Below are 144,179 nucleotides of genomic sequence, written 5' to 3'. Positions count from 1 at the left end.
TCTCTCCGCTAAACGCTCGGCGGCCGACGAGCTTTCCCAGCTTCGGAAGATAGCTCTACAAAACTTTTCCGACCTTCCGCTCTCTCATTCTCTTCGCATTCTTCCGCCTTCTTCGCCTTGAGTCTCGGCGACCCTGTCCGGTCAACAGGCTCGTTTGCAAGGGCTCGACCGATCGGTCATCCCTCCTCGTTTGTCCGAAAGTGAGGAGGGGAGCTGCAATGGTTCTGACCCTTCTCAAGACTTATTAAGCCAAACCCACTTGGCCCGTCGCGTTCTCTCGTGCCTGCATACTTAAACACGTGGCGTAGAGAAGGAACGCGTCTGGGCCTCTGGACGTAGCAAGAGCGTATATGGCGCAGGCCATCCCGTTACTAATGACATAAGAAGGCGGAGAAATTGAGGGGGGGGGGGGGGGGCAAGGTGAAGTGGTTGGAATGACGCCAGCCTAGCACAGTTAAACCTGAGAACCCGCACACACGTGCGAGGGTGAGGGGGATCCTTGCATACAAGCAACGGGCTCGCGAAATTCGCCGCCAGCATCTACGGGTCACTCTTTCCTGCACGACTGCTACGGGGGTAGGCTCAAATTTGCCGTAATGCGTCGCGTCGGCCCGCACACCTTTCCCCAAGCTCTCACAGTACACTCGAACTCTCCTCTCGCTTTGCGGGCTTTCCCTTGCTGGCTGGCGCTTGCGCTACGTACACAGCACGGCCCTCGACCAGGCACTCGGTTCAATTTCCTCGGTCACCCCGTCTTCTTGTCCAGCGTGCTCGAAGAAGGCAAGAAAAAAGAAAAAAAAAAGAAAAGAGGCAGAACATGCGTGGTCATGCATAGCATAGGCAGGCGAGAGGGTGTGTGGAGTGTGTGTGTGCCCGGGGGGTGGAGTGAGGGCTCGGTCATCCTGTATGCTACGCGTACTCCGGTCACTTCTGCCGTCTGGTCGTTCCATTCTTGGTCATCAGGAGTACTCTTTTTTTTACATTTTCTTAGTTTCTGCAGCTGGCGCTTTCTTTCTTTCTTGGTGCCTCTGTCGCTCTCTCCTTTTAGACTTTCCTGTCGCGGCGTCGTTTCCCCGCTAACGGTGCTGGGCCACTTAAGGCCTTATAACTCACGCTCGACCGGAAGACCGTTACTACGACGGCGGCAGCGGCAAGAACGAGTGGAGGTACAGCGCCGCCGCCGAGCGGTCATGGCCGGCAGCTACCAAGCGCTTGAGCGATAATTGTCGTCGCTCGCCGCCGCGGCGCAAAGGCCGACGACGAGGAGGAGGAGGAGGGGAGGTAGACGAGGGAAGGGACGCCGTGGAGAGTTCAGTTTCTCTCTCTCTCGCTCGCTATTCCTTTACACTCTCTCACCCCCTCTTGAGACGAGGAGGAGGAGGAGGGGAGGTAGACGAGGGAAGGGACGCCGTGGAGAGTTCAGTTTCTCTCTCTCTCGCTCGCTATTCCTTTACACTCTCTCACCCCCTCTTGAACACACGTGCGAGCACGAGCACTTAGGTCGCACCTCGCCGTTATGGAAGAAGACCCGAAGGTGTTTAACTCAAGCGCGCTGCGTGCTTCGCGATGCGCCTCCAGCGCGAAAATCATCATCCGCCGAGGCAACCAAGAGAGAGAACCGCGAAATAAAAATTGAAGAAAGAAAGAAAGAAAGAAAGAAAGAAAGAAAAAGAAAGGAACGGTAAACGGAACGAACGAAAGGCAAGGTCGACCGAAGCGGAGGAAGTGCGGACGCATGCAAGCGTAATACGCTTCCTCGTTTCGCCCCCCTCCCTCCCCCCTCACCGAGGTGGCGTGGCGTTTCGCCGGTCTGACTGCTGCAGTGTGTGTGTGTGTGTTCTTGTGTGCTAGTGCGCGACAATGCGTCGGACCCTGCGAGGAGTAGGGTCCGTTGCGTTCTGGGTCCGAGATGCCGCGGCAGTGAAGGAGAGGAGTTCGGAAGCGTGCTTTCGGCTTCCGTCGCGCGCCAATAACGGTTACAACGAGCTCCTGGACCCGGCTGCCAGATTGCGAGTATACACGGTCTTCGGAAACGCACCCGCTCGCTGTTTTCGGTTCCTCGGCGGCGCCACCCTTGAGGTCTTGACTGCGAACGGGACATTAGCGCGCGGCCGAGCGTTGTTCGCGGATGGTGCGAGATCTGGCGAGATCTGGCGAGATCCTTGCGAGGCGATGCGAAACTAATGAAGCCGCCGAGGCGCATATGCGAGGTGTCGGAAGGTTGCAGCATCGCGCCCTCCGGTGGGCAGGCCTGTGCGTGTCGATTAGAGAGGAAAATGACCGCGGCTCTTTTGGTCTCCGGGTCGGGGACTCGCGGGTTGAGAGCGGTCAAGGTCAGCGGCCCTGAACCGAGCAGAGATATATGAACGTTGGGAGCAAATGTAGGAAACAGCGCCGTCTACGAAAATTTGGTGCGCCGGTCTGGAGCTTCTCGTCAGCGCGGAACCCTTCTGTTGAATTATTGGTGGGGATACCGTTGTGCCTGGTTTGGTCATACCATCGGGCAGCTATGCAGTCAACATCTTCCGTGTAAATTATTGTCACTAGACTGTTCGCAGCATTACGAGCCTCCACTGATGGTAGGTTAGTCTTAAAACTCAGGATACCAGGCACTAGATCAGTGGCGTAGCCAGGAACTGGGGGGGGGGGGGGGGGGGGGGGAGTAGGAAGGTTCGGGCTGGTGTTGTCGCACATAGTTTGGTGCCAGATATCTCGCGCTTGCGGCACTTCCGTAATATGGCAGCTACGCCAAGGAAGTTTGCTAGATAAATTGTTTTCCTTCCACAGCAAGCGTGGCCTCCCGTGCCGCAAATCTGGCTCACAGAAGTTTTGAGGGGACACCCTAAACACTCGCGGTGACCCCCCCTTCCGCGCCCCCCCCCCCCCCCCCCGTCCCTTTCGGCTGTGCCCGGGATGCACAGAGCACAGAGGGGCTCAAGCCAAATGTTCCAGAGGACTATTGTACCCTTTGGAGAACGGCAAGCTCATGGCAGCAGTGCCGGCATCACAAAGGGGTGCAGGCGTTTCTTTGATGTACCATTATGTTCATTCTTTACTGCATTTGCCTTACGGTAGGCGCACTAATTAAAAAAAATCATCATGCCGTATATTTCTGGATGTCTATCCAGCTCAACAAGTCACGTCTCCAATTTCATTTATTATACCCTCAATACCACCAAGCTATTACAGACGGGAGCGGGGTTAAAGAAAAGAAAACAGAAAGGTTGCAAAACAATAAAGATTACAGGAAGGCAGGAAGTGACGTAGTTATAGTTATGTGAATCCCGAAGTGATGGTGTCGATTATGGGCGTGCGGAATTATGCGTGGCCTTCAATGGCAAACATCGTGCGGCTAAGGTAGTTCCATTCTTGACATGTCCAGGGAAAAAAAGACACGTGACAAGCTCTAGTGCGACACTGAAAAATTGCCAACTTTGTTGTGGTGATCAATGCGAAGCCAGATGTAGGTTGGAAGTGAAATAAGATTTGCACGCAGATATCGATTGTGGAAGAATATTTTATGAAACAGAGCTGGGCGAAAGCATCTGCGACGAGTAGAAAGCGGTGGAAGATGCGCGGTGCATCTACCACTAACCTAACTCTCGAAGCAGAATTCCCACGACGCATGATACAGCGATTCTGCGCAAGAAGGCATGAAAGCAAGCAACCGTGTGGCGAACAAAAGAGCCGCCGATGATAGAATCGGAGCAGCGAACTTGCATCTGCTGTGTTTGTCTAGACCTTTTGGACACCACTTCAGACAAATGATGCTGCTCTCCATTTTTTTAACATTCCATCACCAGCCTGGCATTTTCAAGCTACTTAGTTTCGCATGTCTGTGCGTGTGTTTGCTTCTCTATTTTGTTTTCATTTTTTTTAGCTGCATTGTCACAGCTTATTTTTTAAAGTCATTTCGTATGTACACCTCTTTTCTTCATTTTTTTTGTAGTTCTGCACAAAAAAAAAACAAATAACAAATTTACTGTCTGTACGTCCATGTTGTCACTTTTTTTCTTCATATTTCCTGTAAAATGCCTAGACTTATGTTGTTATGTGCCAATACTACTGCGGCATACTGTCGAATGGCACCATAGGAGGCCGGACTTCGTCAAGCTGCAGTAATGCAGCTTTTTCCCGCAACCCCCTTTTTCCCTTTGTTGAGAGATGAAATAAAGTTTTGATTTCATTTGTTACGGCGCTGCGCAGAGTTTCGTCATTTCTAACTATACATACGGGCGCTTGACATCAGCATAAATAAAGTAAAAGGGCATTGATCCTCCCTTTTGTAGACAGACGCCGGTATATCAGCGGATTCCTTCGCGAAAGAATGATTCAGTTCGCCCTCATTACAAGTTCAAAGAGGTGACGTCATAACAGAACGGAGGCAGAGCTATAAGTTACGCGAAATCGACCGACAGTATCGCGTATATGTGTCAACGATAGTAACGTACGCATCGCGCGTGCCGCGTTTTCGGTACACGACCGGTTTAACCCGCCCTATCTATGCAGACGCGTTTGGCACTACTGTGCAACACACGAACGCTTACACGCGTTTCGTTTTTTTGAAAGACCGGACGCCCGACCAAGGACCAAGCCGTGGAAGGGCGATAGAATCTGAAGCGATCTGAAGTCACTGACAGCAGTGGTCCGTATACGGCACGTGTGTATCTACAATGCCATAATTCGAAGTGGGGGGTGGAGGGGAGCATCGAACTTTCTCGGGAATCACGAAACGTAATCAACGAAACCAGGTCCGACTGTGAAGCCGGCGGCGGCCCGCTTTGCTCTTCATAACTTCCTCTCATTCTCGAGGCATATATATATATATGTCAGTGTGTTTGTGTGTGCGTGCGTGTGCGTGTGCGTGTGCGTGCGTGTAACGACCGTTCGAGTCATATCTAACGAATCAGTAGGGCTACGCCACATGGCAATTAAATCTTAGGTCACTAACAGCGCCAGTCCGCAATGCATGCTTGAGTGTTGACTCCATATTCTACACGCTTTTCCCTACAAAGCAGAAAAGAAGAAAAAGAAGGAGCAGAAAAAGAAACACGGCTCAACCCGTTTCGGCTTCCAAGCCAGCACACACCCCAGTTCTTCTGTGGTTTCCGAGAGGAGTGCAACCTCACCCTATTAACAAATGGCGTCGTGCTCTAGACCGCATAGCTTCGGCGCTTTGAAGGAAGCCGCCTTTCGAGGGCAAGAAAGAAATAAAGAAAAAAAAGGAAGAAACGTGCGGCGCCGCTTGTCGGACACGCACAATGTAAACGAATGCGAGGCCGGGAAGTGCCGATTCGTTATACCGAGGTTCGTGAAAGCGACAGTGAGGGTTTCCAGCTGCGCTTGTACGAGGCGTGAGGCTGCCATTCCTGCACACCTTACGGTGCGCGGGCGCCCAGGAAACACAGGAGTCCCAGCGGGGAAGCTATTGACGTGAACGAAGATACGTAGTTTCTCTAAGCGCCTTCAGCATTAACTCCTTGTGAAGTAAGCAACACTGGGAAGAACCCTTCAAATCATCTCTCCATCGTCGCCCCCTCCTCACGCTTCCCCTAGTAATTACGGAGCAATTATGCACGAGGCCTCCAACAAACGTCACTATACAATCCGCGGTTCCCGTTGATGACAACTATATGTATGTATGTATGTATGTATGTATGTATGTATGTATGTATGTATGTATGTATGTATGTATGTATGTATGTATGTATGTATGTATGTATGTATGTATGTATGTATGTATGTATGTATGTATGTATGTATGTATGTATGTATGTATGTATGTATGTATGTATGTATGTATGTATGTATGTATGTATGTATGTATCCTTTCTCCCCGCGCAGTGTGTTGCATGCAAGAACAGTGTTCTTGCCTGCTTAGGCCGACTTATCTGCCGTTTCTTAAGAAAATCTCCCCTCTAATTCCAATGCACATTGTTAAAGAACAGGGAAAAGTCTCTTCCCCTCTCAAATTGCAAGGTCTAAATAATACACACATCAACATTATATACACACATATCTTGCTCATCGATTGTTTGTGCGTTCGTGCGCGCGTGTGGTTGCATGTGCGTATAGGTGCCCGTGCGTGTGTGTTTCATTCGCGCATGTAATTGTCTATTCATTTCATAATCAAATGTTGCGGAATGCTGGAAACATTCCCAGTAACGTGAGATCAACCAATTCAATCAACCGCGATTTCTAAAGGTAGGTTGGCATAAAACAACACCGCAGCTCCCCATCCATTTTAGTACATGAATGACTCTTCTAACAAACGTCAAAGACAGCAAAATGCTTCCTGCATTCGTATAGTGGTGTGAACAGAGAAGTTAGTTGACATAACGCTACGTCGTGGCACCCTACTTTCATTATGATTGATCTTCATTATGCTTTTAGCAGCACGGAGCTCTGAGGGCGAAACAGAAAGTTGTTGCCTTTAATTTTTATTAGCCAAAATATGGTGCGTACAAATAATTACAAATAGAAACGCACTATTGTACGTACATAGCGCTATTTTTCTACATAGTCCCCACAACGGTTCAGACATTTGTTCCATCTAAGCACTAAATTTGAGATGCCCCTGTGGTATAAAATTCGTCCGGCTGACTGTGGAATCGAACGCTCATTGTCATGCAAGTCCTCACGGCCTTTTGCGAACTCACAACGCCACCACCTCACACTTCTGAAAGCGTGACACTTTTCCCCATACGTGGGCTTCATTTCCCTGTGGATTTCTGTGGGCGTTCGTTCCCTTGCTCCATAAAAAACAAATCACACCTGGTTGCTCGTACACCGGGGTGGGGGTGGGGGGGGGGGGGGTGAAGCCACCATCTTCAACAACTCACAGCAGCGCCGTGTCACGGAGCTACCGGGAGATAAAGCCGGACCAGTCCGAGAAAGCTGCACCTCTGGGAATGGATGTGTTCAGCTCCCATTTACAACCGTAATATGGCAAAAAAAAATAGGGGCGAATACTTTCTTATTTGTCCTCGTAGAAAAGAACCCTAGAAAAGGTTTACCTGGAAGGGAAGCTTCGCGGTTGAAGAAAAATTGGTCCTGCTCCGGTCACCTGACCGTAGATTCGTGCTAGTGTCCGAGCGGATGCCAACTTTTTTTTTTTTTCGTGAAACTTCCTCCACCCTACGGGCTTCCGCTCAACTGATTTGCAACTTGAACTAACTAACTATATTGAAGTCGAACACAGTGAAATACGATGGTCGAGCTAGCTACCTAATGCAGTCATCCCAGTGTAACCTAGTTTATAACACACACACACAGACACACACGCACACACGCACACACACACACACACACACGCGCGCGCGCGCGCAGACACACACACACACACACGCACACGCACACACACACACACACACACACACACGAACGAGAGAAAAGGGGGTTAAGCGAGGGGCCCGATTCTTATTAATCATAAGCATCCAACAAACATTGGCATCAAGGACAACATAGGGGAAATTACTTGTACTTACTAAATGAATTAAAGAAACGATAAATTAATGGAAATGAAAGGGGATGAAAAAACAACTTGCCGCAGGTGGGCAACAGTCCCACGTCATCGCATTACGCATGCGATGCTCTAACCAATTAAACTACCTGCGGCAAGTTGTTTACGGAGATCGCCCCATTTTCTCTCACTTCGAGCCAATTCGATTCGTTTCGAGCCAATACTAGGCTCACTGTATAAGGAATGGGGCCAACATGTCTCGAGTTCAGTAGGGCATGGCCTTGCACGGATAAGACGCAGAGGAATTTGGGGAAAGAAAGCTCCGGCATTATACTAATACCTCTCTGTGCACGTTATACGCACAGCCGGTCGCTTCGTACGTCGACGAGAGTAACAAAACAAAAGAAAAAAAAAGACAAAAGAAAGCTGTGTGGAGATTTCGGCTGCAACGGGTGCGCGAAAGAATCTCATCGCGGTATCGGCATTGTTTTTTTTTTTTAGTGGAATGGAGACTGAATGCAACTATTTTACAGTTGTAACATAGCACACTTGTGCCGTGGGAATAGTGTGGTTTTCATTTAGTGCGTGACCTGTCCTAAAACACCTCTGGTTAAGAGATTGCGCCATTCTGTAGCGACTAGGGAGCCCTAGCCTCGCCAAGCTACAGTTTGCAGTTTTCTCTTCGTTAACTCCCCCCTTCCCTCCCCCATTTCACGTGGAGAAATAAAAGTTTCTTTGAACTGTTGTTCAAGACCCGCCATGGTATTGGCGTGTATATTATACAAAGGGTAAAGAGTACGGCTGTTAAAATGGTGTGCTAACGATGCGGTAAGTACTGTCACGAATTTCCACAAATGGCTTGGACACAAAGCAGCACACAAAAAAAGAAATAACAAAGATCGCAGTGGTGTTAGGAATGGTACGCAGCATGGTACCTGTTTATGCAGCATGAGAAAAAAATTGGGAAATAGAGAACGTAGCAATCACAAGTTTGAGGAGCAAAAGAATAACTAGAGATCCGTATAAAGGTCGCCAGTTTTTGCTATACATGCGTAACAATATGATGCGCAGTTGTCAAAATGTTGCCGACCCCCACCTCAGTAATAGCACCGCAGTTTGTGCATGGTTTACCGCTATATCCCTCCTTGTTCAAATGTTCCTATTGAATGACAAATGATTTAATTGTGCGCCAAATGTGACGCAAGTTTCTCGTATGTTAGAGAACTTGATGTAGGATGTTTGTGGAATACCTTGCCGCGAAAACCGCCTCTTCGTTTACGCTGTTATATCTACTTGCTACAATTGGCCAAGGCCACCTTTGCATACACAGACCGCGCAACGAGCTATGAAATAAAATGTGATAGGCGTAATGTTAAGGGACGGGAAAACGGCGGCATGATTTAGAGAGCAAACTCGCAGCTCTTAATCTAGCTGGGTTTGTGAGGCATATAATGCCATACGTATAAAGCAGGTGACCGGCATTGCATTAGAGTAATGGAATGGAGGATGGTCGAGCATTGCAGATAGTTATATACTACGGTGGCGATTAGGAAATTTGAAGGCGTATGATAGGATCAGATGACCCAAGACAGGGGCAACAGGATATCGTTGTTATATGCCTTCGTCCTGTAGTGAACAGAAAATAACGCCTGTTCCGTGTTCTGCCGGGAAGCTACGAGGAAGGTTTGCCTATGCGCAAGAAAGTATAGTCAGGCTTTCTTTTGCATTTGAAGTAAGTCACACTGCCTTTTTCTCAGGGTTCGCATGCGCGAAGGGCTATGATTTAGCTCTAACGTTTACCCACCGTAGTGGCTTAGCTGCTACGGTGTCGCGCTGCTAATTGGCATTGGCATTGGCCGCACGTTAAAGCGCGCACATTGGCAGCACGTTCAAGAACCGCAGGTGCCCCGAGTTAAACAGGAGTCGCCCCTACACAGCGTGCTTCAAAAACAGAACGTGGTTTTGGAACGTAAAATTCACTCAGAATTTAGTCTTTTAACTTGGCGTTAATATTTGCATTTCTCAGCTTTTATCCTTCTTTTTTGCCCACGCGAGGTGGCGGGCTCGGTGCATTGAGTGGCCTCAAGTAACAGAGAGTCTGGTGTGCGGAACTCGGAAAGGAGGAACGGTGCAAGCGCTAACGTTCGTGAATGCCATTGTGGGATTAAAATCCGATATCTTGTCGGGGTTGGAAGTTAACCAAAGGTCTGTAGGCCAGTGGGCTCTGGGAACTCACCGTAAAACCACGCATGCGCCAGTGCAGGCTGACATGGGTTGGGCCTTGTTTTTTTTTAAATGAAAGGAGCGCAGAGCAATACTAGTTGAAAAAAGAACTCAGGAAGATTGATGAAAATAAATGGGTGGCTAAAGCGCACAAGTATCCATACCTGAAAAGCGTGAACAAAAATGGAGTAAGAAGTCAAGAAGGTTTTAAACTGAATACAGGGTAATTGAAAGTGTAAATTGACAACCAGGAGTCATCAAACAGCAAGTGAGAGAAACAGACACACTAAATTGAACGCAAAGAAAGGGAATAGAGAAAAAAAAAGACCATAGAGATTTACTGGAATGGTAAGAAAGAAACTGGAAGGGAAAGTCTGTACGATAACACAATGGGTTATCGTAGAGACTTATCGTACAATGTCACAAAGCCTTGTTATTTGAGGCTCAAGCTGGTTGGATAAGGACGAAATCATGCCGGGGACATCAACCGACAGCTTGTACTGGTGGACTGGGCGGAGAAGGCACGGAGGCCCAGACAGGGCCTTACTTGAGCCCGATTCCTCTTGCGACCTCCCCCCTTTCAATAAAGTTTATCATCACCACCGGAGCAAATATTTCCAACTGGATGGGGCATGTGCCTGCTGCGGAAAAAAATCAGGAGACCACTCGGAACATTCTAACGGAATGCGAAGGGCTACTTGACGTTTCATTCTGTAATGTCAAAGGTGTCACATATACGATACGCTGATTTTGGTAACTCAAAATTGTGATTTAAGCACGGGAATAATAGCGCATAATATATAGTAACGTTTTGGATACGTTGGCGCAACTCCCTCCTCCTTAGTTGCAGATAGTTATTCAATCCAATCACTAAATAATTGCTCACTATAATAACACTTGATTGTTTTTTTCTATGCATACGATGTAACTTTCAGGGTCAGAAATACATGTGAAGAGGTTCTAAGTTTCCTTAGTGTGGAACTCTGTGTTCGTACATTACAGGGTTTAGCTCCCTCGCAAGGCTCCCGTTACACGTTTCCTTTGACAATGAGCCGCGATTCACACACCTCGGCGTCACCGCAGGAACGTCTGGAGGAAAACGGAACCAGCAGTCAAGGGCGCAGCACACCGGTAGCCCAGAACATCTCGAAACGACCCCTCGTGTGAACTGTGTTGCTCGGGCTGTGTGCCCAGGGGTCGACCGTCACTCCGGACGCCTTCGACCGACAAGCACGAACTGGTTCAGCGGGCACGTGAGAGCTTCCGTTCGACAACGACCCCCGGTCTACTACCTAGCCAGCATCCGCCGTCGTAGACACGTGATTCGGCTCCAACAGCAGAGCCACGTACAGGTACAGAGACCTCGAGAGGCAGACGAAGGGACAGGGCGGGCACGGCAATTTAGCCAGAAACAAAAGAATCGAAATAAAGGAACTGCTTTTCCTCCGACAGGCTTGAACGACCAAACCGTTCCGGTGCATCGAGCAGACGACGACGCCGTAGACGACCAGACTTCAGTTGCTCTTAAGCCTCGCGGCAGCCAGAAAGCAGTGCCTCCTTTCCGGCCATCATTTTGAGAAAGGGGATGCGAGGGAGGTAAGGGAGAAGAACCGAAAAAGAAACAAAAGAAAACAGAAAATAAACGAAAAGAAACAGATTGCCAGAGTGCCGGGAGTATAGAGAAGACCTGCTACTGGCTTCTGTACTTCTGCGGTTGTTCCAGCCGCTGGTTCGCTGGCTATACCGAAGCTGTCGACAGGCAAACGCCGGATGTTCTGCTTAGCCGCTGTTCGCCAGTATGCTCCTTTTATTATTTTTACCTCTTTCCTGTTTCTGCTGGGAGGGTGAGTACGCGTATAGTAGCAGCCTCTGGCACGTCTAGTACGCATCAGCGTCGTCGAATCACGCGAGAACGTGAGGACGCAGACGAGCAAAGCCGAACCGAGCCAGAGGCTGGCGTTGTGGTCGGCCTATACGAAAGCGTATCAAAGCGTCCTACCCAAGAAGCGGGCAGTGGGAGGGGGAAAGGTCCTTCGTGTGGGTCTCGGGGCTCGGAATGCCCTTTTTGGGGATCACTGACCGAGTGCGCTATAAAGGAACCGCCCCTGCCTTACCCTCCGCGTCGATCTCACCCCCATCGCGTATCCCGCGCGAGGTTTGATATGCCGGCCGCTTTCGGGGCGGGCAAGGTATGCTCAGCGGATCGGAAAGGAAAGGCCGAAATAGTATAACAAACAGAAAGAAAGAAAGAAGAGAGAAAGAAAACACACACACATACACGCGATATACACGTGGAAGGCCTGGTTCTGAATGTGTGCTTTTGTGTAGCTGCACATCGGGGCTATCGATTGCGTCACGAGGATTTAGGCGGCTGCGTAAATGCGGGAGGGTGGAAACGCAAAATGCTGGGTGGGCTGCCGTAAAGTGTGGGCATCTATGGTGGTCCGCTTCGGCTTCCCTCCTGCAGATGGGCAGTGTATATATAGGGACGTTCGCTTGTATACAGGACGTCGATAGATGGAAAGCGATACGGGCCTGCTCCGAGGCGATATATGGTCTACCTGCCATGCAAACTGTACGCGAAAAGCGCCTTGAGCTTTAAACGCGGTTTACATTTATACTCGCGGACAACTTTGCGCGGCAATGAAGAGAAAGCTGCCGATGCGAAGCTTCTACAAATGGGGCTATGGCGCCATGTAGTCCGGCGTAGGTTGACAGCGCTTTTGGTTTCCTGCATGGAGTTTCTCTCTGCATTACTCAGATGGAAATCTGGCGCCACCGTCGATGGGAGTTCTCTACCAGACGCGGCGCCGTCATGGCAATGACGGTACTTGAAGGTGTGCGGCTTGTGTTGGCTGATGTTGTGCGAGGCTTCGTCTAAAACACGGACGTGGATACAAGGGTAACGCATTATTAAAATAATATCATGACAAAAAGGTTTCATTCACCCGCGTTACATTTTTCATTGAAGTTTACACACCTGCAGGTCATAATGAAGCGAAGCAAAGCAAGAACAGACGACAAACTGCACCAAAGCGAGCGCGAACCTTGTCGTCTGTCCTACAACTTCAGCCACCCGCTGATGCTCCTTATGTTTCATATAATTGTACATCCAATCACAAGTCCTCATGATTTACCAAAACACGTCTTTATGCAACAATAAACATAAAACACCTATTTACGTGATGTTTTAGTCGGAAATGAACCATCGTGACAGACCGAACGGTGTTGGCCAGGCGCGTCTTCAAGGTGTCCTGGCTTCCGAGAACGATGCCATTCTGAAGTGACGATATAACGGCATTCCCATACTACAACAACGCAGCACCGCCAGATTCCCTTCTGGGCACTATACAGTGAAAGCTCGTTAATTCGAACTTCAATAATTCGAATTTATGGATAATTCGAACTGTACGATTTGGTCCGGCCAAGCTCCACAGAAGTCTATGTATAAAAAAGTCCGTTAATTCGAACGCGCGAAGGTTCCCTCACGGATAATTCGAACTACGCTCGCCTGGCACACGGCCAGAGAAACGCGCCTACTGCCTACACACAAGGCTGTATTGCCTCCGAAACGGAGAGAACGGCGAGAGAAGGCAAAATCGGAAAAAAATCTAACCGACGCGGGGTCAGCCAGAAGGCAGCGGCGGCTGCCGCCTCTCCGTTCTACGTAACCTCCGAGACTTCTTGCCCGTTGCGAATCTCGGAGGCTTTGCAAATCTTGTACAGCTGCTAATGTTGTGCGGAGATGGCACGGCAAGCTCCAAAACACAGCGAATCAAGTACGTCGCAGCTGCGCTTGCAATCAAGAACCAACGAATCAGGGCCTTCGCCACCTTCACAGGTTCAGCGTCTTTGTCTCGGCAGTCTTCATCGGCTGTGCACCTCTGTTTTCAGTTTAGGAGGTATCGGCCGTCGCGATTCATTGTGATGGTGTTAAGCCTCGGCTAACGTTCGTTTCGGTGGACATCGGTGGTGTGGCACAGTAGGACCCAGAGCTTCGACTTGAAGATGGCGTTTGCTCGCGGCACAAGCCATCACTTTCTGACACGCCAAATTTCTGACATGCCATACTGCTTCCAAATCGCAGTGTACTGTTGCCCTCCTTCACTTTCGTTAGTTCGAACTTTCGTTAATTCAAACTGAAGCGGCTTCCCCATGCGGTTCGAATTAACGAGCTTTTACTGTAGTGAGAAACTCTGTGGGTGTGTTGCAATTCTGGCCAGCATCGGAGACAGTCACGTAGACAGCTAAGGAGACAGCCGAGACAGCTTCGAGGCCATGTAATTGAACGCATTTCTAGCCGTCTGGAAGACGCACGAAAGACGCTTCTGCGACGTGATGCCAGCTCGCGGCCATAAGAAAAAGTTGAGAAAAGCACCCAATATTTCTGTATTTTGAGTATTTGCGCCTTCGAACTTCGAACTTCGAATTAGGGCCGTAGGATAGCGTGTCTACGTTTTCTTGTGTGCGGACAGCCTTCCTGTCGGATTTCCAAGCCTCCTGCTCAGCCGCCATATTGTTTCGACTGGAAAGTAGCCTGCATCGTATTTCACTTCGATGCTGTCTTCGTGAAGCTGTCTACATTCGCGTCTTCGTGAGAATTGGAACGAGACTTAAGATGGCCACTGTCCGCTTAGCCATCTACTTATCCGTTTACGGAGAGTATTGGAACACAGCCTATGGTTTCCTGGAACAGACGCTGAATCAGTTGGCTTTAAGTGCAACAGTTTCGCATTTGCGAAACACTGAGGACAAAAGCTGAAAAATAGGCGAAATTTACCAATCAGGTGTGTATTTCGCCTTATTTTGCCAATGTAAGACAATGTGTTTTGTTCTCGCGCTTAAACATAACGCGGAATACGGTTGGAATTCGACGATGTCCGGAATAGCATCCGCTTCCACCGAATGTTGTCCGCCTGTATAGTCACGTCCCATCCTGTTCTCAAATGTGAGAAGAAGAGGAGAGAGCAAGGAGAGGAAAGGAATGGAGGTCAACCAGACGAGCATCCGGATTACTACGCTATAGTGGGGGTAAAAGAAAGGGAAATAGAAAGGGGAAAGAGGGAGAGAGTGAGCCCTGAGTGCACGTGGGAGGGTGCACAGGGACGATACAAGTGGTCTCTCAAACCAGTGCACGTCAAGTACTATACTAGTTCATGAAGGTGACGTCAGCAGTGTAGTACAAGACTTAAGAGTGAACTAGCTGGCGGGCCCACTTGAGCTGCTTATGACTTGTCTAAAACTAAGCTTTCATTTCCCACCCTGTATTGAGCCTGCCTAATTTTCATACATGTCTTTTTCTTTTAATTGCACTTACCGCTGTCACCTTCCGGGGCTGGGAATTAACGTACGGATACAAGCAAACTGAAACAAACAGATGTAGCTTTTACTATATACGTAGTTCTACAACTTTTTTGTAATCAAAGAGTTCTCCACTAGCTTTGTCTATTGGCCTAATGGTTTTTTTTTTTTTTGGAGCAGTGTCTCTTTGTGGTGGTTATACCTAGGCAAACTAACGGAGAATAAGATAAAGTGAACGAACGATTGAATAAGTGAACGAATGAATGAATGCACATTGCTCGGACGAATGCACGTGGAAATGGATGTGTGCCTCCCCAGATCAAGACGTAATTTGCGACGCGTAAGGACAACCCGTTTCCTGCCTCTTTGCACTCGACCTGCGTTCTCCGGGAGTTGCAGCCCTCCGACGGCCCATCGTGGCCATGATATACCACCTCGACGCCTTAAATTACCGGCGGCGTAGCGTTGAAGCCCTCGAGCGCTCCACCTGGTCCCCTCGCGACGACTTTTCTCATTCCATGTTCACGTGTGTAGCAAATTGCTTTCGGTTTCGGACGCAGAAGCGACAGGCAAGCATTGTCCTCACGCACGATCACGCTGAACGTCTCTCTTAGTCCCCGCTAGAGGCCGCGGACAGAAACTGCTTCTCATTTAACCCCTCCATTTTCGACTACGCGAACGGCTCGCGCTCAGAGGATCGCTTCCACCGACCTGCGCGGTGCCCAGGTCTCATTATACCCGGACGGGCATGAGGAACGAATGTAATACAGGTGTCACGGAAGGCCGTTGATCTTCCGTATTCAATTTGCGCCCCCCATCCCCCACCCCCTTTGGAGCTCTGTCGGTGTGTGTGTGCGGGGGGGGGGGGGGGAGGGGGGGCAGGGGGGGATCCGGACGCTCTGTCGCGCATTTGCACTTCTACCAAAACGGAAGTGGCGAGCGATCCCACCATCGCCGCAGCGCAGGGGAGTTCACGCTCACGAAACGCGCCGCTTCCACAATGCGCGCGAATGTGAAGATGCACGTGTAACAACAAAGGGCGCGTGAGAGTGTGCGCAATGGGGGGAGAAAAACAATAAGGAGGCCCACGCGCAGTTGGACACCCGCGTGACAACAATGACCGCCCGTGAGCCCCCCCCCCCCCCCCCTCTTCTGCATCGTCTTGAGCTATACCTTCCGGTCGACGAGAGTGTGCGCTTCCGGCTTGCCATTTGTCACATATTCCTCGGGTAATTAAGCAGCGCGACTCGGAGAACGTATGCATAATACTGGGTGCTCGTAAGACGGTGTCCCTTTCGGCACTATGACCCTCTACGTACGCATTATACGTACGCATGCTAAGCCTGTAAGAAAATAAGAAAATCGAGAGAAAGTCTTGGCAAGCATAATTGTAAATGCCGTTGTTCTCACCGATAATTTCCGGCCGCCGGTGAACTCCGGGAGTGTGAACAGTGTAGCTGCTTGCACTAAGCTATTTTTTTAGTGTTGAGACGTCATTACCTCGGTGCCGGGCGGCCGTCTGGAAGACAAGAACTTTGAGTGAGGCTCGTCTTTAATTGAAGCTATACGCTGCCATTAGAGCTCGCGTAATACTCTCGTAACAATGTTAAAAAACGCGAATAAATTACGGTGCGAGACAGGAAAACGTGCCAGAGAGAGAGACAGAGAGAGAGAGAGAGAGAGTGATTGTAACTTGGGATGTCAAACCCTTTCTTCTGCGTTAGGAGATTTGAACGAGCTATAATAGGAGGTGACGCCTTTTTATTTATTCTTTCGCGGAAAATTGCGGTCGTTGTGGGTCCTCGTTAACAGCCGAGGTCAGTGACCGCTGAGTCGTTCACGTTCAAAACGTTTAAGGCGCGCTTGCTTGCCGAGCCACGAGTATTTATGCGCTAAAACGAGCCTCATTCGGCGGCCACTGGGAAACGAAGGTAAAAAAAAAATTAAGCGCTCCAAGACATCGGATATTGTTGGCAGGTCGAAGATCGTGAGCTTAGGTTTACTCTCATGGGAGGTCGTGACGGCTTAGCTTGACTACGACGGCTGCGACATTGGCATTCTGCCCAGCCCGCTGAAAATAGGTCGATATGCGAAAGCATCTACTATAGCCGTGTTTTCATGAACTGCGAACAGTGGCGCATCGCATCAAGTAAACAGCCGTAATGCGCTGTAGGAAGGCGCATCGTATTAATGCGCCAGGCGAGGGTAGATTTACGGGTGCGAGTCGATTCACGCATGAGGCGCTGTACGTTCTCGGGGGAGTTAGTGCCCTAAACGGCGTCGCATCGTGTTTCCCAAATGCGCTTGGAAATGCGACGCGCCACTGTCGCATTCATGTAAACGCGGCTGATGTTTAATCGGCATCGCATTGTAATCACCACTGCGGGAACACTCTCACAATTAAATTTTTGTATCCTCAATGGCGCTGTTTTGCCCCATGGCTGCCATTTTTACCCTTAAAGGCCCACTCTCATGACGACAGAAGCAATAATTTTCGCAGCGGATAGCTTATCACGCGTCTTCAAAACTTGCTGCCCTCGCAGGGTCCGACTTTCTCCGCTCGCATGCCGGATGAAAAATGTTTGGCGGCATGTCCATACGCCCGCTTGGCGGTCGTCTGTCCAGTCTAACAAGCGACAAGACTGTCTACATGTGCTGGAATGGTCGGGCTTTCTGGAATGGCTATCTGTTACGGAATCACGTTTGCGACCGCTCAGGCGAGTATTTGATGGTTTGGTGGCGATAAACACACGTGCCATAGACGGACTGCGCGCAATATATGGAATCTCCCCATGAGTCAGGTGATCTGAAACACGCTCTGGACTTCGGTGCTTCCTCAGCCCCCCCGCCCTACGTGGTGGCCTCGTGGCTATGACGTCGCGCTGCTAAGTACGAGTACGAGGTCGCGGCATCGAATTCCGTCCTCGGCGGCCGCACTTCGATTGGTTGTGAAGTGCAATAACGCCCGTGTACCTTGCGTTGGGTGCGCTTTAAAGAACCCTAGGTGGTCAAAATTAAACCCGGAGTCCCTCACTACGGCGCGCTTCATAACCAGATCATGGTTGCGGTGGTTTTAACCAAGAAAGTCCTCTTCAGCTTTATTGCTTTATTTCTCGTTTGTGTTTGTTTGTGCATGTGTATGGTTAACGCGCATGCGTGCTCGTGGTATGGGTGACAAGTTTTCTTCGCAGTGTTTTTTCATTTCGTTTCTGTTGGATAAGACGAGGAAGGAGACAGCGTTGGCTCTTATACTGTACCTCGCGATGACCGGCTGTTAGGCAAACATTTTCCAGGTATTTGCATCTAAATGACGACGACAACCACAACGACAAGGAAAACGACAACGGCGACACACAAACGTCGGCAATGACGTTCGCATTATGTACGTCCACCTCTCACTGCCAACTGTGCAGAACGTGCCATGAAACGATGAGAGTCACTACAGGTTGCCGATCGCCCGTGATCTCGTGTTCTCTCTCGCATTTCGCGTTGCCACGAGCACGAATCGCAATTAGCTCGCCCGCCAGCCTTATATAGCCTTCGCAACAGTGCACTCCATTAGCAGGACCCAGCATAGCAGTCGTGAGCTCGTGCTTCACTTTTTCTTTTTTTGACCCGCAACGATTTTTTCACTACCGTTTCACCCTATGTGTACACAACCAGGAACCCGCGCCTCTCCTAACGAACAGCCGTGTTCGATAATTCTCGCTCCTGTCCAACTCGGGCCCCGAGCAATGCGCTATAGGGTTTTGTGATTGAGGTAATTAAGGTTGGTAAGGGAAACAAGTGCGGGGGGGGGGGGGGGAGAGGGTTACTGTTCTGGAAGCGGTCGGGTTAGTGCTTGAGGACTCCTGGATAATCGACGGAGGGTAAATTGGCCGGGAATCTGTGCGTCGGTGGGGGCGCGCCACAGGTGACGGGGCAGCGCAGTTTCTCCGGGCACGAACTCGCATTCGATCTGCCGGAACCCGCAGAATCATAAGACGAATCGCAATTACGCGTGTCCGCTGTGATACCTAATAACTCGTAATGACCGCAGGGAGGGACGATAGATAAAGCGAAGAACAAAAGGCGTGATATCAGAATCACGTGTTTGCGCGTTCTTGGAGTTTCCTATCGCTCATCTCTCCTGCTAAGAGAAAACTACAAACGAGGCACGTCTTGTTGCTTCCGTGTTGCGCCAATCAATTGATGACACTTCCGGAACACTCTGACGACGTTTCGGACTTACACATCTCTATTACTCAAGTAATGGTCCGTTAGGACGTTGTTAGGAGGACGGAAATTACTCTGCGTATTCGCAGGGATACACGTAGTGTGTTTTCGATACGTTTGCTTCGTCATTGCACGCTGTATGTAATCAGTCATCACGAATGGCATGTTGAGAATCGGCGATATTAACGCGCGTACGCGTTCTTAAGGTACAGAACCAAGAGCGGTGACCAGTGGTGTGACGTCATAAGGCAGGCATGCAAATCATGTGAGGCACGTGGAATTAGTCACCACAGTACCCACAGGACTAGACAGTTGGTTAACTAATGTCTTAGGGAGTGACGGGTACTCGACAGAATGTTTATTTGTTTGTTAAGTCAGCGCAAACAACCCCACACGAGCCACCGCTAGCTTGTTACGTTATGTTGCGCACCTGTGCTAAAACCGAGAGCACCGAGTGAAAAATAAAACCATAAAATTAAACCTTAAACCTTAAAAACCTTTAAAAAAAACCTTAAACAGCCACTGAACCTGCTTCACTTAGCCCACAATGAGAGTGACATCAGCGAATGCGACGAACTGTCGCCGCCGACAACGATTAGCCGCTTGAAAACGAAAGCTTTCGCGAGAACCTCATTCGGAGAAGACGCTCGGGCAACTCATGCACGGTCTACGGTTCCCTTCAGAATATGGATACGAAAAAGCGTCAAGGGGCGAACGCTGTTGTTGCGTTTGCATTGATTGCTGTGTCCTCCTACATGCAGCGTCCAACCGACTCCTCGGCCACGACTTCCAAGCCGAGGCCTCGCGCGCGGGGTTACGTCGAGATAGTCCACGTTCTCAGCGACCTTTGATTTTTTTTCCGAAGAAATTCCAGTTAGAACGGTACGCGGATGCACGCACCATCTTCTTCCTAGCGAAAGTGAACTTAAAGAGAAACCGAGATAGGCGACCTCATACATCAGCATTAGCCCAGCGGACTAGCGGTTGGACAAGATAGGGAGGACACAGGAGGGTCCGAACGGTCCGACAAGAAAAGTAAAGCCTCAGACGAACTCTGAGGAAGTCCCTGGAAGCTGGACGGATGATCTACCGCGCCTTCACAGGAGGCACCAGCCAACCACAATCCTCCTCCTCCCTCCCCCCCCCCTTTTCATTTATAGAGTGATGCTGCAGGAATCGCATCGAAAACGGAGAGGCATTCAAGCGGAAGGGACAGCGCCGTTTAGCGGGTTCTATACAGACCCGCTCGACCCGTGTCTATGGCGACGAGATCAAATAAAAGGCGCGGAATGCAAGAGGAACAGGAAGACGTACGCGTATTTCCTACCCGTTTTATCCGAGGCGTACAGCGGTCCACCGGTGCGTCTACTAATGCAATTCGACGTTAAATCCCTATCCTTCACTTTCTCTTGCGGTCTCCGCCGGCCAACGGTCCCCCGCTCACAGCGGGGTGCGGATAAGGACCCCGCCGACCTCGCGGAATGGCCACCCGCTATAGTTCAAGAACCAGTGCGCCGGCCGCTCGGCAGGGGGCGCCGGGCAATACGCACTAATCACGTGGCACCCGTGATGCGGAACAGATTCGCTGCGGGGAATGGCGACGGTCAGCTGCAGTCTGGAAGAAAAAAGAAATGAAAGAAAACACGCGCCGCGCGGTATACGAAGCCCGAACGTGGGCTGCGAGCATTCCTGACGTAGCCGTTCTCTGAACCGAAAGTTTATATAGTCCGAGTGAAACGCAAACACGTGGCCTTGTGTATCATTAGCTCGCGTTGTAATTGCACGAAGCGGTGGCTTCAGTGGCTGTGACGTTCTGCTTTAGAGCCCGAGGTCACAGGTTCGAATCCAGGCTGTGGCAGTCGCATACGGATGGAGACCGCAATGCAAACTACACACTCGTGTACCAGCGCTTTTTGGCGCTGGTTAAAGTAGTCCGGAGACGGTAATCACCAAAAAAGTTGTTAAGATAGGGTGATAGATAGATAGATAGATAGATAGATAGATAGATAGATAGATAGATAGATAGATAGATAGATAGATAGATAGATAGATAGATAGATAGATAGATAGATAGATAGATAGATAGATAGATAGATAGATAGATAGATAGATAGGGGCAAATGATAGGCAGGGAGGTGAACCAGGACTGGATTAGGTTAATTGCTGTCCTGTACTGGGGAAAGTTTGGAAGAAAGATTGGAAGTCAAGTGTTGACGTTGCAGACCGTAGCGAAAGTTCTATATATTCTCTATCTATTCCCCTTTCCCCACTCTCAGTGTAGGGTAGCAAACAGTGTGCTCGTCTGACTGATCTTCCTGCCTTTCCTGTCCTTGTTCTCTTTCTCTCTGTTCTCTATCGCTCAGCCCGGTAGCTTTCTGAAATCGCACCACACGCTTTTGTGGGCTTCTACAGCCGGGATATCCGAATCCACGGTGCCGAGATCTTGTCCGACGAGAAAGGCCTTCCGTCTAGCTGGTTTAGGGCTTTCAGAGTTCGCACTCTGATTTTATATGGAGGGAATTAGGTCAACTGAGAGGATCTGTCTAGACGACTCCTTTTTTATAATCTCCTGTTACTATATGTTTCCAAAGCCAAAAGGAGGACGTATACTTCGGCTCTAATAACCGAAGCAAACTGTGGCAACCTCAGACAATTTTCCCAGTATTTCGATACGACTGCACTACCGAGATGTTCAGTTGTCTTGGACCCGTCAGTGTAAAACTCGGTGTAGTCATTGCATTTTTTTTGTAATTCTGAGAAATGCTGCATTATGTGTTCACGCGTTGTTTCTTTCTTCTTGTGGTGTGTAAGAGTGAAATCACAAAAATGTGCAAAATCATAACACCGGGGGCAGTCTTTTCGGTCTTTCGGCGACTCCAAGAGCCTCGCTCGGAACACGGTAGTTCCGGCACATTTCTTCTAAACGAAAGATAAGTGGTTTCACGCTATGTCGTTTGTTGGTACAGCGCATTCTGTGTGTGGTGTAAGTTACAAGAATGTGGCATATATGATTCGGTGGAGCTACGATTCTTAGTACGTATGAAATTGTGAGCATGGCTCTTCAGTGTTACCGACAGGGTTCGCCACTATCGGCATATAAGCTTTCTACTGGTGAGGTCCCGTACGTGCCAGTTGCTAAGCGTAATCCATGATTGTGTGTGTGATCAAAACGTTTGATGAACGACTGCCTTGCTGGCCTGTAAACTACGCAGCCGCAGTCAAGAATGCTGCGCACAGCGGAGTGGAAATACAAAACAGGCATGTTCGGTCGGCGCCCCAGTACTTACTTGACAGGACCCTAAGGATGTTAATTGTTTTGTTTGGCTTGGTTTTTATGCTGTTAATGTAGATGATGAAATTTAGTTTATTATCACTAATTATTTTTATAAAACATTTTTTCGTGCTTAAATGGTAATGCACTTTGATTTAATTTGAAAGCTGGGTCCTGGTGTAACATCCTTTCCTTGTGAAAACAGGACTGTCAGTTTTTTTTCTTTTTTTTGGTAGAAACAAGGAATCCATGTTTATCGGCCCATAGTGTGAACCTGTTTATAGTTATCTGTGTTTGCCTTTCGCATGCAGACACAGGGGCGTAGCTAGGGGGGGGGGGGGGCTTATGGGGCTTGAGCCCCCCCCGAAATTTTTTCGTGCTGTCATGCGCCGCCGACAAAAACAACTCTCGGCGCCGGAAATCATGCTCGATTTTGTCTAGAATGTCCTGAATTCACGCTCGAAAAGACATTTTAGCGCGAACATTGCGAAATCGGGCTGGATTTCGCGGAAACGCCCATGCATCGGGAATCGCATATCGTAACGCAAGGAGCCCCACCGAGCACAAAATTTCAAGGGCGTTTTGATGGCGAGCGGGCTCGTCTCGGCATCTGGCGGAGGCCGAGGAATCTACGGAACGCTTGGATTTCAATTCTGAAACTTTGTGGGTATAAGGTTCTCATAACAATTTGATGCAAAAGGTGCATTGACATTTCCAAAGTCGTGCTTTAGATGTTCGATTCCAGAACTTTGTGGGTTTAATGCTGTTGTAAACATTTGACGCCAAAGGTGCATCGACCTTTCTAAAGTCGTACATCGTGATACAAGTTGACAAAGCACGCAGCGGCGCCCGATGAGACAAAGCGTTGTGGTGGTTCATTTGTGCCATCAGGTCACAGAAAAGAATATGAATCTTTTTCCACCTGCGCCAAAGCATCCATGTCAAGACACTAAAGCCACCATTGTAACTAAGTTCTTATTTATTTTTCTACCTAGACTTTTATTCGCGAGGATACATTAGGCCTCTTTCTCATCTTTTTTTTTTGTTGTTGTTCTCGCAACCCGCGGGCTGCCGATCCAGCCAGAGCGCATGCGTTTTTCTCGTGCTGCATCGACAACCGCGCGGCACACATGGATGCGCGTTCGTTTTTCTCTGGCCGACTGCAATTTCACCTGCCAGAGTTTTGGACACTTTCTGGCTAGCAGACGAGAAAAAGAAACAATGCGTAGTCGTTCGCCGCCAGCACTGCGGGGACTCGATGGATTGCAACGCGTTCGCTTGTGTGCGCATGGGAGAAAAGCAGGGTGGAAGCGCGCCGCCTTCTGCCGCACGCGATACATTTTGGGAGTGGAGGGAGGGGGGGGGGGTGCTGTGATCTGTGGTTGCGCAACCTGTTTATTTGCCTTGTTTGACGCATTATATTTAGTGACTTTTTCTTAGGTACGTAGATTTAATGGAGACTTATACGTATATTTAAACATCTTGTTGCGAGGTTTTCTGTATATGCGCAGTGAACTTTGTTTCTATTGTCAATTTTTGCCCTGTATCACGCTGTATCTTCACGTTTGTATATTCCATTGTATCTTCGCATTTCTAATGTACGAAGGCGAGTCAAATGAAAGTGAGACAAGCCGCCTCGCGCAATAATGGTTCGGTTCATTATTTTAGAGGCATGCGCGTAGCACATACGCATCTCATTTACAAGTGACATGCAGAGGTGAGGTTAAATGTTGTTTAATGTTCTCATACACTGGGTTGAACAGGGTTACGTGACATAATGGACACTCCAAAAGTTGAAGAGCTTGGTGTCGTGAGGTTTTTGACAAATAATGTTTCCCAAAAATAAATTATTCGCCATATGAGTGCCGTATGCGTTGAACATTGCGTTTCATTGGCCACTGTGAAGCATTGTAGCAAACTGTTCAAAGAAGGACATGAAAGTTACAAAGACGATCCATGGCCGGGCCAAAGCCACCGTGCAATCATCCCCAACACAATTGAAAAGGCCGTGGTTGCGCAGTGGCTATGGTGTTGGGCTGCTGAGCGCGCAGGTCGCGGGATCGTATCCCGGTCGCGGCGGCTGCATTTCGATGGAGGCAAAATGCGAAAACGCCCGTGTACTTAGATTTAAGTGCACGTCAAAGAACCCCAGATGAGGGTGACGACATTTTGTCTGCAAATGTGACCGGGGATGACTCATGGCGCCGCTACTACTAGCCTGAAACACTACGGCAAAGCTTACAGTGGAAGCATTTGAATTCACCACTCCCAAGGAAAACAAAGGCCGTCATTTCTGTCGGAAAAGTGTTGACTTCTTTTTAGATCGTTAGGGGCCATTATTGATCGAATTTTCCAAACCTGGAGAGACTCTAAATCATTTCAGATATTGTGAAAGATCGGATCGGCTGCGTGTCGCAATCAAGAACAAACGACGTGGAAAATTGAGCATTGGAAACATCTTGCTTCACAACATTGCCCGTTCCTACGTCGCTGATGTGGTTAATACGAAACTGGCAAAGTTCAAGTGGGAAACGTTGCAACATTCTTCATGCAGCCCAGACCTGTTGCCTTGCGTCGTCTACATTTGGTAAAATTTGAAAAAACTGCTCAAGGGAACCAGATTCGTGTCGGAAGATGACGTGTAGTCATTTACAGATTTTTGAGGCAGCAACCCAAGGAGTTTTATGAGACGGGAATTGCGCGACTCGTTAGTAGGACAAGTGTCTAAATACTCATGGTGACTACTCTTAAATAAAGTACCCCGTTTATCATATATTCGCATTGGCTCACTTTCATTTGACTCGCCCTCGTATATTTTGCAGAACTCCTGCTTTTTTACATGTGCTCTCTGTTGCGAATTTCGGAGCAATTGCTCGCAATACAAGAGCGGTGACAGCTGCTCCTGCGCAATACATTATAACAAAGGACAACGTCATTGAGATTTTCCCCTGGTCGTTGCATATGTACGAAGCTGTAAACAAGGTTGTTGAATGACACACACACACACACACACACACACACACACACATACACACACACATATATATATATATATATATATATATATATATATATATATATATATATATATATATATATATATATATATATATATATATATATGTATATATAACGAACGAAATTTCTGGCTACGCCACTGTGCAGACATGCTCAAGGCACGGCATGGTATTTGATAGTCGTCGACATATAAAGAGTACATAATGTTGGACTGTATAACTGAATTTATGGAGTTCATCTTCACCACGGAAAGCGTAGTGCATAATACGCAACCCTCTGGGACGCTATTTTCTTGGACAACGACTCGGAACAATGTTGCGCCGAGACGGACTTGAAATGTTCGGTTTTATACAAAATCGGCCAGATAGTTGAGCATTCTGCCGCGTATTTTTAGTGTTGCTAGATCTTGTAAAATGCCACACCTCCATGTGGTGTCGTATGCTTTTTCTAGGTTGAAAAAGACCGCTAGGAAGTGTTGTTTGTAAAGGAATGCCTCACGTAGGTGGTATGTTCAAGACAAACAAGAGGGTCAGTTGTTAAGCACCCTTTCTTGTAACCACACTAGTCAGTATCTAGCAAGTTATCTGTTGCGAGAACGTATGTTAATCATATTTTTTAAGCTTTCATGTGATTTTGTCAGGCAACCTATTAGTGCTATAGGTTTATAGCTGCTCGGAATATTTGGTGACGTCACGCTTTATAAAAAGGAACAATAACTGTTTTTTTCCAATTTGCAGACATTTTGCCCACTTCCAAGATCGCGTTGAAGAAACGCAGCAAGGCCTTCACCGCTTTCTGGGACATCCGGGCCAGCATAGTGTAATGTTTCTTGTAAGGACCAGCAGCTTTCTTCTTACCCGAAGAGATTACTCTGCTTATTTCACGGAATGTTATAGGGGCATTAAATGGTATATCTGAACTTGCCGTTGTCAAATGCTTTTGTTTTTCTGCGGACTGTTTGTGTTTTAGGCATGTAGAGGAATAGCTTGCTGAGCTAGATATGGTGTAGAAGTGCTGGCCTAATATGGCTGATTGTTCCTGCAGACTTGTTTGCGTGACTGAAGCTGAGAGTATGGGGATTGCGTAGGGAGCATAATCGGCCCTAAAGTTGTGAGCCTGGTCTCACCTTCTCTTGGATCTGGTCGACCAGTTAATCGAAGAAATATAACTTTTACGTTAGCTTTTTTTTCTCGGCTTGCCTGCGGATATACCTTCCATTCACTTTCGATTTTTTGAATGACAGAAGATTATACCGAGCTCCGCACCTTCGAAAGACACACCACGCTTTGTTTTGAAGTTCTTTAGCTTCTGTGCACTCGTTCGTTCACCAAGGTTTGAGTTTTTTTCTTAAGAATCCAGCTGCTTGGGTAATAGTCTCTTATGCCGCAGCAACTATGCAAGCAGTAATCCTCTCATTCGCTTCGTCTATGCTCAGGTCATCTAAAATCACTTTATCAGGACTGGTTTTTCGGTGAAGAGAGGCCAATATGCTAGATGAAGTTGCAATGGGGTGCTCTAGAAGGTAGGCCAGGTAGCGTGGATGTTATTTTTATGTATGCGGGCATGTGGTCACTACCGGTAGGGATGATCTATTGCATTCCATTGGAGATCAGTGAATAGAGATGGACAACACAGTGCCAAATCGAGGCAACACATAGCTCCTGCAGTGTGCTTGGGAAGCAGTAGGTTGCAGCAGCACTGTTTAAAAGGATAATACAAATGAGCGAGAATCTTTAGATTATCGCCTTTTTTACCGTATTTATTGGGAGTTTCTCCCGTTTTCCGAGCTTGAGAGAGCACTTGTCCCTCGGCGTCGATGACACCGGTGTTCTTGCATCGACCTCCATCGTTCCCTCCGAGGCTTTGGAGGACCGTGAGTTGGGTGCCGAAACACGTGTCTCGGGTCTTGGGGTTCGGCTGATTTCAGCGCCCTGCAGGACTGGTGTCTGCAGGGCTTTCGAAGGACTCCTGCGGCCTCTGGAGAAAGGGGGTTAACCGAAGGGCCCGATTTTTATTAAACATATTATAATAAGCCAACAAACAAAGACACCAAGGACAACATAGGGTAGCTCAATTGGTTTGAGCATCGCCCGCGTAATGCGAAGACGTCCGATCGTTCCCCACCTGTGGCAAGTTGTTTTTTTCGTCTACTTTCATTGCTATTAATTTATAGTTTCCTTAATTCAATTAGTAAGTACAAGTAACTTCCCTTATGTTGTTCTTGGTGTCTTTGTTTGTTGGCTTCCCATCATGTGACATCTGTCACACTGCCCCCACCTGCGTCACATTGGCATAACTTCGCGAAAGGTATGACAATCGCTCTCTTGCCTCAAAGAACGATATTTTTTCTACAACAGTGAGTGGAATTAGTTCCTTTTCTTTATTCCAGCAAGCGCAAGACCGAGAGTGAGCTGGATGGCCTCCTTTGCAGTTAACGCAATGTGAAGAACAAGTGCAACTGTCAGATTCGTGGTCATTGGAGCTGCATTTAGCACAGGTTGTTTGACTTCGGCGTGCATGTGAAGCCCACCCAAATGTGCGACATTTCAAACATCGTCTCAGGTCCAGGATATACGGTCTGACATTTATTTTAGGTACATCATCTCCAGAGAGATGGGCGTTACGCTTGTTCCAAAGGCGAGTATTACCCGTTTTATGCGAATTTCTTGATTTCTGCGGATGACAATTCTTTGTACTTTGGTCAAATTTTGTTCCTGGAAACCCTCCAGCAGTTCCTCATCGCACAATCCGAGAAATACCTCCTCAGATATTACACCCCTGCTTGAATTTAGTGTTCCGTGGGCTGAAATAATTACTGTCGCGTCGCCAATACTGGTAAGTTCCAAGATCTTTTGTGCTTGATTTTTGTCATTTAGTTCGAGGAGGAGGTCCCCGCTAGACATTATCGAGGCTTTGTATGTTGGTTTAGTTTTGTCTTTCAGGCACTTGGCCACCAGGAACGGAGAGGGCTTTCTTACTGGAATGTTGTCTTCGCTGTGGACTACATGCTACTTGGGAAATGATGAGGCGTTGCACCGAAAGGAGAACTGGAACGATGCTTCGGTGCGGCATCTTCTCAGACGCCGATCATAGACGACTGAAATTTGCGCTGCCACAAGAAAATATGTATGTGCGGCCACAGCTCCGACCGCCCACCACAGGGCCCCAACGAGGGGACGCGGCAGAGCTTGCATACAAGCCTGCACGACGCCAGTCGTACGCCGCTACTATAACCGAATATGGTGTATCCGAGGTAGGATAGCCACAAAGGGTTAACCCTTGCCGCCAGGGATAAAGGACGTAAATGGAAGAGAGAAGAAGACAGGTAAGGCCAAAAAGTGTGTGTGTGTGTGTGTGTGAGAGAGTGAATGAGTGAGTGATTGAGTGAGAGAGAGAGAGAGATAGAGAGAGAGATAGAGATAGATAGAGAGAGAGAGAGAGACGAAAAGGCGACTGCCGGTTTCCTCCAGGTGGGTCAGGCAGGAAATGCAGTCTATGTGAAGCAGAGGCCAAAGTGGCGTTTTGCCTCCACCGGGGGGCCTCAAAGGTCCGAACACCCGCCATTGGCTCAACCTCCAGGATCCCCCTTTCCCCGTACACGACTAAGCCGCGCACGGCTACATGCGGGAGGGTCCAACCTTCGTGTGCTCGGGTACGTGGTGTCGCAACACACCAAACGCCTGCTGACGCAGACGCCCCTGCGGGGTGTTCAAAATTAATCGGGAATTCTGTATTACGGCGTCTCAAAGACTATGTGTCGTTTCGGAACGTTAAATATCATAAGTCGAATTGAGGACGCGTTCTGATGAGGGCTAAATGAAAAAAAGAAAAAAAAACCCGTTTGCTTAGGTTTACCATTGCGTCAATGAACCCCAGGTGTTAAAAAAGAAACTGGAGCCCTCTACTGCTATGTTCTTTGTGGCCACCGGTGAAACATGGAAACGGGAAACTCCATCTGTAATTGTTACTTCATCGAAACACGTGGTTCAAGTACGGTCGCACGTTATAAGTATTATTCCATTGTGTGCAGAAGTTTTAGTCCAGGTCCACGACAATGACCAACTTCAATGAACATCAGCTCTTACAACAATCTACTCTTACAAGCAATGGCCTTCACACCGGGCTTCCAGATATACTTAAAGGCCTAAACATAGTTCGACGTAGCGTGAGCGCGCGCACACGTTCCGTCACGCTGGCGACGACAACAGCGTCTATAGTTCGACCGATGGTTCGACGCACTGGCGCCGCCAACGTAACCGGACGCGGCCAACGCGTTCCGACGCGCCGCCGTCTAACGACGCTCGCCCTCGCGTCAATAACGTCGTACTATAAACGCGCCTCACGAGCTACGACTTGTACGTGAAGCCTGCCACCGGCTTCGAGGAGACAAATAAGGGAAGGGTTGCCAATTCGGCGTTCGCGTCAATTATGGAGATCGTGGGTTGTTGTAAACGACTTTCCCAGCGCGCTTTTGTAATCGCGAATCACCACTCTTGGTCGTGTCTAAGACAAAAGATATTTCTGGCCAGTAAATGTCCCAGAACCTTGGCGGAAGTACTCCAGTATGCACAAAACCATGAAATCGCTAATGCGCTTCCTCAAGTTGGGCATTCGAGCCCTTGTAACTAAACGCAACTGAACATTATTGTGCAGGCGTGCACACACTGGCTTTCCTTCTTCCGTATTAGTTAACCTCCCATTGCACTCACGTGTAGGGTAGCCGACTGGGCTAGGCAATGTCTACCCTCTCTGCCTTTCCTTCTTTCTCTTAATGCACGTCACCTTCTCTGGAGCGATGACAACCAGCGGCATCTAGCTGCAGCGACGCACGGCGAAGGGACGGCTACCAGCAAAACTGCCAATACATAACTGCGGGTCCTTTAACTGCGGGCGAACACAGTCTTCGCCATGTAACATCGCAGGTTTCTTTCATGCCGCTTATGCGTCTAAAGCTGGCGCGGTTAGCGCGCAAGCATATGGCTTTTTCCCTACCCACGTCTCTTCGAAGTTTTTAAACACTTTGCTCGGTCGTAATTCAGAGCTAGGGCACGCAGGTCGCGATCGCAGGGGGTGGAGAAATGCGGCGCCACGCGCGATGTGTCTCTAAAACAGGTGATGCAATGCTTGGACTGTGTATATGTCCTCGCACCAAACCGCGAGCAAGACTAGGAGAACAAGTGAAAATGATTCACTGGAAGCATGCCGCGTCCCACCTTGCCAGTTGGACCCCCAATAACACCGTCCTTGCCTATAGGAGGTGGAGGACATAAAAATGAGCTAAACTAGGAGATACGAGCGACCTTAGAAGGTCGGCGAGGTATGGAGTTCTGCACGCGACGATGTCTTCGGTGCAGGTTTAAAGTGCTTCAAGACGGGTGGGGGGGGGGGGGGGGATCGTGCGTGGGTATGAGGTGGCTGCACTCTTTATGGAGGCGTCGGTTCGGATTTGGCGTCTGCCTCGAATGGTTACGCAGTGTTTGAACGGTGCGTAAACGTAATTTAGTAGCAGTCCTGGCGCAAAGGGCGGATGATTTAATCGACGTGACTGCCCGCCCTCTCGGCCATCCCGGAGGCCGGCAGGATGACGTGCGACGCGGACCGCGATGCTGACTTTGGGCAAAGGAGTCACGGAACCTTGTCGAGGTGCAACGCCTACCTCTTACTTTCGTGGCCACTGAAAATAAAAGGAAAGACGGTGTAATGTGCGTGCGTACAGCGCTGCATTGCGTGTGGCTTGCCAGAATACGGTCTCTTCGCTTTGCAGAAGCATGCAGCATTGTGAAAGCTGGAACGAGCTCGTATGAGGCAGCCGCGCGACGACAACGCCGCTGAGTCCGGAGTGTCGATAAAGGAGAGAATGTGGCTTCTTTTTTTGCACGATATTTCCAAAAGGAAGGAAAAAAAACAACAAAGAATTGTTTTTAACACGTAATACGTCACTGCTGTTGTGACTCGCCGTCATCGATAAATATCACGCTGAAAGTTGGCTTCATGCGGCAACGAATTATCATCAAATTCATGCTCAGAATTTTCTCGAGAGGCAAGAGTCCGGATTTGTCTCTATTTTGAAAGCGATAGCATCATCGCTTGAAATATCCTGCTCAGTACCCCTTGCGGTATTTCATTGTTAGTATGGTGTCCTAATTCCATCTGATAAATACAGATAGCGTCGAATTGTGGGCACTTGATTTCATAGCGCTGAGCTAGCTCCCATAGAGTCCCGAGGAGCACTTCACAAAAAATTGTTTTTGCACTAATTTTCATAGGTAGGTCACCCAGAGGTACGAATACTGTGAGTATAACGCCGTTCGTTTACATGCCTCCTGTAGTTGCGGTGGATGCTCCTAAACTAGACTTTGTGTGGTTGCTAAGATACCACCTGAACGTCTGCGCACGTTCCCCTTGTCGATATGCGCATCAAAGCACTAGCACGACAGATATTTCTGCCCGAAAAACAAACAAACAAAACAAAGAAACAAACGAAAGCCTGGCGAGGTCAAAGGCAGAACGTCCAACATGCAAGGCGGTCGTTGAGTTACAAGTCCATCGACATCCAGGCAAACACGTATAGCCACATACGCACGCGCTTAGAGCTCGTGGCTCTCTCAAGCACAATCGGCGGTTGAAAAGGATTCCGCGAAGATCGCCGCCTCATTTATGAGGTTCGAAGTACCGAAGATGCACCGAGTCTACGAGAGTCGCCGAAGCGGAGGGCGCCGGGGTTTCATTTTGGCAACATTGTTCTTCAATCGCTCCCAAGTCTAGCTACACGAGACATTTTGCAACCCGCTCCCGTCGGCACTTGGCCGCCGCGGCAGGTATACAACCACGGCGGTCAGCACTGGAACGACATGGCCACAGAGCGCCAGCAGCGGCCGGTATGGAGCACCTACGCTGAAGACATTTAATACGCCGCCGGAGAAACCGCACGAGAAGGGTGGGGGGTTCCAGTGAATCATCTCCAGTCGCTGTTTTGAGCAAACGGTCAACGAACGACCCCTTGCCGAGCACGCCGCATCGCGACACGGCTTCTTAGGCGCGTGCTCACTCCTCGTAACAGACCACCGGGAGTAAAAAAACCTCGCGGACCCCTCGCGTTCCTTCCTGCGGGTGTTCTCCTCGTGTGGAATCCCCGCAGTATACAAAGCCGAAGGCTGTGCTCCGCTCCTGACAACAGCGTGCCGTTCGCGGTGGCACCGCGCATACATCCTCGCAAAGGCTGCGTGTGTGTGAGCGTGCTTGCGTGCGTCCCCTTGTGTCCTGTGTACACAAAACCCGGCCGTATACCTACCTGTGTGTGCGCTATTTCTTGCATGGACAGGCGGCGCGCGACGTCCACGACGTTATTTATCCCGCGAAGCGCTTATTCCGACAGCTGTACGTGCCTTCTCCCTCTCTTTCTACTCTCACTGTTCTTCCGCAGCAGGAGGAACAAACAGTCGCACGGCATTTATCACGCTGACACTTTCCTCCACATCGTGAAGGCAAGTACCGCGTTTTCTCAGCTGTAGGCCGCACTTCTAAAAAAATATATATATATATAATAAGGAAGAAAATGAAAAAGCAAACGGACAGCCAAAAAAAAAAAAGTGAACGAAAGCGAAACCACACCCATTGATAACAAGGTGACGCTCGACCAGTGTGGTTTGGAGGAATTTTATAGGAAAGTGGAAGTCTTGAACTTTGCTTTTAAGAACTTCGTCTCCGGGCGCAACTATACCGACGCAATGAAACGTGTACTCATAATAATATAAACGCGCTTTATATATTCCCGTAAACGCACATAAATGCCATGCACAGAGAACGAGAAGGGGGCTAACAATTGTCTCCTAATTAAGGCGCCACGTCCATACGCTTGAAGAGCATAGAAAAGGAAGTAGATCAATAGAGGGAACAAGAAGAGGAAGGCAGGTCACAGCACGTCACATTCACAGTACGAGAACTATATATATATATATATATATATATATATATATATATATATATATATATATATATATATATATATATAGTCCATAGTCCCGTGGTTGAGACGAAACGGCTTTTTGAGCCGCGTACAGAGATCACGCGCTCCGTTTTGGAAATAAGCAATCGCTGAGTGTAGTTCGAGCAAGCTTAAGTGGCTGGAACTTGCTCGGCAGGGCACAGCGACAACTTTCGAAAGTTGAACGCTCTAACGGCAAATGCTCAGGCGTCTCGCTACGTGGTCGCTTTTCAAACTGGGCACGAAGTTCTTGGCTCCCGTCCTTGCGGGTGAGTGAACGTGCTGCGTTGCCTTCACCGGGGTCCGTATTCACAGATAGCTTTTACGCTAGAACTGTTCGCAAGGCCGAATCCCAGCCAATCTCGACGCCGGACTAAATATTAGCGAAGACGGCAAGCCGGTGGCAACGAGCGCTTACGAACGGAAGACTTTGTGAATTGCGTAAGAGAATGCGTAACTTGACCACTGACCTAGCGCGGCAGGTGAAAAGCGCGACCAGAGATCGGTGTAGGGTGCGATCCCTTGGCGACACGTTCATCTGGGTGTAAACGTTGTAGGTGGCGGAATATGAGCACTCTAGCATGGTCGAATTTTCATAAGGTATCATCAGTGAAGTGAGTGTTGTGCGCAGAAGCTGCCGTAGTGTCAACTGACTCGTTTCCTGCGATACGTACGCGTAATGGTATCCACTGAAACATCGATCGCAGTATTCTTCCGTCAGATGAGATTTGATGGGCCACCTTGCAAACTTCACTAAAAAAAGAAGTGAGTTCGAGTTGGCTCTGGGCAACCGGCGGAGAGCCCCCTGTAGGAGTCACTTGAGCAAGAGCGCGAAGAAATTTCGAACTTCTTTGGATAATATATTTCAGCGCCATATCTATGCTTGATAGTTTAGCAGATGTCGAAGACGTCGTATATTCAAAAATCTGTGCTGTCTTAGGTTCAGCGCAACAAAACGCGACTGTTGCACCGCTTTTGTGAGCAGAAGCACTTGTGTAAACCTATACGTGAACTATGAACACGAGTATACACAGAGAAAGTGTATTGTCAGTTGGTGTAAGCCTCCTGCTTTATATTTCAAAACCCTGCAATATTTAAGTGGACAAGCAGCCAGAGACGATTTTTTACTTACTCAAGAGCCAGGTCTTCTCCGACATTTACAATCTTAACGAAGGTAGACGTTATTTGTCGACATGTGCGACTCCGGCTTTCTCAGTATAGTCGCTTAAAAAGCTTCCGACTGAGGTGATCGATGTGCTATACGGTACTTCGATCAGCTTGTAGCCTCAAAAGCAGTTGTCCAGCTTCGGCAAGTAAAATGAGAAAGGGTAGAAGAGATATTGGTCTGTGATTAGCTACATGACTGTTATCTCCTCTTTTAAATAGCACAGGTACTTTTGTTCTTTCGTGTTAGTATATGTTATGCGCCCGATACCGAAGAAAGCTTAAACATGTGCACTAGATAAGAAGATAAGATGCCAATAGAAAATTTTACTGGACGAATGTTTATGTTAATAACATCAACAGCGTTACAATATTTTGAGCTACAAGAATGCTCGCAACACTTCTGAGGAACGTGTTCGTGACAAGATGACGCTATTACGAATACGCGTAGACTCAGAACAACATTCGTTGTCAGGATTGAACATCGTTATTAATAGTTACTACAGGTTTATCAAAGCGGTCCCAAAGCACAGTCCCCGGCAGGCAGAAGTGCGTTTTAAAACAACGCTGTCATTAAAAATTGCGCCTGCAACGTGTTAGATTTGTATCATACCGAGGCCCATGCTCGCTTCCTGGTAGCGCCTGTAAGGCCATTGATTTCGCGAAATTACCCTGTGGTTACAATTGAGTAAATGCGGTATTGCCGGCCTCACCCGCTGACGTTCAACTGCACTCACGGAGATTATTCGCCCACAGACATTCCGCGGTCTTCGCGTATATCCAGCGCCCTCTCTGGGCCCGCCGTGTGGAACGTCGCTTCTGTGCAGTGTGACTGCAGCGGATAACCATTCGCACTAGGAAAAAAGAAATGTAGATAACGACACGCGAATGGTTCACTTTTGTGCATCTCTATAACGTTCCAGTTCGAGAAAATATAGCGAAGAAAAACGGCAAAAACATATGTGAAAGAGAACGTAAGGAAATTTCGGGCAACGTGAAAACAGACCACTGAAGGGGGAGGGGAGGAGTTGATTCGAGCTACAGAAAGGCAAGCTTGCAAACACAGACCTGAATAGAACGACAAGGACAAAGACAAGGACAAGTACTATACATAACACGCTGACGTTCGTGTTGTCCTTGTCGTTGCGCATGTGTCCGTGTTAGTTTTCTGTACCATGTTAACAGACATTGCGATTACATAATGAACAAAAAACAAGAACAGTAAGAAGAAGAGGGGGTAGGGGCAGGGAAGGGCGGGGAGTGCTGTGACGCAGAAGCGGCATGTTGCTACTGTAAAGGAGAAAACGCGACAGACAAGTTATGCATATTTTGCATACATCATATGCATACGCTAAAGAGAAAAATAACGTGAGCTGTATTAGTTAAGTAACCCTTTTACAGCAGCAAACAATAAATAAATAAGAAAAATCGACCCTGACCGTGAAAGCAGGCTTCAAAAAAACAGAAAAACATACCCGAAAGTAAAGACCGGTGACGACGCCGCCTTGAATTTCCCGCACTAGTTCACAGTGACGCCACAGATTTCGACTGCATCTACTCGGGACTAGTTAGCTTGTTTATCGGCAAAGATGGACTGCATTGTATTCTAAATGAGTGAAAGAATGAACTACTTAGTAAGTTGCTAGCAATTTCACTGCGCTACAAAGGCGCAGATACGAGAAAGTACTTCGAAAATGCTTCAGTATATATCCGTTCCGTGGTCTTGACCTCAAACAAAAGCTCTGGCAAGCATCCTTGAAGCGGTGATGCTGCTCTGCACATAGTTTCCGACAAAAAGGACGGCCAGTAACTGCGTCAGTGCAGCGGGCAGTGATGCTCCAATAGCGTCAAACTTTGGGGACTCCGGCTAAGAAAAGGCGTGACGAAGAACATGACAGCGAACAATCAAATTTGTTGCATTGGACACATGATGTTTGAGCGTGAAATATAAAAAAATGATTACAAAAGCGACAGGGTCCATGCATACGAAATACAGAAAGAAGAGGAACCAGGGCCGGTATAATGCAAAACTACTTCAATCTGCTTTTATTCCAAATCAATACGTTAACCCACCTTGTAACGCACTTCATTGTACGGCACAATTTGCCGCAGGGAATGACGACGTAGAGAAATGTGTGTCTGAGGAATATTTATGCCAGCAAATGAAAGAGCACCGCCATAGAATGATCTGGCAGGGTGACGCGGTTTCGATTAGAGCAGTGACAGGTGACGTGTCGCCATAAACGGCCCCGTTGGCAACGCGCTCACGGTATTTGCAGAGTATGATAACACCTCTGGTACTCTTTCGAGCGTGTTTGTTGCCAAATGCGTTGTGGCGACTTTCGGCGTTTATGCCGATATTTTGAAGAATTGTCAGATTAGCGAATTGTCATAGCGAATACAGAGCTGCGCGCAGCTATGTAATGAGAAGCTTGCGCTTGTATTCTCACATGTTTCACGCTTTTGGTAACACGTACACGAAAGAGCGATAAAGTCCACCGACTCTGCACTTTTACGCACTAATAAAGCAGATAACATGCTTAATTGTGACAATGCGCACGGATTTTTCTTGTTTTTCGGGCCCCATCAGTTCAATTTCTCTTCAGTTTCATTACATGTTCCTCGCAAAAATTACACTTCATAGTTTCCTCTAGAAGTGGTCAAGACCGACGTTAGTCAAGTCATCGAAATGTCTTTGTATGAATCCATCATCTCGAGAAAACAGAATAATATTGTGACTTCACGGAATAATTCTTTCTTGCATAACATTATCCAAAAGACTAATAACAGCGCAACCGAGTAATGCACTTCAATGTTCAGCACAGGACCTCAAGCTCCCAACATGTAGGCACGAATATGTGGGATGTCGTGTCTGCCGAAGGACGAATAGCACCATAAAAACGTAACGCTTCTTTATTCGACTAACTATGGCAGCGGACGGTCATACCAACGCTACGCTCGCCCCAGTAGCGGAAGGTAGAAGGCGATCTTTCTCAGCCAGGCAGACTGTTTTTATAGCCACCTTCGGTGACGCATACCTCGGGTGACGTGGCGGTGGCGCTAGGTTTTATCGACCATGCAGTCCAGCGTGCAGCTGTGTTATGCTGGGCCAGACGATAAGAAGACGAAGGGTGCGCAGAAATATGCGCGGAGTGTGTCGCCACAAATATGTCAGAGTAACCTGCAAATAGAGACGTTTAGCTTGTACGCTATTCCGGTAAACGGGAGCGGTTTGGGCGGATTACCGGATGGTCGGGGCGTAAACGTGAGCGGTGAAGCCGCCTGGTGTTGTAGAGCTCAACCAGACAAACGCAGAGCTAAAACTGCAGTAGCTCACCATATCCTGCTTCGCCACTCGTGCGAATTTTTGGCAGCGGCGTAATTGTGAACACGATTACGCCACTGTCGAAAATTTACGCCAGCAGCTAAGCAATTAGCTCTGTGTTTGTGTGGTTGAGCTTTGCGCCACCAGCTGGCGCCACCGATCTGGTCGCCCAGCTTGACGCCCCCGCTAAACCGGAAACCCGCCCGCGCTTTCCCGATTACCGGACACGCTAAAGGTATCTTTAGGTTTTTCAATATAGATTTCCTTTAATCACAAATATATATCCATACAGCCTGTGCGATCTAACTTGTAATGGACTATAGGCAAAGAAAAACAGCACAGTGTCCATCGTCCACCATCCGGCGTATCCGTCGCACGTGGCCCTACGCGTGGAGAACGACACACAATCGGAATGTGTGTGAGCGCCCCATCCGGTTCAAGTGTTCACGGTAAAGGTGTCCTCCGTAGCCACCAAGAAAAGTCCCGGGGAGGATGGCGGTGTGCATATTCCACTCGCAGGCAGCTTTTTTATCGATGCGCCATTTCGACTGGGCGTAACCCCATATACTGTGAGGGGTGCATTTAAGTCTGCTGAAACAGTATATGACCGGGCAGCCGGGATAGACCCCAAGCGAGCCTAGACATAATTTAGACAGGCTCGGCTGCTCTTAAGAAGCAACAACGTGGGAGAATCGCGTCGTCACTGTAACTTTTTTATTGGTCCCAAAACGGCATCAAACAATGTGACTCATGTTGAATATAGGTGAACAGAGATAGAAATAGCCGAAATATTTTCCAGTTGCTTAGAAGAAAAACAATGTGACACACACACACACACACACACACACACACACACACATATATATATATATATATATATATATATATATATATATATATATATATGTATATATATATATATATATATATATATATATATATATATATATATATAAGATTGACGTCACAAATATTACATAGGAATATCCACAAGACATTATTAGGTCACTGTCTACAACGAAATCGCGCATGGCTTCTGCAGTTTCGCTTCGTTGATTAGGATGTGATCAGGGTCTAAGCCGTTTCCTTATAACAGAAACACATGTCAAGACTCAAGGCGTCGGTTTCACGGTCAAATTTTGGTGGGTATTCAGATGACGTGCTCTGCAGAAGGTCTAGGGTGCAAGGACGTGCGCAGCGTCCGATGCTATTTTTTCGCATGCGATATGGAAAGACGGGAATTTCAAAACCGCCTTGGTGGGACACTGCGTCCATCGTATACTTTTTTGTTATGGCATCGGTGTACGAGGATCTCTAGCACTAACGCCGCGAAAGATAGCGGAAGTCCAACGTAGAGGACTGCCAGGTATTCCTGCAAAGGCATATCGAAGGACACCTTGTCCGCCTTCACTGGTCGAAAGGGGGTTCGGTAGGTGGTGCGCATCCAGATTCCAGATTCGGAGACCGCCATTAGGAGTCGTCTGTGCTGGTACCTGCAGAGGAGCACGAAGCCAGCGCCAAATAGCGATCACGTAAACACGAATCTCAGAGGCGCGAATCAGAGACAGAGAGGGGGGTGTGAGAGAGAGAGAGGGCGGATAGAGAGACGATGAAAGTCAGCGAGGTAAGCTGCTTGACCTTCGCGCGTACTCGGCAAAGAATATGCATGCTTCTTACCTGGGCTTGAATAATAATCATTTATGAGATGCCGTAGTCGAGGACCCAGCATAAAATCGAAGCGCATGAGTTTCTGCGACTGAAAGCCGGCCTTTAGTGCTGAGTGTCAGCAATGACACGTGGTTCGCAGGAACAATTAGAGTTTGACATCATTGAAAACGTACGCCACTTTGATGATTAGCGACACCGGATCATAATTCCGTGAAATTCGGGAAGTCATTGCGGCATTATGAGTTGTGAGCGTTGCGATGAAGAGAGAGAGAGAGAGAGAGAGCTAAAGCAAAGATAGATAAAGCGGGAAGTTAACATGACGAATGTACGGTTTTCTACCCTACACCGGTGTAAAGTGAAATGAGGGAAAGGAAGTAGCGTGTAGGGACAGTTTGAAAGAGACGTGCACGCGGTACGATGCACAGGGCTGTAAAATGTCACAGAGAAAGATGTACTTGAAGATCATCATCATCATCATAATCATTATCATCATCATCCTGGGTACGCCCACTGAAGGGCAAGGGCCTCTCCCATACTTCTCCAACTACCCCCGTCATGTACTAATTGTGGCCATGTTGTCCCTGCAAACTTCTTAATCTCATCCGTTCGTCTAACTTTCTGCTGTCCCCTGCTACGCTTCCCTTCCCTTGGAATCCAGTCCGTAACCCGTAATGACCATCGGTTCTCTTCTCTCCTCATTACACGTCCTGTCCATGCCCATTCCTTTTTATTGATTTCAACTAAGATGTCATTAACTCGCGTTTGCTCCCTCACCAAATCTGCTATTTTCTTATCCCTTGACGTTACGCCCATCATTCTTCTTTCCATAGCTCGTTGCGTCGTCCGCAATTTACGTAGAACCCTTTTCGTAAGCCTCCAGGTTTCCGTCCCGTACGTCAGTACTGGTAAGAAACCGCTATTAAACACTTTTCTCGTGAGGGATAATGGCATCCTGCTGTTCATGATTTGATAATGCCTCCCAAACGCACCCCAGCCCATTCTTATTCTTCTGATTTTTTCAGTCTCATGATCCCAATCCGCGGTCACGAAAGAATGATCCTGATGCGGTGACGAGGACAAAGATATGACTATGGTGGAATGGCGATAATGAGTGACGACGACCGAGTGGCGAGGACGGAGCAATGAGAACAGTATATCAACGAAGGCACGATGATGAGGACGGAATTACGATCGTTGGAATGAACGCGAGGACGCGAGGGACGAAAGTGTATTCGTGTTGGAGCTCACGCCTACACTTGCGAAGATCATCATCGGCAACGGGCCGCCTCGCGTTGCACTATATCCAGTAGCCGTCTGCAGAATATCCGGGTGCCAAATACATAACAGGGACGACGGAACGATGGAAATGCGTTTATATGGGGGCTCACATCAGCGCTTGCGCAGATCTTCTGGTGCCCCGGGCCGCCGTGGTTCGCACTATATCCGGTACATGACTGTACCGTGTACCCCGGGACGACAATCGCGCAGGACCGCCAGCCTAAAGGACTGTCAGACCCGCTTTAAGGATGGACGAATGCTACAAGAAAGCGCCGCATATTTGGCTCCAAAGCACGATTTTCGAATTGTGTGCGTGTACTTGGGGCATTCCTGACTGTACACGCTTAACTGTACCTTAAGAATTAGGCTTCCGTGATCTCCGTCACGAAGACACGCGACTAGCTTGCGCGAACTATGGTTGGGCAAGGCGTCCGCCAATGCATATATCCTCCGCATAGAGATCCCCTACACCCCAGCCTGTGACAACTCTGCTGACATGGAGCCCAATGGCCAAATCCCGTGCCAGCGCATAAAGTACTGTCTGCAGAAATCACCAGTTCATTATTCGCTTTGCTCAGCCCATTTGACGGCTGACCTGGGTGGGAAGAAAACTCTGCGATATCGACTGGACTCGCTATCACACAAAGGGCAAGCATAACTTATCATTTTGCGATCCACTGGCACAAGCAAAAGGTCACAATGGGAACGTTTTCGCTCCTCTCGCCGTCGGCGCCGTCGTGCTGTCCACCTATCTACGGCGCACGCGCGGCCCACGCGCGGAAGCTTATACGCGTGGACAACTTTCGGTGGCTGTGAAGGGAAAGCTATGGAGGCAAAGCGCGCGCAAGTGAAAGTGCTTTCTGAAAAGAGTTCCTTCATTTAATCAACGTCCAGTTAGGATGGTGAAGATAAAACATAAACGCATTACTAGCAACAGCTATAGGTAAGACAGGACATGTCACTGAGTGTAAGTGTTTGCTTATTTTGCGGCTTTCGCCTTCCGCGCCTGGAGTAATGCGAAACCTCCCATCATGGAAGGTGCATCGATTCGGTGTCTGTTCCGAGCAAACAAAGCACTATCAAACGCTGCCGGACTACTCGGTGCGGTAATACATGCGCTGGGGCCTCGCGCTCATAGCTTTCACTTTGTAGCCACCCTTAGCGACCCTTTAACAAATTTGTTGGGTCCCAGAAGTGTCTACTTTGGAATTGTATGCGTTAATGATGCTAAATAAACTTTCAAACTTCAAAGTTTCGAACAGAATGCTGTCCGCGAGTACAGTAGTTCTCCAGAGACGTGCAGAGCCTTTGGCTGCAATAGTGGTGAAGCCAGAAAAAATTGACAGTCACTTAAGTATGCTCACGTGATTTGAATGCGAAAACATTTGACTCCTCCAATTAATTGGTTACGTGAATGATACGTGAGGTCATACAGTGTCACGTGTGCTTCACAACCGCGGCTAAATCTACCTTGCCTTTAGTGCAACACTTGAAGCTTGCTATCGCTGTCATTGCTTCGCATTCGGGCGGATCGAAAGACCATTCAATGCGATGAATTCTTTGCCCCGTTTTTGGGACTTTGCGGAAGGTAAGCACCCGTCCCGATTCGCCTTAATATAGAAGTACCACGTTTTCATCATAAGGGCCAAGCAATGAATGCGACAGCAACATGTTAGAATATTACACGAAATGCAAGACTGGCAGCTGTAGCGGCAATATGAAATGAAGCAAACATAAGCTGATTGAATGAAAACGAGCTGTTGTTCTAGGAGACCTCCTCTGAATCCTGCAGTCGCACAAGTTCATTTATGGTTATTAATTAAAGCCAACGTCTTTCTTAGCAATTTTACCATCACCCTCTCTGGTCGGGTATTTCTCAAACCTCTTTCTTGGACCGATCCCCGAGGTAGTGCACCACCGCGCGAATAAAATTACATCATTTTCAGGTTTCAGCTCTATTATTGTTTAGCACTTTTGATAGTTGAATCTGAGAAGATTTAGGATAAGAGGCATGCGCTGTTGAAGTTTGTCGGAACGTGGTGGCGCAGTGGCTTTGTGGTTGCGCTGCTAAATCCAAAGGCGCAGGATAAGATCTTTGTCGCGGAGGCCGCTTTTCAATGGAGCTGAAGTGCAAAAACGCCCGTGCGCCACGCACCAGGAGGTTATAATTAACACCAGGAGGTTCTAATTATTGCGCATTCGACATGGCTCAAACATATCGTGTTTCTGCCACGAAAAGCCCAGGAATTTCATTAATTTCTCATGTTGGTGGCATGTTTCGGGAGCATTTCGTGAGCGACATTCTGTCAGCATTACATCTTTCGTCCTTTTTGCGAACTCATACCCTGTTTTTGAATTATGTGACACTAAAGCGGCAGTATACATTTCTTGAAGTGTCCGAATAAAAACTAAAACGAGAACGAGAACGAACCAATGTAGATGCCACGAATTACGTCATTCGATCAGAAACGCCGCTAGGCGAACGCTCGAGGCCCAGTACCGCGTGGCCCTTCTTCGCACCATTCCAGCGCCACGTATACAATAATGTTGACTTGATTGCGAAATATGGCTTTGATCTACCTGAATTTCTGAGAAGTTGTATTTTTATACAGAGCGTCTATAAGCACGCTTACAGAAAGAGTAAATTTCAAATATAAGAATATGAAAGATTTACCTGAATTGGGAACGACTGTGCACCGCAGAGTATGCTTGCAAGGTTCCCAAAGTTTCTTCCCCGACAACTGCTTTAAACCAGAATGCATCTCGACGTTCAGTTTCCTGGCACGTGCTGAAATAAATATGCGTTCCTTGTTGAATTTTGCCCATACACCCGAGCCCGAACGTGTCAATATCGCTCGACTGACACTTGGCAAGAACTCTAGCGAGTGGCTTCGACACCGGTTGGGCTGTTTCATCCTCGAGCATTTGAAAGGCATGATCTGAAACGCAAGGAGCGAAGGTTCCTTCGTACAAATTCTTTAACAACTGCTCTGTTGTCAGGATTTCGCCCATAAGCCCTGGCAAGCTCCTAAAAGCAGTGATGCTGCTCTGCAAGTAGTTTCCGACAAAGAACGTTGCCAGCAACCAGGCCACAACACCCAGCATTGCCGCTGGGGCACCGGTGTTCAAACCTTGTGGACTCCGGCCCAAAACGTGCTCACAAAGAACATGATAGCATCAGACAACCGAATGTGTTCCATCGGGAAAAGGCGGCCATGGCCGTGAAACACGGAAATAATGACGAAGCAGAAAGGCGTCAAGCAAACGAAACAAAGGAAGAAAGAGAGCCACGCATCGGCAAAAGAAGGAGGGACAGGCTCACGAACACGGACATAGAAACAAAGTGACCAAGGGCGATAGAGTGCATATCTGTACTCGGAGAAAGATGTCGACTTCTTGTGGAGCGTTGAGTGGAGGATAAAATCGATGCGCCTTTCTCTCAAAAGAGCTTCACCAGAGCTCCAATCAGCGCAACGCAAATTAAGAGTATAGTGTTGATGGTGGAGTAGGCCCCTAAGAGAGCAAAGGCTTCGGGAAGCCTCAACGGCAAACTGACGTATGTCTGAAGCCTAAAATTACTAGGTATTGTCAGAAAGTGGCAGTCACTCATAGATTTCCTACTGTCGAGCGTGTACGTAAAGCTGCCGTCCCTTGGGAATGTTCCTCTGGGTTTGATGGGTTCCACCAAGGTTTTCAATTCCAGGGTAGAACTCATCACTCGTTTGTTGCAATTCTTGTACCCGTCTGCAGCGATGCTGACGTCTTTCGCAGTCACTGTGACGACCTGACAGGAGTGATTCGGAAGGAACCCTAACACATCGGAGTGTTCATCGACAGCGAAGATCCAGTACACGTTTGGGTCGAGAATGTCGAGCCGTCGAACCTCCTCGACGATGCTTGTAGGCAAGCCGCCGTGACACGGTACGATGACGAACCTGGGCCTCGGAAAACGATCAGACTGCGTGATGTAGCGAAGAAAGGATTGGTAGCACGAACTATTGACACCATTACATGTCCACATCGTTAAGGAAATGGGAAAGTTGCGATGAACATCGATCGAGAGGCTGTCTCCTTGTGCGATAAGAGCGACCGGAGAGTCTGGGAACTCCTGGATCGACTCCATTGCGTGGAGCAGGCCCTCCCTAACCGTTGCTGTCACGGAAAGAAGACGAGGCAGGCACGTAAGGAATAAAACGGCGAACAGACCTATCTTGCCAACAGTTGGCGACATAGCTGTGTGGACACCACCGCGGTGAGCCCCGTTCTGAGGCGCGTATTCGCTGTAGAGTGTGCTTTATCGTAACACAGCGCAGTACGCTATGTTTTCGTTGCCATCGTCCCACAGGTCAATATTTTCAAGCAGTACTAAACGGAAGGGGCTGCTAAGAGCATTGTGTATTGATTCTGAAGGTGCTGCTTGGTTGTCACTCATTGGCTACGCATATCTCCGTGGCAACGTCGTGTCTAATGGCAAGCGATGAACTCGAATGTATACAAAGTGATTAAAAAAAAGGCTATGTACTGCCAAAAAATTTCGCACCTAGGTTCCTGAGTGGAGAAACGCCGGTTGTACAAAGTATGCTGCGGTGGTGCAAGTGGCGTTATGAGTGCGCAGAAGCACCTAGCGTGTCAGTCGTTTTACATCACGATAACGTATCGACTACACGAGGGCCACCCCGCGAAATGATTCTCTCATTCTTAATGTAGGTTCTTTGTTTGCTAGGCGCTACTCACACGCCGTACGGCTGTCGATAAGAGGGGGAACCGACACGCATATTTTAAGACATGCAGCTTTCACTGTTCCGGACATTTGGATCGTTCTTTGGACGATTTGTGCGATACCACGCTAGAACGTCCCGACGCTCCGTGATTGGATAAAGCTATCGAATCTCTGCCACTTTGAAATCTTGTTATGCAATTAGGTCGGCGAGTAACAGAATGAGAAGAAATGCACACTAAGAAATGGCCACCATTTCACGCATATCTTGGCCCCACGAAGCTTGCCTGCATTTTTCTTTAGCTCTATTCAATCAGGAAGCCTGCCTTCAGGCGAACTACTCCCAAGATGTGTTTACACGTACACAAGACCGATCTGTTTTTTACAGGAAGTGTATAGAGAAGGAGAGGGGCTCACGAATCGAGTCTTTGAGGCCGCTGGGGTGCCTTGGGAGAGGCATGGCACACGGTTTAGCCGAATACGGGGTTTACGGAATCAGCACCAATCCATAAGTGGTGTCATACTTTAAACTGCCTGGTGTTACAAAACGGTCACCGATACTGTCCTTAATGCGTTTCCCACTCACGAACCGCGTGCCTTTATCAGAGTGACGTGGCGTTCCCGAGAGGAAAATGACGAGGGTGCGGTGTTAAAAGTCACTACTTGTAAGAATACCGTATATTGCTTGGGGATACGAGAAGCCTCAAAAGTTGAAAACTTAATAAGGGCCCCGTGTCTCAAAAAATCTTGTGTCGGTGTCGGCGCCAGCGGGGACCACATTTCCCGTATATAAAAAAAGAAAAAAAATTCTGAAACACGCATCCCGGTGCAGGCAAAGCCGTCGGCGTGGCGCAGACGGGTTAGTATGGTATGGCATGGTATGGTATGGTATGAAGAGCGTTATTTAGGCCCCGATGTGGGCCGCTCCCACGTCGGGACAGAGAGGCCGAGTTCCTCTGTCGTCTCACGGGCCCTCTGGACAGCCCTGAGTTGGTTCGCCAGCACTTCGCTGTGCAGCATCCGCTGCCCCCAGTGTTCGCCTCGAGGGGATAGCGAACTTATTGAATTTCTCAAAGTAAAATGTGTCAGAAAATTCGCAAAGTACGACTTACTGACACAGCCTGCAGACATGATAGCATCGGATTGTAATTTGAATACACGAGAAAAACATATATCCGTTACGCCGAAACACAACCAGTTTCAAACCATTTTCCAGCGGTCGGTTGAGGGCTGTTTCACTAGGAGCGGTCGCCTCGCTCATTTCCTTGCAACGCCACGAAGACGGTGTTCACTCGCCTTCGCGCATAGCGTTCGTCGCCAGCATTTCCAATAAAAAAAAGAACATTACGGTTACTTAAGCGCCAGTTGTCGGGAAGCGTTAGGGAAACAGTCATAGATCGTTGAATGCTATCACGTTCTGCTCCATAAGGTGAAGCTTATAAAGCGTCCTCCAATTTTTTCCAAGAGCGGAGCGGTATGGGCCGAAGTAGTGCGTTTGCAGGACTAGTGCATTCAGATAAAACGCTGCAAGAACTGTGACACGCATTCGAGCGCTGACATGTCGGAATCGACGACGACAAAATAACGATGTCGCGGTGTTTCTTATAACGCCAAGTTACAATATATTTGGTGCGCAAAACTATTTTTCTTGCGTTAGCTGGTTCCAAGCGCCGGCTTCTAATTTCTCAATTTCATCACCCCGCCTAATTTTCTGAAATGCACGACTGCGCTTCCCTTCCCTTGGCATCCCACATTCTGTAACTCTGATGGCCTAACGAATGTCTACCTCGGCTTCATCAACTTCTACAGGAGTTTCCTGCCAAACCTATCGGAGAATCTACGGCAGCTCCATCTTCTGCTTGGAGATGGTCAACAATGGGTCTGGAACAAGGAGCAGGACCGGGCCTTCCAGCACAGAAAGGAGCTAATCACCAAGGCTCGAGAGCTGGTACACTTCGATCCTGCGAAGACTGTCGTTCTGACCGTAGATGCGTCGCCGTAAAGCGTGCCAGCCGTCCTGGCACACAGGGACAAATATGGCCAGGAACGGCCTGTGTCGTTTGCTTCTCGTCGGCTTTATGCTAGAGAGCAACGCTACAGCCAGCTGAACAAGGAAGGCTTGGCCCTCATGTTCGGTGTCGAACGCTTCTAGCAGTATCTGTGGGGCCGGAACTTCCGAGGCAGTCACGGACCACAAGCCGCTGGTGGGGCTGCTGGGGCCTAAGAAGGCAGTTCTTGTGCAGGCCATCTCCTCGAGTGGTACGCTGGGCCTTGAGGCTGGCAGCTTACAGTTACCAGCTGGTTTAGCGTCGGGGAAAGGACCTGGGATCTCCTGATGCTCTGAGCTGCCTGCCCCTGCCCGAGGTGCCTGATGCTGTTCCAGAACCTGCTAAAGTGTTCATGCTGGAGCACGCGTACTCGGAGATGCTCTATAGATCTGCGGAATCGCAAGCGACCAGCCGGGACTCAGTCCTGTCTCAGATGGTCAAGGCGGTGTCCCGTGGGGAGGAATTGGTTCAGCATGCATATAGCCACAAGGCCGCTGAGCTGAGCTCGCAACACGGCTGCCTACTGTGGGGTTCCAAGGTGGTGATCCCACAAAGTCTCCGGGCCAGGGTCCTGCAGTTGCTGCACGCGGGTCATCCTGGCGTGGAAAAGACTAAGATGGGGGCCCGGTCCCATGTTTGGTGGCCTGGCCAGGACCAGCACATCGCTCATATGGGGCAGAGCTGCCAAAAATGCCAGGAGCATCAGCGGGCCTCGCGTCATGTGCAAATTACCCCCTGGCCGTTCCCACAGAGACCCTGGTCCCGCCTACATGTGGATTTTGGGGGGCCCTTCAAAGGCCATTACTTCCTGGTGGTAGTGCACACCTTTTCGAAGTAGGTGGAGGTTCAACCTGCAACCAGTCCATCGGCCCGTGCGACCATTGCAGCTCTACGTCAGGAAGCCCAGGGGTTGCCGGACATCATTGTGTCCGACAAGGGTCCTGCATTCGCCAGGACAGAGTACCTGACCTGGCTGACGAAGAAAGTAATCCGCCGGATGGTGGTTCTGCCGTACCGCCCTGCTTCAAATGGTGCAGCCGAGCGGGTGGTGCAAACCATCAAGGACAAGCTCAAGAAGAGCCAGACTGGGGATTTCCGGACGCAGATAGCCCGGATACTGTTTCAGTACCTACCACACCCCACGATGTCACTGGTGGTGCCTCCTGTGAGCTCGTGTTGGGTTGGACGGTCAAGACACCCTTGGCCGTCTTGCATCCGGACCTCCAATACGCAGTGCTCCTGAAGCAGCTGAAGTAGAAGCTGGCTACTGACCCAGAGTGCCATCCCGGGCCTTTTTCGGAGTTCCGAGGTCCAGTTTTCTCCAGGAACTACCGTCCAGGCCCACCCTGGTCCACCGGACATGTGGTGTCTCCTACCAGCGCCTCATCGCTGCTCCTCCGCATGCCAGACGGGGCCACGTGGTACAGACACGCCGACTATGTTAGGCCTCGCCTCAGGGCCTGGCCAGCACCCTCGACTTCCACTTCAGAGTTCCAGCCGCAGGAGGACTAGCGGCAGCACCAGTCGCTTCCAGTGGAGCACCACCCACCTCGGAGGCGGCAAGCGTTGCCAGTGGTGCGGTGCCCGTTGGGCCGGTGTCGAGCCCGTGACCACTCCCAAGGTCGACCACTGCGGACCCTCCGGATGGAGCGAGGTTGTCTCGGGCAGCACTCGGCTTTGCACATCTGGCCATCGACACCGGTGCCCAGCTGGAGTACTCGACGGCGGAGGCCACCGGACCGTTACTCGCCAGGGTAGCAGGCACCGTCGACCCGGCTAGAACGGAGGCAGAGCCTCGTACATTGAACTTGGAAATTTTTTGTTGTCGACAAACAAAGTGGGGATACGGGGGTGTGACAAGCATGTGACGTCCCCTCGGGCATAGTCTTCGTTGGCCCGCCAGGCTCGGTGGCATGCCAGGGCCAGTAGGCAACAATGGTCACCGCACCGCAATAAACAACAACGAGCACAGCTGCTCGGGGTCAGTCATCGTTCATCACCACCACGTTGCGGAACGTGCGTCTAACGGAGGGTACCTCGAGCCCTCCCTTGTTCGCGAACCCGGGCGGATCGTGACAGTGCCATCTTTGAAAATTCGTCAAGCATTACGTCACGGGATGTTTTCGTCATACGTAACAGCGGTGCTGCCTTTCCTGCTCTTTCCGCACACTCACTATCAATGCTAGAGAAGTCGAGCCTCCGGACCTCATGACAATAAAAGTTTTCCCACACACACCCCAACAGTGAGCGTTGAAATTTGATGAATAAATTAAGGTGGGATTTTCACAATTAAAAAATGGGAGTGCATTAAAATGGTATTGCCTCTAAATTTTCCACATAAACAACTGGCCACAATATGTTCATATACATACCTAAAAATTTACGGTAATTAGTTTTCCGAAACACGTCATTAGCAGCAAAGTACGTACGTTTCGACTACCGACTCCTCTGCAAAAACACCACTTTCGCTACGTTCAAAGTCGTTTTATTTAAAAGAATATAATAATAATATGAATTTTGCGAACAGGTTTTTTGCAGCCATGGCTATTGCCTATATGCCTCGATGGAACAAACATGACGCGATATTTGCTATTTTTCCCGTGTTAAACAAGCATGCACAGAAAAAAATACAGCTGCATTACCTCTAAAAGTACTCACAACCCCACAGATTTCATGATAATACTTCATGGTGGTTATACCTGCGTCAGAAGCGTCAAAGCAGGTACGAGAGGCTGCTCTAAGAGCCGGCGGTCCATAAACATTAGCGGTTGACTGTACGTCGCCAAACAAATATCTGTAGATTATATCTCTAAAATTGATCATCACACAACAACTTTCATGATCGCACTTTATGACAAGCGCCCTTAAAGCGAAAAAATCGCAGCAGAAACGCGAGTTTACGCATAATAAAGAGAGACGTTTTCGACAATATTTGCGAACTCGCAATCGCAGTTGCTCACCCTTGGATGAAATGAGCATTGCGTCATGCTCGAGGGCAGAATCGATATCTGTGGCAATTGACTGCAATTTCCACAGGAATCGTGCAGATATCTTTCTGCGGGATCCCACTGGCAAGTTTAAAGCACGACAGAGCCGCCCGACACGCCACCGTGTCAGCGGACGTGTGCATAGAACCGCTTCATTTTCAATTCTAGACGCACGCCGCCAACACACCTTCGGTCATTGCCTCACCCACCCGCATTACGCCTTCTCCTCTTGAGGAGAACCTTACACACATATAACATAACATAACATAACATAACATAACATAACATAACATAACATAACATAACATAACACAACGCGCGTTACCTCAATGAAGACAACACTTAACTTGCCAGAACTTTCTTCCCGTCGTAGATGCTTCCGCCTTTCGCTATTCCATAATATCTACCACCACAACCCTTTGTTGAAAGAACAGCTTATCACCCAACCATCATACATATCATCTCGCTCTGACCATAGTTTCAAAGTTGGTGTGCCGTCTTCACGTACTAAACTTTGCAGTAATGCATTCATCCCTAGCACAAGCAAAGATTGGAACCACCTTCCCGCCACCGTTGCAGCCATCCTGGATACCGACACCTTCAAAACCAGCATTCATGAAACGCCACGTTGAATCATTCTTTGTATATTGCACAAATGTTTTGTTATGTTCACCCACTCCTTTCTGTAATGCCTTCGGGCCCTCAAAGTATCTTAAATAAATAAATATACTGTGCTGAGGAAAGCGTATGCCGCTTTGCGAAACCGTGACTCCGGCTTTTACCTCATTCTCGTTTTGCATATCGTCTGGAATATATATATATATATAAATATATATATATATATATATATATATATATATATATATATATATATATATATATATATATATATATATATATAATTCGGTTTTTCCATATAGATTTCCTTAGATCATGCGATCTAACTTGTAATGTAGCCGACTGTAGCCGAAGAAAAACGGCACTGTGGCCATCGTCCAGCATATGGCACATCTATCGCATATGGCCCTACGCGGGAAGAAACAAACACAATCGGAATGTGCGTGAGCTCCCCTTTGGGAATCCGGTTCAAGCGTTCACGGTAAAGGTGTCCTCCCCAGCCACCAAGGAAAGTCCTGGGGGAGAGTGGCGGTGTGCAGATTCCAAACACAGGCGGGTTTTTATCGATGCGTTATTTCGACTGAGCGTGACCCCCATACTTCGAGGGGTGCATTTAAGTCTGCTGAAACAGCACGTGACCGGGCAGCCAGGATAGTGCTGCCGCCCGGGCGCATGCCTGCCGAGGCATAATTTAGACAGGCTCGGCTGCTCTTAAGAAGAAACAACATGGGAGATTTGCATCGTCACTCTGACTTTTTTATTGGTCCCAAACCATCATCAAACAATGCGACTCGTGTTGAATGTAGGTGGAAAGAGTTAGAAATAGCCGATATATTTTCCAGTTGCTCAGAAGAAAAACAATGTGAGACACATGCACACGCGCACTTACACGCACATAGATATATATAACGAGATGAAAAGGAAAACCGAGGGGCTCGGTGTTGTTAATGACGACCGTGTAAAGTCAAAATACAATAAAGCCAAGGAACGTGTCGTGGAAATTAACAGTTGTAGAAAATGAAATGGAGAAAATAATAAAGAAAAGGAAAATGAAAGTGGATGAAACGATAACGTAACGCTGGTAAGTGCCGAACCCACAACCTCCGCACAATGCGTACGCTGCAGTATCAATTCTGCTGCGGCGACGGTTATTAATCCGTCCACTGCCTTAAGTGTCTTTATGTTTACTGTAAATCGCTGTGGGGGTGTTAGCCAGTGCCAGTCAGAGCCAAGGCGGACAGCCCTGATGCCTTCCGGTAGCATGTGTGGGTTTAATGACCAGTTGCCTTCACCCAGGAAGTTCACTTAGACGTGACGGCATCGGCAGAAAGGATGTTTCACATCCTCCACCGGCAAGGCCATGAGTGGTGGTGCTGGCTAACGCTTCCTGAAATAGTTCTAGTAGGTAAGCATAAATACCCCAGAAAGTGGATGGGAAAACGGCGCCGGTAGCTCACTTGGTTAGAGCATCGCATACGTAATGCGAAGACGTGGGTTCGTATCCCACCGTGGGTGCCTCGGTTTCCTTGCTTCTAGTTCATATAGGTTACGTAGAAGCCAGCGCATGGCTGTTGACTAGCACTGAATAGTCTCATATTATGTTGAAATGTTATTTCGCGAAGAAGCAGAAAAATGTTACTGACACGGAAAACTGATTCCGACATTATAGTGAGATAAAATTAACGGTACAAACATTACACAGGAATATCCACGAGGCATTAGTAGGTCATCGTCTACAACGAAATCAAGCATGACTTCTGCAGTTTCGCTTCGTTGATAAGAATGTGATCAGGGTCTAATCCGTTTCCTTATAGCAGACACCCATGTCAGGAGTCAAGGTGTTGGTCTAATGGTCAAATTTCGGTGGGTATTCGCCGATGACGTGCTGGGCAGAAGGTCTAGGGTGCAACAACGTGCGCAGCTTCCGGGGCCCCTTTTCCGCATGAGATATGGAAAGACGGGAATGTCAACATCGCTTTGGTAGGTGAACACTATGACCATCGTATACCTTTTTGCCAAGACATCGGTGTAGGAAGATCTCTAGCGCTAATGCCGCCAAAGACAGCGAGAACCCAACGTAAAGGACAGCCAGGTATTCCTGCAAAGGCATATCGAAGGACAGCTCGTCTGCCTTCGCAGGTGGCAAATAGTTTAAGGTGGGAGAGTGCATCCAGATTCCAGATTCGGAGATCGCCATTAGGAGTCGCCTGTGCTGGTACCTGCAAAGAGGCGCGAAGCCAGCCCCAATTACGGATCACGTAAACACGAATCTCAGAGGCGCAAATCAGAGACTGAGAGACAGGCAAACAGACAGGCGATGAAAGTCAGGGAGGTTAGCAGCTTGACCTTCGCGCGTACTCGGCCAACACTATGCATGCTTCTTACCTGTGCTTGAATAATAATCCTTTATGAGATGCCGTAGTCGAGGACCCCGGATAAAATCTAAACACATGTGTTTCTGCGATTGAAAGGCGGCGCTTAGTGCTGAGTGTCAGCCATTACACGTGGTTCGCATGAACAATTAAGAGTTTCACATCTATGAGAACATACGCCACTTGGATGATTAGGGACACCGGATAATAATTCCGGGAATTATTGAGGCAAGTAATTGCGGCATTATGAGTTGTGAATGTTGCGATTTTGTAGAAGTTGTGTTTTTACTTTGAGAGTTTACAAGGCCGCTGAGAGAGAGAGGATATTCCAAATATAAGTATATAAAACATTTACCTGAATTGGGAACGACTGTGCACCGCAGAGTACGCTTGCCAGACTCCCAAAGTATCTTCCGCGGCAACAACTTCGAACATGAATGCTACTCGACGTTCACTTTCCTGGCACGTGCTGAAATAAACATGCGTTCCACGACGCACTTTCACCAGACAGCCGTACCCCAACCTGTCAATGTCGCTCGATTGACACTTGCCAAGAACTCTAGCGAGTGGCTTCGACACCGGTTGGGCTGTTTCGTCCTCGAGCATTTGAAAGGCATGATCTGAAATGCAGGGAGCGAAGGTTCCTTCGTACAAATGTTTCAACAACTGCTCTGTTGTCAGAATCTCGCCCGTAAGTTCTGGCATACTCCTGGAAGCAGTGATGCTGCTCTGCAAGTAGTTTCCGACAAAGAACGTCGCCAGCAACCAGGCCACCACACCCAGCCTTGCAGCTGAGACACCGACGTTCAAACCTTGTGGACCCCGGCCCAGAAATGTGCTCACAAAGAACATGATAGCACTAGACAACCGAATGCGTTCCATCGGGCAAAGGAGGCCTTGGGCGTGAAACATGGAAATATTTACGAGGCAGAATGGCGTCAAGCAAACGAAACAAAGGAAGAAAAAGAGCCATACATCAGAAAAAGAAGGCGCGGCAGAGACACGAACACGGACGTAGAAACAAAGTGACAAAGGGCGATAGAGTGCATATCTGTACTCAGCGAAAGAAGTCGACTTCTTGTGGAGCGTTGAGTGTAGGATAAAATCGATGCGCCTTTCTCTCAGAAGAGCCTCACCCGAGTTACGATCAGCACAACGCAAATGAAGACTAGAGTTGATGGCGGAATAGGCGCCTACGAGAGCGATTGCTTCGGGGAGCCTCGTCTGGAAACTGGCGTATGTCGTAGCCCTAAAAAGCGTAGGTATTGTCAGATAGCTGCAGTCGAGCGTAGTTTTTTTACTATCGAGCGTGTAGGCAAAGTTGCCGTCCCTTGGGTATGTTCCTCTGGGTTTGATGGGTTCCACCAAGGTTTTCCATTCCAGGGTAGAAGTCATCACTCGATTGTTGCAAGACTTGTACCCGTTCGCAGCGATGCTGACGTCATTCGCAGTCACTGTGACGACCTGACAGGAGTGATTCAGAAGTAACCCTAACACGTCCGAGTGTTCATCGACAGCGAAGATCCAGTACACGTTTGGGTCGAGAATGTCGAGCCGTCGAACCTCCTCGACGATGCCTGCAGGCAATCCTCCGTGCCACGGTACGATGACGAACCGGGGCCTCGGAAAACGATCAGTCTGCGTGATGTAGCGAATAAAGGATTGGTAGCACGAACTGTTCACGCCGTTACATGTCCACATCGTTAAGGAAATGGGAAAGGTGCGATGAACATCGATCGAGAGGCTGTCTCCTTGTGCGACGAGAGCAACCGGGGAGTCTGGGAACTCCTGGATCGACTTCATCGCGTGGAGCAGGCCCTCGTTAACCGTTGCTGTGACGGAAAGAAGGCGAGGCAGGCATACAAGGAACAAAACGGCGAAGAGACCTCTCTTGCCAACAGTTGACGACATTGCTGTGTGGACTCCACTGCGCTGAGTCCCGTTCTGAGGCGCGGATTCGGCGCAGAGTGTGCTTGATCGTAAAATAGCGCCGTACCTTATGTTTTGGTTGCCGTCATGCCGCAACTCAATATTGTCAAGCTGTAATAAACGAAACGGGATATTGAGAGCCTTGTGTATTGATTGTGATAGTGCTGTTTGCTTGTCGCTGATTGACTACGCATATCTCCGTGCCAATGTCGTGTTGAATGCGAAGCGATGAACTCGATTGTATACAAAGTGATTAAAAAAAAAGTAAGTTCTGCCAAAGATTTCGCGCCTAGGCTCCTGAGTGGGGAAACGTCGGTTGTTCAAAGTGGATTGCGATGGTGCAAGTGGCGTTATGAGTGCGCAGAAGCACCTAGCGTGTCAGTCGTTTTACATCACGATAACGTATCGACTACACGAGGGCCACTGCGCGAAATGATACCCTCATTCTTAATGTAGGTTCATTGTTTGCTAGGCGCTACTCCCACGCCGTACGGCTGTCGATAAGAGGGGAACCGACACGCATATTTTAAGACATGCAGCTTTCACTGTTCCGGACATTTGGATCGTTCTTTGAACGATTTGTGCTATACCACGCTAGAACGTCCCAACCCCCCTTGATTGGATAAAGCTATCTTATCCCTGTCACTCTGATTTTTTGTGGTGCATTAGGTCGGCGAGTGAAAAATGAGAACAGATGCACTCTGAGAAATGGCCACCATTTCACGCTTATCTTGGCCCCGCGAACCTTGCCGGCATTTTACTTTCATTCGATTTAATAAGGCAGCCTGCCTTTAGGCGAAGTAGTACCAAGATGTGTTTACACGCACACAAGACCGATCTGTTTTATACAGGAAGTCTATAGAGAATGAGAGGGGCTCACGAATCGGGTCTTTGAGGCCACTGGGGCGCCTTGGGGGGAGGCATGGCGCCCAGCTTCGCCGAATACGGGGTTTGTCGAACCAGTACCAATCCTTAACAAGTGGTGTCATACTTTAAATAGCGCGGTGTTACAAAACGGTCACCGATGATGTGCTCACTGTGCTTTCTAGTCACGAACCGCGTGCCTTCATCAGCGTGACATGACGTTCCCGAGAGGAAACTAACGAGGGCGCGGTGTTAAATGTTAGGACTTGCAAGAATAACGTACGTTCTTTGGGGAAACGACAAGCCCCAAAGGTTGAACATATTACAAGGGCCCCGTGTCGCAAACTAAAATTGGCAGTGGCGTAGCTCAGCTATGCCAGGATATACATAGCGTAAAGGTACGGTTATGTTTGGTTAATTTTCGAGTCTTTTGCGCCGACTGGCTGCGGCTCGACTCTCCTTAACTTCCATGTCGAGCGCGCTGCATCAACCGTCTCTACCGCGAATTTATGCACACGATGCGCCCTCCTCGCGCATGCGCAGTGCCGCGCGGCGCCGCAATCGTAAAGGCGCCTTGTCAGACGTTATCGGCGCGCGGGCGAGCGTCATTAGACGCCGTGGGCGTCGGAGCGCATTGGCCGCGTCTGATTACGTTGACGGCGCCAGTGCGTCGAACCATGGGCCGAACTATAGGTGCTGTTCTCGCCAACGTGACGTAACGTGTGCGCGCGTTCACGCTACGTCAGACTATATTTAGGCCTTAAATGCAGCAGCGGGCGCACACGGCGCCGGCGCGTCTGCGGAGACTGTGACGTCGCACCTCTGGAATGCGCCGCAGTAGGCGGCAGCGAGGGCAATGCAGCTGCGTCTCTCGTGACGTCACGCGGCTCTCGCGCATGCGCAGTATGGCAGGCGCCGAAGCACGCGAAGCTCGGCTCCAACTCACGTAGTGCAGTTTTACGCTACAAAAATCCTGTGTCAGGGTCGGCGCCAGCGGCGACCACGTTGTCCGTATATAACAAAAATCCCAACCCACGCAGGCCGTCCGTGTGGCGCAGAGGGGTTAGTGAACTAATTGAATTTCTCAAAGTACAATACGTCAGAAAATTGGCAAAGTACGACTTGCATATAACCTCGAAACATGATAGCGTCGGATTGTAATTTGAGTATACGAGAAAACATAATTCCGTTACGCGGAAGCACAAACACAAACCCATTTTGCAGCGGTCGGTTGGGGGCTGTCTTTCTAGGAGCGGTCGCCTCGCTCAATTCCTTGCAACAATATCAAGATGGTGCTCGTTTGCCTTCGCGCATAGCGTTCGCCACCAGCGTGTCCAGGAAAGAAAAAAAAAAAAACATTACGGTTACTTAAGCAGCAGTTCCAGGGTAGCGTCGGAGAAACAGGGATCTTCGAATGCTATCGCTTTCTGCTCCTAAAGGCGAAGCTTAAGCGTATTCCAATGTTTCCAAGAGCGGGGTGGTATGAGTCGAAGCGGTGTGTTTCGAGGAGGAATGCATCAAGATAATATGCTGCAAGAACGACAAAATACCAATGTCACGCTGTTTCTTATACTGTCATGTTGTAATGTATTTGTGCGTGCAAAACTGTTCTTTTTTTTCGTTAACTGGTTCTAAGCCACGGTTGAAAATTTCCTAATTTCATCGTTCCACCTAGTTTTGTGCCATGCATGACTTCGCTTCCCTTCCCTTGGCTCCCCCATTCTGCAATTCTGATGGGCTAACGGATGTCTGCCCTACGCATTACATTGCTCGTCCAGCTGCATTTAAAAGCGAAGCTTTCTTGCCGATTTCGAGGCACATTTTTGTACCTATCTCGCCTCTAACGCCGAACGCGTTTAGCGGGATGGTGGCGCCATATAAAATGGCAGCGCCACCTAATTTACGAGTTTACCCATAGAGTTAATATAACCAACTGCAGAGGAAAAGGAGCGCCGAAAAAGGGGGAACCGCTAGGGAGCCTCCCTCTTGCTACTTCTCAATGTGGCCAGCGCAATTACGATTGAAAGGGCTGAAAACACGTACAGGAAGAATTATGCTTTGTCATTATAAAACGCATACCTGATGGCTTTATGAAGGTGATGTGTGAATATTAAGTTTACAAAAAGCGCTCGCTCATTGCGTAATTTATGTAAATCACGACGCACGCATTCATTCAATGAAGCATGGCGCGAATTATGGCTTCGAATCTGTGTGTTTTTGGAGGCCTAATAGTTTCGTGCAGCTTAGGTTTGGCATGTGATCGCGCAACATCAGACGCCATGGCACCTCGGAGCATTTGTGGCACACCGAAGCCCCGAAGGGCTCTGGAATTTAGCTTCCCATGTAAGTAAACGAATGTATTTTCTTGTTCAGCACATCCCGCGAGTACACAGCTCTCGTGATGCACGACAATTGTTTGAGAAGTGTCACAGTAGAGCATGTTTTGTATGGGTAGCGGAGTTTTTGTTTGCAGGTTTCCCTTCAGTAATAGGGAATTGCTGGACACGTGGATCAGCACTACCGGAATTGTACTGGTGAATCTACAAGCAAGTCAAAAAATGTGTTTAGTTGTTGCACTTTGAACAATCATGCTTCTGCAAAGGTCACAGCAGAAAGACAGCCTGATGGTGTGTCGAGTATTTCTGTGCCAGGAAGCGACCAAAAGGCGAGTGCCTAATATGGACGAAATCGAGTGCATGAACCCACACATTAATAGTGTAGGCATTTCATTATCTGTGCAATATTTCTAACACTTAATTGTTTGCCATTTCAAGTGACATTTGTTTTCTGGTCACAAATATCTGCAGCGAAACTATTTGCATGATCGCTGGGCCTGTGGAACCGTTCACTCGCACTTGATGCTGAGTGTTTTACATGTATCCATAAACTGCAGATAGTCACATCAGATACCTACGAGCATTTTCGAAACTAAATTATTTTACACAACACGCACATATGCAATACTGGCATGTTCTCAAATACCACTAAGCAGCTGGGACAGACATTTTTGATGAGTACAAACAAGGTAACCAAGTAGACCATGTGGACAGCTCTAGCTCCTTTTCCTTAAATCAGTGTCTACAAGGCGTATGAAAAAATACCTTTCGTTCTCCGCCAACGATTATATTGCTGTATTACGAAGAGGACCCATCACATTAGCGTGTAACATATATGCTTTACATCACAGTAATACGAGATTAGATTTCCCAAGAGAGACGAGTTATTTTTTTGGCTCAGTCAGTCAAATCACACTGCAAGCTGCATTCATCAATCTTCTGGTGGATTTTGAAAATGTTGGATTGCCAAGCGGCATAATGTGGGGATTAAATTAGACGCAAGCATGGAGGCTTCTTTCACGCACATACTGCACCAGTGAAATGTGAAATACACTGCATTGAAGCATCGCTCATAGTCGCAAGGCTAGTGACTTCATAACTTAGTGTGGGCAAAGTGATTTCGGTGACACGTTTGAAACGCCAACTTCTCAGCCGACATGCTACAGTGTGCAAGAGCCGTGGTTTTAGGAGCGAGCAGGCAAGTAACTGAGCTATCACGCTGGCGGGTGTGATCGCTTGTCGTGAGTAATCTTGCTCTCACTAGCCCCCATATCGGTACACGAGGATCTCTGCCGCCAGGGCCACCAGCGACAGCGCGAGTCCAACGTAAAGAACCGCCAGGTACTCGTGCGACGACATGTCGAAGGACACGGTGTCTTCGTCCACCGAGGGCCCCGGGTAACGGGAGGCGAAGTGCATCCACATTCCAGATTCGGAGACCGCCATAACGATCCGCCGGTGCTGGTACCTGCGGAGAGACCCGAAAGGGAATGCATGTATCAGAGAAACGGAAACGAAATAAACAGAGAGGAGATGCGGCAAAAGGAAGCATAACCAGACAGATTGTTTTGTTGGGTATACCCTAAACTGGAGGGGGGGGGGGGGGGAGGCGTCACTCTCCTGCACCGGACGGCAAATGGCGACGCCCTTATAGCACTGTTTCATGCACTCTTAAACAACATTACAGCCTCTGGGTACTATCTTCCCAGACAACAATAATCATCTGTCTTGTCCGCATTTCATTGCTTTAACGCTGCGAGCCCGGTACTTCTAAGTCACGAACGGCAGGCGCGTTATCAGCGTGACAGAGCATTCTTGACAGGAAAGTAACGAGCGCACCGTTTTCAAGAAAGGAAACGCATGCAAGACAGATGACGATTATCGTTGTGCGGCAAATATACACCCCAGATGGGGTACATTTGTTGAAGAGTGTGAAACTATCTATCGCCGCCCTCCGCAGACTACAAACAAATGCGTATGTACATGCACCGAATGCACCCCACCAAATTCTTATACCTATGCCGGTATTGTGACGTACCAGACACGCTCCCACACATGGTGTTGCTGTGCCCGCGCCGCGAGAAAAGCAGTGAAGATGATGCCTCAGAGCCGCTACAAGCGTTCGAAGAAACGTGGGAGGCAATGTTGAAGGCACAGAGCCTGGAAGATCAGCGAAGTCTGGTGGACCGGGCCCGGGCTGCAGCATTAGCCAACGGCTTTCTGGACTAAGAGAGCCGCCCACCTAGGGCGAAGAAAGGACACTTTCTCGCTATTTCTTACAATAAACGTTCATTCCTCCTCCTCCTCCTCCTCCTCCTCACGTGAATGTTTTCTCGTGTCCTATTCCCCTATTATGGACTTCCCAGCTACGGCAAATATCAGACATCTCCACGCCGTCCACTCAAGAGTCAGCCTGCAAGACCAACACGGCCTATAGAGACGTGGCTAAATGGCACGTCATACCAGACGCTACTCTCTTACATTTGGGAGGCTGGTATGGAATCCCTTTTGTCAACAGAAGAGCGAGGTAATATTCTGCGAATCCCTACGCAAGCCCTGAGGCCATCCTTTCAAGATCGACGTTTACTTATGTGCAGGGCAATTCAGTAGAACTACTCAGCTGGCCTTTGCTACTGTATATATTTCGCAATGAACTGGCATGCTCAGTAATTGAATGACTGAATCAATCAGTCAATTTTATTAACCTGCCCAGGAACAACACTATAAAAATTTAAACACAACAAAACATTCGGCAGTGACGCTTGAGACTGTTTACGTGTGCGCATGCGAAAGCATTCTACAGTTTGTAGACCTCGGAGCGCCTTGAACGTGCTCATTACATATACTCACGACGTGACGCAATCTCCTCCCCATAGGCTGCGAAGTCACGTGTCGAATGACGCAAGCATTAGGCACAACATTACTCAGCCAAAACCGTGGAGCCGCAATGGCGTCGGACACGCGTGCACGTGTACGACTCGCACACCAGGGGCTCGGGTTCAAATCCCACCCAGACCGATATGCATTACTAAGTTTTCTTTTCAAAGGCGTTAATATTTTTCTTTACGGTTACCCCCATGACAAATTTGACGTGAATTCGAACATTCTTTTACGTGTTTCTCACTCATTGCGCCGTCGGCCATTTTCAGTTCCAGCTTTCGGTCACGCCTACTATGATGAATTTTCGCTCAATTGGCATATAATGCTTTGGCAATGAAAATATGAAATTGAAACTGACTATAATGTAAAAGAACAGTTTAGAATAAAGAAAAGCTATTCCGAGTTCACAACGGAAAGACGGAGAAGGACACGAACAATGCCTGAGCGTCAATACAAGTAATTTAATCAATCCAGCCTTTAGATTAGGTGCCCATAAAAAAATCATGAGGTTTCGATCCTGGCATACATATAATCTAACTAAAATATAGCGTACAGCGATAAAAAAAGGAAATGATATATGTACACAAAAGACATTTGGGTATAATACTGGAACACAACAGAGGACAATGAAGGTTGCTAAATGAAGCTCTTATCTATCGACAAAATGAAGGCTAATCGAAAATGAACAGATTAGTGAGCAAGCACAACGAAAAATAAAATTAAGTGACTAAGGGGAAACAAGTGATGTAAAATACATCTAAATGCTATTCAACAAGAACATTAAAAGCACGAAAAAAAACCACTCGACAAGTATACACATCGCCAGGTAAGCTGAAAGTCTAATAAATCACAGAGCCAAAGAAAGCCACTACAACAAGGAGAGAGAGAGAGAAAGAGAGACAGAGAGAGTGAGGGAGGGAGGGAGAGATAGCGAAGGTTACATGGAAAGACAGGGGGGTTAACCAGAGGAAGTTCAAGTTGGCTACCGTGCACGGGGGGGAAGGAGTAGGATAAAAAGAGAAAATGAGTGGAAGGGGGAGATGGAGAGAGAAAAGCGCAAAAAACCGCGTACACTATTTATAGAGAGGTAGGTGGCGGCGTTCTGAAAGTATCCTGAAGGCTCGTAGACCGGAGGAACCTTCGTAACGCGAGCAAGGCCTTCACTGCGGATGTTCTTCCGGAACACTGACCTAAAGCTTTCAGTTCTGACAATGGACGATTGTCCAAGTGGTCCAGCACTTTGCACATCACTTGTCTCTGGCAACTATATCGCGGAACGGACACAGCTAAACTGTGCGAACGTCTCATCGCTGATGTATTTATCGCGCGTGGGGCTATAAGGAAGGCATATGAGGTCGTAAATGCAAGCCTAACCACAGACTGTACAGCATGGTCTGTTCACGTCGCAGTAGATGCATCGTATATACGGAGACAACGAACGCAAACGACACATTGTGAACGCGTTCGAGTCCCACAGGGGCAAAGTACATTCACGAGACATCAATCACAGCTCAGCCACAGCCTCCCTTCGCGAAAGCGGAATCAAGACACGTTGACCACTTTCATGGGCTGATCGGGCAGCTTCGTCGGCGTGGTCATTCCCGCGGATGTTGCAATGTCCTGGAAGCCATTGAAAGATTATGTTGTGCCTTTGTAATGGCTACGATGATATAAATATCGAATTTCTGAGGCCAGTTGTTCATTGGGTCCGTGGTGCATTGGGCTTTGTATGCACTGAAGGGTTGCCTTGGAGTCACTAAAGTCTTTCCATTGTTGCTGTGGTTCCTGATTAATGATAGCAAGTGCAACACGGAATGCTGCAAGTCCTGCTCCCTTCGATGTGGTCACACATGGCTTTTAATTTGATTTGGTCAGATTTTGCTGGGATGATGAGTGCAGCAGCAGAGCTCTTGAGTTTTACCGAGCCATCTGAGTGGACATGTTGCCGGAATCTGTGCATGTTGTAAGTGTGTTCGAAAGTTGCTTGCTTCAAAGCTTGCAACGGTGCTCCAGCTTTCTTTTTGATTCCCGAAATTGTCAATTTGCACTTGCGGCCACTGCATACACCACAATGGGTCTGATATTCGTGTAACAGGCGTGAATTGTGTCGGCAAGTATTACTAATGTCTTAAAATTCTTTTGGCAAATGTTGAATGTGGCCTGTTTGCTGGCAGGCAAGGAAAATAGTCTGAAGGAGTCCGAGTCAGGTGTCGGATGTGTGCTCTCAGGACTTCTGTAACAAGGCCGACTTTCAAAGGAGCGTCTCTGGCAATGGCCACTGTCGCAATCAATGACATAGTTTTAGCAGACCGAGACAGGTACCGAGTGATTGGGCTTGCACACTCTCGAGTATGCGAATATTGGTAGTGCAAATGTTTCGTAGTAGAGCTAAGCTGCACCGCAGGAAGGCCAAAAATAATGCTTTATGTAATTGCAGCATTGACGGTACTGTGGAGCCCCAGGACTTCCCGCCGAGAAACGCGGAAGTTCCACAATGGCGGCCAAACGCCTCGTCATGTACGAGACGTGAGGGCTCCAAATGAAATCTCTATCAATGATGACCCCAAGCAATTGGTGCGTATGTCTGTATGGTACAGTTTGGTCATTAAGCCGCAAAGCACACGGGGCCATCGCTTTGCGAGTAAAAGCAACCAGTGCACAATTTTCAGGTGACAGCTCCAGGTCTTGTTTTCTTAGATACTTTGACAAGGCCATTCAAGCCTTCTGAAGTCGTGCGCGGATCTTTACGCGTGTCGCTCCTGAAGCCCATATCCAAATGCCGTTTGCATATACGGAGAGCTGTACAGTTTGCGGTAACGTATCGGCGAGACCGACGAGCACCAGGTTGAACAGCTATGGCTGCGTACTCCGCCTTGCGGTACACCACGACTCTTATACCTAAACAGCGTTCACCCGTCTTCAGTCAAAATAAAGATCTTCCATTCAAATAGCTGCGTGTCTAGGGAAAGGCATGGACGTAGCGAGAAAGGCATCGCGACACAAACGCGAAGTCTAAAAAATAACAGCGTTCGGCGCGGCAACGAAATGTGCGCCTGAGCAAGCGACGCACGCCTGAGCTTTAGAAGAGCTCGTTTCTAAGGCAACACCGCATTCACTAGAGGCGCGTTTGTACCGCTTTGAAGCATGGAACTCGTGGCTCAGTGGTAGCGCCTCCGTCTCACACTCCGGAGACCCTGGTTCGATTCCCACCCAGCCCATCTTGCAAGTTGTTTTTTATTCATGAAGGGCCTGCTGGGATTTATCGCTCACGGCCAACGCCGCCGACGCCGACGACACCGGCTTTTCTGCGAAACGAGCTCCTTAACGCTATCGCGTTAAAAATGAAGGGAGTATTGCAGTTTGCGTCGAGCCTTGTTAAGTGCAGTCGGCGTGAATAGCGGAGGGCGTTGTGCAGTTTGCACCGTCGTCACAAGGTAGATTCGCCCGCACAATCCGCGCGGGTGACGGTGCAAACTGCACCATGCGCACCGCTGTTCGCGCCGACAACACTTGTGGTTTCAGTAATCTGTGCGAGAAGGCTCGCCGTAAACTGCAATATTTTAGCTTCATTCTTATTTTTCATTTTCTCCCTTTCAAACGTAAGAACCCGAACACAAGCGAAATTATTTCACAAGAGGGGGACCGCGCAGTGCACCCAAACCGGATGTGCGCGCCTGTCAATGGTGATGACTGGACGGCGCCCACTATATCTTCACTTATGCTTGTGCCACGCGCTCCGCTGTTCAACTTTCATTTGACGCTGATAGTACGTCCGGCTGCGCAGAAACGTGGGACTGCAATCGTTTAGACAGCAAAGTTCATGGTCGCAGGCAAAGCAAACAAGGTTTCTTCCTTTGTAAGTTACCTTGATGGGTCCCCAAAATGAACAATGTGCCTTAAGGTCTCCGAAAACAATCCATCGACCAAGAGTCACATATAAAATGTTACTCAGTCTCTGACTGTCGAAGCTACTTGATGGAGAAAGGTAAGAGCCCACTATAGTAAACGCAAGTTTGTGGTTCTTCACGGTGAAACAGACATACTGATCACTGTCATGAGGCCGCACTAGATGAGCAACATAAGTCAGCTGACATCGTATGCAGATGATCGCCTTGTTAATGTCATTTCAAGTCGATGACATATAAGGTTGAAGTTTCTGTAGGCTCTGTTTACAGGCGACGAAAACGTAATGGTGAAAATCAGAAAACTGGTATTTCAGTCCATGGGCATTCGATTGCATAACAGACGCTTCCTTGACTTGTCCGGAGAACGGATGAGGGCGAGGAGCCATTGTGCTTGCGACTCGAGGCTAGCAAGAATCGGATCCAAACCGTCCAGCACTAGCAGTGCGCCCCGAGCAGATGGCATTTACGAACGCACCAATGAGTTTCATTAGATACTTGATTATTTTGATTACTTGCTTGTTTTGAGCTCGCAGGCGATTTGTGCCGTCATTGGTGCGTCGGTAGTCCACTCTCGATCTTTGTTCTGCTCGAGGACTTAACGTCGTAAGTGCATGCCAGGCGTTTGCAGTAGGCGTATTCACTGCCTCATCAGACACCATGTTGTCAATGCTGCTTACCGGCTTGGGAGGACCAGTTGCAGGATCTAGCGTGTTTCGTTTCGACGGTATCAGTATTCCTAGTGGACGAAGATCGTCTGCGATGGACACGACGCCGGCACACTATGGCGGCGGACTCTCTGTGCGTTGCGTTATCTCTCACCTTTTGTTTTGCGACTTTCAGCTCTGTCTTCTTTCTCGGTCAGCCTTACGACGATGCGTTATGGGGACCAGAGCGATTGGCACACTTGAAGTCAGTCTCACGGCAAGCATCAGCGCTGTGCTGCTCAGAGCATCTAGGGCACACGGTCGAATTTTTGCATATGCCGCTGACACGCCCGATCTTCAAAGAATTACCGCACTGAAGTGCTAACGAAAGGTCGCACTGGATGACGAAAAAAATCAAACTTTCACGTGTGACGGCAAGCTTCCTCCCTTGAAGGCTATGTCCACAGAACGTGATTTTCCTTGGCGACGAATTTCATTATAGTTACATCTGCTGTAGTGGGTGTAACCAAAATAGGCAGGTCATTGTCGTTGACTGACTCATCGACATCATAAATCACGCATGATGAAGTATGGCTGTCCTGTGGAATTATGTTGCGAACATTTGTCTTGGCCAGCAGTTTGACTGTATTCAAGATATCCAGCCCTGCTCTGTTCTTGACATGGACCGCTACAATGTTCTTACGGGTGTTAATTCTCAAATCTGTAATCTCATTGGGAACAAGAGCCTCTAGTGTTACAGATATATGGCTTGCCTGCTTAGCCGATTCTGGTCGTCGGTCGGCGTCTCGGACAAGAAGAGGACGGTATGAGCCGGGTCATGGTTATTTGCAATCGCAATCGTCCTTGTTGCAGTTGCGATTTGCCTCTTTTCTTTTTGTCTCACAACTGTCAAATAGTTGCCGTCATCCGACACATATTCTGAAGCAGACTAGTACAGCGGGGTCTCCTCGCTGCCTCTGTTGCTCATGAGGTGATTGGGCTTACTAAGAGCGCTTGACGCTGTGACGTCTCTCTCGTCCCGACGTCTAACTGACTCCGCTTCTATCGCCGAAAGCATCCCTAGCGGCGCCTCCCGAAAACACGCAATAATACTCGTGAAATGAGAGAAGTGGAAAACGGGGTTTTACACAAGAGCCACTTCTTACACACAAGAGCACACAACTATATAAAGGTGTGGACAGAACAACTAAAATGACTGATAAAACATATCAAGTTCAGCAAAATAAGTAATGTACCGATTTTGTATTCTATACATACCAGAACGTTTACCTGGACAAGCACGAACGAATAATGGTCAATGCTCTCTTTCCACCTTCTGCTGCTATCCGAAGCGTGACATAATCAAGTAGCTCTGATCAGTTCAGGTTTCCATGAAGGAGCGTATATACAAAAACAGAAAATCTGCTGCAATACGTCGGCAGGTTAAAAGCCATAGTGAAGGTAAATTGCAAGTTCTGCAAGATGTACTAAAGCCAGCGCAAGAACGATGATAATAAATTGCAACAAACTTTTTCTGCACTCTTTCTAATCCATCACAATGGGATGGATTAGAAATCTATTCCTGAATGACGTGGCGCCGATCTGAGAGTTGTTGATGACTTTATCCAATTTAATCACGTAGATGCAACAGTCCCTACAATGCTTGTTCCTTCTGCTCAGTTTCAAACGCCACTACGTGCCTCCTCACCCTAACTCCCGTGCTACATAAAGCTAAACGGACAATAAGTGTGTCGCCATATATTGATTTCCACCTTGCAAATAAACACACTTTCGTTTCCCAAAGGTGAAAGCACGTAAACACGTAAACAATGTAGAACATTTACCTGAACGGGGAGCGAATATGGACGGCTGAATATGTTTGCCAGGCTGCCAAAGTGTTCTCCCCGACAACCAGTCCATACTTGAATATTATGAGACGTTCGGTTTCTACGCACCTGTTGAAATAAATATGCGTTCCCTGGCGTGCTTCCTCCATACAACGGAACCCGTATTTGTCGAGGCAGTTCGGCAGACATTTATCAAGAGCTCTGGCGAGTGGCATGAACACCGGCTGGCTTGTCTTATCCCCTCGTACCTCATAGGTATACCTTGCAATGCACGGAGTCATGGTCCCTTTGTGCAAATGCTTCAGCAACTGCTCCGTGTTAATCTCGGCCGAAAGCGCCGGCATGCTCCTGGAAGCGGTCATGATGCTCTGCAAGTAGTTCCCGGTAAAGAACATGGCCAGCAACCACGCCATAACCACCAGCCTTGGTGCTGCAGCACCGACGTTCAAAGCCTGCGGACTCCGCCCCAGAAAGGTCGCCACGAAGAACATGATGACGGCGGGTAACGGAATACCTTCATTTGGACGAGTGGTGCCTTCAGCGTGAAATACGAATACGATTGCGAGGCACAAAGGGGTCAAACAAACGAAGCACAAGAAGAAGAATATCCAGGAGTCATGTAATGAAGGTGGAACAGGGGCGCGAGCACGGACGTAGTAACAAAGTGACGACGGGGTGTAGAATGCGTATTTATACTCGGTCAAAGATGCCGACTTCTTTTTGAGCCAGGAGTAAAGGAGAAAGTCGATGCTCTTTTCTCGTACGAGAGCTTCGCCAGAGATCCGATCAGCGCACTGCATACTAACTGTGGTGTTGACAGCGTAATATGCGTCTAAAAGAGCCGCCCCTTCGGGTTGCCGCAGCTGTAGAGAGGGCAGTGCCATATTTACAAAATACAAAGGCCCCATGTTTGTGCAGTCAGGAGGAATAGTTCCTCTCTCGTGCAGCGTGTACGTAAGGGTTCTGTCCCTCGGATACGTTCCTTCGAGTTCCGAGGACCCCAGCAAGGTTTTCCACTGCATGGTTGAAGTGGTCACTCGTTCACTGCAAGACCTGTACCCATCGGAAACCAGGCTGATGTCCTTCTCGGCAACGGTCACTACCTGACAGGAGTGATTCGAAAGAAGCCCAGTAACATCCGAGTGTTCATCGACAGCGAAGATCCAGTACACGTTTGGGTCGAACCTGTCCAGCCGCCGAACCTCCTCGAAGATTCCGTTAGGCAAGCTGTGACGCCACGGTGCAATGACGAATCTGGGCCTCGGAAAACTGTCAGACGGCGAGATGTATCGCAAAAACAATTCGTGGCATTTGCTGTTCACGCCACGACATGTCCACAGCGTTAAGGGAATGGGAAAGGTGCGGTAAACGTTGCTCAAAAGTTTGTCCGCGTCTCCCGCTGCGATAAGAGCGACCGGAGAGTGTGGAAACTCTCGGATTGACTCCATCGTCTTAAGCAGGCGTTCACTAACGCTTGCCGACACAAAAAGATACCGAACTAGGCATGTAGTGAAGAAAATGGCCAAAAGACATCTGCTGCCAAGAGCCAATGACATGGCGGTGCTACCTCGTCCGTCGTGGATTGAATTCTATGGCGTAGGTTCGGCGTATAGTGTGTGCCTGAATGCAAGAATGCGCTATACCGTCTGATGTCGCTGCCTTAATGCCACAATTCAATAATCCCAACCAGTACTAGACTAAATGAGTTTCTGAGAGACTTGATTTTTGCTTCAGAAAATGATGCTTTCTTGTCTGCCGCTGACTTCGTACAAGCGTGAGGTAAATAATGAGTCAGATTCGAGGTAATAAGATTGCGTGTATAATAACTAAGCACATTCTAAACAGCACAAAGTTGCCCAAAAAAGAAATTCGCAGCTCGATCCCTGTGTAGAGCTAGCTAAGAAACGTCGATCGAAGTGCATTAGAGTGGTAGTGGTTGCGATATTGTTAAGTGAACCAGGGCGTTTAGCACGACAGTCATTTTACTGCCCGCGTGACTGCACATAGTTCACAGCACGGAATGATGTGTGTACTGCTAACGTACGCTGCCAGTTTAGTGGGGACTAACTCGCCACTGGCTGACGTGCGCTCGATAAGGCTTGGAAAGGACACCCAGGTTTTAAAAGAGCACTTCATTTATTGACATGCACGTGCTGTTTGTTCTCATTCGAAGAATACACGGTCGTCCCCATGATTTTTCTTTTGTGTGCGTGTGTGTGTGCGCGCATGCGTGCGTGTGCGTGTGCGCGCGCGCGCGCGTGTGTGTGTGTGTGTGTGTGTGTGTGTGTGTGTGTGTGTGTGTGTGCGTGCGTGCGTGCGTGCGTGCGTGCGTGCGTGCGATACACAATCGTCGTCACTCTTGTGAACCCGCTTCATCCGGCTGAACATTTAGCTCCCACACACCCATACAGTTTCCCATTCCTTGCGCGCTCGGTTCATCACACAACCAAATAAAAGTGAAAACACTGTCTGTGCGTGAGAAGTTTCTATATCTGCTACACGCGCTAAGTGATGAGAAGAGAAAAACAAAAACAATGCGACTAAACTCCGCGCAGTCAAGGCTCCCCTGCATTTACGGGAGGTCGGAGAAGCACCGCGTAATCACGTGATCGCTCCCGTCCAATGTCTCAGTTTGCGGTCTTATTGTGATGCATAAACTATTTCATGATCTGCCTGCGTAATCTGCAGCGCCGTAGTAAAGTAGTTAGCGAGGCTCAGTCCGGTTGCACCGCTTGAGTGCATGCGCTATGTTTGTGGTTCTTTTGGGACTTATTTTTACGCGTTTTCGAGTGACGTATACCACTAAGATACAATACGACGAAGGAGACGCTCATGAATGCTCGAAGAAAACAGAGCTGATTTTTTCGTAAGCCGCGCCTTGGAGGTTTGAAGGCAGCATTGCCGGACAGCATCATTTTGGAGAACTCGAGCGGCAACAGTGGCGTTTCCATTCAAGTGCGAGGTTTCATGTTTTATTTGACTCGCGGCTTATCATGAAGTAACGTATGGTCGGCTTCTCACAGAATAACGCATGCCAGATGTTCGTGTTTATCGCATGCCTGTCATTGCGCCAGTTTTCAAGTGCGTCCGACGTGTCGCCACCATCGTGAATGTTACGGATGGCGAAACGCGTCCCAAACACTGAGCTGTAAACGAAAGTGTATTCGGCGTAGGGTTGAGACTGCGTGACGGATGTGCAATTCCTATTGAGTAGCACCGCAGAATTTCGTTAACGTGTTTTCGGCGTCCTTATCGGGCGTTTTTGGCATTCAGTTCGCAGTAATAATCGATGCCGTCACGGGGTGTGTTCAGAAGACCGTCAGAAGAGGAGCCCCGAGCATGTACTTTTTAGACAATATTTCGTCTAGATTAAAGCGTACCTGTCGCTTCTGGGCACCCGACACGGGTCTTTGATATCTTTATCGAACCGTGAAGGCTGCTTTGTTCCATCCGGATGCCTAACTACAGAAGGCCGGCTCGCTATTGTTACAGTGCTTCATCAACGTCCCGGTACTACGCTAGAAGCCACGGACGGAGTTGGATGCGTCTTGTGAGGTCCCCTTGATTATTGCCATTCTCTCAGAGGGCAATGAACGAATTGCGTCCGCACAACCCTTTGCTCTCGGAGAACGCCTGGAGACAAAAAAAAAAGCGGGCCATCATCAAGGGACGCTAAGTTGCCGATGGTTTCTCCGACGAAGGGGGAGCGGGTGGGGAGGTCAGTGCCCGGCTGGAACAGTCATTCGGCGCATGCGCGTAAGCTGCGACTGCGCTCGAGCCGAGATCAGGGTGTTCCTAAGCTCCACAAAGACGAAAGATGTCCGAGAAAGACAGCAAATGAAGCGACCCGCACACGCACAGACGCGCACGCCCACAGGGCGACAGGTACAGACAAACGCGCAAGCTCACACAAAGCCGCGCACGCACGAACTCACAGATACGTGCGCATACACGAGCCCAATACACGCACGCACGAACGGGCAAATACAGGAACACACGCTTACAAACACACGTGTGCACACACACACAAAAAAAAAACACGGATGAAAGGAACGAGTCTAATGAAACAGCGTAAGAGGACAGGAATGCTCGCGCGAAAGCGTAAGTCCAAGCCGTCTTCGCATCGTTGCGTGCATGCGAAGAGCGCAAGGAGTCCTTGCTCACGCAAGCGCAGGCTTTCACGAGTCATCGCTCCGGCCACAAGAATCGGACGCGAGCGCGAAATCGTTCGGAAGGGCGCGGCGGTGGGGGGCGTCCGCGTTTGATATCACTGCCGGTGCTACTGACCATTGGCGAGGGCGCCAATTGATGCCCATTCGCTTTCATCTTCGCCACAGAGAAGCGACCCCCTCGGCGAGGAAACATTGGTCCCCCGGAGGTGTTTCCGCGAGTCAGTCGTTACTACTTTCTTTCCCTGTTTTGTTCCTTTCTGCCGGCACCGCCGAACGGCACGGAATGCGGTTTCCGAAAGGAGACTTTGGCGTGACCACGGATTTCGTTCGTTGGGTCTTTTGCAATTGGTTAGCCCGCCTAAGCATTTCTGAATATTAAGAATGTAAAGCGGTCTTTATTTCGTCACCAACACAGGTTTGTCCGGGTCCGTGGAGAAAAGGCAGACCAAATACAATAAAGTTCACACAAAAACCAGTGCGGACAGGAGGTGGTTCGGCGTAGAGCATGTACTCAAATAACTAACTGCTGGCTATAGCATAGAGGAGGTATACGTGTACCAGCAGAGAAGAGCATGCTGGAAACCTTCATAAAGGAAGAGATTCCCTTCGCGTTACAATGGCATGATATTCAAAGCCTTAGCAAGATTTTGGACCTCATAAAAAGCCTAGCTTGCGATAGCGTAGGTGCATACAACAGTATCGGCGCAAATCTTTACATATAGAACACGAGTGGGCTCGTGAGAAAAAAGAAACTCAAAAATAGACGTCGCAGCAGCAATCACAACCGCAAAGTCCGGCTCAGTCGGTGGTAACAGCTTTCGTAACTTCTGCAGCTTCTCACTTCTCCACGACTGTCGATCAAGCAGAGATTGGTTAAAGTATTTTCGTCGTTACAACAGTGTACAGTAGTTCTCACTTTACTACACCGCAGTCCGAACAGTTCGAGAAACGTTTCAAGCAGGCTCACGGCGTGACATTTAGGCGACATAGCCTTTAAAACGCTTTTATGGGCCAATAATTTGATGAATAAATCACGGCATCACAATGGCCTTCCACCCTTCAACCTTCCGACGCTAAATTCAGTTGTCTATTGTGTCAACTTCCGCAAAAGCGCCGTAACCTTACGACAATGCCGCGACATAAAAGAGTCATTGCGGGCCACCGAGGAACTCGTTTGCCATGAAAGAATGCGACGTCGGGAACCGTTATTCTCTCTCACGTGTCAAGCCCATTTCTAGACATGTGGACCCGTACGGCCGCCGCATCTTTTATCTTTCAAGCATTCTGCGGACCGCAGCGTACCTGAATGCAACAGTATAGGCACAATAGGGGATGAGGACTTTGGGAACAAAGGCTTATCTGCTACATAAGCTCAGAATATCTCTTCCGTTGTCCAGAAAAAGCCCACCGACTTCTTGCCCGTCGTATGCTCATGAGATGCCCTTATCTCTTTATATTTCTTTTTTTCAAGCGCAAGAGTGTTACTTCCGTACGCTGGTCATGAAATACTGCGTGTGTTCTTGTGACTCGTAGCCGAGGCTCACTTAGGCTGGTCAAACTGGCGGGCTTAAATGGACCGTTCGTCTCAAGCGCGAAAAGCCACGCCTGAGGTGGCTTATGGTGCCTTCAACTTTAGGCGTTAGACGCTAGCGTCGTCGACTGCCAAGTGCAGCCGTCTTTTTTTTTTTTTTTCACTTGATACACACATCGCCGAGTGCAATTACTTTGTCTACGTTTCGCTTACTCCTCTTTTCCGTGAAGTAAGCCTCGGACTTATCCGACGCGGCCGGTAAAGCTCCGTTGATGATTTTGATTGTTTGTGCAAACGGGCTGTTCTCGTTCAACTGCTCACTATGCCTCGTTGAAGCGAATAATGAGATAACAGCGGTGCCGGGTGCTTTGCGCACGAGCCCATAGCGTTGACGCCGACCGACGGTAGCGGAATGAACCGGGAAGAAGAAAGGGAAAGAGTTACGCGGGAGATTGTCGAGACAAGCGAAACGGAAAACGCGTAGGAAGTGCAAAAGGAAAAGGCCCGCCCGTGAGCGCGCCTCAATTTGCACTACGTGCTGTCACGTGCCAGTGAAGAAGGGGAAGTGAGCACCGTCGACGTAATGCGCACCTAGTCAGGAAAATTGAACGCGGACGCTGACTAAGTTTGTTACATAGCAAAACAACCCGCGCGCATCAAGAGTCTTGCCTGCCTCGTACTTTACGCGTCCGCGCACGTGACTCGATATCGTATAGCTCGCATGGCTTACGCTGAACTCAGGCTCGCTTCCTTATTAAAGAGATACACCGCTGTTAAACACGCCGGCGGGCAATGGCTCCATCTGAACTTGACCGACAGGCACAGCGCTGCCGGCCGGGGGGGGGGGGGGGGAGGGGGGGTTGCTAAACGGAAGCAACTGACCCTGGCGCTTGAAGCAACAACTGCACGCTTTGTCGACCTTGCGATTACCGCAGGTCATCCGTTCTTTTTTTCATTTTTTTGCGTTCGTGCGCCTGCTCCTAACTTGGCGGAAGCGTCGCAACGTATATTTCTTCACACGTGACTGCTGCGACAGAGCGATTACGTGTCACCGGCGTTCCCCTGACACGGTCTATACCACATTGCAAATCGTAGTGACCGATTGCGCCCTTGTTGGTAATAACTTTATTGGATTGTCCTGCAGGTTATTGGAAACCCGGGCTCAGGTCTCCCACAATGGGACGTCGAGACCTTGTCTCAGCCCCGCCTCGTGAACCTGCTGGATGGCCCAGAGTTGGTCGCCGAGGCTTCAGATGCGCACAGCGGCAGCCCACATGGGCGATAGGGTCTCGGAGTTTAACTCGTTCTTACGTTGGACGTTGCATTCCCATAGCATGTGTCTGACGCTTGCTGTGTCCTGTTTGCATATCTTATACATGTGTCTTCTTTGTGTACTTCAGGGAATACCCGTTTGAGATGATACGGGTATGGGAAGGTATTTGTTTGTAGTTGGCGTAGAGCCACTGCTTGTGCCCTGGTTAGGTCTTTGTGTGATGGCGGGAATGTTCTTCTGGCTTGTTGGTACATCTTTGTGATGTCGTTGTATCTGGTCAGTCTGTCTAGTTCGGCTCGGGGGTCTTCCCGATAGGCCGGCCGGGTGTGGTTCATCAGCTCTCACGTCTCTGCGGTGGACTACCTCGTTTGGTTGCCCGTGTTCATCCGGGCGTGGAACCATACCCCTAGGCTTTTTTTTTATTATTCGTAAATCGGGAGGGGGAGTGGGGTGCCTTCATACCTCAACGAGCTCTCAGCTATCGGCTTCTTACCTAAGGACTCTCCTAACACGTTTGCACAAGTAAGGGCGTGGCTATCCCACGTGATTGACCATCCTTAAGGTGCGAAGTAGGCTGTTAGGAACAGCTTACTGAGGTCTATGGATTAACTTTGGCAATGTGCATTGAGTTCTTTGACGCGTAACTAAGCCTAAGCATTGGAGCGTTTCTCTTATCTGGTTCCATCAGAATAAGGCCACCGTGGCCGGGAATCGAAACCGCACTGTTTCGATACCTGGCCGTATATCACGGTTAACAGCCGTAGGCCTTCTTGAGTCGCATGATCGATGCAGCAAAATAGCATACTGGCATAAAGTGGTATATATAATGCTACAAGCCACAACATTCCTCTAACAACCGTTCCGGCCTCTAAAATTTCATTCACGGCTACCTCTTTTCATGACCAAAGGCGCAAGAACGGCAACCGGAAGAATAAAATCAACAGATCACTTTTTAGGCAGCGTCGCGATCAATATGAGTTGTTGGACACGTACTATGCTTTGAACTATCGTAGTTGTGAAGGTCGCTGCTGTCTGTAGGGCTTCCATAGGCCATTTGTTTCTTGAAAGCCGCTCTCTAAAATAATTACATGCCTGCGACAATCTGCCGTCCAATCTCAATACCACATAGCCACGGATAGAAGCTACTTGTTACAAACCTAACTGAAGGATGGTAGCCGTCTATCCCTCACGGCCTTGATGTATAGGCCACCGCCTCCAACGCGCCACGCATCTGCACAGCGATGTGGCTCGTTACAACCCGTTCGGAAAGCCGGTAGCCTCGGCTGGCACGGACGAGATCAATCGGCCACCGCCTTCCGTTGGCCTACTGATCGAACGCACGGGGTCACGGGCACTCAGACGGAGGCGGAACTGTACGGGAGCAGCGTCTGGAAGGCAAGCGCCAATCACTTCCGACAGGTTATAGCTATTAACTCCGGGAGATCGGGGCGTGAAAGGGGGGGGGGGGTGACAGTGACTCTGCCGCGGGCTGCAGCTCGTCGTCGTCATCGCTCCTCGTTCGAACAAAGGCGGCTGCACTTCCCAGAGTGAAACCCGTCGTCGCCATCTGCTCCAGAGGTCAACGGAAGCAACCAGAGGAAGGAGGAGAGGCACTCCTCGACTCGGAGCTGGCCGTCGTTTTCGGGTGCGTGCTGAGAACAGTCACACATTGGCATGCGGATCGCCTGCTTGCTTGGCATGCGGCTGTTGGCCGCCTCGGCGGGGTCTGGACACCACGCTGCGCCTTCACACGGTAGCAGCACAGGCGGCAGCGGGACTCACCGCGAGTGGAACCGTCTTCAAAGTCCAGAAGGTCAACCCGCCGCCGGGGTCACACTGCCCAATGGGGGGTGGGGGCGGCGGGAAGTAAGAGCCGGGCGCCCGGAGATGAAGCCCGTGTAACGGCCGGCAACGTATGTGCCCTTCCCAACCACTTCTTCGCCTTTTGACGGCCGCGGTGCTTTTGTCCTCGCCAGACCAGACCTTCGGCCCACAGCAGCCGGCTCGCGCGTTATGCATACGCGGCGCTATGCTGCGGCGAATTGACCGTTATGAAGGCGATGGTGCTCTCGGTATGGAAAGGAGTGGCTGTGTATAGCACTCGGAAGCTGGCTGCGTGCGCGGAGTGCCATGCGCGGTGTGTTATTGTTGGACGTCGTGTGACCGTTGCGTTTCTTGGGCGCCCCGCTGGTCGTTTGGTTCGCCGGTCTTTGTGGGATCGTTGATAGCGCCGTGGCTACGACGTTGCTGCTGCTGCTGCTGCTGCTGCTGCTGCTGCTGCTATAAGCTCGTCACGTTCCGGGCTCCTCTATTTCCTTACTGTACGATTCCCACCTAGGCTCTCTATGAGGCCCTAAGTCTCTTTGTCAGCATCGTGGGCGGACACTGTTGCACTGTTAGCAGTGCAGGGGGGAAATACGAAATATGGTTTGAGGCACGTCGCCAATGCGTCATTTTTTGATCGATGGTAGTACGCTGAACTGCTTGCAAAGCACGTTCTGCAACTATAGGACGTAAACGGTGCGAGCGATGGCCCAGTTCTGAGAAGTTGTTTGCTCGTTAGGGCTGCATTGCAAACACGACGCGTTCGGGCATTCAACGCGGAAGCAGTACTATCAACGATGCAGGATTCAGTAAACTATAGTCATATATTTTATGCAGAGAAACACTGTCACCGGGTATGCGCGTTTGTGTGGGCAGTAAAATCTTGCTTCCGGAGATCCCACTGAATAAGCGGAAAATATTCGCTGATGTTGTTTAACGTTCCCAGTCAACACTGAAGCTAGGAGATGCGCTTTAGTGCATCGATTCTGCATTAGTGAACGGTGGTGCACTGTAACCACTTGGGGCTATTTATCATGCAGATCGACTACACGGGTGCCTTCTTTTCTTTCTTCTTCTTCTTAAGGCTACCGTGAATAGCTTTACATGTACGACAGCAAACACGGGAACGCGTGCCCCTCGGTGCACGCGGAGCAGTCTATCGATGCACTGGCGCACTGTCACGGTTCGTACGTTTAGCGGATCTGATAGAGCTCGATCACGCGTCGTCTGCTGCAGTTAACTGCAGCAGACGACGCGTGCTGATTGCATTCGTGAAGAACGGTGCGCTATAACTCTCTTTTTTTTTAATGGAAGCATGTAAGACATTTCTCGTTGATTTTTATGCGAAGCATATTACGAGGGCTCAACCCAGCTCCTCAGGCGCGGCGGTGACCATGAAATCACGTGACACCGTGACGTCACGACAGAGGAGAAGTGGCTTTGGCTCAACTCTTGCAAGACGGGCTGGGTGGGAATCGAACCAGGGTCTCCGGAGTGTGGGACGGAGACGCTACCACTGAGCCACGAGTACAACGCTTCAAAGCGGTACAAAAGCGCCTCTAGTGAATGCGGTGTTGCCTTAGAAACGCGCTGTTTCTAAGGCGTGCGTCTCTTGCTCAGGCGCACATTTCGTTGCCGCGCCGAACGCTGCTTTGCTCGACGCTCACCGCGTCCAATGCGGGGCGCGTAGTCGCTGCCCTGTAGCCCATTGTCTTACACCCCTTGGCGGGTCGACGGGAACGCTGTCGCGTTCCACTCTTGAAGGCGAAGAAGTAATGCATGAGTTGTTTCTTCGTCTAGCCGAACCAAATATAGCCAAGCAACAGCAGTTCACCAGGCTAAACAGTGGTTCAACAACTAAAATAAAGGCTAGTATGCTTCGCATCCTGGGCTTAACCTTACCTAAGCCACAGCCATTTTTTTTCGGTGTTTCACGTAAGGATACCTCGAGCGTAAGCACGCTGAAAAGATAAATAGATGTTTCCTTCGCGCCTATTCAGTGCGCTGTGCTGCAGCAGGCCGGGTTCCCGCGCAGCCAGCGCAGAACGGCATGCTCACCATTGTTTAACAGCTGCCGCATCTGCTTCCAGATTGTTTATGCTCGATTTAACGGCAAGAACAACAACAACAAGACGCCCATCACCACCACCAACAATAACATAAACATACGGTGCCCCTCGACATGATACCATGACAACATGTGCTTATCGCAAATAGAGGAATGCTGCAAATATGCTCGCGGCTACCGATACACTGAGTGATTCGTGGGAATTCGTTTGTGCTGCAGCATTTCACAATGACGAAGATGTTGAAATGGAAGCTGCAACCGACGAACTAACAGAATCGCTAACTACCGAAAGCAGACAAGCGAAATTCTTCTCCGTACACTTAGCTCCGCTCACCGCTCGATCTTCAAGTCGCCCGGAGTTCTCGTTCTTGAACAAGCGCCAGTCACTCTTGTCGTAATGTTTGCTTTCTCGCTCAAAGCACTTCTTTCTTGATGTTTCTTCGGGAGACTGCTTTAACCATACCACTAGGCAGACCACTACTAAAAGCTAGATAATTGACAGAGCGAGTTACGGCGTCCTTTCAGACGTAACTGTGAGCCGGTTGTGTCAGTAGAGTACGTGTACGCGCTTCTGCTTTGACACTGCGCCTTCTAGTTAGAGTAGTGAAAGCTCTTCAAGTGGAGATTTGTGAGTGGGAAAGGGGAGGGGGGCAAACGTGATCGATAAATCCCGTACGGTAGCCCACTTCAATGATAATCAGCGCCAACACGGCTGATGGCACGCTTTGCTAAGGAAAGCTGCAGTGGCTGTTAGCCTTCAATGCGTTATAGAATAAAGGTCCGAGCAGTGCGTCCCGATACAGTCTTTGACCATGGGACCTCCTTATGTATACTACGCACATGTAATTACCTGTATCTTTACTAATAAATAAATTATGAAATTATGAAAGCGCACAAGAATTCGTCTTTAGAAACGCCATACTCAGCAAAAGAAGGTCGCAGTTTCGCCCGAAAGGCAAAGCATCGATTGCAAATTAGTGGACAGCTCTAAGAAGTAAGGATAGTAGTTTTATCGACCGTAAAAAAGTTGTCAACATAGGCATACTAACTAAATAAGCAAGCATGGTGTAACGCGCGCACAAGCCAACATGAACACATCTCACTCGATGACCGCGCGCAGACTCGCTGTCAAAAACGCGGCGAAGCGCGGCAGCTGCAGCGAGCGAATTGATCTTGGTGCTGCCGCTCGCATCAATGCCAACTTCGCCGCGAAAACACAGCGCAGCGCGGAGTCTGTACCAGTCGTATATGTCTCAAAATACTCGCGGCTCGGCCGTGTGCGCCCGGCTGCCCGCAAGGAGAGTCTTAATGGAAGGACGTGAAAGTTGAACTCCTTAACAAAAGTTCATCTGTATTTTTGACGTTTCCATGTTTTGAATGTACATGAAAAGATGTGTGTAGTTTCCATAACTGTATTTTTTTTCTTATCTTGCATTGTATATCATTTTCACTATTTCAAGATACCCAGTGATGTAAAGTCCTTGAAATTTTCGCTTTGTGAATGTATCACTTTGCCTGCTGTTTGTATGGTCCCCAGTGCCCCGGAAGTTGTCTATGACAACTTTTTCGCCTGGAGGACCCCCAACATTGTGTTGGAAGTGAAGTGAGATAAAGTGCTGCGCAATAACTGCGCGAGCCGCGATAGCCGGCTCACCCTTGCTGGCTTTCACCCGCACATACAGCATACGGTGCGCGGCGACGGTTTTATCGTCCTTTGACTTTATACGGAAGCTCACGGCGACAGCGACGCCGACGGCAGAAATGCGCGTGGAGTGTCCGTATAATTGCGATCGCCATAAAACAAGACTGGCCAGCCTGATCCGTCTTTCTTCTTCGTCTTGGTTTCGTGTTTACCGTTGGTTCTTTAGTTGTATTTTATAATGACGCTCGCTTCACCCGAAACAAGCTTTACTTGAGAGAGTGCCTCACTGTATATCTTGCAAAATGTACTGCAACATATATTTGTAACACATTTCGCAACTTCTGCGTTTCGTGCCGGCGAAGTTACGTGCAGTTGCACGTCGATCACCGCCCATCACAAATTGAACGCAAGCGTAGCGAGTTATCGCTGAGCCGTCTTCATGTTACTCGATTCTCAAACCGGAAGTGCAGGTGGTAATCGGTGGCGTTATCTCGTCCAGGCCTCACAGCTAGAGAAGTGCCGACTGCAACGCTAACGTAACGCGCGGCATCGATGGTTCGCGGATTAGAGGCGGGCGCACCTGGTTACACTCCCAGATTCGATAACGTCGCGCGCGGTAACTGGTAACGAGTGTTCGCTCCCTGTAGGGGGGGGGGGGGGGGGGGCATCACCGTATAGCTAATAGCGCTTGAGCGCCCAGCTTGTGGGAACCTCGTAGACGAGGCTTCTTCCTGACCGCAGCTGGCTACCGGGTCAGCCGGGTCTGGCGAAGCTCCTCGGCGCATGCCCGGAAAGCGACGGCAGCGCCCCAAGCGGCCGCGTGAGTGATGTGGGAGTCTGTCCGCTGCGGAAGAAGATGCAAGACAACCGTTCGCCGCGCCGCCCCCTTCGGTGGGTCACGGAGGCCTTTGCTGCTCTTGTTGCCGCGGTCTTGAGAGGCAACGTTCCCTTCGGCGCGATGTTATCGCCGCGGGACGCCCTATTCTTGCACGTTGCCTAACCACCACTACCACGGTGTGTTTCTTTTCTTTTTTTCACGAGGGAAGCGCTCGCTTCCGATGTTTCCGGAGAGAGTTTCGCTGCAGGTGAACATGCCGCCTCCAGATAAAGACGAGGGGTAAAAATTACGCGCGTCTTCGCGCTACTTCTGGACGACTTGCTTTGGTGGAGCCTGTGGGCACTATGTAACTATACTTGGTGTGTATTTATTTTTTTTAGACCGTACAGAAGTTGTTTTTAAATTGCATGTGGCAAATAGCATAACTCTAGTCACTGAGCTGAATTACCTAAACAGGTAGATATTACTCGCTCACTAAATCAAAATTCATAATCGACTAATTACCAAAATATTCACTAACTAGCGTTTCAAATATTACTTTACGGCACATACTGCAGCTTATGAATTGCAGCCGGTGAGTACGCAAGGCGTATAGGCTTGGAACACATTTTCAGGGTGACAACAGTCTCAAGATCATCATCATCATCATCATCAACTTATTTGTTGGTCCACGGGAGGACGAAGGCCTCTCCTAGCAATTTCGAAATACCCCTGTCTTAGGCTAGCTAATTCCAACTTGCGCCTAACTTCCTGCCGTCCTCGACTGCGCTTCCCTTCTCTGGGCAGTCATTATCCGCCCTACGCATTACATATGGCCTGACCAGCTCCATTTTCTTCTCCTAATGTGAACTAGAATATCGGTCATCCCCATTTGCTCTATGATTCACAACGCTCTCTTCCTGTCTACTTAACGTTACGCCTAACGTTTTTCGTTCCATAGCTCTTTGTGCGGTCCTTAATTTGTTCTCGAGCTTCTTTGTTAACCTTCAAGTTTCTGCCCAAATATTAGCACCGGTAGAAGGCAACGATTGTACGCTTTTATTTTCAACGACACTGGTAATCTCGCAGTCAGGATTTGGCAAGGACTGCCGTATGCACTCCAACCCATTTCTATTCTTCAGTAAGTTTCTGTCTCACGATCAGGATCCGATCTGACTAACTGACCTAGATAAACGCACTCGGACACAGATTCCAGGGGCTGACTGGGGATCATGAATTCTTGTACCTTTGTCAGAATATTACCTTTAATGGTCATCTGCATAATATTCAACTATGACATTGTCTCGGTTAAGGTATTCAATCATTTGTTGCAATTCATCCGCAGTGTTGCTGAACAGGACAGTGTATGCGCAAATCAGATCGTTGAGATATTTGCCGTTGTTCCTCACTCCTAAGCTTTCCCAGTCTAATAGCTTGAATACTTGTTCTAAGCATGTAATAAATAGTATTGTACGGATTGTGTCCCCTTATTTGACCCCTCTCTTGATACGTAATTTTCTACATTTCTTGTGGAGAAGAAAGGTAGCTGGGAGGTAGCTAAGGTAGGTAGGTAGGCTAAGGTAGGTAGCTGGGTGGTAGCTAAGGTAGCTACGCACGACACACATGCATAGTTTCTTTTCTAATAACGGCCTGTTTCGACCACAAAACGACACCAAAGTAAGGTGTGTGGGTAGTGCGCTTGCAAAGACATAAGCGACGATGGTATAACATGTTTTCGTCACATCGGTTTCAGCAAGCGACCCCTTTTGACCATTATTAAGGACGTATGAAAACTGTGTTCATGAGCACGCGCGACGTAATGTCGGGAATTCATGTGAACGATAAGTCTTCACGGATAACAACGGCAGGGCGTGCGCAATTCTGAAGGGAAGAGCGCAGCAGAAGACGCTTGCACGGAAGGGCTTCTTTGTGCACGTCCGCGTAGTAGATCGTTTATTTAAATATCTATAGACAGACAAATAAAGGTAAAAGGAGCGAAGGAAAATTGCTGCTGGTCGCAATAACTATTTAGCGCACTCTTTTGGCCCCTGAACCGCGGTCAGCAGAGCGGGGAGGGCAGCGGGGAGGGGGTTGAGTAAAACGACAGGGAGGAAAGATAGACAAATGGATAACCATATATACATTTACATATGCACAAGATAGCGACTAGGTAACATCGCCGATCTCACCGATTCCCAACAAAGCACGCGGTCGACGCTCGCGCGATACTGCAAATATATCTAACAGGTTGCACGGAAAGCTATATTAGCGCAGCTGACCGCAAAGTAAGACATGCTCTACTCACTACTGGGCTCTGCAGTTGCCGACGGCGTACGTAACGACAGGACACCTCCACACCATTCCTTCACAGCGTGATCTTGACAGAGCAGTCAACACAGGCGTAAGTACAGGTCCCTTTGGCCTCTAGCACACGACACCACACCACGCCGGACGTTTTCTGAAAAGAAAGCGTTCGAGGAATTTACACTTGCGGGCTTTGCGCTGCCACAAGTAGGCGCCACTTGCGCCCTCGGTTCCAGTGTTCTGACGCTCGATCACATGACACGTTCGATCGAGTCCTGGCAAGATTTTCTCCGTAAAATCTAGACACGAACAGCGGCGCATGCGACTATCTGGGTTTGTCACGTTATCTTACTCTCTAACGAAAATGACGACTCGGCTGACGACTCGGCGCGGCTCAGGCCAATCGCGTAAGGCGAAACTCGACACAAAGTGAACGCGCATTTCGAACAGCGATATCTGATCGCTCCCCACGCGCCCAGAGACGCAACGACATAGCCACTGATAGACCGCGGCGAGTCACGTGACAATCATCGTGACACAGGAGGAAAGAGAAAAGAAGAAGGCAGGGAGGTTAACCAGAATAACGTCCGGTTGGCTACCCTACACTGGGGGAATGGGAAAGGGGAAAGCAAAGATCACAGGGAGAGAGAGGAGGGAAGGAAAGAAGGAAATTGCGGCAAGTTCGCTGACGCGTGTGGTTTTACAGAAATTGCCTAAATAGTCACAGGTGGTCGCACAAACCCGTCGTCCTTAAGAAACACAAACGTGCCTTCACTGCTTTATGGGCCGACGGGCGATGGGGGCGGTGTTCCAGCAGCACCTGCACAGAAAGCGACCGATTGTCCAGTTTTTGGAAAGCTTTGGCAAGTTCTTGTCGCTCTAGGGCATACAGAGTGCACACCTGATTTGCTTGATAATGAAAACTGAAACACTGCGCAGCGAAATATCGACCCCTATAGCGCATGGCGAGTAACGATAAAACAAGATTTAAAGCGCGTGCTGTCAATTTCTACGCGTTCTCGGAATACGCGTACATAAATAACGTGCCTATAACGTACTATGCGCGATGACCTAAGTGAATGACCTGTTCGGCCATTCCGCATTCGAATGGCCGAAAACCCTGCTTGCGAGAACTGTGGCAGCGAGGAGACGATCGGTGACTGTCCCCGCTAAAATGCGACAAGTGCTCGCGACCACGCTCGAAAAACTGGAAGAAACTGAAACTGGAAACAAAGGAAAAAGTTCTAGGATACTGATCCAGACGGGTTTCGGCACTCGAAGCCTTAAGAGCTCTGCTCAAGTTCTTAACGGCTTGTGAATTGTGCGCCAGGTGCAGTTAAAGTTGCAGCGCGTAGCATAACGTTATTGCGTGCATTTTTCGCCCGTGCTTTTTTTATTTGTTTCTTCTTCTTTCACCTTTTATTTCATTGACCCCTTTCCCCAGCATAGGGTAACCAGCCGATACTTACACTGGCTGACCTCCCTGTCTTCCCTTCCCTTTTATCTCTCCCTCTGTCCCTTAGCGAAGTCATTCACCGAAACGGACTTTTCAAGAACACAGGAAACTATGCTTCTTAGAACGGAATCTCACTTTTTCGATTTATTTTCCTGACAATGTGTCTGACACGCTGGCATAAACGCCAGTATTCAGAAGCCGTCCTAATATCCCCACCATGACACGCCAATATTTAGTCTTAACGCTATAGCATTAAGGTGTGTTTAGAAAAAGTTTATTTCGACAAGAGACGATACGAACACTGAGTCATAATCACGGCACAGTTCCACGCGGACGATAACATGTAAGACACGAAACACAGCGCGTTGTCAACGCGAGTAGTGTCCGAGTCCTCACGCACCAACATATAAACACGTATACCCACGGAAAGGCACAGTTACACATAAACTAAATGCCACATGTACAAAATGATTTTCAATATATACAGTGTGCACAATAGTTATATACAATGATGATGTGATAGAACTCTTTACACAATTTTGAAGTGATGTGCACGAGATGTGTATATACAAAAATGATCATGTATTAAGTGCCCCGTGTCGCAAAAGAGCCGATGTCGGCGTCGGACGTCGCTTGGCGCAAAATGATTCTGAACCACAACCACACAGACCCTCCGCGTGGCGCAGATGAGTTACTGAACTAATTAAACTCCTCAAGGTAAAATGCGCCAGAAAAATAGTAAAGTACGACCTAAACACAATCTGCAGACATGAAAGCGTCGAATTTTAATTTGAATTTGCCAGACAACATAATTATGTTACTCAGAAACTCAAACACAAACCCCTCTTCCAAGTGGCGCGGCCCGCTCGGTCCCTCTCAACACCACCACTGCGCGTTCGCCTCCGCGCAACCGCAAGAAAGCTGCACTCGCCGGGAAGCGGGGCAAGCAGTCAGGGATCTTTGAAATCTATCGGCGTTCCACACTTAAAGGCGAAGTTTAAACGTCCTCGAAATTTTTGGTAACGACTGCGCTAATACGCTCTGCCCGGAGCCAACGGTTCTACGAAAGGGCTCGTTTTCGTAAGGGCCGTAACGATGAAGAAAATCTTCCTTGTCGAGACGGTGACTCCATGTCGAGGATTTCCTTGCTCCACCACTGTTAATGAACTCACTTCCTCTTTGTTCCTCTGCCAGCCCTTTGGGAAAACGGTGGAGGAGGGGGCTTGTTAACATTTGATAAGGTGACGCAAAAGAAGGTCTTTTTTTAATTGCGGCGGCGTGAACAGAGAAGCTCTGTATAAGGAACCCTGGAGATATTTGTCCGGCCACACGTCTCGCTTGCTACTCCAGATGGGAACGACAAGAAACGAAACGACACACAAAGCCCACGGCCGAAACACAACGCAGACGAAACAAACCACACCACGTAACACGCAAACTGACTGAAGTGTCTCCTCGAGACCACCACTGTCTCTCTCTCTCAGGAAGATTAGAACCGCCTTCGTTGCTCGGGATGCAAGGACAGCGCCATGAGACATGCATGAGACAGGCACGGACAGGCATGGGAGCCTTTGATTGCGGAGCGCTGGGCTCGGATAACTAACTACCCAGACGAAAGAACAAACTATCAGAGCAGCGTGTGAAGAGAACTGATGCGGTGTGCGTTCGCTGCGCCGACTTTTCCGTTTTCGCAACAGACACAATTATACAACTGCTACACGCGTAACAGCGGAAATGGAAGCGAACGTGTCAGGAATTTTTTTCGCCTGGTCCCGCGCATGCGATGTATACACGAGTCGAAGACATTCCGCTCTGCAGGCCGGTGCGCGTCCCTACGTGGCGAGGAGGGCTCGCGCGAGACAACGTTACGAACCGCCGACACGGGTCACAGAGCTAGCGGAGCTGCATTCGCGAGAATCACGCGCAAACGCTCGACAGGCATCGCGGAACACGGTTTACTGTGCGCGTCCACGTATTGGGGCATAGAATTTCTCACTATAACACCTAGAGGGATATCTGGCGCCACCGTCTATGGGAGTTTCCTAAGGGGCGTTGTGCCGTCATGGGAATGACGGTATATGTGTCGGCGAGGCTCGTGTTGGCCGGTGTTGTAAGAGGCTTCGTCTAAAACGTGGATACGGCTACACAAATAACGCGTTCCTAAAGTAAAATCTTCAGAAAAGGTTTCCATTGACGCGTATCACATCTTTACTCACCTGCAATGCGTGGCCAAGCGAAGAAAAGCAAGAACAGACGACAAACTGTCTCAAAGCGAGCGCGAATCTTGCCGTCTGTCCTCCAACTTTAGCGGCCCGCTGATACTTTTTACGTGTCGTATAACTGTACATGCAATACCAAGTTCTCATAGTTAAGCAACACATGTTCTTGCGTAATAATAAAGCTAAAACGGCTTTTTACGTGCCGTTTTAGTAGAAAATGAATCGTTGTGACACACGGAACGGTGCTTGCCAGGCGCGTCTTCAAGGTGTCCTGGCTCTCCGAGAACGATGCCAATCCGAAGTCACAATATACCGGCATTTCCATGCATACCACAGCGCAGCAGCGCCAGATTTCCCTCTAGCTAATATAGCGAGAAACTCTATGTATTGGGGCAAGCCGCGCTTCGATCGGGAGACGACGACGCGGTAGCTTTAATGCCGCAGCGGGCTCGTGTGCGATGCTTCCTGACGGGCCCGCACGACATTACGCAAGCTCCGACCAGTCACGGAAGGAGAGCCCGAGTAAACGTCTTGCACTCTCCTGGAGCTTACAGGTCGGCTCCGGATGTGTCACGTGTGTACAGCGCGGCATAGATCATGCGCAACGTGGGGTGCCCGCGTCAGCGTTTAACGATAGTGATCTTCGTGTTTGAATCACGGCTATATGTGGGGCGGGGAAGCTTCATCTGGAAGCGCAACGTTTTGAAGTTTCCGGTTATCCTGGTACCTCCTATTATCCATCCCGCGGGCTCCGTTCTGTCAGTACGGTTGGTCACGGTGTTCGCAACCGGAGCAAAGAAAACAGAAGGAAGTTGCGAAAACGTTCTTTCAAGCGGTGCTTGCCTCCAGTAGTGCTATTGTCGAATCATTGATGGTGGTTGGTATTATTGAGAACACCTTGCGCGGTCCTGGAGCTTATAGGTCATCTCAGGCACGTCGCCTGTAGCGCCATAGACCCAGTACATCGTCAGGTGCCCACTTCAGCGTTTTATGATTGTCATCTCTGTTTCAACAGCGCGGATAAGTAGGGAGAGTAAGGGGGTCGGAGGTAAGGCTTCGCCGCTAAGCGCGACCTATGCTTTGACGCGTCCGTTTATCCTGGTAGCCCCTACTATCTATAATGTGTACTCCACTGCTCGGTCAGTACAGTGGGTCCGGTCGGTCGTATCCGGAGCAAGGAAAGCAAAGGGATACAGTAAAAACATCCTTGCAAGTCGTGCTTGCCTGCAGCATCAGCGTCATATATATTATCATTAGAGTACCTACATGAGTTAATTGCAGAGCAGCATGTAGGCAAATATTTATGCACCGGCAAATCTCTCTGCCTTTCGTACAAATAGCTCTCTCTCTCTCTCTCTCTCTCTCAATTCACGTGCCGGAACAAGCCAGCCTTCTAGAAGTCTTGCCCATGCAACGTTCTAAGGCATCCGCACAAGATTTAAGACGCAAACACAAATACGTGCAAAAGCCACGAGACACGAAAGTCAAATCAGCGAAACAAATCTCGGAAGAACACGGAAGGCCAATAACGGTCGCGAGCTTAAACATACAACGCGTATACATAGCCAGCGTCTTTACCAACGTAATTCGTGCCACACGCGCGTCCAAGCCGTGGGAAAATACCTACTGACCTCTGCCACCATTGGGAAAGGCATTATTTCCCTCATTAGAAGCAGCTCGGTTGTTTATTAAACGTCGTGATCCTGGGAAAATAGGCCACCCAAGGGCCGGCTATCGCAAACATCAACGACAAACCCCAGCGACCAAGGCATGTCAACCAACAAAGGCACAAAGAGGAGGAAAAAACATCGGAGGAATAAGACATTCAATATGCAATGTCGGGCTGCAATAAATGTTCGTGCGTGTCCACACTCTAATTCAGTGTATAACTGCATAAAAACGAACGCCTTTGTTTCACGCACTTGTCATTGATAATCTCACATTCCGTTGTAACTGTTTGGGACCCTTTGCCAATTCCTTGGGCGTCGAATAGTATCTGAGTTTATATGTATTGTGTAAGCTCGTCTACAATAAACTCCAAACTCATGCATAGTAGCCTAGTATACTAAATAGAGGTCAGTGCGTGCGAAATACTAAATAGCATTTTGCACTGTCGACGATTTCGGTCTACGTGAATCTCTATAAGGGTGCTTTATTTTTTTAGCTGCACCAAAATTTTCAGAATCTACTGTGGCAGATAGTAATTCTAACCCTTGAACAAAATTATGCAATGAGGCGGACTTGACCAATATAATGCGGAATTGACTAATTAACGGAATTTAACCAGTTAAAATTTCTTACTAATTCATTTAGAACACATATTGCAATCAAAGAATTGTAGCTAGCGAGATTGTAAGGGATTTCGACCTGAAACGAATTTTGAGGATGGCATCGGTTTATGGATATGCCCCGTCAAACTTGCGGTAGAAATGCTCTTTTCCGCCTAATTTGACCATGACGTATAAGAGTAATTGATGATAGATCAATGTGACTCTCGTTTTTCTTACACTGCCTTGCTATGCTTTTGCAATATCATCGGCTTAATAGAATAATGGAAGTGGAGTTTATAAACCGAATGGTCCCCACAATATTGCTAGTGAATGCAATGAAGCTGCGCTAGTTGCACCTGCTACGTTTTGTATTTAGTAAGTAAGCGTATTAGCAACCATCTTGTGAGTTCTACTCGTAAAGGTTACTGCATTCCTCAGTTAGTAAAGTCACTACCATCACCGTTACTAACTCAACGTTTCTGCGTAGGTATTGAATATTGTGAGAGACGCCTACTAACTTGTAGTTAGTAACTACAAAGACATTTGTTTGAAGAGTCCACGATCTAATACGCCGCCCTCTGACAACGGTTAGTTCTCCAGACGGGCAAGACTATGAGCCAACACTTGTCGATCTTCCCCGTATTGACATCACTCGCATCGTACACATGGTTCATAGATTCATAAACATGGCGCAGCAAGTGAACGTAAAGACGCGCAAACGCCACTCCCAGCCTGAGGCTACAACGAAAAAGCCCGCAAGGAAAAAAAAAACACGCAATTAAAATCCTGCGAAGAATGCTCGCATTCGGCAGTATCATTTCTCGCGTCTCGACGACGCTGGTCTATCTTATTGTTGAGCGTCGCACAGTACAGCTCACATCGAATCGCGATCTCCAAACCTTGGGCACCCATTCGATTCGAGAGCGCGCTAAAAGTACACTGACAGCACCAGCGGACTCACTAACGGTAAGTATTTGCAGTCAGCGGGTTGCCATTGAAAACGTTCAGCAAGCATTTTGAAATAGGCAAGAGTACGCCCCGGGCTACGAATACTCGGTCCCACCCTTCCAGGTTCATTTGCCCGTTCGCCACGCACGACCGTTGGCGGCACGAAAAGTCAAGTGTTTTTCGACAGTTCGGAGAAAGCGAGAAAAGCAGAGCAGACGCTACGAGGCCACGTGACTGTCGGGGAGCAGCGAGGCGGTTTGCGATCTGAGAAGAGGAGGTCCGGCTAGAGAGACGGCGCGGCTTGGGCTTCGTACGGCGCGTGTGGCGTATACCGAGAGCACCGTTAAGCGCCACTGCAAACAGCCACGAGCTTGGCGCCACTTCCCCTCCCACAGCGTGAGAGAGCAACGGGCCAGAGATAACGCTGCGAAGATGTCCCCGCCTAGCGGGCTTAACGGTCCGTCGGCGACTTGAGGCGCCCGCGACGAGGCGTTTTCACTTTGAGTGAGAAAGAGACCAAATAACAAAGAGAGAGAGAGAGAGAGAATGAAAAATAGATGGCACTTAAGAAGAAGGAGAAGACGAAGAAGCGAAGAGTCCAAATTTTCTGCTGGTCGCCAGTAACCGTACCTTCCCCGATCTGGCTCTTTCCGTCGTCTCAACCCTCCACGAACTTGGGAAGCGCCTCGCGGCGGCTTGGACGAGAACCGTTGCGACTCCGGTGGGAAATGGAATGGTACAGTTCAAATGGCACTGCGCGCAGATGCCTGTGGCGGCAGGCGTGGGTCCATTGTTAGACGCCGGAGAGTCCCGTGTGTAGCTATTGCTTATTCTTATTCTCCTTTCTTTTTCTTCTTTCTTTCGTAATTACTTTTTTTTTTTCGTTTGCCAGTTCTCTGGAGCGTGTGGTCGCGGACGCGGGAAACCGTCCAGGAAGTTTCTGCGAGCGCAACGGGGGAAGAGGGGCTTCCTCAACGACTCCTCCTTCCGTCTTTACGCCGAGACGCTTACGAGGTTACGGGGATATTTGAAATGATCGAGGGGTGGCAATTAACGAACACCAAGAGCACATTGCTAGGTCCTGAGTTACTACAATTATTCGGTTCGCACGTCTGCAAAAGAATTAGAGAGGTAAGTTCACCAAGTTCTCTTGCAGCTGAAGTAGTCACATTAACTTGTCACGTTAAACGTTGAACTTCTGTTTCTGTGATCGTTCAAGCCACCAATAAAATTTACTAAGATGTCGCCGATGACTTCACTCACTCACTCACTCACTCACTCACTCACTCACTCACTCACTCACTCACTCACTCACTCACTCACTCACTCACTCACTCACTCACTCACTCACTCACTCACTCACTCACTCACTGATTGAGGAGACAAACCGGTGGTTGTTAATGCTTGCCTGCGTAAAGTAGCGCCCGCTACTCTCCTTTCATAGGCTGTCGCTCTTATATGCTACGAGAAAAACTGCTCAATGCTACACACTTAAAAACGTTTTACTAGGCAGGAGAAGAATATTTTCAAAATTGTTTTTAGCAGGACCCTGCTAAAAGCTGTGTGTGCACTCAACCGTCTTTCGCATGCATTAGCAAATGTGTTACGAACAGCAGCTATCATCGCAACCTTCATCATTATCATCACCACCACCACCACCACCACCACAACAACAACAACAACAACAACAACAACAACAACAACAACAACAACAACAACAACAACAATAACAACAACAACAACAACAACAACAATAATAATAATAATAATAATAATAATAATAATAATAATAACTTTAATTATATTTACTGCGTGGCGAAGCCCTATCAGCGTAACCAGGATGCAAATCCGTCGGAGAGCAAGAGAGACTTCTGAATGTTCCCAATTAAACATTACTACTAAGCATGAAGTTGCTAGAACCGCACATTGTCACTTTATCTTACGTCTAAGGCCCCCGTGCCACGGGCTATAAAATACACTGAGCTTACGCATGTTTGTTTTTTTATTATTATTACTATTGAGGAATGACAATGTTAGCTACATCGGAGCCGGCTATGCCAACAGGCAGTTAAGAAACTGAAGCTATTCATTTCCCCATATAGCAGGCACGCACATTCCACAGACACAGAACCATACTAAATCTACAGTAAGCATGAACCAGCGAAAACAGCAGTACAAAATAATAAATAACTAGACAAACCGAACAAGAAACGGCGTCTTACATGCAGTATGATATAAGCGCCCCCAAACTGGAAAAGCGAAAAAGGAATATGCGATGAAACACACAAAAAAGTAAAGCGATAAAGCCGCTAGGGCAGTACTCAAGGGTAAGCGGCGATGCGTGAGTAAGAAGCAAGTAAGCAATCCTGGTCTAACTCAACAACATTACTTGCACCATCGACACATGGAGAAAACTCGCTCACTGACGATTGCGAGAGAGATTACGATGTATACACCTGTTTCTTAAGTCATTTGTTGGTTTTTAGCATTCGGTGGTTTCTTTCGCACGGATGGAGGAAGCACTTTCGTTGCCGTGGGTGCGAGAGTTCGAAAGTGGACGTAAGGAGAAATATTGACATGTACTTTGATATATATCACACCTCAGTGTGCCAGTCTCCTGTCCGGATAAATACTGTAGCTTGCGGAGAGGACCCCGTTCCTAATTTTGGTGGAGGGCTCCGTACCGCGGTTTCTAAGAAGTTGTGACGGCTAATCCGATGTGCGTATTCGCGATCTTCTCAGCCTACCGTTCGTAGATAAATGATTCGCTGGCAATACATAAAAAAACTGCATGCATTTGATTGATTGCGTCGCACAGTGAATGGGAATAACATCTTAGTTTTCGGCAGAGCTTTCTTTTCTTTCTTTTTTCCTATATGGTGCGCCAACCCCGCGATCTTAGCGTAACGCACATAATCTTCTTCGACAAATCAGCTCTGCGAAAGACTGCAAAGCTGTAAGAAGGTTCCTGAAAGGGAAGAAGTGTCATCAACTCAAGTGTAGCACGAAACGACAAAGGAAACCCCACACGGGTTTCTCAGAAAGAAAGCTTCGGAGTTGAAGAAAAACGCGTCCTCGTCCGTGATTGGAACCCCAGACCCAACTTCTTTCCGTTGTGATTGCTCTACTATACGAGCTAACTAGGAGGTTAGCAGGTTGCAGAGCGAGGCCGAGATAATCTACAACACGAAGCACAAGAACGCTGAATATATGACAAAACAGTTTTCTGGAAGCCCGTTAGGTCGATCTACGTTCACGATTGTTAATGTTGTCACCCACCTGACTGTAGCACGAAGCTAGAAAAGAACCGTTTCGTTTATAGCTTCCTGATACAGTCGGGTTGGTGAAGGTGTCCGTTTTCACAACATGCTTTGATGCAGTCAATCATCTGCGCTCTCATTTCTCAGTTTACTTTCCAATTACAATGTCATCTCACTTCATAAACTTCTGGGGGTAGATTAGTAGTATGTGCATTTCCTCTGACAACGCGTATGGCCTCTTACCTATACCAGCTTTCCTTTATTTTACGGGGGGGGGGGGGGGGGTGGAGGGAGGGGGAAGTGGTGGTCTTTACGCTCATCTTGTCTCAACCCGTAAGATCACTGGTTCATGTTAACAATCTGTAGAATGTCGAACTACTTTTGCACACATGACTAGATTAGTTTAAAATAGCTGTTCCCTGCGCTATGTGCTTTCCCAGTCTTTCGCCCAGCGCCTTTCCAGGCAGCTCTTTCAAGCCGTCTCTTGCCAGTCATACACAGCATACAGACGGAGGCCACCGGAAATTTAAACCAGACTGAAATACGGAGGACTCCACTTTCTTGCTCATTGTTAGTGCAAGTTTTTTGCTTGATACAGAAATTGCCGCATCTGAGGCCTGTCGACGTCAGGAACTCCAGAGACGAACATATCGCTTACTGGACTTGTGACGCCTGTAACCGCGATGCAAGCAATTTTGCCACCGAGATCGTACTTGAATCCAGGTGATCTAACGTGCTGGTCGTCATACCTAAGAACGCCTATAATCGGAGAATGAAAGAAAACCGAAAATCTAAACCGATCTTGCCCGATCTTGCAGCAACGGGCGCGTAAACTCAATATTAAACAACGACACAGCGTGCAGACCGTTGAAGGATGCGTCTCAGCGGTCATAAATTGCCCGGCCAGGCCAAGAAGCACGGTGTGGACGCGGAACCAAAGAGTCAGACGCAGCTAACGACCTCGACCAGCTGCTCCGGCCATTCTGACGCCCACATCATTAAGAATGCCCGCGGGAACACAGCGCGAGGGACCTGCAGTGATTGTAGCGGAAAACAAATGATGAAGCCTTCAGCAGTCCGAGGAGCTCCGCTCTCTCCGGAAGCAAGACAGTGGTTCCATGCAGCGTACCGCGAGTTGTGGCTTACGTACACGGTCCAGCGAAATTAGAGACTCGCATATGGTTTCGTATACACTAAAGCCTTACTTTAACGAAATCGCTTATTCGAGGTGCACTACTACGGTGCACGCTTTCTATAGGACGGATTATTCGAAGTGTATTGACGCCACACTTTGCTTGTAGTACGGAGTGAAGAATCGGGGAAATCCACGCTGAACCTTTCTTGGCAGCAAGTGTGCGGTGGCTCTTTGCGTTCATTCGCGTTAACCTGGAGACGCAAGGGGCGCTGCGAGGGTCATTCCACCCCGCGGCGCCAGTTGCCTGGGTTTGCGACTGCATCTCGTCATCATGACAGACGAGACAGCTGCTGACGGGTGCCTGCACAATCTCTCTTTATTTCTGTCTCCCTTCCGTTCTCTTTTCTTTTCATCCCCCTACCCCTTCCTCCCGTGCAGGGTGGCCAATCGGAACTACCTCTGGTTAACCTCCTTGTCTTTCTATGCAACCTTTCTCTCTCTCGCTTACACTCTCGCTACTGTCACATCGGCACCATCGTACCAAGTTTTGTTTAATTGTACGTTACAAGAGCCTTCGCAGCTTTCCAATGCGCTGACTACGTTACTATAGCTTTTTAAGTCATCGCCGCGTTTAAATAAATGCCAGTTTTAGAGAACTCCATTTAAGGTCCAAATGATATTTTTATAACGGCAGTTTGCTGCATGCTGTAAGGTTACAATAGAGGACTATTCGCTGCTCAGTGTCTGCGTAAAGCGCCGGTGTGGCGATTGAGGAAGTATGGTAATGATTACGGCGCGTGAATTTGTCGAAACCTCTCCTCCTAGCTTCAAACGGTCAATGCAGCCCCTTTGTAACCTCCTAGAGAGTAAATTCTAGTCGAAAGTTTGCTCTCTGACAACAATTACTACCATTGCGCTCTTACTTTAAACCATTCGAACATTGTTGTTTAGAATATTAAAAAAAATTCAGCGGGCATTTAGTTATCCCTACGTGGATGAATGCGAAAGCAAGCATTGCGACCACGTGACCAACGGACTTCTTCCCAAAGTGCGCACAACGGAAGGTCATGGTTTCGACTCGACCAGTCGACCACTCGAGCAGTTCGAACCCTGGACAGAGATCGCGACTTCGAGTGTCTTAATTACCTCTAGCTTAATTAGCTGTACCTTAATTAACGTCAAACGTCGTGGGTTCTACTGCTAACAAAGGTCGAGGGCCCGATGACTTCGGTCACGCCAACACCAACGCCGGATTTTCCGCCTCATGAGCCAGCCATATAATGCTTTCGAATTAGCAACGTTGGTCTAAGTTTCTGTCCAAAATGTAATCTGCATAAGCCAACCATCGGTTGTAATCACTGAAAATGAATTCGCTTTCTTAAATACTGGTTGAACCTTCTTAATCTGTGTTTAATCTGTTTATGTTTTACTGACCGCTCTTGTTGCACATGCTCAACGCTGATAGCTAAGGTATATATGTTCTGTATCTTTCCGAAAATAAAATAGTTGTGAGTAAGCGCTCGTGTGTCCCCTTCACTGTGTCCTTGTCAATTGTGCGCGCAAGAATATTTTACTATGTAATCTGCATGTTGCGCCACTCATATGCTAAACCATCCGGATTTTTTGTTTGTATGTATTGCGCGATAAACTGAGGTATTTTCAATATGCGAAACTCGCGGCCGAAAATAAAATTGCAATGCGTGGGCACAACGCACTGTGGCTTGCCAAATCCATAAAACTGTCAACTTGCGAAATTATTCAAAAAATATCGATCCATATGCTACGCATTGGGCCCAGTGAGCTTGCTCTGATTGTAGCTCCAAATTTTGTTCTAGCAGTATTATTGCGAAATTCTGTGAGTAGAACATATTAATACAGTTGCACAAACAACTTCACACAAACTGGTTCATGTAAGTTGTACCATCAATATAAATTAAATGCAAAAGGAACATAACTTTAAATACAAAAAAGAAATAACTATTAAGAATGTGTATTACACGTAGATGCATGGATTTTCAACATGTAATTGCTATGTAACCAGTTTCTATGCATGAAGTACTCCCGAGTACATGATTTGAAATCTGAAGTAAGCTACGCTTACAAATGCAGGTGTACGTACAAAGGGAACAACGCACTGGATTATTCTTGGAGTTGTTCGCATTTGAGTCCATGCTGTGAGTAGATTTCGTAGGTGGGAAAACTAATGAAGCACTTCTCCATATTGACAGCACAAATTACCATTCGGAATATAACTGTCAGACCTCCGTCTGCACTAAGTTGCCAAGAACAGACTTATTTGTTGTTGTTCTTTTTGTTTTGTTTTTTGTGGGTGTTTGATGCACTTGCCTAGAAGTAAATGTTTGCAATTAATGACGATGACGCATTTTGCGGGCAGGTGCTGTGTCCAACAAATGCACTGTACTTATGGCAATTTGGTTCTTCTCATACAAAACTTTAACCGATATCAAGCTTCGTTCTTTTACAGGAATAGCTCAATTTTTCGCCATCTAGAAGACTTTCATATCGACCGCTAGTATCCCTTCTGCCAGGAATCCCCACCGTCGTTCTGAGGTTGTTACAGCGTTTGACAGCTTGTCAGTATACTCATTCGAGCGAAGGCACCGCTACTAAATTTCAAAATTTGGGTAAGAAAACCGACGAATAGAAGGAATACCGAGAAGAAATAGAAACAACGCATTGTTACTTTCACGTGAGCACCGTACTTAGCTGTTTTCTTCCATTTGCTCGGCCTAAGTTGCTGTAAAACGATCGAACTTCGGTAATTGTGTTAATGACTGGAGCTCACTAGAGCACGACCTCTATAGACTGACCTGAATTCCGAATCGAATTACGCAATCCGATCTCGTCGAGTTAGCAGCTAGATTCAGGTCTTCGCACGTTTCTTAGACCAGGTGGTGCGGCTGTGAAAATGCACCCTAGAGACGCTGGTCGCGGTCCCGGTATGTGCACCAATTCCGGGACATTTTCTCAAAATGAGAGCGTTTCGCAAGATTGGTAGCTTTCCCTTTGCAGCTTTAGCCAACATTACCAGCTGTGCAGTTATTCAATAGTTACTTAATTTTCTCACCAGCTTCCACCTCAGCGGTTGGTCATAGGTGTACGTTACGTGCAAGTATTAATACATTAAGGCTTACTTCGAGCTAATAGGTAACACAACAAAGCACGAGTGACTATGAAATCAGCCGAGGCTGTGAGCACGCCTCAGGCTATATCTCGCTGCTCTTAAGAGCTGAATCTCGGCGCACGATAAAGCGTGCGCTGCACGGAACTGAAATCAAATCAAACACGGCGCAGTGCACAATAGAGCTGAGGACAAGGCGGAAGCAAACAAGGCTGACCACGCCTGAAGCTCAGAAAAGAGCGGGTGGGGCGAATAGTTCCAGGGAGGGGGGGGGGGGGGGTAGGGGGGTAGGTTTGAAGCGTGACCAGTCGGATCGCTTTGCTCATTTACCTACAGCGACGCGTGGTAGGAACGCGGTGGCTTCGCCACAAGGCTTGGGGCTCGCCGCTTGCCAGCTCGGCTTTGTTGTGCAGCGGCGAAGCGGAGGCGAGAGAGCGTTCTGGAAGGTCCATTTTTCAACGCTCGTCAAAGGAAGGAGCGGTACTAAGGGGGTGGAGGAGGGGGGGGGGGGGGGTTGGTTTGCTCGTGGCCCACGCCAACAGTACACGGTGTTGCACCTGGAAGTGACGAAACGCGCCCTGCGGTCCTGTCTCGTCTCGTCCTGCGTGCGTGAATATCCGGTTTCACGCACACGAAACGCGCCATCTCGGCCGGCGATACATCATCGCTACAATGGGCCAGCTGTCAGCGACGCTGGTTTCTTTCTTTATTTTTATTTTTTCATACTTCCTTCTTTCCTATGCTAACTTTTTTATTCCTCTCCAAAATGGAGATAAGCTCGAGCCGATGGTCCAAGGCGGGTGGATGCGAAGAGCGCCACAATCTGGGCGTGGTTGCGGATTTGAAGCGGAAGACGTGATTTCAGTGATAACGATCAGTCACGCGGAAGAAGTTGAGGCGCGTAGAGCCAGCGATCGTGTTTACTTTACAAGATTCAAGGGGAGTGGGAAGGGGGTGGTGTTTTTCTTCGTTTCTTTTTTTTAGGTCTTTATGTAAGTATCGACCTACCCATTTCAATAGAGACATCAGCATGAGGGCCAGTTTCCCGAGGCCTGCACCTTTCAAATTCTACTTGTACTACGCCCGCTACAGATACTTATAGTTTTTTTCTTTCTTAATTAAAACCCAGAGAAACAACGTGAATATGCATATTATTGCGATACAGATAATCTTTTCCTGGTGCGTTGCACAATGTTCGTCGCACGCAAATATATTTACGCATACCATGTAAACGTATGGACGCCTACTTACTGCTAAAAAAAATGGAAACAAAGATTATGGAACAATGTAAATGTTGATCACGCAGTCCAAACTTCAGGCCTGAGTCGATCATTAGCATGACGACGGCTGCTATTACGTGCCTTGGAATATTCTTCTGTGGTATTTGTCGTTCAATGAGGGTTCCAACCCTACCCATTTGCGAAGAGTTTTGTACCTAAACAGATGAAGCAAATGTTGCAAGAACGGGTTTATTTGGCGCACAAGAACAAATGGGACCTATCAAAATTCACCGAGCTAACACAGAACTCTCACTGCCGTCCAGCTTAGTAGTATTACTCGATACGTGCTTAGACGTCAAGAACCGTCTCTGCTTGAGCGGGACTCTCCGCAGCAGGTACTGGCTACAGGTATTGAGACCAGCGGATTATCATCGAAACATTTGCAGAGACAAAACCACCGCCATTGACACCCTTTCCCTCGCCAAGTGGTCCACAGCGTAGACACGTGAACAACGTTTTAGCATATCAATGGACGTGCGAACGGATGCATCGAGAGGCGAAAGAGAGAGACAGAGGAGAGGGGAAAGGCAGGGAGGTTAACCAGAGAAAAAGACCCGGTTTGCTACCCTACGCTGGGGAGACGCGAAAAGTTCCGAAACAGCTTCCGCTGCAACGCGTCGTCTCGGCCATCGCCTACCTTTACAGCGTAGCTGCTTGTTAGAGAACATTGAGAACCGCGCTGGGGGGCGGCGGGCTGGGTATGAAACGTCAATCAGAGAACAGCCAGGAACGTACGTGTATCATATTCCGATATTCTTGCTTTCACCAAAGTTACGAATGATTATAAGATAACAACTACTTCACCTGTATTTCACTCGAATAGTCAACATTTCTGCGCAGTTTTTCTAGACAGCAAATCCGTTATGTTTTGTTCTCGCGCGTTGTATCGGCTCCGCGTTTGACGTCAGCCAGAAATTTCTGCGTTCAGCAAGAATTCACTGCACCGGTGAGAGGTGTTCGCTCGTTTTTAGCAACGCAGTCTGCGCGTCAATGCCAAAGCATCCATGCGTCGGTAATGAAAAATTTCGCACAGCCTAGAGGGTCCTCTATTGACCCTTTTCACGGCGGTCCCGTGGGCGCTGCCATGTTTGATCACGTGGTGACGCGTCCATTGCTCGCCTCAGCTGCCTCCGTTGTCTGTGTTTGCAAAGGGTGTACAGGACGCCGGTGCGGCTCTTCGCACCTCTGTCTCGGGGCGTATCGTATACAGTGACAGGATGTACGACGGGTGAGTCTTTTGACTGCAGTTTCAAAGGACATGTGAGCGCTTTCGGAGTTCATTACGCTTTTTGCAAACGGCACGAACCGCGTATAGGGTGCTTGCAATGCACGCTGTGCCAAAAATGTATTCCAAGTTATCCCAACTTTTCGCTATACGAATTAAGTCAGTATCAGTGTGTTTAGCTCTTCCTACTTTATTAAGCAAACACTTTTGAGCAGCGGCTTGTCACGTTTCTGACTCAGTAATGTTCCCCGGGCGGTCACTAGCTGATAGTTTAGTTTCTGCCTGATCCCTCACGTGTGCGCTCAGTTGCGATGGATTTGTTGTTGTTGGACACAAGGCTTGGAAAGTAGATGTGTACGTTGCAGCAGCTTGTAGCAAGTACATATGATCACTAGTCATCCTCTTAATGTGTGGACCGTTACGAAACGTTCTGCTTCGATCGTTAGTGCGCTGTCGGTGTAGCCGCCGGCACCCATGCTTCGGCGCATTGATCCAAGTGTGCGTCCGTTCACTTATTCTTCGTACGTTGGCGACAGAGCCGGCTTAATTTTGTGAGGGGGCTTAAATGAGTTGGGGTGGATGTGCGTTGATAACGTGCGAGAAACACACTATATGCCAAGAAGCGGCGCTACTGCCTTTGTCACCGTAGAACGAGCGGTGCTCACTCGTGCAGACCTTCCGGAGTTGAACTCCTCTCCTTGGAGGTTAGCGCTAGAACGCCGGCGTATGAGTGCTTTTCTTTTTATTCTCGAGGGAACCCGTGCATCACGAAGAGCATATATATATATAGTACAATGCTACATGTCCCTAGACTTCCGCTGAAGGACGGCAGAACTTGCTTCTCTGTCTTTGATGTATAGCAGTAGTTGATAATGGCATACACCTGCGAATTTCTTATATATTTATTTATTTATTTATTTATTTATTCATTATTTATTTATTTACTTACTTCCTGTTCTTTGAGGCGCTAGCGTTATCCGAGTTCGCCTCACATCTTTCGTCCGCAGGCGCGCAGGTGTCGAAGCTCGATCTGCGGGCAAATGGAGCCGTCCTGAGCGGAAACCGAGAGGCGTCGTCAACATTCCCGAGGTCGCGAACGCGCATCACTCTCCGCCGCCTAATTGCGAGCGTTCCCCGAGAAGGCCCTGCCCACTTTTTCCGAGAAATGCTCCGCTCGAGCGCGGCCAGATGAAAGAGAGCGAACAGTGGCGGTCGCTTGGTTTGTTAGCCTAACGACGCTTCTTCATACCGCAGCGCGCATGCCCACAGCATAAAACGAAGGCGTCGAGTAGGCGTGTTGTGTATGCGAGCATAGCTGTTGAATGCGTCCGCGCCCATTGAGCTCGTTATACCGTCCATAGTTTATAAACGCTAGACGAAGTACGCTGCCGAAGGCTCAGCTAGCGAAAGCACAGGCTTGTTAGTTTATCCTGTGTGCGTGCGTGCGTGCGTGTGTGTGCGTGCGTGTGTGCGTGCGTGTGTGTGTGTGTGTGTGTGTGTGTGTGTGTGTGTGTGTGTGTGTGTGTGTGTGTGTGTGTGTGTGTGTTAGCACGAAGCTCATTCACAGACGTCAGCTCATCTTAGCCACACGTGCCAATAGACACTTGCGACTAAGATGGCGTGCGTTTTCGTACGCCGCTGCCTGTTACCGACGTCAAGCACCGGCGTATATACAGATAGGCTAATCAAGGACGAAGGCCGAATTGAAGGTTAAACCAGTAGTGGAGCTTGCGGACAACATAGGAGCGCCAGAGCTTTCATTCGCGTAGCCATCAATTTGGTGGCGTTTACGGCGTTTACGGCGTGGACAGCGTTTGTAGTTAACACGTTGCGCAAACTCAACTATCGATCTGGCGGCGCAGTCAGGCTGGCGACCATGGTACATTTGCGATGATAAATTGTGGAACACCGCAAAAGCAAGCAGATGCTAGATCGAACTTTACCAACTCTACACTGTTAAATGCGACAACGAATAGCAGCGCAGAAGCTTTGGCAGCAGTAAACTTTAAATATGCACCTCGTTTATCCCGCCAACCACATACGCGTACCTACCGAGGAGGGAGCAAGGCTGTTTCTATACTGTTACTTGTTTCCAGGCAAGCACAGCAGATGTTTCGCATTTTGAAAGAATGAGGGCCACTTTTTGGTGATGTGTACCGAAAATTTGCACTGGTGTAGGTTGCTTATGCACTGTGAACACAGGAACTGAGTGGTCACTCTATCCCAATTTTTATTCGTTATACAAGGTATTTGGTTGTTTCCCCCTGTATGCTCGGTAAAACGTGCGGGGCAAGGTGTTGATATTTATGCGAAGTACAAAATAATGTTCCGAGTGGCGAGCGAAATATCTTTATTCTGTGTAGGTTCATCATAGCCTTTGTAGCAATTTACTCATTGAAGCGTTCCAGTGTGTCATACTGCAGCTAACCTAGGTGTTTCCTAGACTCCTAAAACAACACACGTGGTACGGACGTGAAATTCCTGGGAAGTGGGAAAATTTTAAGCGCGATGCGTTGCTAAACTTTCACTTTCCTGCTTGAAACGCAAGTGTCGCCGACACTTCCTTAACTGTCGTTTTTTCATGTATTTTCGTGAAATATCTCCTGTCACGATTTACGATCGACCGTAGATGAATGTGTGAAATTTACATTTTATCCCGAGGTGCTGGTGACACCATATAGAACCAAGTCACGGTGGGGGAATGAGATCTGCGCATCTTATACTGACCCATCATAATTACATAGTAATTAAATATTCATTTGTTGTACACTCAGCCACGCTACGTTTCTCCATTAAATATATTGTATCACCCGCTCGAATTACATGCACAGGTTAATTATTGGGCACAAGCATTACAACAAAGGGAAGAACGAATCTTTTGCAATTACTACCAAAACGCCCCACTATGAACGTCCCGTCTAAGACGGCAGTGGCGTCATGAAAGCGGTCGTCTGAAGCAATACATTTCACCCAGAAAAGAAATGGGTGTACTTAAAAAAATCAGAATATTCAATTTACTCAAAGCTTGATGATCATTGTCTATTCCTTGCAACCACAGTACAGCAATGGCAAACACTCGGATCGTCTACTCGATGAGGGGGCCCATTACGTCTACCAGAAATCAATGTGTTTATTCGAATGAATAAGACAGTAGTACGAATTTTCTTGTTAGTTAATTACGTTATGGTACATATTTCAATGTACGAATTCTAGCTAGTAAGTTTCAATGAATCAATCAGTCAGTCAGACAATCAATCCATGAATCAGTCAGTTAGTCAATCAATCAATCAAGCAATCAATCAATCAATCAATCAAGTTTACTTTCCTTCGACATGAGAGACGCCAGGAATAAAAGTCACCTTGGCTTTAACGAAATAATAGAAAATTATTTTGACATATATTAGTCTAATCAAAGTTTACAAGGCATATACACTTGGAATGAATTCTGAGGAGGGCACCGGTTTATAGATATATGCCTCGTCAATCATGCAGTAAAAAATACACTGTTGTTCCAATTGACCTTTAACGCTGTTTTATGCATTGCAGCGCGAAAGTAACTGGAACGCCAATGTATTTTGTTGGACACCTTGAAAATTAATATCTCGAAACTGGTGTAGGCCTGGGAGTGCGTTCCAAGTAGTATCGCCTAGAGAACACATCGGCTACAGTTAGTAGATGTATGTGCGGTGATGTAGCTAAATAAATGTGTAATTAGTCTAATTGTGATTATAATAAATTTAGAATATTGATTTCTTGTAGAAGTAATGACCGCACAGCGATTAATTTACCTTAAGGCTTATAACTGTGCCATCTGACAGAGGCAATTTTAAAGAAATTTGGTGCAGCACATAAAAAAGGAACACCTGGTATAGTAGCGTGCAAATATAGGTGGGAAATGAAATAGCACAAATCTCGTAGGTGGCACCGCGTCATTCGGCTCGTAGCATCAGTTAGAAAGTTTTGGCTTCAGAGTGGATTAATCCCCAGGCGGAACCTCCAGAACGATGCATCGAGCCTGAAAGGGAAGGTGTCGTTAACAACTGCCTCCTCACTTGCGGCCTAAATATTGATTTAGTCAAAAACTGCATTTAAGAAATGTTGAAAATAGACCTCAGATTTGAATGTCATCGCATATGCCACGTTGCAGTCACGTCGAGGAGGTAAGTGCTTGGACGTTGTCATACTGAACAATGAAAAAAAAAAAAGGTTGTTGTTTTACACAAGTTCTGGAAACCTGTTACAACGGCCGCAACACGACCTCACCTTGAAACATTATCGTTCTGCACCAATTCAAATTAAAGATATTCAGCTTGAACCGGCATGGACAAAGAAAAGCAAACAAGTATTAGCCTAAGCCTTTGGACAAACAGCTGCAGATAAAAGGTTCCACAAAATTATACAATTTGCCTTAGTAAATGTGGCCGACTTCGAGGGGGGAGTCTGAGAATGACAGAGTCTATCCACATACACAGTGTTCTTTTTTTTTTATTGCGTTAGGTTGCCCTGCGGCTTCGAAAGGAAATGTTACACATAACTATGAAGCTCGGTGTCCCTCACAAAGTCCAGATAGGAGCAGTGATGAGGGCCGAAATCCACTTGTGTAATTTTGGCGGCCAAGTAGGGTGGAGACCCACACGACTCAAAAGACGTCGACGAGCCGTTTGCTGACCAGGGCACGTCCGTGGCAAGTGCTGTAGATCTGCTTCTCCTACTGGCGCAGGACAGTACGGCCATCTACACGAGGCGTCGATACATAACCTCGTGCAAGGGGACATTGCACTAGCGCGTCAAAAAGGGCGCGGACAGGAACACAAAAAGACACACCGAACGCTGGCCACCAGCTAGACCGGCTTTCTGCCCTAAAAGTTATATCTCCAAAGCGCCAAAAGTATCTCTCCGCATTCTCTCATTTGGTTTCCCGCTCACTTAGGGTCGATTGAGGGTTCTCCCTCTAACCCTAACGAGGGCGCACACGAGGCCGCGCAAGGACTCACTGACCGCGCCGCCTCAGCAGTCCCTCAGACCCGCGGTGAACCCTTGCTTACGTTTAATGAGATCACCAAGCACTACTATCTGTCAAGACGGGTATTCCCCCTCCCGCACCCCGCCTTACGCAGGGCGCGGGCGGTTACCCTTCGACTTCTACAAGCCCGTTCGTACCCTAACCTCGCGGTTCTTCATGCCATATACCCTGAAAGATATCCCAGTGCGGACTGCCCTGCCTGTGGACTGAGGGCAACATTGGACCATGTGTTGTGGGAGTGTGAAGCCATCGGCTCCTCCTTCCGCGAGGATAGGTGGGCTGCGCTCTTGGGCAGCCCCGAACTCAGTGACCAAACCCTGGCCGTCCAGAGTGCCCGCGATCGGGCCGTCAATCTCGGCTTGGCGGTCCCTATGTGGGACTAGCCGGGTGGCGCGGGGTCTTCCCTGCGTCTTCTCTGGACCGCAATAAAGTTATTTCACTCACTCACTCACCGTTGCGCGCGGATGTACGGCGAGGCAGCGGCACTAGAACGAACTCTTCGGAGCGACACCTCCTCTTTGACGGGCGAGGCTATCCGAGAGGTCGAACCCGCAGGGATGTACGAGAGTTCGCGTGGTGGGCCGAAGAATTTCTTTGCGTGTGTCCACTGTGTCAAGAGTGTGGAAGCCAGGAGCAAGGGTTACGGGTGCACGTCGAACTTCGTGGGATGGCACGGGGCGTCCGCCGCGGTAAGAGCGCCAATACGTTGTTCGAACGGCACGACATGCATTACTGTGTCGTACAGAAAGCAAGTTGCGTACGTCAGAAACAAGAAAAAGTGGCAAGTAATTCATCTATTCCAGTAAAGGTGTGTGTATATATATATATATATATATATATATATATATATATATATATATATATATATATATATATATATATATATATATATATATATATATATATATAATGTTACGCTCTTAGGTGTGTAGTGGACTCACGAATGTGACACTCTTAGGAGCATAGTGGGTTCACGCCTCAACAAACAGTATGCGGGGGCACCGGAGTGTGGTGAACGAGGAAGACGACGTGTGGCTGGCTGGCTGAATCTCGCCAGGCGCTCAGCTGATCCAGGCCATCGCTGCTAACTCTACCCGGCTTCAAAGTAACGCCTTTTGCGGGCGCAACAGAGTGGTGGAGGTGCGGGGTACGACAGGACGTACCACGGAGTCGCAACATCCAGAACTTCGCCGGAGCCGTCGTCTTGCCGGTCTCTTGCCAACGACCTTCCCTATGGCTCAGGACGGTGATGGACAAATGCCAGCTCTAGTTTCACCTTCTCAAAGGTCAACGCCAGTTGGACCTTTGCGGCACTACATGGAGCCACGCTCGTTCGCGGGAAAAGTGGGCGAGGACGTCGACGAGTGGCTGATGCACTACGCAAGGGTGAGTCCACTACACACCTTAGAGCATAACACACCTAAGAGCGTGTGTAGTGGACTCACGAATGTGACACTCTTAGGAGCATAGTGGGTTCACGCCTCAACAAACAGTATGCGGGGGCACCGGAGTGTGGTGAACGAGGAAGACGACGTGTGGCTGGCTGGCTGAATCTCGCCAGGCGCTCAGCTGATCCAGGCCATCGCTGCTAACTCTACCCGGCTTCAAAGTAACGCCTTTTGCGGGCGCAACAATATATATATATATATAGTTGGTGCATTCTAGAAGACGTGTAACAGGGCGGTGAGACAAAACAAGGACGAAGAAAGGTACGTACACAGAACGGGCGCCAAGTTCCTCAATTATTTATACCACGCTATTCCTTACGTACTATGGCACAATTATAACTGCCTTCTTTTAAACATTATAACATATATTATCTTTGGATTTCTCACTTTAAGTTACTGCATTTTTATACCACCCCACCCTACCCCGCGTAATACCATCCTATAACCTCCGGGTTCTTGTCCGGTTCATCGCAGTGGGCTAACGCGATTATTTCAGGAAAAACACAGGCAAGCGATAATAAGCGGGGGGTCGTCGCTGCGAGAGAATGCTACTTAATCACCGTAGACAATGAGTTACGAGCCGAAGGAATCGCCAAAGTCAACGATACGTTTTTATTATTATTTTTTGATGTCAGAAACTTCAATATGCGACGCGATGCGCTCGACCTTCAACTTAGTTAAGAAGAACCACAGTGCAGCGGCGAAATTCCGAAAGCGCCGCTTCTTCCACGCCGCCATCTATGAAGCGGCGCGAAAATGTCGAGCACCGCGCGCTGAAGCGCCCACCGCAAGATGGCGCTAGCAGTTTCAGTGGGCGCATAAAGCGGTATCACAAGCAAAGCGCTATTGCTGTCATCGTGTTTTATTAATCCGTTTCAGAAACGTAATGCAATAAGAGTACACTAACATTGATTACATGACAGAGCGAAAATAGGCCTAAACATTAAGGAATCTTTTCGTCGTGCAAGGTACCTTCGTTTGATGTACCGTAAATACGGGTGTAAATTGAACTCTCGTTGCGTGGCCCCGAGTTGCGAAACTTTTGAGGCAAGAAACTTGCACAGCAGGCTTCCATTAAGACAAATTCGAAGGGACGAAGAAAGTCTTTTCGTCTTAGCAGCAGTCACCAGAGGAAGAAAAAAAAATTAATTTTCTAGGTGCATCAATCTATTCAAATAAGAAGGCACGCGTAAGAACAAGGCATTTATTGCTCTTCACTCATTCAAAGCAATGGCTTGTGTACTTCTGTCTAGGCCGCTCATTAATAATTTTTCGCTGGCTCATTTCAAATCTGTGTACCATCTAGAAGCTATTTCGGTTACCTTTACCAATCATTATTCAGTGCCTTCATGTTGAAGGCACTGAATAAGCCTTTCCCATTCCCCCGGTGTAGGGTAGCCAACCGGACATTATTCTGGTTAACCTCCCTGCCTTCTACTTTTCTCTTCCCTCCTCCCCTCATGTTGAAGGAAACTATCAGCTGCATCATGAGTAGGAAACAGTGGCTCTAGTGGCTCCTCGGCAGTGGCATGGCTATCGTTATGTCTGCAAATGCAAATTGAGGATCTCCTCAAAATTAATGTTTCCGTGGCACAGACCCTCCATGCCTCCACATGAGTGTCAACAGTACCATCGGCCACAGACACACCATCTGATTTTGCCGGATTGAGCGGTTGATCAGGATTTCTCGCTCAGCTGACGAAGGAGCTTTGGTGATGGTTGTTGAATTTCGGTGTAACCGAATGAGCGGTTCGCGTGAAACGGATGTTTTCCACTTTTCCTTTTCTTTTTTTTTCATACTATTGATGTGAAACCAACCGAGTACTTTCAGGTTGTTCGGCACATTGGAATGTACTGCTTGAGCAATTTTGTCATAAAGAGGCCTTCTTTAATGCTTTGATCATACGGTTGCTGCACCTGGAATAGTGAAGGCTAAGTGCAGTGGCACCGTGAGGGAAAGCGACGCAGGATAAGGTGAAATTTTATACCAATGTAGTCCATTAGCGTAGACGTAAGGGCAGTTTCAGGACTGAAGGAATAGTTATCATAAAGTCTCAGCTGAAAAAGTTGAGCAATGATTTTTTAATGTATGCACTTAGTTGGAATTTAGTACTTTGATTACTGCGATAGCATTATACGCGGATTTCACCTGCTTTGGACCTAAATATGGGCCAAATAACCTTAACTATAATGTTTATAAATTATTCATGTGTGCTCGCAACCATTATATATTGTACAAACCTTGTCTGCCTTGGACGTAAATAACTTCTAAACTGGACTTACTACTAGCTCATGGCTATGGGTCTAAAGAGTGATTTATTCCTCTGCGAATATTCTTGAAGACGAATGTTATTTGAAAACAAACGGAAGAAACAAATGACAGGAAAGAAAAGTCGCATTGTCACCCGAAAGCCGAAGCATAGATAGCGATTGCTGTCTATTAGACAACTACATGAAGGATATATAATTATCGGCCGTGTAAATTGCACCACATACTCGCATACAAATTAAATTAACAGCTAATTTATTTAGCACGCTAATGCCGAAAATTCACCTCGAGTTTCCATATAACTGATATTGCAATCAAATGACAAAGCACCAGCAGAACAAGTCTGTAGACTGCATGAGAAGGTCCGAGAAAAAGAAATAATTTATGAACACGCGGAGGCACACATTGAACTCCGTGCCAAATTCTGATATTTTCCGAACGAATAATCCGTAACTGATTGTTCTGTGCACCAATCTCTGCGGACCATTCGACATCAGGAGGCTGTTGTAGATATAGCTCATATAAGGTGCCAACGTACGTCAAGGTGTTGAAAAAAATGAAATACAGCCAGTCCTACGAAAGAAGGTAGTGATTCCGCTAGTTTGCAGTTTCTATGTTATTTCAATAAGGTATTTCTCCATTCTGTTAATATGGAGCAGGACGTTGGCCTGACACTTTACCTATAGATGAAATAGCCGTACAAAAAGCGCTTAGGGCAGAACTTATGACAAACTTCAATAAGGTATTTCTCAATTCTGTTGATATGGAGCAGGATGTTGACCTGACACTTTACCTATAGATGAAATAGCCGTACAAGAAGCGCTTAGGGCAGAACTTATGACAAGAATACGCTTAAGGCATATCCATATAGTCCTACATGCACCCGACTTTATATCCGAGGCGCACATTTTACGTAATTGATGCCCAGTTAATGGCGAATTTTACTTTGACCACTCTGTACGGAAATACTGAGTGTCGGTAAAGGCGAACGGCAGTAACGACGCTAGCAGCGACATGTTGCGACGCTTTGTCCAACCACACATCTAACGTTTTTGTGTCGCATAGGTGTTTTCGTCGAAGCAACATAAAACAAACGGGACGCCCTGCTAACGATAACGACGCTGCCGTCACTTTACGCCAACAAGTAAGCATAGTACGATTGGTTACTGCAATAATAACTATGTGTCCTCTCTGGTCAAACCCCGCACCTCTATATGACGTCACCGACCCAGATGCTCGTACGACCGTACGACCAGATCCGTTACAGGAACAGGTAGCGGTGCAAGGTAGGTAGAAGAGCTGTGGGTGTACACAGAAATTCTAAAATGAAAAGCATGTATATCACACTTGAATAACTCAGGTAGGTTTTTCATAAGAAGCCAACAAAGACACCAAGGAAAACATAGCGGAAATTACTTGTAGTTACTAATTGAATTAAAGAAATGATGCTAAGGTTTGCGAGTATTGGCGCTCGTTAACACTCCGAAGGTTAGTGGTAGTAGTAAAACATACATACCAAGAAAGTGGATGGGAAAACGGCCGCGCGGTAGCTCAGGTGCTAGGAGCATCCCACGCGTAATGCGAAGACGTGGGATCGTTCCCCACCTGCGGCAAGTTGTTTTTTCATACACTTTCATTGTCATTCGTTTCATCTAATTCCATTAGTAACTACAAGTAATTTCCTCCATGTTGTCTTTGTTTGTTGGCTTATGATATGATTAATAAAAATCGGGACCCTCCGTTAGCCCCTTCTCGTTCAAGTGGGCTTGCTGCTTCTCGCCGCCATTTCAAAGGGGATGCTAATAAATCATCGTCTCACGTATAAGTTCCAGGTAGCCCAGTATTCTGTTTACGGTAATTGCGTATATGAACAAGCTAAAGTTCATTTCCAAAATGGGTGAAGGCGGTGTGCATTATAATGTAAAAGGAACAGCGCGAGAATAATATACGCTGGAGTTCAACATCTCGTATCGAATGCAAAGTATTAAGTTGTGTTAATAATTTTACCAGTTGTGGGGTAGCCAACCGGACATTATTCTGGTTAACCTCCCTGCCTTCTACTTTTCTCTTCGTCCTCATCATTTTTATTATTTCGCCTCCTCCTCCTTATCAGTTGATTTTTTTATTGAATCCCGTCATTTTTAAAACGCAGTAAATGCTGTGGCTGACAAATCATACAGCGTTTACGCCAGGATCAAGTCCATACGCATCCATATTCATATCCGTGTGAGACGCAGAAATGATCATCATATGAAGCCGCCTGAGCGAGCGGAATTAAATGTCTTGTATGCAAGAAAAGTCACATTCATTGTACCAGCTATAAACAGCGGTTGATTTTTTTCGACCATGAAGTACCGTTGTCCGACAAGTTCAACATTAGGTTTCGGAACAATCAAGGGACGAAATCTGAAATTCAGTATCTTCATCCCAAAAAGCGATACTGCAATCTGATACACACATGCTGCGTAAATACGCAAGGTGAACCGAAGTTCTTAAAGGGACACTAAAAGCAAATCTTGAGTCAAGCTAAATTGATAGATTAGAGCTTGAGAATCTCTAAAGCGTCAATATTATCGCGAAGAGAGCCTTAATAATGCAGAAATTGAGGTAAATGCAGGACGTAGTTAGAGTCTCCCCTGGGACATTCAAGTACTTGGCCGAAGACAAAAGCACTCCTCAGTTAAATTCTGCCGCCAGTACACAACCAGTCGTTGCACAAGACATCCTTATATTGTAACAGAATACGAAATAAAATGCTACTTGTCCGGTTCTATTTTATTTTTTAGGAAAAACAACTCGTTGAAGTTACCTCTGACAATGACGCGGGCGCGCGAGAGGTTTCGTTTTCGCTCGACTCTCCTCCGCCCACGCTTTCGCGTTTCAGCAATTTTGTTATCGCGTAGTGCTGCGTTGGTTTTACTGGCTCGCGAAACTCGCACAAACTGCAGTTAGCAGAGAATTCATATTCCATGTGATGTCGCGGGACGCCCGAACGGTCTACGCCACTTGACCAAAAAGCAGCTGCAGCGGCAAATCCACCGCTCTGACTTGGCTCGGTACCGCCATCTGTCGGACGTCGTTTTACTCACCGACGGCCGCAAAAGAATGGTGATGGCGTATGCAACGTCACCACTCCCTCGGTTGGGTGGCGGGAGATATAAATTTCGAACAGGATATTCGGACCCTTGAGATGAAATCTTCTCGTTAACAATTTTCTTGGCACAAAACAGGCATTGAGAGGTTTCTGGAGTGGTATTTAAACAGTCCACGTCGACTTGGTATTTGTCTTTAGTATCCCTTTAAAAGGCTCTTCCACTTGAAATACGTACCAAATTTTAGATTCACGTTAGCGTTGTCTACCTTTTCGCTTCATATCACAATTATATGGCTGCAATAATCACATCTAACGCGGGCAGATCTAATGAATTATTTTGCACTTGATACGTACCTGACAACTCTCCAGAATTTTTAATAAGGTTTACGAATTTAGTCCCGTTCTATGATTATACGAACCTTCCGTCAAGTTTTAGGAAAGATAGGCTCTGTTCACGAAAAAAAGTTGTAAACGTGTCAAAATACGGCTGTAACGTAAGACTGCTAAAAAAAGAGAAATAAAACAAAAGGAGAAGGAAATGCTCACAGGAAAGAAATTGCGATGACACCTGTGCGCCGCCCATTGGTGACAGCGCGAGACGCCTGGACCAAAGGCGTACTTCTTCGCGGCAAGTTGATTCGAGCGCCTGAAGCTTATGCGGCCGGCGACACCAAAATCTCTGAAAGTCAGTGGTATAAAAACAATGTCTTGCTTTTCAGTTGCTGCTGTGCCAACAGAGAAACCGGAGAGAGGAAAGGCAGGGAGGTTAACGCGACAGACTTCCGGTTGGGATATAGGGATGAAAAGAGAGAGCGAGCGAGCAAGAGAGAGAGTGGAGAGAGAGAGCATTTTCGGGCACATTTGAAGGTACGCAGCGATTCTATAAGGGGTCAATACCTGTCCACTTAAGGTACTGCAACAACGCTTTCGTGGCTCTCTGTGCCATCGACGCGTACAACCATGGTCCAAGGACCTTCGTTTCCGAAAATGGTCTAGAGTCCTGCCAGTTTAATACTGTCCGGAGAGGCTCACGCTCGACGTCGAACCGGGCACAGAGACACAAAATGTGTTGAATACTAACGAGAACGATATCGTTTTGTTGTTGTTGTTGTTGTTCCACAAGAGTCGCACGTTTGTTTCTTTTGTTGCGTTGCATCTAAATATAAATCAACGTTAATAAAATGCGTGTGTATCCTACAAAACTTGTGCGCTCACGGAAGAAAACACGAAGCACGCAGTCAGTTGTTACCACGAACACTGCCAGGGTAAAGGCTGTCACTAACAGCTTTGCACCAGACGAGGGCATCGCTGTGAGAAGGAGCTCAAACTTCCCTTGAAGGCGATCTTAGCGCAATTGCGCGCTCACTTTTTCGTGTTAGATGACATCATCGAGAAACTTCACTGCTCAGGCGCACCCGGAAATACGGGGGTCATTTCGGACGTTCGGGAAGAGTCCCCCCCCCCCCCCCCCCCCCCCCGCTTAATCCCAATGGACCTTTTGCTGACAGAGTAAGTTCGAAACTTCAGTCTGTCTCGGACGAAAATTCAAAATTTCGGTACTGCAAGAACGGTCAAACGTTCTGGCCAGCAAATATTCTGGAATTGCAAAGCCTGGGCGATGGATCGCCGAACGTTCCGAAAGTACAAATACCGGCCCCCAAATTAGGTGCATTGTGAGGGTTCCTTGTCTGGACACAAACTAACACTCGGTGCAAACGGGCGCAACACGGCACCGAAAATGTTGAGACGGTGCTAATTTGTCGATGCTTTTGCAAGTTTTCTCTCGCGGTGTAGAAAAACACGAAATTACAGGTAAAGCTTGTAACCTATACGCAACTTGCTTATTCCGCTTTATCGTAAAAAATAGTGTGACTATTACAATATTTAGAAGACTGCGCCCTTAGAAAAACCTCAGACGTATACAGAGGAAGTTCTTATTGATTGAGCCTATACGTGGACAAAAGGGCAGCATTTGGCGCCTATATATGTCTGAAATGACAGTTTTAATGCCTTAGCATAAGAAGCCAACAAACATTGGCACCAAAGACCACACAAGGGAAATCACTCGCACTTACTAAATGAACTAAACAAACGATAAATTAATGGAAATGAAAGTAGATGAAAAAAACAACTTGCCGCAGGTGGAGAACGATCCCACAACCTTCGCATTTCGCGTGCCATGCTCTACCAATTGCGCTACTGCGCCGCCGTTTTTCCGTCCACTGTCTTGTGTATTTATACTTCCTACTAGAACCATGGGACTGTTAGCCAGCGCCACCACTCACAAACCTTGGCGGCGGATGTGGAACAGTCTTTCTGCCGCAGGCGTCACGAGTACCTGATCTTTCTGGGTGAAAGCAACTAGTCAATAAGCCCCCACATGCCATCTGAAGGCATCAATGTTGCCAGATTCGAGACCCTCGTTACGTAATAAACGAGCAGAAAGGGGGTTAACCGATCAGTGTCTGTTACAGTAGCCTAAAACATTCTTGATGCGAAAGCATCAAATGGCCCACTAAACACTCAAGCAGGCGCCGGTAGCAGCGAAACGCGTCGCCATAATTCCCACTGGCTGCGACGCCACGTCACCAGCGCGCCTCGACGGAGCAGTTACGGCGACGCAACGCCAGGGGACGTGACGGGTCGTCGTCGGCGAGGTAGTGGCCCCTGAGCCCATAAACGCGCATAAAGCCCCTTAAACTTCGTAAAGTAGAGACACTCTCCCCCTCCGCCTTCACTCCTCGTTTCTCCTCTCTTTCGCGCTCCCTCCTCGACCGTGGCGGCGCCTACACTGCTCGCGCATAGCAACGGCGGCATTCTTCAAAGCGTGACACTACTTTACGAAGTTTAAGGGGCTTTAACTCAGGCGGGTGCTGCGTATGGCGCGGCCGCGCAGGCTTTATCTTGAAAGCGATGTGCGATGAGTACAGAGTCTAGGTGCGCCGCGGGCTCCTAGCTTCGTGGGCGCTATGTTCCTGGTCGCTTAGTTCGTGTTGAAGCGAGAGGCAGCACGTACCGCTATGGAGTCTGACGCATGTCTACGTCGTTCGCGGCCGCAACCTCAGCAGTAGCGATGCAGCTGATTCTCATGAATACCATCCAAAATGATTCCATCCTAAAGCCCACATGCTCACGTAGAAAATGCATATATATATATATATATATATATATATATATATATATATATATATATATATATATATATATATATATATATATATATATATATATATGAGCCCACGGCAGTTTCATCGCAAAACCCCAACATTACACGCAGCGCAAGACTTACAGGACCACTCGGGGGGCGCTCAAGTGAATGTTAATGTTTTCGCATTCACAACTCATAAGTGCTTAGTTCTCCAGATCTTTTTTTTAGTGCTTCATCATCCAGTCTCTGCTGGTCACATACGAATTTACAGCACTCATAACATCCCTGCTGCTTGATAGCAGTGGTTTCGTCAGGACCGAAACACTGCTACAGCACAAACTGAAGAGGATATGAGCGTATTAAGAAAAGACAGTACCGTCTCGACTTCGCCAACTCTCAAAATTCGGCCGATCTTCTGAAATATATTTTGAAAATGCTGAGGATTGCGTTAGGCTACTGCGCTGCGGTGAAGTTTACCAGACGGCCTAATCGTTAATGTCAGAAAAGGGGGCAAGAAACAAAACACACGCACGAAATCTCAGCACCACTTCGTGACCTCATGAGGCTTGAACAGAGCTTTCTTGGGACCGATTAATCAACAAGGATTACGTAAGGCTATAGAGGAGCCAGTGACTCAGCCGCGTTTTCAGAACTTTCTTGCGGAAAATAAAAACAGAATAAAGGTGAGAGGGATTCTTAAATGACAAAATATCTCATGGTAATCTACTGGCGCTCACCCGCCCACTGACAGTGTCCCCGAGTCTGTTGCTTTCATATACTTTGGCTAAATTTGTTTCTGGCTTTATTGCATATTACCAAGGCCAAATTTAACACTACAGAGGCGACGTGTGCGAAGTGGAGAAGATTAAGAGTTACACTCTGGGGGTTTACGTGCCAAAACCGCGATATGATTATATGCGGCACGCTGGAGTGGGGGACACCTGATTAATTTTGAAAACTTGGTGTGCTTTAACGCGCACCAAATTCAAGGTACACGAGCACACAAGAAGTTGACTTGCCAACTTGTGCCTTGAAAAGAGTCGCTCATCTACTGCACGATTCATACTGCAATCCAGTTTACATTTATACAAGTGGGTCTTCGACTCTAACCAGCTCTGCTGGTGCGGTAGTGATTCCGTCGATGTCAACCTGCAAGAAGTTCAATATCGGCCACGTCGCAACATCGTTAGGGTCCAAACTTTCCACCCTCACAGCGCAGCGCTATATGTGGAGTACAGCCATCAAACCACTGCGCTACATTCTGTAACTCAAAGGCAGCTCTGCTACCACTCTTTTCAGCAATGCGCCGCAGCCCTCATGAACAATCGGTGGCAGAGATACCATTATGCTAACATCAAGCGGTGGACAGAGGCCACAACCTTGTATTTCAGTGGCTACCTGGGCACTGCAACATTACTGCAATGAAAGTGTCGACAAAGCCGGTCGTGAGGCACATGGTAAATGTGAAAGCACCTCGATACTGTTGTCGAGAACGGATGCAGCGCGGCACCTCAGCGGCCTTGCCCATATTATTTCTGTAAGGAAATGGAACACACCGGAGTTCACCAATCGGCACCTATATGTCATGGACCCGCATATGACATTGCTACTTTCACCTGGTTATAACCAACGGGAAGAAATATTACTGCGCCATCTGCGAGTAGGAGTTTCTTTCGAAAGCGCCTACTCATTTCTAATTGGAATGGCAGACGATCCCAGTTGCAGCACATGTGGTGTCGAAGAAACGACCGAACATCTCCCGTGTGAATTCCCCACATACGAAGAAGAGAGGAGTGCCCTTCATACAGCTTTAGGGCGCTTAGACGACATGCACTTCACAGAGGAGATGTTGAGCCCGTGACCTCGGACGTCTGCTATGTGCAAGGCCACAAAGGCGCTGGTGCATTTCTTGAAATGCACCAGCCTGCATGACCACCTCTGACTGATTGAGCGATCAAACGCTTGTGTGTGTAACAGTGCAAACTGTGAGCTTCTTTCTTCCTTCTCTTTCAATGCGATTTCCACCTCCTCCAGTGCAGGGTAGCCTACCGGGCTCAGCCTGGTTAACCTCTCTGCTTTTACCTTACGACTTCTTTCTAAATACATAGCCTTTTCGTGAGCCAGTGTCGAGTATAGCGCAGTCTAAATAAGTGAGCCGTTTGCGCGGGCATGTACAGTGTGACAATGTCAGCCGAACCCGAAGACCGTGCAGTAAAAAGAAAAAAAAAAAGAAGGCTGTACGGCTCTCCCATCATACTTCCCGTGCACGAAGTGTGACGCGATATAGCGCCGTGCTGAATGACTCCGCCCCATTCTCACCCCCAATTCACTCAAGAAGAGATTGTGTTTGATCGACTTCACTATGACGTGGAATCGTTTAAATTTTTCCACTCTCTGTTTGTTCTTTGTTACGACAGAGCAAAAATAGAAATTGAATGTCAGGCTGTTTCTTCTGCTTATAGTCACTTCAAAGTCTCCAGCTTGCAACATATCACAACAGACCGGGGAGCGAACCGAAAGCCTTCGAGCTGCGCTGTCGTTCACAAGCGTATCTAACCTGAATGGCTAAGGCTTTGGCTTAAGCAACCGCGCAGAAGTTGTTCGCATGTCAGCGCGTTTTCCCACGTTCGCTTTCAGACGCATTGAGCACAAAGACGTCTTCGCGATAACATTCCAGAGGGAGATGAAATAAATAAGAAGGATAAGAATAACAACACTGCGACAGTTTGAAGTGTTTATTTAGGAAACATTCACCGTCATCCACACCCTTACCGGGAGAAAGAAAATAAAAAATATCAACGAAAAACACATCTGCCGACCCCTTTGATGGCTTTCCGTCCAGGCGGTTTCTCAATACTACCAGTACACCGCCTGCTCAAGTGCTACAGTTTTCTTGTTTTTCACGGCTCTATAGAGAGAGAAAGGAACGGTACATATTGCTCTTTCGCTTGCGCGGCGACGAGTTTGGAGTATACAGTGCGTCTGGACGGAGTCGTTTGCGAGTATTCTTTGTATTCCTCTTATGTGGCCTTCCCGACGTTCAAATACACCTTCCTCGGGCGCAGGCAGGCAGGGCGTTGGAAAACACCGGGAGGCTGCGGCGGCGGGAGATTCGCTAAAAGCGCGTCGCGAAAGCAGACGGAGCCAATTCGGTAGAAAGCCCACGCGTCTTCCTGCACCGTGGCTTCATGTCACGTCGCGGCGTGTCTTCAGCGCTGCAGATACGCGGGCATACGTTAAAAATGCAAGTCGCAAAGCCCCGAGGCTTGGCGGGCATTTCACACGTCAAGGAACCTCTGCCGCGCCGGGGAACGTTGTATTCGGGTCAGCACGCTCTCTCTAACCTCCTCTTACCACGGAGGTCCCACATCTTTTTCTCTTTTCTTTTTCTGTCCAAGCTGAGCTTTTCCGAGTAGAAGTGGCAACTAACGTCGCTGGTGTCAGAGCTGTCGAGAAGGTCTTGCGGTGTTGGCTGTAACTGGTTTAGAAAGCAGTGAAGCACAAGCCTTCGCACAGGGATCAAGCTGACAAGACGGCTGCAGGAAGTAATTTGGACGAGCACAACAAAGACGACATGGTACAATGATGTGAAATGCATGAAATATTGCAAGCACATTGGAACTGGCAGATAAAGAAGGAAATCGCGAAGTATTGGCAACCGCTGCCACCAACAGTGACTCTTTCAAAGCTACCTTCCGCTTGTATCCTGGAAGCATTATTTTTTTAATGGCCAGTAAACCATCTGATGGGAACTGAAGCTCAGAATTGACAGTCAATTTAAATTTTTGGAAAACAATGCCGCTTGCATCAAAGCCAAAACTGTTGTATCGTGCGCGGGATGACAATCATACTACGGTGGGTCCAAGCAGACATCGTGAACAACGTTCCCGCGTGTTACTGGCAAGACGGTGCAACTAATGTTCGTCATCGCTCCCGTTGTACAACTTTTTCTCGTGTCTAAAACGCCGCGTCACGGAACAGACTATATGGTCAGTTTCTATAGATCTACTAACAGAAACAATCAATATTTAACACCTAATCAATGAAGCAATGCGGTGATGAACTCTGCGGTAACACTGTATGCGAGGGTTCTCTTGAAACTCGAATTACGATGCTAACAAAGTGACCCCATGCGACAACGAAATGTCGTTAGTTACCTTCGTTCACTGTTTTAACGCGTACACACTGCGCAGGCTTCTGGAGACACGTGTTCGCTAATCAACACCATGCATGTTTTGATGACTTGCACACTCTACACATGCTTCGGAGACGTCCGCGCATAATTTGCCTCGCGGTGAAAGGTCCAGCTGAGGATGACCTGTGCCTTGCAGCGAAGCGCCAACCTTTGCTTAGACAGTTTCTGTGGTACGACGAAGCAGGCAGACTCATTTTGAACGTAGAAACGATGCGCACAGAAGTACGCCTGCGCCGTCTACCTAGGGCCATCGGTTCGAGACCTGATTTGACTGATTTGACCAAATACTGCAAGGTCGCCTTCATTTCTCGCCTTGGTAGCCGCAAAAGTAAACTGAAGCTGTGTCTTATTGCGTGATTTGGCCCATCTGTCAGTACAACAGAGGAGAGCGCTATTAAAACCCTCGACATCACTCTCTTCGAATCAGTTTGTTTTGACCAAGAGACCTCCGGCGGTTGGCACAAACAACACTGCACAGTACGCCATTCATCAGCTGCATACGAGTTTCTGGCAGCCTGTACAAATTGGAACACGCGCTACGAACACGAATGGCCGGAATCGAGATAAAGTTATCGAGATAACGATAACGACAACGAGATAACGTTAGGGGGCGCACACTGAGCGCTGTAAACCTTAGCATCTCATGCGCCTAGCCGATAGGCCACAGAATACGTGGAGGACTTTTCACGAGTCAGTGAATTAGGAGCGACCAGAGGGTTGACTACGTCGCCTTGTGACCTATAGCAGGGCCCGCTATAGAATTTACACACGCAACGTGCGTGATCAGGATTACTCGGTGGCATATCGTGCCCTTGAGGGATACACTGGAAAAGGCCGCTTTTCAATTACCCATTCTAGATAGGGTGCCTACATGCAAACAAGACTTCCATGCCCTAGCTTCTAGGCTCGACGTGCATCTCTGCGCGTGCGCGTTAGTAGTGATGCTTCTCGCTATCGCTCCTTCTTCTACCATTAATCCTCTTTCACCTGAGTAGGGTAACAAACCGGCCACGCCATCTGGTTTATGCTCCCGCGCTATGTCCTTCTCTTCCTCTGCTTCCCGTGCCGTTTCTGTTCGTGCGTAGTAGGCAGTATAAGCACTGCCGCAGTATGTCTCAAGGCTCGGTGCCACACACTCCGTCGGTGCTGGCGACGTTCGATAACGTGGCGAGCCCTCCGGAATGATCCAGTTGTTTAAAACATCTGTGTAAGCCACGGTGTAAGCACAAATATCATTGCTTGCTGAAGAGAATAGGACCTGATGGTACCAGAATTCTGTAATGTTGCTCGGGTCGGTACACGCATCGAATAACGTGAATGGCACGTTGGTTAAAGCGGTAATGCTCCCGCCGACGACACTTATTGCGCCTACGTGTGCTGGTAAAGCGGTATTGCGGACCAGATAACATCGCCTGTTTCTTCCGCGGACAAACATGACGTCGCACAAGCTGCACCGAATCGCACCGCAAGCACCCAGTCTGCGTCACCATTTTGTACGGCGTGATTCGCTGTCACTGAGACTCCACCCGTTATTTCGCAAGCACAGTCAACGTTTCGGCCTTCCATGTGAATCACGCTTAAACCACGTTAAATATGTCGTTACTGAGACCACTGCGGATCATGGCCAGGCGTGCACGAGTCGGATCTATCAGTCTCCTGCCCGCGATGCTCGGTCCTTGCGCGGTCCTTGCGTGGGTCTGCGCTCCGCTTACACCTGATTGCAACTTCAACAGATGCACGGTTTTCGTACCTCCGATACGCTACCGCAGCTTTTTCGAATCGGGGCAGACTCAACAACTTGGTGACACGTTACACAATTGGTGACAGGTTAGACATTTGTTCTCCGGAAACGACACATGTTCCACCTCTGGAACAAATGGACAGGGCCCGCCTTCCTTCCCTGTGTCACCGCGGCGACGGGCGTTCGTATAACTGTGCCGGAATGCCAAGCCGACCTGCTATCATTGCCTGCGATCTCCACAGGAGCCAGAAGAGACGAGGCCAGAATCTCAGAACAATGGTAGTATCGTGGTTTTACTTTTACATAGCTAAGAAGGGATGTCCCTGTGTCTATGCTTCCCCTATATTTTTCTGGCAGTCATCCACGCACCTGGCGGGCAAAAGGTGATTCCAAAGCCAAGGTGTTCTCGCTGCATGAACTGAGAGACATGCAATTAAATTACATTTCACTACGAGCACGTGAAATCCTACCTGGGTAACTCTAGATGTTAAAAGAGCTGCGTTACGAGATAAAAATGAAGAATGCTTGCTTTTGCCGGCGCTCCTAGACTTAGCTAGTTCCCCCTACCAAAGCGAGAAATGTATTATGAGAGTGAAGTTGACAGGTCAGCCTGAACAACGCCCCTTTTATCAAGGTGCGTTAATCGACAGCGCCACCTAGAAGTTCCCAAGTCTAAAAACTGATATTCAACGCGAGAACTTGAATAGCAGTTAGCACTTACGCATGCTCTGGCTGAGTACTTCATGTTGAAGGCTATGATGTACGATGAAAATTGTCTGGCCTCGTCGAATAGGCTAGCTCGTGCCTGTAGGAGTGCACCAAGATAAAAAAAAACTTTGGTCTCCGCCACTGATTAGAAGTGAAGTCAGGAAAACACCGGTCATCGGCACCGAGAATGCCATGCTCGCTTAGGTGCAGTGAATCGCCAACTCCTCCCTCCTCGAATGCCTTCGTCAACGCGAAAAGTTCACCGGTTCAGAACGAATGCACAGAGAACCGGAAGGTCCCGTCGGGACATAAAAGTTACACGCGTAGTGCCTCACAGCCACCTGGGACCGCGTTCACAATGCGGTTCGTAGGCAAGGATGACGCTTAAGAATTGACGCCAGCCAATCGTCAAAGGAAACATGGTGACAGCGATAGTGTCATCAAATTAATCATTCGCTAGGTGAAAAACATAATAGAACTGGGTTATCTTAACAATACAATTTCGGATTCCTGTCTCATTTTGGGACGGATGGATGGACGGTGGCTGCAATGTCAGAAAATCACCTTGGTGCCGATAGTAATTTCCGTTGCATGGCCGCAGAAGTGGTCATAAAGCAGTTACTTCTGCCGCGCGATTTCCGACACGATCTCTCGGCGCCACACGAACGTTTGCCAACGCGACAGCGGCCCAGCGACAGAAATTACTATAATAAAACGGGAAAGACTTGCAATACACGAGTTATTAACTAACGAAAACATTCGTGAACCCGTCCGCTGACTCGGTGAGCGTCGAAAAAGACGCCCTCGGTGAATACGGCAGTCTCGGTGAATACGGCAACCTCGGTGAATACGGCAACCTCGGTGAATACGGCAGACTCGGTGAATACGGCAGACTCGGTGAATACGGCAACCTCGGCGAATACGGCAACCTCGGTGAATACGGCAACCTCGGTGAATACGGCAACCTCGGTGAATACGGCAGACTCGGTGAATACGGCAAACGCCAGCGGCATTCCGGCGACGGGAGGTGCCAAAAGGGCGCGAGAATGCGTAGCCCCGAGCGGACGCCTCAGTACGGCGCCGAGCACGCGAAATCCGTGGAGCCCTCGACGTTGTTGTCGTAGCAGATGGGCTCGTCCGCGGCGTGGCCCTTGCGCCTGCGCAGGGCGAACACGAGGCAGGTGCCGAAGCCGAACACCTCCAGGAAGAGCGCCAGGCCGCCGATGACGGCCGACGCGGTCGGCTCGAAGCACATCACGCCCAGCTGCTCGGCGATCAGGTCCTCCATGCTGGCGGGCCGACCTGTCAGAAGAAAACAAGAAGGAGAGGTGACACTATAGTCAGTACGTCAGTACACTGTCGTGAGTAAGCCGGGGTGGCCTTTATAACAGCGGCTGTCACGTGTTTAAGTATACAGCGTTGGGTAGCAAATCAGGTGATGAAAGTACTATTCTGTCCGCAATGTGTGACCGTAGAGTAGCATTAATAGCTACAAGCGCTGCTCTAGAGTACTTGAAGATTGCCGGACTAGACGCAAGGCTTTAAGGAAGCTACTGTATTAGTGTATATAAGCATCCATTTTTTCCTGTCCTCATCATCACCTTTCATCACTATTTTCTGTCCCCTTTCCTTTTTTCAATGTGCAAAGTAGCAGGCCCGAGCATGCTAGCCCAGGCCCTACAACTCACCAGAATTCGCTCACACTCATCACGGGTCGGTCTGAGCCTGAGTGAGTCGACTCATGAGTAAGTTGCAGAAGGGTTGAATGAGTAAGCTTTTCAACTTTTGCCACACGCTTATCTGGCTAATATTCGTGTCATTCTACCTTCCTTTTCGTTCTTTGTGTATTTGGAATTGACCATACGCCACACTGCACGCGGAATGTCCTGACCGTCCGATTCCTGTGAAGTAAAGCAAGGAAGCGTGATGGGGGTGGAAATGAGGATGAACACAGGGAAGGACAGAGAGGTTAGCCTGTGTAGGCACCGGCTGGCTAACCTTGAGCCGTGTAAAGGCGTAAAGTAAAGGTAAGTTAGCTAAGAGAGACGCGTTCAAAATCAGGGGAACACACGTGTACATAATGTGCACATAAACGCGATGCAGCGTGCTACAACCCTTACTGAGCCTATTATCACAGAGACCGCATGGAGCAATGCGTTTATAGCTTTCTTTGCTGAGCACGGCCCGGGCCAGCGTCCGAGAGAGAGAGAGAGAGCAAATGATAAAGGAAAGGTAGGGAGGTTAACCAGGACTGAGCCCGGTTGGCTACCCTACACTGGGGAAAGGGAAAAGGGGACGGAAAGATTAAAAGAAGAAGAGAAAGTCCACTGGGGATATCGCTCGGTCACTCAGTCCGGATCACAGACGCTGACTCAGTCCAGTAGCCTTCAAATATCGCAGCAGAGCTTTTGTGGCCTTTTGTAGCTGCGATATGTGAGGCCATGGTCCCAAGATCTTCTTCAAGGCCAGCGTCCGAAAATTCTTTGCACCGACAAGGGCAAATCGTTGAGTTAATAAAGTCCATTATGTTCATTACTTAGTATAGACTCGCGTAGCCTTACAACCGGCACGCTCCCGCGTTCGTCTAAGAGCTGTTCTTTGTTACATTCCACGTCAACCTAGGATCACTGGGTACACGATGGCAGATACCCTACAAACATCGTTTGAATTCACAACCAGCACAAGCGTTGCAGCATGCGTATCAAACACCGAGCCATATGGCACACTTTCATGGAACCTAACGACAGAGATACTTTCATGTAGCAACTGAAACCGTGAAGACGAGTCCTGGGCAAGACATGTCACAACTTCGCTGACCACCGAGCGGAGTGTGCCTTTGAGGTAGGACACGGGTGCATCTAACAGAAACAAACGCCGGCTACCACTTTCAGTTCTCTAAGGACTCCAACACGATGCAAAAATTTGCATAACCACCGTGAAAGTTCTCCCAGAGGGACCTCTATACTTATAGGACACATTGTTGTGACATCGTCCTCTCCTGCACTTCGAATTTCGCAACCATGCCTTCATCGCAGATGCACAAAAAGAAAAAGAAAAAAGTGCCGTTACCTTGTAGCCTTGGAGAAGAAAAAAAAAAGAAGAATGTGGTTTCAGTAACTCCCGCGACGTCGACGGTATATCCATATAAAAAAAAAGGAAACCTGCGTGCATCGTTTAAAAGGCGCAACAAAAATTCGGCGAACCGTTCTAAGTGTTTCATTCGGGGCAGCGTCTCCTTCAAGCGCCTTCAATTTCGTTTTGACTTTTGTCTCTCTCGCTGGCGCCCTTCGCACTCGCCCTCCTAGCTGGGAACGTAAGCCTCGCTTATTCAAGCCGCAACATTTCTCTTTCGCCACGGTATTGCGCCGCGAAGGAAGCTCGAAAAAAAAAAAACGACAACAAGCGATAAGAGAGAGAGCTAGATGAAGAAGGATGGTCGAGGGGGTGCCTTCGCTGGGTCTGCCGGCGCAATCTTGTCGTTCCCAGAGGAGCTTCTGGCCTATCTTTCGCATCACTAGCTCTGCTTGAACCAAAGAACTTGTCAAGCGCAGACGGTGGACAGTATTCCCAAGGACCAGAGGGAAAAAAAAACAAAAAGAAGCTCTAAGTGTGTGGCCACTTTTCTTCGTCGGTCATGTGCCTGAGACGTGAACCTCAACGAGCGCCAGAAGACGTGAACATAACGAAAAACAACTTCAACATTGGTCAGGCTAATCTCCCCGCGTTAAACACGTCGGGCAGGCTGAAGTTAGAGAGGTTACACAGATTAAGGCTTACAGGATTAATACCCCTGTAAGCAATGGCTCATATCCCCATAAGCAAGCCGTAAACGTGATGGCTCATACCAACGCAAGGCAGAGGCTACAAGCGCACAGCAAAGTGAAGCGAACAGTGCATAGATTCATTGAAATCACCCATCCAGCACACAGAACTGCATACGTTTCAATAAAGAACGAGCTCAAAAAGCGCATTTCACCCATAAATAACGCATTTCATACCCCCTCAGCAATTGTAGTGTGGCCTCGCTGGACATCCAGGTTGATAAGGACCGATACCAGTTGATAAGGGTCCGGATCATGTTCGATAAGGTTGATGACGGTTGAGGGTCAGTAAGGGTTCATGGTGGTCGAATTAAGCTTCATAACATTGATAATGACACCGGACTATACGTGGAGACGAGCAAGTGGCATAATGTTTACGCATATGGGCGCTATAAAGTAAAGCTATTCCAAACTTTTCTATTCTAATTCTGCAATCCACCCTTGACGACAGGTCAAAAATTTTTAGGGCCACACCCGCTTCGCCCGTCTTCCACGCGACATCACGAAAGCCGTGATAGCTCCCCATCTGATATGGCATGTACAGACTGATTATGGATGATTGGACTGAGCAAAAGGAAAATACTTACTTCCGATTCGACGCCTTTTCGCCATTAGCCACCTACTATTGGCCACAAGTTTTCGGGCTGCACCCACTTCACCTGCCTGTCACGCGACGTCACAAGATCGCGAAAACTCACCGCGTCCAAGTGACGCGTACGCGTTAGAGATGCACTAATACGGGGAACAAAATATATTTTTTTCCTTAATAGCTGGAGACTGCCCCATTCCGAAATGAATAGATGACGGATGCCCGCCGATCTCTCAGACATAGGCTACTCGCACCTGCCGGAAAGCACCGACTTATTTGGGTATAATAAAATTTTTCGGTGGCAGTGTAACGTTATCGAGCCCTTTCGGCACGTATACGACATCACTCTGCCAACTCTTCTTGGCTGAGCATCCGTTTAAGTGGCATTCTTAGCGTTCCGCAACACGCCGCCGCGATTATCGACCAGCCACCGCAAGCTAAACAAGGGGAAGCTGACCAATCGCGTACGCAGGCACCACCCTCCTCCTCTGGTTATCTATTTATCCTGCGCTGGCTTGGCCCCATCGAAACGCTCTCCACTTCAGCGTGCTGCTCGCCTCTTGTCAGCCAATTAGATGAGAAAACGCCCTCAATGTAGGCAATGTTACTAGTTTTTAAAGCAAACAAAACTGACCTGCTACAAACGACGACAGCGTTTGATTGGTCGGTAAAGATAGCGCTGCGGATGACCGCCCGATGCTTGCGTCAGCGGTTACGTAATTTTTTAATCACGAGATTGCAATAAAAACAGATTGGAATGGTATTGCGTTATAGGGCCCTATACTTAGCTCCCGGAGGAGTTTCTGCGTGAATCTTTTTTGTTGTTGTTGTTCAGACTTTAAAACATCCTTTCTCACTATATTACCTAGAGGGAAATCTCGTGCCAACATCTATCGGAGGTTTCTAAGGAGTGCTGTGCAGTCATGAGAATGAGGGTATAAGGGTGAACGAGGCTTGTGTTGGCTTGGTGTTGTACGAGGCTCGGACTAAAAACGTGGATATATGGCTACACAGATAATGCGCTCTAAAAATAAAATCTTCATAAAAGGTTTCCATTCACTCATATTACAATTTTCAATAAAGCTTACTCACCTGCCGTGCAAATCAAGCGAAGGAAAGCAAGAACAGACGACGAACTGTTCCAACGGGAGTGGGAATCTCGTCGTCTGTCCGCCAACTTCAGCGGCCCGCTGATAATTTTTAGGTTTCATGTAACAGTGCGTTTAATCCCAAGTCCTTATAATCAAATATGTTTTTGCGCTATAATAAAGCTAAATCATCTCTTTACGTGCTGTTTTATTAGGAAATGACTCATTGTGACAGATGGAGCTGTGGTAGCCAGGCGCGTCTTGAAGGTGTACTGGCTCTCTGAGAACGATGCCAATCATCTGAAGTCTCTATATACCGGCATTCCCATGCATCAACAGCGCAGCAGCGCCAGATTTTCCTTTGGCTTATATGGTGAGAAACCTTATGCTTAAACAGCAGCGAAATGGCTAAACGATGGAAAGTTGTAACTAACCATAGCTTTCTTATTTTTTATAGCATTGAATATGAAGCCAAATTTAATACAAAAACGAGTCTCTTAGTAACGTGGCGGAAGGGCCTACAGAACTGAAAAACAAGCATTGACGATAAAGGTGACGAGAGGCTTGCGTAGTTGGGACATAGCAACGTTACCTGAACGTAAGATGTAGCAACTTTTTCATCATCTGTCGCAGTGCACCGTTTAACAAAAAAATCCTGCTTTCACAATGTCTTTGAGAAAGAGTTGAATACTTCTAGGCTAACAGTGAACACGAGAACGAATTAACTAGCACAACCTCGTTGAGTAGAAACTCCGTGGATAGCGAAGGAGCAGGTTAACCCAACACAGTGCCTTATCCAAGTCGGCTGAAGCATAACATGGATAACTGAAAATTGTTGGGAGACGTTTTCATGTTGCAGCGAACTGAAATAGGCAGAACAGAAGGAGGTTATGATGTTGATGAACGTCCCAGTAAACATATGGTACACGGACATTCTTATTGTATACCAACTATGTATGTCTTATCTTTTTCGCTTATTATTATTATTATTTTTAAATTTTGGCGTGAGGTTGTAGCTTCTAATTCTCGCCGTGTAGGGAATTTGCATCCAGAAGGAATTCGCGTAGCCAATCTGTTGCTGGCAGTGATGATAGTATTATGATGATGACGACGCAGAAGTTGGGTTAATCTGTCTGATGATGAGGACTAGCAGGCTTGCAGTTCTATTTCATATCTCACAGTCGTGGGGCCAATTAGTGTAGATGATGATGAACATGAAGTATTGTCGCTAATCTGCGTATCAAAAAAGGGGGAAAAAAGGAAGCGTCTACTTTTGAGGTGACGTACCTAGTATGAGCCATCAAAAGGTCCTTATTTTCACTTCTAAAATTTTTCTAGTCTTTTATATGAAGCGTTTAGGTCATTGTGCCGTATGTAAATGTAATTGTATTGGAAGCGGCTATTCAATTACCGTGCCATGACGAAGCCCAATTATAATACGCTGACGTTCTCACTTCGTCACGTGCGCCAACGTACTCCGGTCGATTAATTTATTCGTCATTTGCTTTATGAGCCACGAAATGCCGCAACTACCAAAACTAAAACTATGGCACCGAACGTTCTTTCTAGGAGGTTACATGATAGCCAATAATAAATTAAATTTATTTAGGTATTAAAGAAGACACACTCTAGCACTCAAGTTTGTATTCTTGTACGAACGACATGTTTATGGTTCGGCGCAGCCACTGCACTTCGATATGATGCCTTTTTCTTTTTTCGGACCCCGCGAAAGAAAAAGAAGTTATACATCCTCCCTCGTACCGCTGGCCCGAATAAACCATATTTGCAATAAGTTCATTCTCTAGTGGTAGATTTACTGCTGATAACTACGAATGTATTGAAATCTTTATTTAGATGATAAACTGGCGCGGTGGTAGTAGTATTACGTTAGGCAGTAGCTTTTGTCAAAGCTCCCTCGAGAGCAAGTCATAACTTTTTCTTTCACCCGTAATTTTCTCTTCTTTGCCTAATACCTGCAAACATGTCAAATAAAGACAAGTTAAATCTTCCGTATTCGAGCGTCTACATCCCTCCGGCACGCTTCGACACCTCTGGCCAGAGGGCCTCGGACTTTCCGGACACCGACCTGGCAGAGAGAGAGCTGCCAACCGCTCAGGATGAAACCTTACGACCTCTTCTGGATTCCAATAGCTTCTAAACTAAGCAGTAGCGTATCTAAGTTGACTCGAAATCTTGACCACATCACCTACAAATGTCAGCGCGGTCCGTTATACTGCAATCCCCATAATGGAAGCCTCGTTTGGGCGAATCTTTCAATCGGTTGAAGGGAATTCGCTGCTCTCCTTATATTGCTTCTGATAGGCCCTGCGATCGCGTCTACACCGTGTGCCTCAAGGCAAGGAACGATGCGAGCTCGCTCTTCTGACACGGTCGACCTCCGAAACCTTCACCGAAGACGCAGACAGGGGAGGCAGTTTTCTTTCAGGAAGAGCGAATGAGAATAACGATTGAAATTGGCAAAAGAGAGAGAGAGAGAGAGAAAGAGGGAGGGAGGGGGCAGAGAAAGAGTTCGCCGAATCGTTTGAAGAAAAAGAAAAACAAAACGAAGGAGTTCAGACAAAAAAACGCCAACCGCTGAGGCCCCCCGCGTGGAGAATCCTTATTCCGAGGGCCATCAATTTTTACGAGACGGGGCGAAGGACTAAAAGGAAGCTGGTGTCTGAGCATGCGGCTGGGTGGGGGCGGGGTGGGGGGAGGGGGGAGGCGGGCGGTCCGAAACGGTACGCATAAGAAAAGAAACGGTCGCCGTAAATAACAAGAGGTGGACGAAAGTTGGACATGGGTCGGACGGTGGACTGCTCGTTTAACTCGGCAGCATCGCGAAGCCCGGGCCGGCTTTATTCTTTTCTCTGCCTCCAGCTTCCGCAGATGAAGAAGAGGAAAAGAACAAGTGCGAGAAGAAGGGAAAAAAGAAAGAAAGGAAAAGAAATGATGCTTTCGGCGAGACTCCGGACTCTGGAGACCCCCGCGAGAGTACTATATTCTTTCCGCGAAGTTGCCTCATCTCGAAGAAACCTGCGCTTTTTGGAAAGCACGCATCCATCGTCCCTTCTTTTTTCCTATCTTTTCGGGTGTTCTGGTCAAGGTGTATAAAGATCGCGAGAAGGGTGTGGCCACTGACCAAGTACACACGCACGCACGCACACACACGCACAAAAAGAATACGAAAGTTTCACTGCCACCAGTTAAAAGAGAAATCAAAGGATGAAAGACATTTCTGCGTCGAGTTGCCTCATCTTGAGGCAGAAGCGGCCTTTAAGTGTATACCTATATATATATTTCTTTAGTTATTTTTCTTTCTTTCTTTTTTTCAACTGCAGCGTACACGGAGCAGCCCGTGGGTATAAAAACTTTGAAAAGCCGTTGCTCGCTGGGCGAAGACAAAGCAAAGCTTGACCGGCTCCGAAAAGAGGGAAGCGGATGAAAAACGTTCGGATCGCACGGGGTAGCTATCTCGAATGCCGGTTCGGTCTCGTATAGAGTATATATGGAGAGAATCGATGCGGTGTGTGGGCTGGGTTTTTTGTTTTCCTCGAGATTGAGTCGTCGCTGCGGCCTCTTAAAAGAGTGCGCGCCCTGCGAGATGTTGAAGAAGAAGAAGAAAAAAAAAGTCGAGCGCGCTTCTTCTGGCTCGAAGTTCTTTCTCTCTACGCATCGCACATATGCCGTTGTTATTACCGAAGCGAAATGCACGTCCGTGGAACCCGTGGCTGTAAAAACCGAGCGGAAGAACTGTCACTATATAGGGTCCTCTACCCCCCTCTCTGGGGAATCATTTTCCTGCGTGGGGGCCCAGCGGGGAGCTCACGCTACACTTTGGCTTGACCGAACGCCTCGTGACCGGCAGGGCTTGTCCCCATTGGTTTTACTCGGCTGTCCAGACTCACCATCGCCACCTGCGTCTGAGTACCAGCACTCAAGGGCCTTTGCGACATGCTCGGAATGTCCAGCTGCCACATCTGCGGTGGTTACCCGCCATATATATATGCGGCTGCTGCGTCTACAATGACGGCCCGCGGGAAAAAAAGAAAACACTTTGAACTGCCAGATTTCGCGGCGGGCCACTGTGACGACATGCACGTCCCCTTGTGAACCGCACGTTTTATGACCGACTGCTGTGCAAAAGGGGCCTGCGCCGCTTAATTTCTTCATTAGAGTGAATCACGCGGCCAACCCCTTGTTTGGTTTACAACGGCATACGAACGGCAAGGTAGGTTACATCGAAGCGAACGATTTTAGGACGCAGTTGAAAATTTCACTCTGCGAATTTCCCCATATAGCAGGTATATAGAAACACACATATCACACCCTCGCAAACGCAGTTAACCCACGTGTGCGCACTGTAAAAAAAGACAGTGGCGCAGACTTCAATCAGTCACTGCGACAAGCAAGAACCACGCAAGCTTTATGGTTGCCCCTAGTTTCGTTGTAGACTAAAAGCCGAAGTTACTGACAATACAAAGTACGCAAAATGAGGTAGGCAGTGTTCGGACGGCATTTAAAAAAAAGCAGTTTCGCCCGAAAGGTGAACTATCGATTGCGATAGTTGCAAATTAGTAGAGAGCTATACAAAGTAAGGACAGTAGTTTTATCGGCCGCATAAACTTGTAAACATTCACTAACTAAATTAACAAGCACGCACACAAGCAAATATGAACACATCTCACTAGAGCGGTAACTCGCTGCCAAAACGCTGGAGTGAGGAAGCGCGGCAGCTGCAGCGAGCGAGTTGACCTTCGTACTGCCTCTTGCTTCAACGCGAACTAAGCGGCCAGAACATAGCGCCCACGATGCTAGGAGCCCGCGGCGCACCTAGACTCTGTACTCATCGCAGATCGCTTTCAAGATAAAGGCTGCGCGGCCGTGCTATACGCAGCTATACCCCATACGCCTGAGTAGCCCCTCTCTCTCCCCTGCCCCCTGAGCCGCCATCGTCGGCACATCCTCGCATGCTTTCCCTCGCACCAGAGTGTCTAGTACACTCTAACTCGCGCACACAGCATACGGCGCGCGAAGATGTTATCGCCCTTGAACTTTATGCCGAACATCACGGCGACGGCAGAAATTGTGGCTATGGCGTTAGGCTGCTGAGCACGAGGTCGCGGGATCGAATCCCGGCCACGGCGGCTGCATATCGATGGGGGCGAAATGCGAAAACACCCGTGTGCTTAGATTTAGGTGCACGTTAAAGAACCCCAGGTGGTCGAAATTTCCGGAGTCCTCCACTACGGCGTGCCTCATAATGAGAAAGTGGTTTTGGCACGTAAGACCCCATAATTTAATTTTAATTAACGGCAGAAATTCGAATGGAGTGTCCATATAATTGCTATCGCTATAAAAAGTTATGAAGGGAGAGATAAAAAAGAAAAAAAAGCAGGCACGCGAACCTGGAACTCATCTGGTTTATTACCCTATACAGTGTTAAAACAAATATATGAGTGAGAAAGAAACGGCACAAGTATCGCAATTTTAGAAATATACCTTTCGTGTTCTCTTCTTTTCTGTTAGCTCGTTCGTTCTATCATTTCACCAAAATGTTTACTGTTCTTGCATAACTTAAGACAAAAAATTTAAATAGCTTATTCTATGCAGGGAGTGACTTGTGCGCAGAAAAGTCACGCAAGGAACGAAGCAGGTGCAGAAAGGAATTCTAACCACGTGCCCCTCGATATGTCCATCTCCTTAGTGAACAGTGCAGTTGAAAACCAGTTTACGCAACGCACCCACGTTATTTTTAAATAGTTCGTATGTTTCCAGATCTTCTCGCGTAAACGTTCTACTGTAGTCGAGAATTCAACGGAGAACCGTCTGTACAACTAAAGCTATTGTTAAGAAAGAAGAAGGCCGTTGACAATAGCAAAAAACAATGCCGTTTCTAGATCCGTACGGAGCACCCGTTCCGCACACGTGACTCGGTTGAGAGTTGTTTGCAACTATCTACTTGTTTCAATAAAATATAGCAGTCGTTGTAGCGCTGCTTTCCATCCATTTCTTAATGATGTGTTCTGTTTCGCATTTAAGATACCGCTATGAATCACATTAAGTAGCCGAACTTTCTGTCGTTCCACTGCAAGAATCTCCGTTTTGTTTGTTTCATAACGAAAGAAAACAGAACCCAAAGAAAGAAAGATATAGAACAGCGTGAACACAGAAATTAAGGAATCTATCACAATCCGGCTTCATTTCGCCGAAGAAAACAAAGAGGCTTGAACAAAGGACGTGGCGTTTACGCCACGCTAGCCCTCCTTCGTTGAAATGCGCCGAAGCAGCGATTCATAAGCAAGAGGAAGTATACGTCAGCGCCTGCGTGCGTAACAAAGACTTGAACTTGCAGTGTTTTCTTTTTAATCTCTCAGAGTTACGGTAGAAAGCGGAGGCTAGAACGAAGAAAAAGGCGGCATGGAAGGCATCAGCCAACAAAACCGCACTTCGGGTGACGACATGCATATTAACTCTGAGAGATGTCTCTTGGAACAGCGCCGTCTGGAGTCGTTCTTTACCGCTGCTGTCTGCTCTCGCACGCGCCGCGCTATAGAAGAGCTCGCAGGGCCCAAAAGCGTAAGAACCACGAAATTCCTGCGCAAGCACGCCGTGCAATTCTGCCGCAAGACCTCGGCAGAGGCGGCGAAACGGAGCGCGTCAGGAATGCCCCCCGTAGCGGCTTTATATTCACGAGAGACTTTCGCAACCAACTCCCCGCTGCGGAAGGAACCACAAGCAGCAAGAAGCCGTAGAACTGACAGAAGTACGCATGGCGGATCGTCCACTTTTTTTTTTTCGCCACCCATAAATGGGTGCAGTTGAAGCCGTAGTTTTTCTAGGAAACTTCTTAAAGGGAACTATGACGCTGCCATCGTTCCGTTGCCAGGGGAATGAAGGCTATAGCACGTGTATTCGTCTGAACTTCGTGTTTGCGGCTTCAAACGTTCTTGTAACGTTGCATTTTACGCGTTACCTGTGCAGATTCCCTGGCATTCAGTTTTCTGAGCGTAGAGAGGCAACTAGTCTCGGCCCTTGTATCTGACCGTTGAGAATTCTTGCATTTAAAGCGCAATACCTTGTGCAATATGCTTCATTTACAGAGTCACACAGCCGCTTGAAGTCGGAAGGACGAAGTATGGGCAAATCCGTGCACAGTCCAACATTTCTATGCTGGCTGAACCGCCATGCTTGCAGCTCCCGCAGTAACTAGCGCCACAGTTCTCTCTAGTAAGTTTTGTAGGAAACTCTATGGCTGAGGCGTAGCCTCCGAGACCACAACGGCGCGCGCGCGATCTCCGAGGCTGCGGCAGAAGCTATACGCAGGCGCGTTTTTGGAAAGCATGTCGCAAGAGCGCCTGAGCAAAATTAAAAAAAATAATATTATGGGGTTTTACGTGCCAAAACCACTTTCTGATTACGATTTCCGTAGTGGAGGACTCCGGAAATTTCGACCACCTGGGGTCCTTTAACGTGCACCTAAATCTAAGTACACGGGTGTTTTCGCATTTCGTGCCCATCGATATGCGGCCGCCCTGGCCGGGATTTGATTCCGCGCCCTCGTGCTCAAACCCAACACCATAGCCACTGAGCGACCACGGCGGGTACCTCAGCAAACACTGTCTAGTTTCCATTCAAGTTGAAGCTTACGCGAACAGCGACAGGAGACATTTTGTTATAGTAGCTTCAAAAATAGTAAATGGTCGAAGGGCTGTCTGTCTATGCTAAGAGGCCACGGAGAACACAAGATATTGTATAAACAAGCGAAAGGACACACATACAATGAAACATGTATTAATCTTAACACAAACAAAGTACTTTGTTTGTCAGTGCATTGTTTTCTTTTTAAATCAAGGCCAGTGAGGATACTAATTCATTCGAATAATTTTGTTTGATTCATTTATGTTTCACACTTTACGCAAAACTCTATGGAGATGATAAATAAGAAGGGCTGACTGTTGGGCTAAGAGTAGTCAACAAGGGCTGTCTCCGGCTGGGGAAAGGTTCAGACAAGAGGATTTGACTTGTTGGTGTTTTACCCTCACTTGGACAGTAAGCGCCGTCTGCTTCGTGTATATGCACGTTTCATGTTTCAATGCCGATTTCTATACGCCCTTTTAGCGGCAGTGCGTTCATGATTCAAGAAAACTTTCGGTCACGCATTTTCGACACTCAACTTAGCCAAGCAAAACCAAGTATTTTGTCCTATAGTATAGTAAAGGCACATGCTCCTGGTGTGTTTAGTTATAAGGAATGTGCTCCGTATGTCGAGCTCATGCGCGCAGCTTTCTCGCTGCACTTAGCAGTAAAATTTACCTTCCAATCATTCTCTAAATCTGCAGCGAAACTGGTGCCAGCTCGAGAGTTCTATATGGCTATAAGTTATTCAAAGGGCTTAACTGGGAGCACTTTCACAACTGTCTGTGAACATAAATGGCGAGGCCCACAATCCTACAAACTTCTTCACGCAAAGCTCTGGAACGCGTGTTTCTCCGCTATTGTTGTTGCCTCGAGTGTTCTGCTTCGAAAAATGCTTCAGAGGTGCTTTGAATCTTTTGAATGAGACGCAAATAAATATATGGGGTTGGAATGGCATATATCACGTAGAGCGCGCAGTGGTATCATAACTAGTTTGATGTCAATGGAAATGCAGCAGGATGGAAAATGTGTGGTGTCAAAATTCACAAAGGAGGAGAAAGATTATAGATTTCATGGAGATGTTCTTGTTCTACACTAGATAAAAAAAAATGGCTGTGGCTTAGCTAAGTTTAAGCCCAGGATGCGAAGTATACTAGCCTTTTAACGCGACAGCGTTAAGGAGCTCGTGTCGCAGAAAAGCCGGTGTCGTCGGCGTCGGCTCAGGCGTGCGGCGCTTGCTCAGGCGCATATTTCGTTGTCGCGCCGAACGCTGCGTTGCTCGACGCTCACCGCGTCCGATGCGGGGCGCGTAGTCGCTGCGCCGTAGCAAAGCCACCTAGAAACAGTCTCTGTAGCACGCCGCAACCTTCGCTTCTCATTCCAACGAGCAGCTCTGTCTCCAGGAGGCATCTCACCTCGTGAGTGTCTAGCAGAGGCAAGCGCAGCTGCTTATATTGGCGGCGAGGAGTTACGGAGTCGCCATCTATCGGAAGCGCCTCGCTGGCGTAGTATGAGGGATCACGTGGCACGCTCCTCATAGGTTTTGCTGTCAGCGGTCACTGAAAACACCACGCGCGAGCTCTCCCGGACATTTCTGTAAGTACTTTCGGAACGAGAGAAGTTTCTTAGTGTCTAAATAATAATCTTGGGCAAACTGAAAGCACACAATCGTTTACAGACGCTATCTCTTTACCGGATACGTACAGTGAACGCCACTGCGCGCGGTTGCCGCGATATGGAGTCTCCCGAACCGGCTTCTTGCGTGAAAGGTAGGTAAACGCCGAAAGCAAACTATGTGAAATAGGTTCTTATAGTGTTTGTATAACTAAATGGAGCGTAATAGAACGAAGCCTCAACGAAGCCTGCGCAGATTCGCAGCGACCGACTGCGCGTCTGCATGCTTGTCCGCGCACTGTTTCGATTTCTCCGCATGCGCGTTTTCTCACCGTGCCATGAGCTTTAGGCCGCAGAATATGAGCATTTGACAGTATACAAGCAACCATTGTTGCGTGGGCGCTATCAGAGCTGTTCCAAAATAATTTCATTGTAGAGACTTCGAAGCCTACGGGGACTGTAATGTGCCATCGCGACGATTCAATCTTTCTTTCTTCTAAATTCTTTGACCTTTCAATATTATTCCTCGAGTTGCGTCGCACTGTATGCTTATCGGTGTTCTCAGCGTGCAATTTCCCGCTGCTCCTTTTTTGTAATCCAGTGCACTAATTCATAACACAAACATGACCATATGCCATGCTTTTTTTAAATGTGCTTCTAACCACTGCCTTTCCACTCCACTGAACTTGCCAGTATCTATAGCATCGACAAGTTCATAGACCAAAGCGCCATGACATTAGTCGGGCAGCGGACTCGCGCGAACGCCTCAGTGCGCGTTTTCACAACATTGCAGACCGGGCGCCGTAGCAGAAATCTTCCTCGCGTCTGTGCTTGCTGCATATCCGAGTTGTAGCCGATGACTGTTTGCCGGTTTTATGTTTCGCGAGCCAATCTTCACGCAGCGTCTTGTCCTGCGGCTACGTGTGAATAAGGCTGACACCGGCCTCCGTTACGTGCGTCCGGCCCTGCGGCACCGAGCAGTAGCCGACCATGTTGCGCGCCTTCAAAGGCAGCCACTACCTATTGTAGTGCTTTGAAGCGTTGTGAAGGAGACACTCGAAGCGGGAAAAGTTTCGCCAGTAAATGAGGACCGCAGCGTACGACGGAATTTAAACTCGTTTTCAGCAGCTCGCTTCGGCGCGCCCGAAGCAGCCGACGCGGCCGCTATGTCCACGTGATCCCTCCTAGCACGTCACGCCGACGGTGGCGCCAGCTTTTCCAGTGGTGGAGCTCGAGGCCAATACCGCCGCAACGCCGCGAGCGACGGCGCGAGTTGGAGCCCCGTTTATCCTCTGTCGTGACGTCACGGTGTCACGTGGTCAGCCTTGAAGGCGACGGCGCGAGCGACGGCGCGAGTCGGAGCCCCGTTTCTCCTCTGTCGTGACGTCACGGTGTCACGTGGTATTGAAGGCGACACCGCCGCGCCTGAGGAGCTGGGTTGAGCTCTAGTAATATGCTTCGCATAAAATTAAGGAGCTGACGATTCCTATAAAAATCCAAATTTGGGCAAAGCTCATCTACGACGACTATCCAAGTAGGCAAATAGCCATGGGCCGTTTGGGCCGCCGCGAAATCCGCACGAAGGTCCTTTGTGTGGCCTCAGAGACCGCGCGGCTTCCGAGATCTGTAGCGCACCAGTGCGGGCAAACACACTCATAATTAGTCCCCGGTTCCCTGAGGGTATTAATGGCGCAGCGCGGTAAAGCATCGGGCTGTTGTGCATGAGGAAACCGTCTAACGTGGGCACGATTCCGCCAGGCACCATTTACGCGAGCATTTTGCAAAGCCATTTACACTAGCACTGCCTTCAGGATCGCTCCATATTTCTAGGCTGCGCTGTACTTCGAGATTGGCCCACGAAAAGGGTTAGATATCCGAGATAGCCGCCAGCCGGGAAGAAAACTGGTCTGACAATGTCAACAATACCACTCGCATTAAAAGTCGATTAAGTGTGCATGACCCTGCGTTCCACTGTGCTTAAAAACTTGTCCGTCAAGTATTTCGTGCAGTTTACGGTTAGATCTGGTTTTAGCATCGCCTCGCTGTGCTCCTTGAATGTGATGACACAGCTCACTGGTTACGAAGCAGATCGCTAACATCTGAAAAAGCTTAAACATCGTTTAATTTACATATTAAAGCGCACCACGAGCAAAAATCTTGCGAAGGAACGTGCACCATCACAATTTTTTTTCTGCGTTGTCTACTGTCTGCGGCTTGTGCTAATTGTAAACGTCGCGGCCGAATCGGCTACAAATGGAATAGCGCCATAAACGAACCTAATATGGAATACTTTTCGAATAAATTTCGAATAATGAACAGCCGTTTTCAGCATTATTGTAAAACGATAATCGCATCCTAGTATACTGACGTTTGCAAGTTTCTGTTACAAGTCATGAGGGTTATGAAGCGTTGCTTATTAAAAACACAAAAGGAGAAGTCAGAACAAATTAGCTGTTTATTTTCATAATAAATAATAAATATAAATCCTTATCTGCCAATGACAGTGGTCTAGGCGAAAGAGCCCGACTCCCTGAGCGACGGACAGCGTGCTTAACTATCAAATTTCTCTCGACTTTTGTCTACTATAACAGGAAGTATGATGAAAATTACCATGGCTTTTCCTTAAATTGTCTACTCGATATCTCTGTTGGCAATTTCAAATACTCGGAAATTATTCGAAAAATAGTTGTGTTCCCGAACAATGACAATTCGATTCGGTTTTCGAAACGAATAGAGCAATATTATGTAGGGCAACAATACCTGACAGCTTTAAAAGAGAGGAAGAAATAAAAATGCTACAGAAATTGATAGAATTGTCTATACGAATGCGCAAGCATAGTTTGGCTCGGCTACTACTTCGCTTTTGCTTACTCATTTAGCTAGCTTACGCCTGTCTGCCCATCGCTACCAATTATCTAGTATTACACTCTCATATCGATTACATGCGTTAACTTGCAAAATTATGCATTTATTTCACTGATATGTCGTATCAACTGAGCCGAAACGCAATCACGACAGGTTTCGTTTTTGCCACACCACAGCTTGCATTTTTCTTCCCGTTTTTTTTTTCTTTTTCTTTGCTACGACCTTCACGCGGCGACGAGGACGTCACCAGCGTTTCTTTTTTGTTCTTTTTTTTTCTAACGCTGCCGATCACCTACTATTAGACTATTAATATTATAGGCGTTAATTCTTTATTTATCTTTTTTGTTATGACCTTGCCGCGGTAACAGCGATGTAACCAGTTTTTATTGCGATAGCAACTGTATGGACGTTCCAAGCGCATTTCTGCTGCCGTCGTCGGCGTCGGCGTGATGTTCCGTATACATTACAAGGGCGATAACATCGTCGCCGCGCGCCGCATGCCGTATGCCGTATGTGCGAGTGAAAGCGTGCGAGGGTGAGGCGACGACGGCGACTCGATCTCGCACGCACAAGGGAGGAAAGCGTCGAGGAAGCTCGCCGCGTTCCGTCGCACGCGAGGCACTGGGGAGGGGGAGGGAAGTAGGGGAGGAGGCGTTCTACTCCGGTGGCGGCTGCGCATAGAGTTTCTCACTATAACACCTAGAAGGTAATCTGGCGCCACCGTCTATGGGAGTTTCTTAAGGGGGCACCGTGCCGTCACGGGAATGACGGTATATGTGTCTGCGAGGCTCGTGTTGGCTGGTGTTGTAAGAGGCTTCGTCTAAAACGTGGATATGGCTACGCAAATAACGCGTTCTCAAAGTAATATCTTCATAAAATGTTTCCATTCACGCATATTACTTCTTTACTCACCCACAATGCATGACCAAGTGAAGAAAAGCAAGAACAGACGACCAACTGTTTCAAAGCTAGCGCGAACCTTGTCGTCTGTCCTCCAGCTTTAGCGGCCCGCTGATACTTTTTACGTAACATGTAGTCGTACACACAATAACAAGTTCTCATATTTAAACAAAACATGTTGTCGCGTAATAATAAAGCTAAAACAGCTTTTCACGTGCTGTTTTAGCAGAAAACGAATCATTGTGACAGACGGAACGGTACTTGCCAAGCGCGTCTTCAAGGTGTCCCGTCTCTACGAGAACGATGCCAATCCGAATCAACAATATACCGGCGTTCCCATGCATACCACAGCGCAGCAGCGCCAGATTTCCCTCTAGGTAATGTAGTGAGAAACTCTATGCGGCTGCGTGTGGCGCGGGCCCTATCTTGAAGGCGATCTGCGATGGGGACTGAGTGCGCCGAGCGCTGATAGCTTCGTGTACGCTGCGTTCTCGCCGCTTAGTTCGTGTTGAAGCGACAGGCAGCACGAAGGTCAATTCGCTCGCTCCTGCTGCCGCCGCGCTTTCTCGCGCAAGCGTTTTGACAGCGAGTGTGCGCGGTCATCGAGCGAGATGTGTTCACGTTTGCGCGCACGTGACACCACGCTTACTAATTTAGCTGCCAAGCAAACGTTTACAAGCTTAAACGGCCGATAAAAAAATCTATCCTTACTTCCTATAGCTATCCATTGATTTGCTATCGCAGTTGATGCTTCACCTTTCTGCTAAACTGTGACTTTCCTTTAGCGCTACCTATCACCCATTACACTATCAGCTATTACACTAGTGTTAACGATTTCATGTGTTAACTTGACCAATTATGCATCTATTTTGCAGATATAAGGCGTTATGCGAGGGACAGATTTTGCTGGGCTACTCGCCTAAGAATGCTTACGCATCGACGACTTCACATGCGTCTGCTCAGGAAGTATAACACTGCCCGATCGAGGTATCAAAGGTAGTGGTAAAACGGGCGTCGTGGATTCAACGGTTAAATCTGTATTCTTAGCAAGACGCAAATGCTTGTGAGCTGTCTGCGAAACAAAAAGAGCATCAGCAGTTAACATGACTGCACAATAACTGCCGTGACTTCGTTTACTCTTTCTTGTTACGTGATTAGTGCGCGTAAGGTGGCACTCAAGCTGCATTCAGTAATTTCTTTTCTTTTTTTTGTCCGACGTATATTCTCGGCGTTTCAACTGTATCAAATTGAACTTCAAAGCATACTGCTAATGTCGTTAATTAATGTAACGAGATAAATTTTGCCGATGAATATTTCTATCGACTATTATCGCGCAAATTATGGCGTCTGCTGCTACTGCAACGCTTGGGCCGGAAGAATTATTTTTGTCCCTCGAATACTCTATGTTTAGCAATATGAGAAAGTGGCCGCAGAAAGATGCGGTATATGCAAGAGACCTGATGGTAGGTTAAGGAGTCTTTAAATTGTGTAGAGTGACAATAAGATACTTAAGTGTATGTATTGATACTTTTCGTCATGACAGGGATATGCCTGCTATACAGTAGCTGGGCACTCTGTAAGCTCTCCGTGCACTGTCAATAACACGCCTAAGCATCCTGATGCCCTCTATCACGACAAGGATGACGCCAGCTACAGAGGCTAAACAGTTTAATAAGTTCTCTGTGGACTGTCAATAGCATGCCTTGATATAGCAGGCGCCGTCTGTACTGACGAGGACGATGACGTCTAAAGCGTCTACAGTGCTGCACGCTTTTAGTCGGGCAAAGCTGTAGGTGTAGGAGTTTCTCACATGTCTGTCCTTTTTGGCATGCACTAAGCGTTTGTGCGGAGTGCTGCGTACTTTCATGCCAGTGAAAGAGAAGCCATTGCAATGCACGAGTTGAATAACGCTAAAGCGGCGCGCATTCATACTTCTTTGCATTCCGAGAGACTCAGACGCCCCTGGCACGCAGAAATGTTATTTCCGGCGCAGTCGCCGAGGCCAATGGATGCGGCGAGGTGGGCTTTCCCGCACAAAACGAGCCAAAAGCCAAAGGAATAAACGCTGCGCGCAGACTTATGAGAGGAAGAGATAGTTATTTCGTATTGAAAAACCGAACGACTTTGGGCGGCATGCCGTCGCGGGCATTTTTTTACATTAGGCTTAACTGGGCGTTGGGCCTAACCGAGCTTTTAGGCTTAACTGAACTTTCGCGTTGACGGCTTACATTGGGCTTAACTGCGCTGGAGTGAAATGTCTTCCCGCAGCATAATCTTGCGAGCAGGCACGACGCATGCACGAGCTTACGTATACCTTAGTCCTAACCCCCTTCCCGACCCTAACTTTCCCAGCCACGCAGTGTCGAGATATTGCAGGAAATAAAGTCAATTTTAAACCAGAATAGATGTTCACTTCCAGTTTGGTCGACTGCGGACGCGATCATTATCGCGTCGCTCGCGACTTTGCACATTCTCTTCTCTGAAAAAGAGTAAATATGGCTTAAGAAGCTGCTGTTGGAGACCAGTCGTCGGCAACGCGAGTCAACGTCTGGCAAATGACAAGCTGACGTGCTTAACTTCGAGAAACAACAGTCTATATATATATATATATATATATATATATATATATATATATATATGGAGACCAGGGTAGCAGAAAAAAAAAATTCCATATATATATGGAGACCAGGGTAGCAGAAAAAAAAATTCGAACATAGCTCTGAAGCGTGAAATGTTTGGCAGGCATTCTCAGATGATGAACAGCAGGTTGCCATTATCCCTCAAGAGAAAAGTTTATAACAGCTGTGTCTTACCAGTACTCACGTACGGGGCAGAAACCTGGAGGCTTACGATAAGGGTTCTACTTAAACTGAGGACGACGCAACGAGCTATGGAAAGAAGAATGATAGGTGTAACGTTAAGGAATAAGAGAGCAGATTGGGTGAGGGAACAAACGCGAGTTAATGACATCTTAGTTGAAATCAAGAAAAAGAAATGGGCATGGGCAGGACACGTAATGAGGAGGGAAGATAACCGATGGTCATTAAGAGTTACGGAATGGATTCCAAGGGAAGGGAAGCGTAGCAGGGGGCGGCAGAAAGTTAGGTGGGCGGATGAGATTAAGATGTTTGCAGGGACGGCATGGCCACAATTAGCACATGACCGGGGTAGTTGGAGAAGTATGGGAGAGGCCTTTGCCCTGCAGTGGGCGCAACCAGGCTGATGATGATGATGATGATGATGATGATTGCACTGACGGAACACGCTGGCGTAGGCTTTACCACTTCATTTCAATTTACGCGCGTAAGCTGCGAAGAAAGAGAAATTTCGCGATACTATTAGTCTCCAAACGTTTGCGCGCGCTTTTACATACACAGTCTAAGCCGAGATAAATAAAGCTACTTTCACGCCCCCTA

At 48.1% G+C, this 144,179-nt stretch overlaps 1 protein-coding gene and 1 long non-coding RNA gene across 9 annotated transcripts in view; both read right to left on the bottom strand.

Moving 5' to 3' along the window:
• Nucleotides 1-52,033: 52,033 nt before the first annotated feature.
• Nucleotides 52,034-107,030, bottom strand: LOC139049597 (uncharacterized). 4 transcript variants are annotated; one of them, XR_011508411.1, is made up of 6 exons: nucleotides 106,098-106,354; nucleotides 84,457-84,507; nucleotides 83,689-83,841; nucleotides 60,042-60,248; nucleotides 53,288-53,498; nucleotides 52,034-53,212 (listed from the first exon to the last, which is right to left on the bottom strand). It is a non-coding gene; the product is annotated as an uncharacterized lncRNA (long non-coding RNA). The 4 variants fall into 4 exon arrangements; XR_011508410.1 differs by lacking the exons at nucleotides 52,034-53,212; nucleotides 53,288-53,498 and adding an exon at nucleotides 106,809-107,030 and having other exon boundaries at nucleotides 58,992-60,248; nucleotides 106,098-106,252; XR_011508408.1 differs by lacking the exons at nucleotides 52,034-53,212; nucleotides 53,288-53,498 and having other exon boundaries at nucleotides 58,992-60,248; nucleotides 106,098-106,351.
• Nucleotides 107,031-118,324: 11,294 nt separating this feature from the next.
• Nucleotides 118,325-144,179, bottom strand: part of LOC139049596 (uncharacterized) — a 279,537-nt gene continuing 253,682 nt past the window's right edge. For all 5 annotated transcript variants that reach the window (XM_070525168.1, XM_070525169.1, XM_070525166.1 and 2 more), the window contains one exon: nucleotides 118,325-123,550. In XM_070525168.1, the coding sequence (XP_070381269.1) occupies nucleotides 123,318-123,550 (233 nt within the window). In that variant the 3' untranslated portion in view covers nucleotides 118,325-123,317. The remainder of the gene's footprint in view (nucleotides 123,551-144,179) is intronic.

The sequence above is a fragment of the Dermacentor albipictus genome, chromosome 9 (genome assembly GCF_038994185.2).
Source record: "Dermacentor albipictus isolate Rhodes 1998 colony chromosome 9, USDA_Dalb.pri_finalv2, whole genome shotgun sequence".
Lineage (NCBI taxonomy): Eukaryota > Metazoa > Arthropoda > Arachnida > Ixodida > Ixodidae > Dermacentor > Dermacentor albipictus.
This window is presented reverse-complemented; position numbering and strand designations above follow the sequence as displayed.